This window comes from Salvia hispanica, chromosome 2 (genome assembly GCF_023119035.1).
Source record: "Salvia hispanica cultivar TCC Black 2014 chromosome 2, UniMelb_Shisp_WGS_1.0, whole genome shotgun sequence".
NCBI classification, from domain to species: Eukaryota; Viridiplantae; Streptophyta; class Magnoliopsida; order Lamiales; family Lamiaceae; genus Salvia; species Salvia hispanica.
In genome coordinates, this window is record NC_062966.1 from 3,123,525 (window position 1) to 3,250,061 (window position 126,537).

The window sequence follows — 126,537 nt, forward strand, 5'->3', positions numbered from 1 at the left end:
TTCCAAATCCAATGTTTTGTACCGCAAAATATTTGGAACTCAATTCCAATTCTACAAATTCCACAATTGGAATTCCAAATAATTATAAAATTGAGCACTGCACACGCTTGCGCTACACTCTGCACACACACTTTGCGCACACCTGCACACATGCTACACATATTGCACACACACTGCACTTCATATCAATTTTATTATATTTATCAAACAAAAGATTTGGAATTGAATTATACAAATTATAATTCCTTGTACAGAACGGACCCCCCTAAGGGGGTCTTCGCTTTGCAAGATTAAATCTCATGATTAAATACATATCATATTTGGTTCATAAAATTGAATCCCACAAGTTAATCCTAGATGGATAGTCTCATGATAATTAGTCATAGCCACCCCCTCCAACTAAAATAATCTCACAACTTAATCCTAGATAAATAGTCTCAAAATAATTAGTCATGGCAACCGAATTACACCTAATAGTATTTTACAGCACATAGGTAGCATACCTGAGGACTGTGAAGGAACTCAGATATATTAGTTGCGCATGCTGGGCATGTCAGTACATTTTTCTTCGAGCAAGCCTTCGCCCATTCTGGCAGACCCTCTCTTGTGCAAATGATTGGCCTTCAAATGCATTCTCAAGACATGACTTGCAAAAGTTATGTGCACAGGGAGTCGTCAAGGGTTGATTCATCACTTTTTTACATATGAGGCAGCAGAACCCTATAACAAACAGAAGAAAAATTAAAATTGTTGATCTCAACTTCTATATTGATATCAAGGAATTGGGCATGCGGAATTGTAATTGGAGCCTTCAACTCCAAATCCAATGTTTGGCACCGCAAAATATTTGGATTTGTAATTGAATTACAATTACAATATCAATTTCACAATTTAAAGCAAAAGTAGATTATTGGAATTTCAAATAGTTATAAAAGTGCGCACTTTCACACTGCACACACTCTTCATATCAATTATATCACTTTTATCGAACAATGGATTTGGAATTGAATTATAATCCTACTTCAAATTCAATTCTGTAAAATTGTAATCCCAATTCAATTCCAATTCCAATTCCGTGTACCGACCGGACAGTGTAAAATGATTGGAATTCTATGGAATTAAGCAACATATTTGAATCTCTAAAAATGGATTTGAGTTCGCCCAGACTATGGTGTTCATTTCGTATTCGTTCCTCTTCTTCCTGAACTTCTTATGTTTGATGTAAATTACAAGTTCTGACACTTCTCCAAAAAATGGCTGATATTTCCAATGCAAAAGTTTCAAGTGTTGATACTCTGAAAGAGAGATAATCTTCTTGTTCAGGTGTGTAATAGTGCGCACCCTAGAGCTTCATGGGATGAGGGACTAGTAAAGTTTGTGGAAGGGACAAGGATGATGACAATGTTCTGTTGTGTGATAAATGTGATTCCGAGTATCATAGATATTGCTTGGATCCTCTACTTCTACAAACCCCAGAAGGAAACTGGTATTGCCCCTCCTACGTTAGTGGCCAGTCTCTTCCTTGCATTAGAACCTACGGGTCAATCTCAAATCAACACAACCGATGGCAAACTGCTCTTTCCCGTAAGAGGATTTTCTCATTTGGTGGGTCGCCTGTGTCCTCCTTTCCCTTCTCAGAACTATTTTCCTTCAAGCCCTTAGCATCACCATTTGCATACAAATCAAGTCCAGACTGCAAATTCTCTATAACCTCCATGATTTCCTGGTTTACCTAAAATATGAGGAACATTGGATATTTTTTAGTTTATAGGCTTCGTTAATTATCATGAAATAGGGCCTGCGGAATTGGAATTGGAGCCTTCGATTCCAAATCCAATGTTTTGTGCTGCGAAATATTTGGAATTCAATTCCAATTCTAAAAATTCCACAATTGGAATTCCAAATAATTATAAAATTTAGCATTGCACAAGCTTTGCACACACTCTGCACAAACACTACGCATATTGCGCACACACTCTACACACGCACTGCACTTCATATCAAATTTATTATACTCCCCCCATCCACAAAAAATAGAACAATTGGTGTATGGCACGGGTTTTAATGTAGAATTGGTAAAGTAAGAGAGAAGGAAAAAAATTGAGAGAAGGGAAAAAAGTAAGAGAGAAGGGAAAAAGTGTAAGAGAGAAGTTTTAACTCTAATGGCATAAGTGGTAAACAAAATGATGTGTAGGGTTATTATTTTGTTGAAAACATTCCATAAATGAATGTGGTCTATTTTTTTTGGACGGAAGGAGTATTTACCAATCTAAGGATTTGGAATTGAATTATACAAATTCTAATTTCAATTCCGTGTAAATAACAGACCCTAAGGGGGTGTTCAGTTGGCAAGATTACATCTCATGATTAAATATGTATCATGTTTGGTTCATAAGATTGAATCCACAACTTAATCCTAGATGGATAATCTCATGATAATTAGTCATAGTCATAGCCAACCCCTCCAACTAAAATAGTCCTACAACTTAATCCTAGATGGATAGTTTCATGATAATTAGTCATGCAACCGAATGGCACCTAATAGTATTTTACAGCACATACGTAGCATACCTAAGGACTGTGAAGGAACTCAGAAATATCAGTTGGGCATGCTGGACATGTCGGTACATTTTTCTTCGAGCGAAGCCTTCGTCCATTCTGCCAGACCGTCTCTTGTGCAAATGATTGTCCTTCAAATGCATTTTCAAGACACGACTTGCAAAAGTTATGTGCACATGGAGTTGTCAAGGGTTGATTCATCACCTTTTTACGTATGAGGCAGCAAAATCCTATAACAAACAAAAGAAAATTGAAGAAATTGTTGATCTCAACTTCTATATTGAAATAAAATTGTTTCCTTGTGGGTTACAATACATAACAGATTTATGGGAATAAAAATGTTAACAAAGCCATAAGTGAAACAATCACGTCTAAAGGAACCATTACGACAAAATATTAACAAGCAGAAGTTGGTCACATGGTTTGGATTAAGTGCCATAAACTGTGGATTATCATACCTTGTAGAAGATTCACTCATTGAAATTGTTTGAAATTTCTTAATCACCAATTTTTCCTTCGCCCTGTACAGGATTTACATCGACCACTTTTTCTTCACTACGAGGTGGTGGCTTAATCCATTTCCAACAACATTCTACCGCCTAAGATCAAAGGATAATAATCAGGCTCTGTTCAATATCATGAATTAGGCCTGTGGAATTGGAATTGGATCCTTCAATTCCATATCCAATGATTGATACCGCAAAATAATTGGAATTGAATTACCATTCCAATTCCTCCCAATTTCATATCAAAAGTAGATAATTGGAATTTCAAATAGTTACGAAATTGGCACCTTCACATACTACACACACTGCACACATTGCGAGCGCGCACACAGAGCGCTTACATTGCGCGCGTACACACTTCATATCAATTGTAAACAACAAAATGTAAAAGTACTCCATGTATATTCAAATTTAAATCAAAAGTCAGCCCCCAAATCTAAATGGCGGCAGATGAAAATTTTTAAAATTGTGGGTTAACCCACCCACCATTTTGCAGGTTTTCGCAGAGGGGATGAGGTTGTCGCTGACGGGAAAGAGGTTGGGGTTGGGAGCACCGTGGATAAATTAGTTTTTTTAGAGAGAGGCGGAAGAATTTAGGTTAGAGAGAGAATGAGTTTGAAGAGAGAGACGTGTATTTTTCCAAATGAGCGGTGGATGGGTTGGTGGGGTTGATGAGTTATTAATTAATATCATTATTTAGCATTTTAAGTGTAATAAGGGGATGTTTAACTAACACTAATTTTTACCCAAAATAGAAAGAGTGCAAGTATTTTGGGACGCCAAAAAAGGAATATAGTGCAAGTAATGTGGGACTAACAAACTACTCCCTCCGTCCCATTACATGGGTCACATTCTTTTGGGCGCAGGTTTTTAGGTAGTAATGTATAATGATTAAATGAAGAGATAATAAAGTAGGAGTGAGAAAAAAGTAGAAAGGAAAAATAGGAGAGATAAAGTAAGAGAGAGATAGAGTGTTGATTATTTGCCATAAAAAGTAATGTCTCACTTATGGTCGGACGGGCCAAAAAGGAATACGCTTCACTTATAATGGGACAGAGGGAGTACTAAATAGTAGTATATCTGTATATGAGAAACAATTAGTCCAGAAGGGTGCAATAAAAGTTTGTTTCTTAAAATTTGTCAACTTTGGCATGTTCAATTTTTTTGCCTTATTTGCCAAAACTTAAAGATGCTCTACCTCTAAATCATCATAAAATTAATCATGTATTCCACTTTGGAGTACATAGTTGTTCTTCAAGAAATAAAATCTTAAAGTTGCATAGACTTTTATAGAGAACGGATCGGAACTTCACTTTAAAGAGCGAAAAAGAGAGATGCACACAACTAATATGGTGCTGAGCTGTTTCATGCTCAGGCTATAAAATCCACATATAATTAAGGTGTAGTGAGCATAAAATTATCACCTGATAACACGAACAGGATAACATTTCATGCAGCTAACTCTAAAAGCCTGATTGTTGTATGTAAACTCCTGATCAATTGAATGCTCCTTGTTCGTACGTCTATTTCCAGTTAACTGCTTCCCACCACCGCAATAGAAATAAAGCCAAAAAAAAATAGTAAAATCAGATATACCTTGACTTAGTAAGGAAGATTAGGTAGTAAGTGATGCAATTAAACCAATGTCCTCTACATACAAAGGAAATAATCAGGTCAATAATGAATAAATGTAAACAATAAGGAAAAGAAAATAAATATAGTAACAAGCAACGTACATGAAAAACGGTAGATTAGTGAACTTTCTTATCCATAAAATGTTATGGACTTACAAAGGAAACATGGCATATTTTATCAAACATAAGATGGCACCACCGTCCATTTTCCATATTAGACTCTTGACAAACAGAAAAAATAAAAACAGAAATCACAGCACAAAAAGGGAAACGGGTATCTAGATAGTTGCAAATGCGAATAACCTTCCAGTGTAGATAAACTATTCACCATGGTCTTCATCATCCTCATAACCTCCGGAAATGACAACTGATTGTGAGCCATAACGTGCCTTCCCACTAATGCCAGCTATAGGAGGGTAGTGCACACCCCACTGCCTGACTTCCATACGCATTTTCCACGTTTCTCCAACAAAACCCCCAACATTCCTCTCAGGATCATTCTCTGCTGGAATAGATCCAAAGTGATCTTTCGGGAGAGTAACAAAAATCCTCCCACTTGCAGCATTGGCCATTCCCGCTCTCTGCGCCCTTTCAGTAGTGAATGCCGCGTCCGGACGATCCTGGTCATGTAAGTAGCAATAAACAGATTGGGGGGCAACAGAGCCAGATGTGATTGTTCTCATCAGCTTCGCCATTCTCATAGCAGCCACAAGTGCAGAGTTGATGTGGCCTGCTGGCCATTTTGTCCAGCAAGTTGCTACGACACAGGTACGCTTTCCCTGCTTGATCCATTTCTCAAAGCATTTCAAGCAAAAATTGTGCCCACAGGGCGTCTGGTTTTCAAACAAAACACTTCAATTAAGTTTGAATTGAATGATTCTCAACCCTAGCTTTCTAATCTCAATTAAATTCGAACGAAATGCCTAAATAAGTAAAGAGTAAAGCAAAATCAATACCGTAACAGGTCTCTCCGGAAGCTCCATACAATAAGCACACTTCAAAGTCTCGCCCATCACAACCAGAATATCACACGATTTGTCCTCTTTTTCCTCCGAAATTTCTCCAGCATCGGTTTGGATGCTCCCGCACAGCAATTGCTGCCTTTTGCTAGCCTTTTCCGCCTCTGACAAGGAATCATCGGCCTCGATCTGCCGAATCTTAGCGAAGAGATCCTTGCTATCCGCATTTGCAGGCACGGGAGCTCCGGTGAGGGCGTAGCCGGAGCAGTCAGGGCACTCAAACCCTAGGGAGGAATTGTTGATCTGAGAGAGACAGGACACGTGCCAAGGCGTGGCGCACGTGGCGCAGCAGAGAGTGGCCTCTTCGGAAGGCCTCTCTTTACAGAGCATGCAGATGCCGTCGCTGTCGAGAGGGAGTTGTGAGCCCGTTTGCGCCATTTTGCGGAGACTGCGGCGATACAAATCAATAATAGGTGGCAGAGTGTTAGACTATATCAACTTTTTAATAAAATATTTATTTTTCTATCATGCACATGCATAACTCCCTCAACATTTTTACTTCCATCACTAACCTCAACCCAACCCAATATTTTCTTTTTCATATATTTTATATTAATATTTTTTTTTATAATTAATTTAAATATATTAAATAATATCTAAAATTATAATAAAAAAGTATTTGATTCAAATTTAAAATAAAAAATATTAGATATTCATCTGCATACATAACCTTCTTTCAATCAACTTTTTTATTTTTCATATAATTTAAATTAATATACAAATTTATGATTAATTTATAATAAATCAATAATTTAAAGTAATAAAAAATTAAAAATTAATTTAATGGAAAATGTTCAAAATGTGGCGAGATTCAGATTTATAGTACTAAGTTTATACTATAAATTATAAAAAAGTAGACATTAAAACAAATAAAGTATAATAAAAGAAATATAAGTAATTGAATATATAATAATAACTAATTAAAGTAGTGCAAGAAAATCAAAATTAATTAAATACTCCACATCCAACAAGAAGATGACATGTGTCCTTGACTCCCACTTTTTGTTGGGGTCAGTAGGGCGACATTGAAATGAGAGGGTTGGTCAAGTTAATTTCATTTAGAATTATTTTTATTTATAGTATTTTTGTCTTACATGGGTGACGTTGGTGAAAATGTCACTGATGATGGTAGTCTTAGTGAGTGAGACAACACGGTTTATATAGGTCTGGCAGACATAGAATCGGGCGGGATTAAAGGAATATACTTCTATTTGAATAAGGGTACGTTGAGTTTAGATTCCTATTTTGAACTTCTTTTCCTATTCTTTTTAATTTAAATTATTCAATTAAAGTTTTAGCGTTTTTGTCAATAGAGTTGAGTTACGGTACTCCCTCTGTTCCATATTACTTGAGACGTTTCTTTTTTGCACGAGATTTAAGAAAGTTTTGTTTAGTGAATTAAATAAAGTAAAATACAGTAAATAAGAGAATAAGGTAAGAGAGAGAAAAGAGAATAAAGTAAAATAAAGAATAAAATAGATATGATTAAATATTTTGTTTTTAGTCAAAAAGTGAAATGACCCTATTAACTTGGGACAACACAAAATGGAATACGACTCAAGTAACTTGGGATGGATGGGGTATTAAATATGAGGTTAATCTAAATTTAGGCAATTAGTATAGAATTATTTTTTCTAAAAGTAATTCATCAATCAATTAGACATTCAATAGCGTTATTCTAAATCAACATATGTAATACTCTTTCCGTCCCATAATAGATGTCACACTTTGTGTTCCACAAAAAATGTCATATTTCCTATTTTGGAAAAAGTTCCTCTCACATTAATATAAAAATATTATTTTTCTCTCCACCCAACACACAAAACAATATCTCCTAAAATCTCGTGTCATTTCCCAAGTATGTCATCTATTATAGAACGGAGGGATACTAAATTACTAATTGTCGGAAAATTTTGAACCCGGTCTATGTATTTTGATTTAATATCAAAACCTTGGACGATGAATCTTACAGAAGGTCGTTACATCAATCTAAATTGACAATGATTCAATCAAGGAGAATTGATCATCAAATTAGAGTCAGTTGCCATTTCGAAGCTATAGAGTATATACATACACAACTACGTTATAGACAGTCTGTTTATAGGCAAGAGTAATTACTGCTCTCTCCACCCATTAAAAATATAAACTATTTTCTTATTACACCCGTCTCTAAAAAGTGCTCCCTCCATTTTCTAGTTGAGACAAAACTTTTCGGCACAGAATTTTAAAAATGATGTTGAGTGTGCTAAATAAATAGATAAAAAAAAGTAAGAGGGAGAAAAAGGTAGATAGAGTAAAATAGAAAGTGAATGAAGTAGAGAGAATAAAGTAAGAAAAAAAAAAGTTACTACATGGAAATGACTCAACTACGAGGGATCATCCCAAATGGGAAAACGACTCAACTATAAGGGAACAGAGGGAGTATAACTTTCTAATTTTCGAATAGTTAAACAACACATTATCCATACACATTATTTTATTTACTATTACAACTTATACCATTACATTATACAAACTAATAATGTGGAGCTCTGAAAGCTCGGTTGTTCGAACTTAAGTATTGTTCATGCAATTTCGAAGTAGCAAATAAACGTAGGTTGATCAAGAAGATGCTGACCAACGGATTAAGACAACTCCTAGGCAACCTACTTGTCGTCGGGTGCGCTAACCAGAACTTAAGTTGCTTTCAAGACCTTAACCCACAATACTATTAACTAGTAAAGGGAAGTAAGAGTCGAATCCCACAGAGATGAAGGTGTATTGACTTGTGTTTGGGACATTTGGGAATTTGGTTGCTGCCACATTTTGCGAGTGGATTAAGTTTAATCTACTGGACTGAACGACTTGAACTGATTGCTATCTAACAGATCAACAACTATACTACTCTTAAACTGATTAACCTACTGCGACTTCCAACTTATCAACTAAACTCGACAATTTGAAGGTACACTGCATAAAGTAGACAGGACCACTGACTTAAACAACGCACTACAAATAAAGCTGAAACAAGTAAAAAGGTGATAGAGACTGCTACACTAACTAACTCCAATCTTCTTCTCCTCCAAACAACCAAAATAGACTAGCTAAGCAACTACGACAGATCTGAACAGAGCATGTAAAGTAAAATAGGAAATCAACCAAATCAGAACTAGATCCATGCAATTTAAACGAAAAGAAAGCAGATCAACAATACCTATTCTAATTCCATGCAAGCTGACATGTGTAAAACTTAGATCGACGTAAATCTAACTAAAAACAAATAACAATCTAAAAGCAACAAACAGTGATCAAAACATTACGACCCCAGATCTAAGCAATCAAACGACAACCAAACATAACCGAACATGATCAGAACAAACGCCAACTTCGAAAACTCCAGATCCAAACATACATCCATCATAAACTTCATTCCACCAAACTTTTCTCAAAATTCCAAGATCAACAACAAATCAAAACTTAGATTCACATTCAACGACAAAATAAACTTGCGACAAAGAGTTAACTAAGGGAAAAACTTAGAATAATAGCAGAGTCAGAAATGTATCATGAAAAATGGAACAAAGACAAGATGAACAATTGTATCAACCCCTTGAAACTTAGGAAAACATGAATGAAAAAAAGTTTCTTTCTAAACTAGGCTCTCTCCCTCCAAGATGAGGATGAAGAAAGTGTTGCTGTAGTAGAACTCCGATCCCAGCTGCTATCTATCCTCCTTGCTCCATGATTGCTGCTAACTCAGTGGTGTGCGTGTGTGGGAATATGAATTTCCTCCTGATCGCAGGTGATCCGAGGTGAGAGATGATGATTTCTTCCAATTTTCTTTCTCTATTTATAGGAAGGCTTGGGCAAAAATCCCTAGGGCAAGATCCTCATGATTTAGCATTAATGCCCTTGCTGAAAAGGACACTCCTTTCTCTCTTATCTGACTCATTTCGCAACTCTATTGTGTTTGGACTCTCTTGATCAGTTTGTACAGCTACTCGGCATGGTCCGCTAGCTCTCTTGATCAATTTGCACAGCTACTCGGCATGGTCATCTTGCTCTCTTGATCAGTTTGCCCCAATTCTTGGTCATTTTTGCTTCCTGCGCCACTCGATCACTACACACTACCACTTCGTTGCTTTTCAATTCCTGCACACTTAAACTTCCACTATTTCTAACTTCAAATCCCAAATTAGTATGATAACTACCATTAAACCATGCTTAAAATGAGTCCTATCAAACTGCTCACACTTAAACCATGCTTGTCCTCAAATATGAAAGAACAAGAAAAAGAAAGGGGCAAGTTGTGTAACACCCCACTTTTTCGAACCCTAATTTTAGAGCCGAAAATTTAATTTCCTAATTTATGACTTAGGAGACGTGAATTAATTGAGGAACGAAGTTATGACCGAGTCGGGTTTAGGGTTGCGTTGGAAGTTTGAAAAGTCAAACTTGTTGATTATATGATGTGGCATGCGAATATTTGAATTAAAGGTGAAATTATGTGATGATTTAATTGTTTAAGGGTGAGTGGGATTTTTAGGATACTATTCCATAACCTTTTCCTTGGAATTTTCGAAAATCATAGCCATAGTGGAGAAAATCCCATTTTTCCGGATTTAATTTAATTCTTGGGATATTTATCCAAATTAAATCCAAAACTCAATTATTCTCTATTTCCTAATAAGAAAAATCGAACCCTATTGTTTTAAGGTGATTTTCGAAAATCACCTATATTTGGGAAGGAAGAATTATTTTATTTTTAATTGATCCCTTATTGATTTCCTTCCATACCTAGAATTTAAATATTCTACCAAATCTTTCCATACCTCAAGGAGATCTTGCCATATCTTATTTTAGTTAATATTAAAGATCCATTCCTTATTTAAAGGAGCAAATACACGCCTATTTCTTTTCCCAATGGGGAGGATTTTTATTTTTATTTTGCTCCGTGATATTTTATTCTACTCCGTAAAATATACAAAACAAAATCTTGGCTAATTAAAAGCCATATATTTCGAAAATCCCCATGCTTGAACCCTAGATCTTTTTCTTCCTCCCTACTCCACAATATTTGTTTTTAATTAATTATGGAGAATCAAATCTTACCAAATATTCTATATTATTTACCTAAAGATCTTATTGAGCACTATAAATAAGAGAAACCCCTAACCCTAGCCATCACAATTTTCGCCCCCTCCCTCTTTTCCTTCTCTCTCAATTTTCTTCTACTTTACTCCAATAATCCTTCATCCTTTGAGAAGAATTAGAGTTTGAGCCTCAAGATTTTTGAAGAACCAAGTCTTTACTTCGTTTCTACCGTTCGTTATTCTCAAAAAGGTATTCTCATATTAATCTTCTTCTTTCTACTCGATTCCTCTTCTTTCTAACCGATTAATCGGTATTCTTGAACCCTCATGCATCTTGTTGAGTGAAAGTGGGATAAAGGGGATATGGAAATATGTATGCATGTGTGTGGCGTGTGTGCGTGTGGGTGTGGCGAGTGTGTGTGCGTGTGTGTGTTGTGTGTATGTTGGCAAAATACTCTTGTGTGACATATGTTGATGTTAGATCTAGAGTTGAGATGCAAATGGAACTTATGTGATGAACATGGCCTTGATTGATAATGTTAAGATAAATCGATGGGAAAAGGGAAAAGCGTTGAGACATGCATGAGTTAGGAGTTTGTGTTGAATCTGATTTGTGATATATGCCTATGTGATTAAAAGGTGAAACCTCGGTTGCGAAGCAGGATAACAAAGGAAATAACATACTTGAAATCTAAGCAGTCGAGGTGGGCTTTATTCCTAAACTCTTTTATGTTGCAAATTTATGAAAGTGGAGAGATAAGGGTGGTTTAACTGTTATGCCATGCCTATGTTTGTTTTGTGATGATATTGTGTGCCTGATGCCTAGTTTGTGAGTACGCTCCCGGCCGGTCTCGTGGGCGAAAAGTGTGGCCACACTTTCGTCGCACTATGGAAATGATGAGATTGTGGAAAGTGATGAGGAAATTGGGGAGTTGTTTGATTGGCCAATCTATGGAAAATAATTTTGTGATACTCGTTGATCTTTATTTTTGATAAATTGTAAAACCTCGAGTTCACTATGGTAAGGGTGGCATAACTTATAAAATGTTTTGGCAACGAGTTCACTGAGTATTTCAAAATACTCAGCCCTGCATGTGTTTTCCTTATGTGCAGGTTGAACGACAACGAGCGGTGGCGGGTGTTGAGCATATAAATTAATTAAGATGGATGTTTTGAACTTCGAGTGTAGTCGTGTCTTCATACATGGCTTCACTTCCTCTTGGTCGTTTCCGCTGAATTTTCTTTGAAACACTTTAGTATTATTTGGATATTTTGCACTTGTTCCTTTCGTTTTAGAATCTTGAGACATCTTGTGATATCATTGGGATTTATTGAACCCTTCAGTTTTGATCATACTTTATAGTACTTATCCTTCATTTATTTCTCTTGATTAAACCTTTGACTTGCGACTTTGATAGCTCGTTTAATACCTAGGTCAAGTCTCTTTAAATGAAACCCTGGACTATATTTTTATTGCTTTTAAGTCCGTTTTCATAGCAGTCGCCATATTTATTGTACCCTAGGAAGGCGGGCTGTTACAAGTTGCATGCATGGTTTCCTTGACCGACACCTAAGAAGACTAAAACAATTTGGACTGACTCTACAAGACTTAATACGAAACAGACTCAAGTATACATACACATAGAAACACTTTAACACATATTCACATTTACATGTCTGAAACCGATTTAATTTTTAGCAACCGTCCCCACAAGCTCAAGGTCATTCCAATTGTTTTGCACTCTTAGATTCATCCGTCCTCCGTGTTTAGTCGAACAGTCTGTCAGTTTGTCAAGATAACCCTTGTTGGGGTTACCGTAGCGGAAGACACGAAAAAAACATGCCCTTACAGATCTATTTAGGTGACTATGTGATTAAATCCAATTTTCATGCAATTAATCTAGATCTATAGAAAACACATCAAAATTACACATAAACATGTTATTTGATGTAGATCTGATTGTTACATCTCGATCCATTGAAGGATTGACGTTGCTTGCTGAACCTCCCGGTAATCCTTGATTTCTCGACCACAAATCTTCCATTCTATTCCCGCGTCCTTGATTGTTCATCCGTGTGGACGGATTTCGAAGAATCAATAATAGTGAGATGAGATTCAGGAAAACCAACACAAAACAAGAGATTGTCTTGTCCTGATAATATGAATTAGGATAGAACAAGAACAAGACAATAACCCTATTCTCCCTAGTGCAAAGGCATGAAAACCGAGGCTAAACCAAATGTTCATACTCTTTGAAAACAGAGAAGTATTAAAACTCATGTAGAATCAAATATTCATACTCTTTCAAGGACTGAGGAAATATTAATATTACTTACCTTGCTAAATGCTTGCTGGAAAAATCATTGAAGTTCTTACACTCCCAAAATAACATATAGGATATTCACGAAATTATATGTATTTATTCAGAAAATAGATCCATCTCTAGAAAAGCAGTTTAGCAAGCCGCGTATATAAATTGAAGGAAGCTTTCTTCGTTACATATATACGCATAACATAAGGTGTCAAATTTACATTTATTTTACTCTCAGCACTCCACCAAAAGAATCTATATGTGATTATCTTGTTAATTCCCTTATTACAGGGTTAGATATTGCATGGACAGTAACAAAGGAGAAGAAAACCAACTACCAACAAAACGTGTGAGTACGCGTTTTTCTGTGTGTCTATACTGTATTCTATGTTATTTAATTCTACATTTCCATAACATAATACTGATGGGATTGGGTTAGGGATTCAAACAAATTTGACCTCTGCCTAATGGATTTCAATATAATAAAAAATCATAACAATATTAATCAATGTTATTATTATCGTGATTAATAATGATTCATCCGATCAAGTCTAAATTAGGAATAATCTAAAATCATGTTCATTAAATTTGTTTTATATAATTCAGATAAATTATACTCCAAATATTTTTTACTTTAAGCTTGCAGAATGAATCGGGTAATTCTTTTGCAACACTGATTTATTAGAATATAATTTTTTCATCATTACTCTTTTTTCTACGCCAATTTTCAAAATTAGGGTAGAAATTTGGTAGTATTGGCTGGGTGACGAATTTCTCTACCCAAGAGCAGGTCGAATATTTTTAGGGATAAAAAGAGCAATAAAGTATTATGATTATCCATAAAATGTTTTCTTAAAAATTTATATGTTATGGATATGAATGGTTTAAATATCTCATTTAATGCTCCACACATTACATTATTACCCTTTCAATTTAAATATAGTTATTTTTAAATTTTCAATTCTTAAATTACATTTTTACATTTCTTTTTTAGATTCATTCATTTTTTAATTTTTTTCTTTTTATTAATACGCTAGTTTTTATTTTAGTATTAAGTTTAATATTTTTTAGGTGTATTTTCTATTATACACCGTACTAAAGTTAAAACCAATAATAATTTTTAAACTTGTATATTATGATACTGTCATATAGTCTAAAAACTTACTATCTTGTCATATTTTAATATTCCCAATTATATTTAAAAAATATAGAGTGCATTAATATAGCTTTATAAAATAAAATAAAATAAAATACTACTCCCCCGTTTCCTAAAAAGATAAACTTTTTCTTTTTGGGCCGTTTCCTTAAAATCAAAACACTCTATTCTAAGAAAGTTCTCTCTCTATGAAATATGACACATTTTTCACTAACACTTTTTTTTCTATATCTCTCTTATTTTACTAATTTTGCATTAAAATCTGCATAGTTCCAAAACTTCATATTTTCGGGAAATGGTAATAAGAAGGATTATTACATATAATAATTCTAGTGGACTAAGTTGGGTTGTAGAGCCCACACGCGTGCACACGCGCGTTGTGTGTCTCGAGCCCGAGCCCGTGCCCGTGCTCCTTGTCCTTGTCCTTGGATCTTGGTAATTGGTCTTTGGACTGTTCTTTGGATCTGGTCATGTGGCTCGGTGGTTGGGATCGATCCTAGGCTGGTCTAGTTCTTTTTAGACCACCACCGTTTCCACGTCAGCAAGCCAAGCGGGATGACACCTCATCAGTATGACGCGGTAAAGCAACGTGGCTGACACGTGATAGTCCACGTCGTGAATGAACCTAGACGCATCTAGATTCATCCTCTCAGCTCCGTAACGTCTTGTAACCGAGGACCGTTACAAGTCTAGCAATGATGATAGCCATAATGGCTGTTGACCCCTTGCAGTGGACCGAGCCTATAAATAGGCTAGTCATTCCATGCATTATGCACACTAGAATTCACAAAGCATCCTGCATCATAAGCTCTCTCCCTCTCTGCATTGTCTTTCTGTCAAAGCTCTGCTCTCTTCTCCATCTAGTTCGCCGGAGCTCTGCTGATAGCAGTGCTGCTTCACCAGAGACATAGCCGTTTTATCTTTGGGGACGAAACACCAATCCGAAGAGCACTACCGGGGCGTATCTCGTCTTGCGGAAAGAGGACTCCTCGACTCGGCTAATTTTGTTCACGGTTTATTGTTTCAGTTTCCGTTGTAATTTTGTTTCAGTTCTTTACATTCTGTTATCCTTCTTTGGGTTGTATAACGCCCGGTTATCTCTTGTAATCCGGAAGCCAACAATCGCAAGACGAGATATAACTTGTCGTTGAAGGAATTTGGACCTTTAAACTGAACCTATTTATTTTCAAAACTTAACACCCTTGCTGGAGATGTCGACCGAATCCAACACTGCTGCTGCCACCACTCCGGCCACCACCGCCGCCGCCATCTCCTCCACCATGGCGACCACTGGACCGGTTAACACGTCGTCGATTCCAATGATGATTCCGACGACTGGGTTCACCTCTTCATCAACTCTCTCATGGGGGTTTTCAAACCCCTTTGGGCCCATTCTTGGATCCTCCTCCAGTGGGTCAGTTGGTTCCACTTTTAGTGGTTCCTTCGGATCCTTTAATGGATTGAGTAGTGGGGCCTTCGGGTCACACACGGGTGTTGGGACCTTCGGGTCCAACATGGGTGTCGGTTCCTTCGGGTCCGGTACAACCATGGCGAGCTCAATGCCCAATATGAATGGTGGGGCCTCTATGCCCAACCATGGTGTTGTCCCCTTCGGGGGCAACGAAATTGGTTCCTTCCAAGGACCAAGTGCGGCACCTTTGGCACCCAGAATGATGCCACCCGCCGAGAAGCCACCTAAATTTGGAGGATCTGACTTCAAGAGGTGTTACCAAAAGATGTTGTTCTACTTGACAACATTGGGCGTCGCCAACTTCCTCACGGAGAACGAGCTGCCCGAGCCAAGTGATCAAGAGACGAGGCTCGAGATCTTGGCGGACTATGAAGCATGGCGCAAAGGAGATTATCTTTGTAAAAATTTCATTCTAAGTGCTTTAGATGATAGTTTGTACAATGTATACTCCATTGTAACCACATCCAAAGAGATAAAGTACAATATCGATAATGCTGCAGGTACAGAACATGTTGTAGTATCTAAATTTACGGACTAGAAAATGGTCGACTCTAGACCAGTCATGGAACAAGTTCAAGAGTTCCAGATGATCATCCACGGACTCGTGGTTGAATGATACGCTCGGATTTTGCAGGATTTTAAGGCCATTATTTGGTCTGTTTTTAATGTCAAAGTTGCATTACATGTCCATTATTTGCATATTTTGTCTGTTTTGGTATTTTGACGTGTTTTGTGAGAAATGTGCAAAATAGAGCTAAAAAGGGGCATAAAAACGACAAAGTTTGGAAGCTGGAACTGAAGCGCAACTCGGCGGCCCGCCAGACCCAACCTGGCGGCCCACCACAAAAATGCGGCACACGAAAGCTGTGTTCAAATTCAATTTGCCGGCGATCCTGAAGTCCGATCAGGGCGTTTTACATGTCATTCTCTTCGTCTTTGAAAGAGCTTCTCAATCGGAGTTCTGTGGAGAAAGTAATGGCCATTCTACCAAAGTCGCGCAAAGCTGTCAAGTGCAGAATTTAGGCGAAAATTCAAGGAAGGAAAGAAGATATTATTACCTTGTGAAACCAAATCTTTTCCTTAACCTATAAAGCACGAAATTTACCTTCTCCAAACCTTTTTCAAGCCTATAAATACCCCATAACCTAATTCATATTATTCACCAATCTTAGAGCCTTAATTCCATCCTCTACCTTACACATAAATTCTTCCATCTTCTACAAGGAGCATAGAATTCAAGGGAGATCAAGCAAGAGCAAGATTAATTCTTCCGGGTTTTATCTAGTTTTTGTTAGATTGAACATGTCTTATTTTGCTTATATTTATTTAGATTATCTGTCTATGGATAGCTAAATTTATAGAATCCTAGAGGATGAAAGTAATTGACTCTATGTAGTTTTTTTTTAATTTTGTTTAATGTTCAGAACTCGTTTTACTTTAATTATTCCTTGGTTTATATTTAAATGCTTGGTTGTTACTTCGATTATTGTTATTCTCTTATCAGTGATGACTTTGAGTGGTTTATATTTTATGTGTCAATGCAATATTCGTGACATGAGTATTGATACACGATAGGAATAACTCCTAGTAGAGGTTGAGTCGGATGAACATAGAACTAAATAATAGAATTACTAATGAGTTGATGAAATCACTACCCTATGATTCCCTTGTCTCTGCTTTCTCAAACCAAGTTAACTGCAAACTGCGAAGCTGTTTCACTGTTTTCATTTAATTGCTTTCTTTACTTGCTTTTATTTTCTGTTTTTCTGAGTTTAATCAAATCTTGCTTTTATTTTATGTTTTTCTTAGTTTAATCAAATCTCAACTGTGTGTCCAAATAGTATTTTAGACTGAGTATGTGGTAGACAGTTTGTAAATTTATTTCCCGTGTTCGATATCCCAGTAATGAACTTTAGCTATACTAGATCTACCCTGTATACTTGCAGGTATTTTTAGTGCTAATAAAAAGTGCATCACTGAAGGGATGATTTTGCCCGACAACTTTGTACGGTGCATACTCATCGTAAAGCTTCTTCCCAGTTGAAAGGATTTCAAGCACTACCTCAAGCACAAGCGATAGAGGATGACGCTTGAAGATTTGATCGTAAAACTACGTGCGCAAAATTGATCCAAAGGCTAAAGGTCCACTTGAGCCCAAAGCCAACTTGTTGGAGCAGGGCGGTCCCTCCAACAAACGCCCTTGCCCAAATCAGAAGGACAAAGGGAAGGGGAAACAACTTGCAAAGAAATTTGAAGGCGAGTGCTACAAGTGTGGCAAAATAGGCCACTTTGCCAAAGACTACCACAGCAAGAAGAAGAAGCCGGAAGCCCACGTCGTTGAGAAGGAGTTCAAGGACTGAGACGAAGATGACCTCGTTGCTGTGGTCACTGAAGAAGTCAACATTATTGACAACAAGGGCGGCTGGTACATTGACGTCGGCGCTACTGCTCATGTCTACTCCGACAGAAGTAAGTTTGCCTCCTACACTATTTATTAGCACTAAAAATACCTGCAAGTATACATGGTAGATCTAGTATAGCTAAAGGTCAGTATCAGGTTGTCGAACACGGGGAATAAGATCACCGATTGGCTACTTCCTACTAAGCATCTTTTACTATTTGGAGAAACAGAGAATTTTTTGAAAACAGTTGAACTGAAAGTGGTGAATGGATGAATGCAACACAAACTAGAGGTCAAACTAGTTATTCCCATGCGGTACAAGCGTAGATTACTAACACTAGGGTTGCCAATCCTAGTTTCGTAACTCCTAAAAGCTCCTAAGACCCTTGTAAAGTCCTCACTCTCAATTAACAATGCCGTTTTAAGGGAAGCTAATTGTAGTGTCTATTAAGTGGATCTAACTACTAACCTCCTCTCACGATTATGTAGCAAGTTATATCAAATTAGCATCGAATGTGTCACTCAAACATGTAGTATTACGGAACAACTTAATGAAGAAACAAAGTATAAACAAAACGGATATTAAATAGAAAACGGAATTTGTATAAACCAAAAAGAGTTACTAGCACATCCCTAGAATTCTATGAATTTAGTTACACATGATAGAATAATCTAAAAACATAGTTTGAAGGGAAAACAATGTAAAAATAAGAACTAAAGCGATAAAACCCAAAGGTAGAATTCTATAGCCTTGATCTTCACTTGACTTCGTCTTCAACCTCTTGCGCAGCGAAGATCTCTCAAATATCTTGCTCTAGAATTGTGACGCAAAGAGTGTAAAGAGTGTGTTGTTAATGAAGAGGTTTAAGGGGGTATATATAGGGAGTAGGTCGAATCCTATGGATGGAAAGTAAAGGTTGGCTAATTTAGGTAAAATCTGGAGAAAATCTAATTAAATTCGTGCAACGACTTTTCGCAGCAGACCACTGCATCTTGGCCAGCGGTCGCTGTGCAGTTGTCCGAAGCCTCTGCAGATTTGGGTAGCGGTCGCTGCATATCCTGCAGTGGTCGCTATGGATTAGTCCAGTGGCTACGGGATTTCTCGAGCGGTCGTTGCACACGTCCCAGCTGGGCGTCTTTAGACTTCTCAGCACAACTTTTACGGAGCGGACCGCTTCAAGCGTAGCGGTCTCTGTGGGCCAGCGGTTGTTGCGACACACGCAGCGGGCCGCTGGGCGTCTTGAACGTTCCAGAATTCCATCTTCGACTTTTTTTATATTTTTTACTCAAATATGCACAATCTCACAAAACATATCAAAATATCAAAATAGATAAAATATGTGAAATATGGACATGAATTGCGGACACTAAAAATAGACCAAATAAGGGCCCTGGAATAGTGCAAAATCCGAGTGTATCAACTCCCCCAAAATATTGTTTGTCCTCGAACAAAACAATAAAGATACAAGAAAAGACGCACGGAATGCACAAGGACTAGAGGTCATAATATGAAGGAACAGATTAAGCATGAATTAATGCAATCAAATCAAGCAAGGCTTATTAGTGCACATTCATTACTAACTCGTGGAACACCTTGGATTTATGCACTCGCATGGCAAACTTCCAAAGATGGGAAGTGTTCTTTCTCTCACTCTCAAAGTGTATAGGGGTTAAGTGTAAAGCACTCAAATCATGCATCATGCAAAGTTTACCATAGGCTTTCTCAAAGTCTAATCCCTCATCTACTAGATGTGATTAAGCATCAAAAGTCCGAAATGTCTTTCTTTATGGTTGTAATGTAGGCTCTTTGGTAGGTAAAGAAAATTTGGCTAAAAAGTGACTAAACATAAAAATATCCCAAGTAGGAGTAAAATGGACTCAAATTTTCTAAATCCCATGACACTTTTAACATTTATTCTTTTCTCCTTCACTTATTTTCCAAACCTTCGATTTTATTTTTCTTTTCTTTTTACAACCTTTCATACTTTTTCTTTTTTTTTTATACACATCCTTTCTAGATCAAGCACATATTTTGAATTTATTCTATTTCACAACTTGTACTTTTTCTACATTTAAGCACACTACTCTTTCTCAACTTTTCTTCCTTATCTCTCCAATTCCTTTACAGAAGATATAACAACTGAACGGCTTCCAAAAAATAGGCTTAAAAGGCTCAAAATTGGCTCCAAAAGGAAAATTTTTAAAAATTTTGAGAGGGTCGAAAATTTGGATATAAAAGTAGGCTAGAAAAGATGGCCTAACATCCTCCTAAATCAACTTAAATGCTATGTAAACTTAGGCAGACTAGGAGCAAGTTCTAGAAACATATACATGAATGTAGATAAATCACACAAGAAAGAATTTAAGCTCAAATCTCACAAGGTATACGCATGAATCAAGGCGAACAAGAAATTCACTAATTATGCACCTTTTACCAAACCATCAAATCAAAACGTTAAGCCACACTTAAACATAGATGGAATGTAATATCATTGGCAACTCGGTCTAAAGTGTGTCCCTAAGCAAGCGTGTTTCTAAGTTCTTCATGTTAAGTTCACGACATTTTTCAAGGTTTTCACAAGAAATTCACCTTCGGGTTTTATTTCAAAACTAAGCAAAAACAGAAATAAAAACAACACAAAAATCCTAAACTCACGCTCCACCACTTCACCCCCCTAAACTTATTTACAACAAAGTGTAAAATAAGTTTGTAGAGTCGGTAGGGACGTGAGTAAACTAGAAAGCAAATAAAGATACCTTGAATTTTTCTCGTGGAGTCCGGACGGGGGCGAAAATTCGAAAAAGATCGAAAAATTGCGCTGGAACTTTAGTTAGGCAGCGGTCGCTGCAGGCGAGTCAGATCCTTCCAGTGCGTGGCCAGTGGGCCGCTGCAAGCGCTCGCTGGCAATAGTCCAGGACCTGCAAAAAATTTTCAAGGCTTTAAAACCGAAAATTCAAAACAAAAATGACCAAAAACTTAATAAAAAATTGTCAAAAGATAAAGAAAGAAAATTATCTTGAAACAAAATAATGATACAAATGCTCATTTAAAGTCATGAGCTTGACTTCATCATTCTTGAGGAGGAGGAAAACGAGCACTAAGGTCCTCAAAGGCGCCGATGAGGTAGGTGAAATCTTTCCTCATGGTTTAGCGGTCCTCTTGAGTCTCTGTGGCCATTTGGCGAAGCTCGGCAAGTTATTGTCGTTGATGAACGTCCTCGAGCCGTTGAGCTTCCCAAAAGTTCATCTTGGCTGCCAGCCAATCGCCTTGGGCCTGCCAACCTTGTTGGTTGAAGTTGTTTACCCGCTGCAGCTCCGCCCAACGATTGTCCCATGTGTTGGACATGTTTTGCATGTAGGAGAACATATCTCCTAGTTGGGCGGAGGTGCCGGCTTGGAACTCCTCTTGAGGATCCGGTCGGCTTCGGCGGCGGTTCCTCCTGTTGCGGCGGCGGTGGCCTTCTACTTCTTCCTCCTCTTCTTCTTCATGTCGTGGCGGCGGCGGTGGCGGCGGCAGTGCCCCACTTCCTTAAGCATACGAATGCTTTCCACCCTCCACATATTCATCAATGGCGGCGTAGGTGGAATCAACTTCCGGTTCGAAGTGTTAGGGTTGGTATACTGAAAAGCATGTTTCGAGCAAGTTTCGCTCGAATAGAATCTTGCTTGTATACGTAAAACTCTATAATCCACTTTTAACCCGATTCAGTATTATTCGAGCAGTTTCGCACGAATAGAATCAATATATTATTACATTGTGTTTGCTTGTGCATTTATAAGATGTTTTGTAAACATTTAAGGAGTCGTTTGGTTCGTATGTTAAGTCCATTTTAAGTTTCATGTCATACTTTATCCAATAGTTTGGTTGCCATGTTTCATATTAGCTGGCCCGGTCTAGGCCCGTAAGGCCCGCACTATTCACAAACCCCTGACCCAAAACTCACTTGTTGTGCCTAGTTTAAAATCATGCCTCGTACGTTGTGCCTGATAAACCCCCACTTTTCCATTATGCCCTCCCTATTTTCACAATTTGAAAATTGAAAACAAATCCTCTCTCCACTTTTCCTTTTCCCTCTTGTGCGTATCCAGTCGGTGCAACGACCAATTTGACGCCGGACCTTGAGCAGCCCGTGAAGTCTTCATCGATCCAGGCGAGAACGGTAAACCCCAGTTCTGTGACATTTTTCCCCCATGAAATTGTTGTGTTCAGAGTTTGATTGCATCCTCAAATCGTCTCTGAATATTTTTTCCAAAAAAATAGGTGGTTCTCCTTAGCGATAATTGTTAGATCCAGCTACCGGAATCGGTCGACAAAAACATCAGCAAGTTTTCTCCCAATTTCGGACGGTAAGTAATTGATGCTGCAGTCCTTGACAAACGAATGTCTCCTTTTGTGTTTTTATCTTCATATGCTTGATTTTTCTGATCTCACAGTGCAAAAATTAGAAATTGTATCTGTTCATAATTGACTATGTGTATGTGCATCGCATGTATGTGTATTTATTTCTCGGCCATGGATTATTCGTGCAATTTTAATTTTATGTTTTGAGGTCCGTATATTCTTGTGAGTTTTGGGTCTGCGCAATTAGTTGTGCCCGATAAACATGAATTTCATTCTGATTTTGTAACATTTCATTGCTAGTTGTAATTGAATCTCTCGTGATGGCCCATATTGTTCGTGTACCCCCTGCCGTTAACCTGATGGTGGAAGATATACTTTTTTTGCTGCGCATTCAACAAATCATCATTCTGTATTTATACTTGAAAAGAAGAAGGCGTTTTTCCCATCATGTAAGAAATCACCAAGTTAGGTATTCACTAATTGATCGAATCCCTCCACAAGTGAGGCATATGAACAGGCTCACTGCAGTTAGTGATGTTGACTGTTTTTCGAACCTCCGTATGGATAGGAATGCATTTGGGCGATTGTGTATTCTTTTAAGAGACCGTGGTGGACTACGAGATGGTCGATTGGTGTTACTAGAGGAGCAATTAGCAATTTTCCTAGGCATTCTAGCACATCATAAGAAAATTAGACCTTCTGGACTTGAATTTCGACGTTCGGGTGAAACCATTTCTCACTATGTGCATCTTGTACTTAAAGCGGTACTCAAGTTGCATACTATTTTATTGCCTCGTCCTGATCCGGTAACAAACAATTGTGTTGACCCACGATGGAAACACTTCAAGGTACTCTAACTTTAATTTGCATTGTTTGCATTCAAAACTTGCAGTTTGTTGGTAGTAATATACTATTTTTATAATGCTGGTACGGAATTACATATAGGGTTGTATTGGCGCTCTTGATGGCACATACATAAATGTGCTAGTGAGGACCTTAGATCCACGATATCGCACACGAAAGGGCCAAATCGCGACCAATACTCTTGCTGCTTGTGACCGCAATATGAAGTTTTTATACTTTCTACCCGGGTAGGAGGGATCGGCGGGTGACTCTCGAGTGCTTAGGGACGCTGTCACTAGAGAAGGTGGATTAAGAGTAAACAAAGGTTTAAGAACAGTAAACTCTGATAATTTATTCATTTTAGAATTCTTTTTTATGATTTTCCATTATTGACTCTAGCTAAAGACCCCCATCCTATTTTGGCACTTTTATAGGAACTTATTATCTATGTGATAATGGATACGACATAGTGAAGTATTCCTTACTCCGTACAAAAATGTGCGCTACCATTTGAAGGAATGGGGAGTCGGGACCCAGCGTCCACAAAATGCACGAGAGTTGTTTAATCTAAGGCACACTAGAGCTCGTAACATTATAGAGTGGGCATTTGCGGTGCTAAAGATGAGATGGGGCATCTTATGTAGTGCTACTTTCTATCCGATTAAGATCCAGATCCGGTTAATCATGACATGCTTCCTGCTACACAATTTCATACGGGGGGAGATGCATAATGATCCAATTGAGCAACACGTTGACGGAGATACAAGTCGAGTCAACTACAGAATGGAATCAAATGCGGGATGAATTGGCTAACTCCATGTGGAGTATTGTGTGTTTTTATGTGGCTTTTCCAAATTTAATTTGGTTAATTTTGCCTAAAATTGTCATCAAAATTACCTCTGTTACATAAGCATTATCTTATTGTGGGCCTATTCTAATTAATTACATATTTTCTCAATGTTTTGTTTTATAGCGAGCCAATGTCGATGGTAACTGAAGAATTTGACATGATACCCGAGTGTTTTTGCGGCGGTGGCAGGATGAAATTGTTATGTGTTGGGCCAGAGGCTACACATGTCGGTCGTTACTTTTACAAATGCCCAACCGATGCTAAACATTTCGAGTCTTTCTTATTGTGCGATGACTACCATTCTACTCATGGCGATGGCAAGCAACCGGCATATGTGAAGAGTCAATCGTATCGGCCTAATAAACAAATGTGGTCCAGTGAGGCAGTAAAAAAAAAAGCATCAAGACCGGTAGTGATTGTGGGGTTTGCGGCCGCTGTCGTGTGGAAGCTCGGGTGAACCTCTTGTTGGCTGGCATGAGTTTAGTTTTATTATTGGTTGGATTTGTGCTAGGGAAAATGATGTAGTTTGTTTATGCAAAATGTGCAACAAAGACTCCTACTTATTTTGTAGTTTTCTATTCCTGAATTATGCTTTTGCTATGACATTTGGTGAATTAGCTACATGCACTTATGTTTTGAATTAAATGGTTTCTAATTAGTATGTTATGTGGTTTATCACCATGCGGTATTTAGCTCATCAAAGCTGCACAAAGTATCATTTGTTTTGAGCTTAATATTAATTGATAAATGAATTTTTGGGGTAGGTCTTGTAGCAGACTTGTATCTTCTTTTGAGGGATATGCAAAATCACTTCATTGAATTATCTTAAATGCTACCGATGGTGGATTTGATATGAACCTACCACATCAATCGCCGCATAAAAATGAATGAGGGGCAGATGACTGTGAATGAGTGTAGAAGATGTGCTCATTAATGAGGAAGAATGTCTTTTATAAATATGAAACTCGTTGGTGTAGGTGTAGCAAAACACAAGTATCTCAATTCTCTCTTTCAACTTCCATAGCTTCAAAATAGCAATGGACTCACCACTCCAAAGCTCATTTCTCTACCGTGGAAAATGGAAGCATGAAATAGACACCATCATTCTCACCACCATGGTTCGCCTAAAAAAGGAGTATGGCTGTGAGGGTTCGGTCTTCCCCAGCCACTTTATTTTCGAGGCTCAGTCCATGGTGGAGTATCATTTCGGGGTGACGTTTGAATGGTTCGAAATAGTGGATCGCCTTCACTTCTTGGAACAGCGTTATAGGACCTTCAAGGAGCTCCTTGGCATCGCAGGTACATACTGGAATCACTGAGCAACAAGATCATCGTCTCGGCGAACACGTGGGCAAGCCATCTCCCTGTAAGTTCTATGCTATAGTTCAAGAAGAGTTTACATTTTATGAATATTTAAAGATGATGTATTACCTTGTAATCGGTGTAGAGAAATCACCTCTTCGGTGCCATAGCAGCGGTGACCCCGCATACGAAGAGTTACGACAGTTGTTTGCGGTGAATGAAAATAAACAAGAGATAGAGGGAACGTTGATCGTCCTATCGGACTGTGCAGGCAGAGGACCGTTTGTGTGATGCACCACAGAAGAATGCACAACACGAAGAGCCGGGTGAGGTCAACAGTGTGAACCCATTTTCTCTTGCACGCCACAAGCTCATGTTCGACGACAGAGGACTGCAAGACCTTGAGTCAACAAACAAGAATGTCACCGAACGTGTTTTGCCTCGAGAGACCCCACCAAAGAGTCCATCGCTTGCCTACTCGTGTGGATCATCCAAGCCCGTGACTTGGTTTAGGATGCCGCGGAAGCCCGATATCTAATCGTGTGCCATTGTGTAGCTTTTTTGTCATTATCACAAATCTGTGATGTTATTTGTGTTTCTATGGTCGGCTGGTTAGAAATATTTTAGTAGAATGTCGTAGTAAGCATGGAATTGGTGTTAGGGTCGTTTATCACTGATCTTGACTAGCAAGATCAGCCGGTTGTTGAACTAATGCAAAAGTTATGTACTAATGTTATGTAGTTTTTATGTCTATGTCTCATTTCTTTATCTAAACTTGCTAAACGAAGCTTGTCACTTGTTCATGCAAATCAATCAATGTTAAAATGAAAGAGGAGAACCAACAGCTTATCATTCTCTTCGAGAAAATGAATGGAAAATGAGGGTGGAGATACTTGAGGAAGAATTGAGGGAGGCAGCAGTAACTGAGGTGATTTTATTTTACATAGTTGGTGAGCATTCCTGTTCTGTAAATAAGGTCCATGCTCATGCTCAGCAACTATGCAGTTATTATAAAAATGCGTGCAGAACAAGATCAAGAGCTAAACGAGCTAATGCAGCAAGAACCGCTGTAACTGGGCTAGTTCTGGTTTCTAAAGAATGTGGAAACAATGTACCAAAGTATTTCTTAGATTCAGATATATAGAACTTTGATATTGTCTAAGTACTTAAGAAGATAGCACACAACATTTCACTTCATATATGATATGAAATAGTGTCCGAAATGCCAAATAAGGTCAGCTGCAAAAAAGCTACGACAAAAACCAACAGCTGAAGTTACATTACAGAAATGTCTTCGTAGTAGATAATATAAATAAACTAGCTTAATTAAGTCAAAAGAGCATAGTTTTTAATAACCAAATCAACCGGCAAATGCAAGTTCCACCCACCGCATGTTCCAGCATCTAAGTAAGACCTTCCCTCTCAATGGTGCGCCTCACATATCCCGGCTTCGAGGCATCAGGGAGGCCGGTGAAGATCTCCAGCCTCGAGTTCTCCTTACCGATTATGTCGCAGAGATTGTAACGCTGAGACTCTGTCAGCTCCGGGATGTTTCCCAAATGACGGAAGATCTCTGTCAGCTCCCGCCAACTATGCTAGTAATTTATACTTTTAACCTTACTTACATATATTATATATACTAAATAATAAAATGGGTGAGGGGCCCAAGGGCCCCCCTGACCCCACCCTGCCTCCGCCCCTGACTATATAGATACACTACACCCATGCATAATACACACACTACATAGAGTATGTGTGTATGTTTGCAACGTGTGTAGTGTGAATGTGTATGCGTGCAATGTGTGTATTGTGTGAATGTGTGTGTGCTGGTTGTGTATTCATAGAGTGTGTGTGTGCGCGCGCGGTGTATATGTGTGTGTATTCATGTCTGCAGTGTGTGTGTGTGTTGTGTGTATGTGAAGTTATCTAATTTGTACTCCCTCCGATTCCCATTAAATTTTCATATTTGATCAATGCAATTTTTTGACTTTTTAAAGTAAAGTGAGTGGAAAAAGTTGGTGGAGTGTGTGCCTTATTTTTATACTAGTATATTAGTGTTATAATAATTGTGAGTATCATATGTTAGCGAAATGTGGGGTCCACTTACTAAAAATAATAGTGGGTTATCAAAGAACCTAGGTTTTTCCATGTTAAATATATAAACATAACCCTTTAAATTTTGTGGGTTATCCTATATTTGGGGCTGCATCGATAAGGGGAAGAACATCATTAAAAGAACACAAATTTCTCATTAACCACCCAAACTACTCTTTCATCCACAAATTTGGTTCGAATCTGTCAAAACCCTATGTAGAAGTCCTTCCTTTTCCTTTGTAAATCTCCCGCTTACTTCATCCGTGAAATCGCCTATCCGAGTATAAGGTCTTGAGCGTGTTTAGGAAATACAGAAGAAAACTAGGGTTAAATGAGTAAATAGGAGAAAAATATCAAAACACAAAGGAAAAATGGAAAATTTTGGGAAGTCAAAATCGTCATTAATGATTCACATCACATACCAAACACTATGATTACCAATTCGAAAGAATGGACATCACTATGACTGTATTAGTCATGTAATAAATGATAAGAAATTGAAATTTCAAAATAGCTTCGATTCAAAGTCGGGCTTATAATTTATTACATACCAAACACTATGATTACCTATTTATAAAATTAGACATCCATGTGACTATTAGTTATATAATACTCCCTTCACCTAACAAAATATTCTCATTTTGCCATTTTCGGATGTCAACGAAAAATGCTCTCATTTCAAAAATGGAAACTTTATCTCATATTTTTGAATAGTTTTTTGAACAACGAAATCGCTAATGCTAAAAACGGATTCTATATCTGTTTGTTTTCTTTGTCCCCCAACCCAAGAATCTTTCATAATAATAATGGTATAATTTTCATTCTTTTTTGTTATTTTATACAAAACCCCATGACCTTTATAAGTTTAAATAATGCAATTCCATTTCAAAGATTGTTTTATTAATACCTTCATCTCTCCCTTATTTTTCCTCTTCTCTCTCTTACTTTATCTAAAAAGCTCTCTTACTTTATCTAACTTTTTATATGCATTACACATATAATAGTTTGATTCCATATTAATTTTTAAAACATGATATTATAACATAATTTAGTAAATATTAATTTTTTTTATTATTGATTCATTACATAGTTTAATAATAAATAATAATATTAAGTTGTGATATTACGCATTAATCTATTAATAATTATAATAAACTAATGCATATTAATATGCTCCATTAATATAATACTCCCCTCGTTCCAGTCTAGGTGACACATTTCTTTTTGGCATGTGTTTTGTGAAAATGATTATAAATTGTAAAAATGGAGGGAAAGTAAAATAAGGGAGAGAATAATGTAGATGAGACTTTCCTCTATATCATTCTCTCTGTTACTTTACTTTTCCTTCACTTTAACTATTTATTATCATTTTTCTAAAACACGTGCGAAAAAGAAATATCACTTAGGCTGGGATGGAGGGACCACATATTGCTATACATAATACTCCATCGGTTCCATAAAAGTATGTGCTCTGCATCATTCTCTCTCTTACTTTACTTTTCCTTCACTTTAACTATTTATTATCATTTTCCTAAAATACGTGCAAAAAAGAAATGTCACTTAGGTTATGATGGAGGGAGCACATATTACTATACATAATACTTCATACATCCCATAAAAATATGTACACTTTTTATTTTTGTCCGTCCCATAAAAATATGGGCATTCCATTTATGGAAACTTATCACAATATATTACCCCAATACATCAAGTTATTTAACTTATACCATCATCAAAACACTAATAAAAATGTGGCTCCTACTATCCACCAACACTACTTTAACTACATTTCTCCTTATCTCTCTTACTTTACCACTTTTATCTTAATTCTCATGTCATATTATCTTTCCATATTAATTCATGTGCCATATCATCTGTCCATATTTTTATAGGACAGATGGAGTATTTTTTAATATCAAAACTGAACGGTCATAATTACTAATCGTACTACGATAAATAAACTAACTTTTGATTAATTTGAATTTGAATTTGAATTTAAATTACTAATGCAATTACCTATATCAACAATCATATTATGTAAGTTATTTTAGAATCAATTAATTCAGTTCAAGTAAAAAAAAACAATAAACATAATCATCTAAACACCACTATATCTTACTCCACTTATTATATAAGACAACAATTTGTATATTATTTATGAAGTTATATTATAATATAGTAATATTAAACTCTGACATAATTGTAATTTTATAGACTATATGATAGTATCAAAATTTATATATTATAATTGTTTTCAAATTTAGTATGGCATAATAGAAAAAACATCAAATAAGATAAAAATTTAATCTTCAATTAAAAAATAGTGTAATAATAAATTAATGAAATACGAATACTTCTTCCGTCCCTCAAAATTCGTCACCATTTGACCCGGCACGAGTTTTAAGAAATGTAATAGAAAGTGGGTTGAAAAAGTTAGTGATATATGTGGGTCCTACTTTTATATATTAGTTTTAAAATAAAATGTGAGTGAGAATGAGTTAGTGGAATGTGGGGTCCATTACCAAAAATGGTCAAAGTGAAAGGTGACAAAATTTTCAGGGACGGAGGGAGTATTATTATAGTATTATCTCATAAGTTAATTTGTGAAAAAATGTTTGTATATGATCTCATGATTTACTTTATATTTACTTCAATTCTTCATTTTGAATTGTTTTATAGCATTTAATTTTGTTGTTGATATTTTAATTAAAATGAAAGAAATTACTATGTAAAAATAAGAACAGTTAAAATAAATACAATTGAAAAGAAAAGAATATGTTTGCGAAAAACAAGGGCTCCTATTGTATAAATTTTAAATTTATACTCCCTCCGGTCCCCATTAGAAGTCCAATTTTACTATTACTATTTTTGGTAAATGGGCACACAGTCTAGTAACTCACTCCACTCACATTTTAATATTAAATCAATATATAAAAGTAGGATTCACGTTCCACTAACTTTTTCTATTAGTAGTAAAGTTAAACAAATTCTTAAAATCTGCACCAGTCAAATGAGACTTTTATTGGGGACGGGAGAAAGTAATACTTTTATCAAAACCAATCCTCAATAGGAAATTGAAGCTTCATTTGTTTAGTTATGGGGAAATTGAGGTTCAATCTTATTTTCTATAGTATATTGTCACAATTTAATCATAACTGGTTCTCAACATAAAAAATATTTGATCATAGTATTTAAATAAGCTGAAATATATAGATGTAACTATAATAATATAATATCGGGGTAAAATTATTTATTATTTTAAAAAAATATCAATATTAAAAATATAATGTCATGTTTTGATATTAACAATTGTTTCTTTTTTTTTTCTTTCTCATTATTCAATCAATTTGGTGCAATCTAAATTAATTTTTATAAAATTCATAATTAGTTGACTAAATATATTTTGGGACAACCGACATATGCTTTAAGTTCTTATTTAAAAAATGACATTGGAGTATAGGTTTGTGTTAAAATGACAACCCCTCTTAAAGTGCCATTGTGACACCGCTTATACAACAACATTATAAACACTACACAACAATCTATAGATTGATGTATGGTGTGTTGGATATTGCTGGACAAGAAAAATTGCTGGATAAAGAGCAACAAATTGCTAGCCGTCTTTTTCAGATTTTTTTTGTCACGTGGCAGCTTATTATTCGTCCACGTGTACAAATGATTGGCTAGGAATGGTGTTATGGTGTTATTTTAAGGGGTGGTGGTACCCTAATATGCCCCTTGGAGTATATATACATGTATAATACCTAAAATATAAATAAAACAAAATAACAAGGATAACAAAAAAGAAGAAGCATAAATCAAATTTAAGAATCGGAAAAGAAACTAGAATTAAGTAGAAACGATAATTGTGTCAAGTTATTTGAGCAATAAATGAGACTAAATAAATTATATTAGTATTCATAACATTTATATTACTTAAATGCCATTTATGGACATTCAAAATGTGGTGGTTATATAGCTTTACTGTATGCCGACTAATTGGCCTATTCTTCTATGCAAATCGGGAAAAATAATATATGCTGGACCGATGAAGTAAGTGCGCAGCCCTAACCTATAATATAAAAGCCAACTGATGAAATCTCCAAAAATTAATTTCCCTATTCTTAGAGCTTAAAAAAACTTACTCTATAAAGGGGAATTAAAAATCAACCTGATTAGTAAACAAAAAAAGAACAAGAAAATCACAATGGAAATTAGCAATATTATTTCAGTGGAGAAAATAAAACCCTCTTTGCCAACACCTTTTCACCTTAGAGTTTACAACCTTTCTTTGCTAGATCAGATGGTGGGAGCTATATATGTCCCCGTAATTTTATACTACCTAAGAAATGACAATAGTGACATAATACAACATCTGAAGGAGTCACTTTCTCAGACTCTGGTCACCTTCTATCCCTTTGCTGGAATTATCAAAGATGCACTCTCTGCAGATTGCAATGACCAAGGCATTCCATTCTCTGTCGCCAAAGTGAAGGCCCGATTGAGTAAATTTCTACAAAACCCTAATGCTGAATTGATGAACAAGTTCTTTCCAGGTGATGAGAAGATACCGGGCCCGGGTGATAGCATTATGTTGATTCAGTTGAACTGTTTCGAGTGCGGCAGCATAGCCATGTGTATCAAATTTAATCATGTAATTGCGGACATGGTTTCAATCTCCACATTTCTCCAATGTTGGGCTGCAAATGCACAGGGATTAGGATTTTCTCCCTTGATCAATCGTATATCCCAATCTCCCTTTCCACAACATCTCTCAGTGCCAAACAACTTCTCACCCTCCAGCTATGTTCCCAATTACTTGAGCACCGGGAAGTTTGTGCTGAGAAGGTACGTTTTCGATGCCTCTGCCCTATCCATTCTTAAGGCCCAAGCGAGTAGCTCTAGCCCTAGCTCCACCGTGTCGCGAGTGAATGTGGTGACCGCTGTGATATGGAAATGTTTCATGGAAGCCGTGGCGGAAGAGTCTGCGGGGAAGGATGTGAAACCAGTGCTGATGACTCAAGCGGTCAACCTACGGAGAAAGGCGACGCCCCCGCTTCCAGGTGATATTTTTGGTAATTTAGTGTGGCCAGCAATGGGCTTGTGGAGCAAGCCTGAGGAAAAGGAGTTGACGGAGTTGGTGAGTGAGGTGAAAAAAGTGATAGCAAAAATAGATGGTGAGTTTGTGAGACGATTGAGGAGCGATTGTATGCATGAACTTTTGGAGGAATTGAGGAATGAGTTGCCTCAAGAAGCTACTTATCTTGCTTTCAGTAGCTGGGCAAATATTGGTCTTTCCGAGGTTGATTTTGGGTGGGGAAAACCTGTGTGGATGTCAAGCTTCAATCCGCAATACTCTGAATTTGAAACTTTGGTTGGAAGAAATTTTGTGAACTTATTTGATTCGAAATCCGGAGGAATAGAAGCATCGGTGGTGCTTAATCAAAAATATGTCGCAGGGTTTGAGAAAAATGATATTATTCGTAAATATGCTCGTTTTAACCCCGGTGTGAATTGAAACCTTTATACCATGTGCAATTTGTGGAATAAGTTATGTTACTTTGTTAGAGTGTAATTGCGAGAGTGTAATTCCAATTGGAAAAAAATTAATACATGTATATCTATATCCCTAAGTGTGAGCATGGGGTTTTCTGCAATAAGTTTTACTTTGAAGTGACAAGGCACCGGAAGGGCCTAGATTCCACAAGGGGCAAATGCCACACCTAAAAAAATTATTTATGCTACTTTCAATAGTTAATTTTAATATTAATTTGAAATATCCATATTTATGTCCCTTCTTAATTCATTAAAATATGTTTTTTATATTTTTGCCCCACCTACGTAGAATTCATGGCTCCGTCCCTGATGTGACATGTGCATTATTAAAAAAAACAATTTAGATGTTTTTCTTTGATCCAATTTTTATCTTCTTTGTTTGTTAGATAAATTAAGCAAAATAAAAAAGAATGGCAAAACTGGATTCTTTAATCTCTATTGTTTAAGTCCATGTGTTTGCCCACCCTTTATTTGTACCAAGTCAAAATATTTCTAAGATAAGTCGTTTATAGCATTTTTGGGTCTTTCGGAAAGCTTGGACTACAAGAAGGCAGACTTTCCTTTGCTTGATCCGGCCGGCGAATGTGTGGAAGTCCATCTGGTGGCTGATATTTTGGGTGAATAATTTGGTGTTAATTTGGCATCGAAGATTGGTGGATTACCTGATGAATTTGCAGCAACAGAGGTCGCATTTAGGAGAGATAATGAAGTGTAGTTATTTTCTTTAGTATACATAACCAAGCATAAGCATTATCCGAAGCAACGTACCACCTCTGCTTAACTATTTAATCTTTGTTGAATCGAATGTTTCGAAATTTGAGGATAACTTTGTTGAAATAATAGCCACTAATGTCAGGAACTTATATCATTTTTCAGTTTTTCATGCAAACTTCAAGATAGAAAATTAAAATTAAAATTACAAACTTTTAATTTTGTGTACTTTTTCTCCAGCATATTTTCTGGCCATTTGAGAAAACTCTTCTCTATATTATTCTCTCTCTTTATTTTTTATCCACTTTATCATTTTTTTAAAACGACTGTGAAAAAGAAATGCTTCCAGCAAGGTGGTGTTAGGATTGGTATACTGAAAAGCATATTTCGAGCATGTTGCACGGATAGAATTGCTTGTATACAATAAATTTTACAATCCACTTTTAACCCAAAGCGAGAAGAAGTAATTTTATCGCATTGATGTTTGCTTGTGCATTTATAAGATGTTTCTCAAACATTTAAATGTATAAGAAGCAAACAAGTCTAATTTTTCTATATAGTAGACTGGTCGTGAACGACGTTCACAGAAGGTGACGCAGTCGGTTCTTTGTAGAAGAGAAATAGAATTTCACAACCTAGATAGGCTTTGGCTACCTATCGTGAAAGGTTGTAGTGTCAGTCCGCATGTTTCCTTACCTTAGGAAATAAACGACACTTGTGTGGTATAGCACTGAATGATCTAACAGTTGAGATAAGTCTTTCTTGCTATTTACTGAAAGACGAGGTCTCGGTGATTGTTATTTCTTAATCATTGTTGATATAACATTGAGCATACGATATTGATTATGCCCTACTTTGATTTATCAAATGGTGCGGATTTTTCGCAATCCAAGAATCCTGATATCTTGGGTAGTGGTGATCAATGTCTAGAGGTGCTAGTATTGTTATTCCAGAATAATAAATAAAGATTTTGAACTAGACAATTCTTGGAAAAAGATTTTAATTAATTAAAGTCAAATAGCAGACTTAAATTAATTAATGGATATTTATATCTTAAACACGGGAAATAATAAATTAAAGAGGTAAAGCCCGGATTACTCGTAATTTGGGATTGGACGGGCAGTCAATATTATTTTACTGTAGTGGCTGATTATAATATTCTGTTGGACTTGAATTGAATTGGGGCTCAATTTAATTAGTAAAAGTCCAACAGGTTTGGCCCAAGTCCAACCTCCATGGATTCCTAATCTGGCCCATCATAACTCTATATAAAAGGAGATTAGAAAGAAGATTAATTAGGATTTAATTCATAATTTTTGTTCTGCTCTCTGCAGTGAAAGATTTTTTAAGTTCTCTCCAGATCTGAAATTCTATCTTCTTTCTAATCAAGCCTTTTTTTATTCTGACAAGCTTTGTCCACCCAAAGGTCATTATCTGAGTTCGGGATACAGATTAGAAGATTTGTGGTCGAGTACGAAGATCTTCATGTGGAGAAGGAGCAAGCAATCGTCGATTCTTTGGAGAATCAGATCGGTAATTCTAAACCGTAGAATTCATGAATTAGGGTTTAATTTCCTTAAGCATGAATTTATGTGCGTTCTTGAATGCATTTTTGATTTTTTAACATGTGGTTAATTAATCTCATAATCAGTCAAATAGATCTGGATGCATGATTTATTTGTTTATGCATGACTTCCACTGTGCAAGGGGCACCAATCCCTAGCACGCGGGACAAATGGAGCATATAAAAGTAGGACACACATTCCACTAATTTTTTCAACTCACATTCTATTACATTTCTGTAAACACGCGTCGGGTCAACTTGTGTCAAGTATTGGCAGACGGTGGGGGTAGCAAACTAGACATCTCTTTTTATCCCTAAATATATCCTTATCTTGGATAGAGAAATTAAACATCTCATTTTATTCCTAAAAAATTAATCTTGTCTTGGGTTAACAAATTTGTCATCCAACTAAGTGCTCCTTCTAAAACTTTATAATTTTGCTCATGCATGTATATTTTTGTCTCCGTCCATATAAATTTCTAGCTCCGCCAATTATAACTCTATTTGTTTTATTGAAGTTGGTTTTTGTTGGTTTCTGGATTACATGAGATAATCGGGCGTAATACAATCCAAAGAAGGAATACAGAATGTATAGAACCGAAACAAAATTACAACGGAAATTGAAAGTATAAACCGTGAACAAAATTAGCCGAGTCGAGGAGTCCTCTTTCCGCAAGACGAGATATGCCCAGGTAGTGCTCTTCGGATTGACGTTTCGTCCCCAAATATAAAACGGCTACGTCTCTAGTGAAGCATCACCGCTCAGAGCTCCGGCGAACTGGATGGAGGAGAGGGCAGAGCTTCGACAGAAAGACAATGCAGAGAGGGAGAGAGCTTATGATGCAGGATGCTTTGTGAATTCTAGTGTGTATTTAGCATGGAATGACTAGCCTATTTATAAGCTCGATCCACTGCAGGGGGTCAACCGCCATGATGACTGTCATCATTGCTAGACTTGTAACGGTCATCGGTTACAAGACGTTACGGAGCTAACAAGATGAATCTAGACGCGTCTAGGTTCATTCATGACGTGGACTAACACGTGTCAGCCACGTTGGCTTTAGCGCGTCATACTGACGAGGTGTCATCCTGCTTGGCTTGCTGACGTGGAAACGGTGCTGGTTTAAAAAGAACTAGACCAGCCTAAGGTCGATCCCAACCACTGAACCACACGACCCGGCCCAAAGAACAGTCCAAAGACCAATTGCCAAGATCTAAGTCCAAGTCCAAGGGTACGGGCTCGCGGCTCGAGACTCGAGGCGAGCAGCGAGCGGCGGCGGCGCGCGCGTGTGGGCTCTACAGCCCATCTTAGTCCACTAGAATTATTATATGTAATAATCCTTCTTATTAAATACTTGATTAATAAGCTTGTTATTTTCATTGTGGAATAATTAACTCTTTTAATCAATCTCCTAACTTCTCTCATAGCTCATTTAGTTTGCTATTTTGCACAACTTTAATCCATTATTTCTCACTAACCGGGAATCGGATTCGAGAAAATGAATATACCACAGTCATCTACTCCAAACGTAGATTGCCGCTATGTCATTTAATTTCACAAAATTAAATGTCTCATTGAAATTATAATTGGTCAAAGTCCATTGACCGGACATAGATTCCAACAATCCCCCACATGAGCGGAAATAGCCAAATGCATATGCATGCAGACACAAGCTCAACCCTCGAGAGATATGTAAGCATAAAGATAGGTAGTTTTTAGCTTTGAACCTTCCTTAGGCAACACCATCGGATACACAGACGGCGTAGTAGCGCGGTGCTTTGAACTAATCCCCCACGGCATGCACCAAGATAATGGTGTTAACACTTAAACACCTCAACCTCATCCGTTCTCACATTTTGTGTCCTTTGCGGCCTTGGACACCACTTTGGATTCATAAGTGTGTAATTTGAAGCGACCACAATTCACACTTACATAGGTGATTCCTACACGAGTATCTTGCCCTACTCGGTCTCTTTGAGAACTAAATCTCCTTGAGATCCTTAAGAATCATAGACTTATCCTTATCACAAGGCAAGTTTTCACACGAACTCTCTAGGGAATAGATGTAGATGAGTGTTTCACACGAACTCTCATAGCTTAGTTTTCCCGTTGAACCAAGTTCTTGGGATCTCCGGTCATCATGGTTGGGTTACCACTATGACAATTCTTTAGTTGTGGATTTCAAACCCATTCCTTCTAGCAACTTATTCATTCGATCACAGTTTAACCCTTTGGTTAGCGGATCCGCTAGATTATCTATTAACTTCACATAGTCAATTGTAATCACACCTGTTGTGATCAAATGTCTAACGGTATTATGTCTTCGACGAATATGTCGAGACTTACCGCTATAGAAGCCATTATTTTCCCTTCCGATAGCAGCTTCACTATCATAGTGAATCAACACTGGAGGCACTGGCTTACACCAACCTGGAATATTCTTAAGGAAGTTCTTAAGTCACTCGGCTTCTTCCCCAGCTTTATCTAAAGCTATGAATTCCGATTCCATGGTTAAACGGGCTATACATGTCTGTTTCGTGGATTTCCACTAGACAACAACACCCCCAATAGATTGAACGTGAGTCCTTATTGTCGGATATCCAATTCGCATCACAGTACCCTTCAAGTACCGGGAGGTATCTCGAAAAATGTAGCCTATGATTTTGAGTATGTTTTAGATACCTAAAAACCCTTACAAGAGCTCTCCAATGCTCCTTGCTTGGATTACTCGTGTAACGACTCAACTTGTTCACGGCACAAGCAACGTCCAACCGAGTGCAATTAGTCAAGTACATAATGCACCCAATGACCCATGCATATTCTTCTTGTGCAACGGGTTTGCCCTTGATTTTTCTCAAGTGAACATCGAGTTCAATTGGATTCTTAACCGGCACGCCATCATAGGCATTAAATTTCTTCAATATCTTCTAAACATAATGAGATTGGGTTAAGATGATTCCATCGGATGTTTTTAGAATTTTCATTCCAAGAATTACATTGGCTAGACCCATGTCTTTCATGTCAAAGTTTCTCTTTAATATGGCATTTGTCTCGTTAATCACTTGAGTGTTACTACCCATGATTAACATGTCATCAACGTAAAGACACACTATAACATACCCGTTATCAGTGCTCTTAATATAGACACATCTGTCACACTCGTTGATTTTAAACCCATTTGATAACATCACATTATCAAACTTTAAGTGTCATTGCAACGGTGCTTGTTTCAATCCATAGAGGGACTTAACCAGTTTGCATACCTCTTTCTTTTGTCCAGGTACTACAAACCCTTCGAGTTGTTCCATATAGATTTCTCCCTCTAGTTCACCATTTTGAAGCGCAGTCTTAACATCCATTTGATGAATCTCAAGATTGTGCAATGCAGCAATCGCGAGAAGCACTCGGATAGATGTAATCCTCGTTAAAGGTGCATAGGTATCGAAGAAGTCAGTCGGGCTTTAAACTCATCCTCTGTTCCATCGGCCTTAAATTTTCTTTTAAGCACCCATTTGCACCCTAAAGGTTTCGCATCTTCAGGCAAATCAACTAACACCCAAGTGTGGTTTAGCAAAATTGAGTCAATTTCGCTTCGAACAGCTTCTCTCCAATGTAACCCGTCTGGGCCATGAAGGCTACTTTTATTGACGTTGGCTCTTCATCCAATATAAAAGCAATGTAGTCAGGACTAAATGTTTTTGGTTTTCTGACCCTAATACCACATCTTAGTACTGCATCACTTGGATCAGGCTTTGCACGCTTACGCGATTCGGGCTCTTCATCCACTGATTTAGAACTAGTGGCTTCATCCACTATTTCAGGGTCCTTATTTGGTCTATTTTTAGTGTCCATATTTCACATGTTTTATCTATTTTGGTTTTTTGACATGTTTTCTGAGAATTGTGCATATTTGAGTCAAAATGATAGGAAAAAGTCGAAGATGGAATTCTGGAACGTTCAAGACGCCTAGCGGCCCGCTACGTGTGTCGCAGCGACCGCTACGCTTGAAGCGGTCCGCTCCGGAAAAGTTTTGCTGAGAAGTCTGAAGACGCCCAGCGACCGCTGGGACGTGTGCAGCGACTGCTCGAGAAATCCCGTAGCCAATGGACTAATCCACAATGACCGCTGCAGGATATGCAGTGACCGCTACCCAAATCCGCAGAGGCTTCAGAAAACTGCACAGCGACTACTGGTCAAGGTGCAGGGGTTCGCTGCGAAAAGGCGGTGCACGAATTTAATTAGATTTTCTCCATATTTTACCTAAATTAGTCAACCTTTTCCTTCCATCCATAGGATTCGACCTACTCCCTATATAGACCCCCTTAAACCTCTTCATTAACAACACACTCTTTACACTCTTTGCCTCACAATTCTAGAGCAAGATATTTGAGAGATCTTCGCTGCGCAAGAGGTTGAAGATGAAGTCAAGTGAAGATCAAGGCTACAGGATTCTACCTTTGGGTTTTGTCGCTTTATTTCTTATTTTTACATTGTTTTCACTTCAAACTATGTTTTTAGATTATTCTATCATGTGTAACTAAATTCATAGGATTCTAGGGATGTGTTAGTAACTCTTTTTGGTTTATACAAATTCCGTTTTCTATTTAATATCCGTTTTGTTTATACTTTGTTTCTTCCTTAAGTTATTTCATAATACTTCATGTTTGAGTGACACATTTGATGCTGATTTGATATAACTTGCTACATAATCGTGAGAGGAGGTTGGCTAGTTAGATCCACTTAATAGACACTATAATTAGCTTCCCTTAAAATGACACTGTTAATTGAGAGTGAGGACTTTACAATGGTCTTAGGAGCTATTAGGAGTTACGAATCTAGGATAGACAACCCTAGTGGTAGTAATCTACGTTTGTACCGCATGGGCATAACTAGTGTGACTCGTTCTATCGAAGTATAAACTGTGGTAGGGTATTGTAGTAGGAATTTGTATAACCATAGTTGTGAACGCACATCCCTTGAATTCTCTTATCTCATTTATTTGACCTCTAGTTTGTGTTGCATTCATCCATTCATCGCTTTCAATTCAACTGTTTTCAAAAAATTCTTTGTTTTCCAAATAGTAAAAGAGGCTTAGTAGGAGGTAGCCAATCGGTGATCTTATTCCCCGTGTTCGACAACCCGATACTGACCTTTATCTATACTAGATCTACCCTGTATACTTGCAGGTATTTTTAGTGCTAATAAATAGTGAATCAAGTTTTTGGCGCCGTTGCCGGGGAATAATATCACCTTGTGATTGACAGCTTATAGCCGCTTTGGATTCTCTTGCTTTCAATTTTTTGATTTTTAATTTTAATTTTTTATTATTTTGTCTCTTTCAGGTAGTTTATGCGAACGCGCTCTGGGAAGGAAAGCTTAGAGCCGCTCGATCTCGAACTTGGAAGGACACGTAAGATAATAAGAATAATAAGAAGAGGACGACTAGCAATGGCAGAGGAAGACAACATGACCGAGTTGGAGAGGCTGCAGGTCTAAGTAAACTTTTGATGGACGAAAAGCTCGCTCGAGAGGCACAGGAGAAGAAAAACAAGGAGATACTCCTTGTTATGCACATGTTCAACCACGGGAATGTTCTTACGTTTCCCGAGGGCCCTCAGGTTGATGCTAACAACTTTGAGTTGCGCATACCCCTCATTCAAAGGGTTGAGCAGCATCCTTTTTCAGTAAGGGCCACGGAAGATTCAAACCGCCACCTCTCGAGATTCGTGGAGATTTCTAATACGCTCAAGTTGAATGGTGTCGACGACGATGTTATTAGGGTATGACTCTTTCCTTTTCTCCTTATAGATTCTGCTAAGGAATGGTTTGAGTGTCTACCTACAAAGCAAGTATCCACGTGGAAAGACATAGTGGCGGCTTTCCTCGACAAGTACTACCCGCCGGGCACCATATTGAAGCTGAAGAGTGAGATCTTCCAGTTCATCCAGCGCCCAGACAAGCCTCTCTTTGAGGCCGTAGCTCGTTTCAAGGGACTCCTCCGCAAATGCCCTAACCATGGTTTTACCGTGGATCATCAGGTAGGCATATTATATAAAGGCTTTAACGAGCAAATTTGTGTCATGTTGGATTCAGGGGCCAACGGAGAATTCCTAAGGAAAAGCGGGGTAGATGCTATGGCAATTATAGAGGAGTTTGCTACCAACAGCTGCGGGTGGTCGATGGAGAGGCATCAGATGAGAAGAGTTGCAGTAGTAGAGACAGACGAGGAAGGCTCCCTTGCAAAAGAGGTGGAAGAGCTTAGGGCTAGGGTGAATCAGATGGACACATTGAGCAGAGAAGATCCGGTTCCACCGACTTCCATTATAGCAATCACTAAACCCGATGCTGAATCCACTCCCGCTGAGGATGTCAACTACATGCAACAAGAAAGTGGTCCCAACCGTTCATTTAATAACAGTAATTATCGCCCTAACCACGGGGGCGGTAACTACAATAATTATAATGGGGACCATCCTCACCCCAACTTTTCGTACTCTACCAACAACTTTTTGCAGCCCCCTGCAGGATTCAATGTGAGTAAAGGTGGAGTTGTGGAGCCCGCAAAGAAGGAGGAAAAGTATGAGGCAGGTGAAGAGTAGTGCTTGCTTGTCAGAGTTTAATGGTCAGCAAAAGAGTGTTCAGAATTAATAAAGAAAACCCTCGATCCAGAAAATCCTCTAGACACTGGGTCTAGGAACTCAGAGAACCTTGAGCTACATGTCGTTGGGCACACAATCACTACCTTAACTCCCCCTTCAAAAACCCTCAACCCGCTTTAGCTAAGAAAACTAGTACATGGAAGCAGGGATCGAATCCACATAGATGAATGCGTATCTGAACATACATGACAAGGAACGTGGTCACGAACCAAGTCACTAGAGCGGCCAACTCGAAAGAGATGGCTCCTGATCTATGGGGTGTACACTAGTCCGAGTAGTGTTTGTGGCCCTATTGGGACCTGAATTCGATTAAACATATATACAAAGTCACTTCAGATAGGTTCCATTAAAACAAAAAAAAAATGGTAAGACAAACATACTTCACCTCCTTTTCACATAAAATATATTTAGGATATAGTCCTTATTTAAAAACAAAGCCCACTTCGTTCGCTAAACTTCTCAATCAACTTTCATTTTCAACCTCAAACGACATGCAAAAGTTCACTCTTTTCGAAAGAACATGATATGCTAAAATTATACATTGCAAAATAATTCTTAAAAACAATGCATGCATCCTATATTTGTGCTCTTTCATAAAAAAAATCTAACTAATCCCAACTGAACAAATATTTAACTGACCCAAAAATATTAGGAGTATTAACTAACACAACATTTGCTCAGCCCAACAGGGAGAAATAAGTAAGTAGCCCAAAACAAACAAGGAAAATAAAGTGGCCCTAGACATCAAACAAAAGACAATAAAAATTATTCTCTAACTCTCTCTATGTCAACCTTCTCAAATTTAAAATAGGTTGTGACTCTGATACGGTCCCGCAACATTCGCTGGCCAAGGCAGCCGGTGATACCAAAGAGCCGAAGGCGTCCGGCGATATCGAGAAGCCGCCGGTGTTTGAAGACGTGGAAGACTTGGGGAATGAAGCATCCATTGCAAAGTTGAAGCCAAAAAGGAACGTGCGTCCGCCCGAGAAGTTGGGCGACTTCGTTCCCAAATAAGTCGATGGTTTATTTTGTTATTTTCTTTATTGCTTATTTTTGGATATTAGTATTTTATTTTGATTTATTTTGATAAGTGTCGAGCGTAATTATAAGCTCCGTTTCCGGTTTTCTTTGTTGATTCTTTCCCGAGATGAATATGAATAGGTCGAATCAACCCTAGGGTCCTTAGTCTATAAATAGGGGCTTTTGTTCATTAACACAATTATGAATGAATTATTATTTGCCCAGATATCTCAAGAAATTATTCTACAAACCCTAGTTATCTCGCTGCTCGACGGAGGAACCGCGCACAGCTTGAAGCTAATACTTCCGCCGACCCAACGAAGGGCGCCGGAACGGATTTTGATCGCCGCACGTTAGACGTCGATCGCTGTTGAGGAGAAGGTCCTCAACAACTGGTGCTATCATCAATTTACTCATGAAACGCTTCAACAACAACAACGATAAGGTGGTTTGGGGGATGTCGAGATTGGATTCCTTCCTTCCAAACCGGTTCGGGGGTCGCCAGCCAAACGGGGGCGGCCGAGAAGGGGGCGGTTATTACCGCTCGCTGCTGGGTGACGGTGAGTTCGAGGGACGTCCGACAAAGGACAATTGTGCCAACGATCAGGGTGGTAATAAGTTAGATCATTTTGCTGGAGAAGTTCGACAAGTTCGATTTATGGAGGGAAGAAACAGATCGTCACTTTGAGAGTCTGGATTCGTCTCTCTCTCGTGATGCAGGATGACAGCAGAGATTTGACGAAGGAGACGATGCGGAGTATGGTGATTATCGTCGCCTTAAATTGGGAGAGAGGGGTTTTCATAACAGAAACCCTAATCTGGGTTTTCGGGACAATCAGCCCGGCGAATGGGGGCGTCGTGACGGTAGAGAACGTGAGGGATCAGGCTGGGAGACGGCCAGAACAAGGCAGCCGTGACGGCAGTTTGGTGGAGCCGATTACTCTTACGATCACCCTACGTCATGTTGGGATCTGCCTCAACGGTATCAAGCTCATGCATCAGGGTACGAGAATCCACACCGTGTGAGATGGACCCACCTTGATTTGACAGGTCAGATGCCACCAATTGGGTATCGAGGGTTCAATACTACTTTGACCATTTAATGATGTATGATGCCCAACGTCTACACTACGCCGTGATGCTATTTGATCAGCCGGTCGCGGAATGGGTATTTAACTATTGTGCCAACAACGAGTTTGTCACATGGCAGGAATTCTTGGACGACGTGTGACATCGCTTCGACAGACAAAGTTTCAAAGACTACTTTGGCCTGATCGCCAAGTTGACTCACACAGGAACGGGGCTGGAATATCATGATACATTTGAGATATAGCTGAACCAGGTCCAGGGGGTACCTGAGTCGAAGTTGTTTACGCTATTTGTAGCTGGGCTAAAACCGGACATGCAAGAATGTGTGAAACACCACCGACCCTCATCTCTGGCAGCTACAATGGTACTAGTTTTGGAGTTAGGAGATATCGAGACCGACCGTGCTAATCAGTCGTCCAACCAACGTCGGACGTGGTAGAACCGTGAGAACAGGGGTCGCTCGCGGCCACGCACTCTCAGTCGTCGGCCCAGGGAGCTTCAAGATCCGGGCAAGCTGGAGTACAGACTGCCCGAAATGCAAACCAATCACAATTTTCGGGGATTCGTGTTTCACAGGCAAAGAAAGCGGAGCGTTCGCGTCTAGGCCTCTGTTGGCACTGCCCGGAGAAGTGGGTGACAGGGCATGTGTGTAAACAGCGGGTACTATTCTACGCTGAGGATGAGGATGTATTGGAGGTAGGTACTTTGAAGGAATACCCAATGGAAGATATTGGAACGATAGAAGTAGCGTATATACATGCCATGGACGGTGGCCACAGGTCACGACCACTGCAGGTCGTAGGCATCATTTAGGATAGGGAGGTGTGCGTACTCATAGACACAGGCAGTGACAGGGATTTTCTACATCCTAATATCGCGGAATCTCTACACCTACCACTTTCGCCTATACGAACCTTCAGAGTGTATGTGGGAAACGGGGAAGCACTACTATGTACCCACGTGTCTAGGCAGATGAAGTTGGAAATTCAGGGGACAGTTTTTCGAGGGGACCTCCACATCTTGCCGGTCCATGGGCCGGATGTGATTTTGGGAATGGATTGGCTCGAATCTTTGGGGAAGGTACCGATTTCGTGGGCAAGACACTAGAATTCACCCATGGGGATAAACCGATCACACTTAAGGGTATTTTACTCTCTCCACGCCAGATTAACCTGCACTCTCTAACCTCGCTACTACCATCTACGGCAAATTAAGAGTGATCTGAGATATTGCTTATGGACCCAGAACCGGCGACCAGCGCGACGAATGATGGAGACGATTTTCCACCGGATTTACCGACGGGGTATCAGCGGTATTAAAGAACTACCGGCCAGTTTTCAGTGTTCCAACCTGGATGCCACGACAACGACCTTATGATCATCGGGTCCATTTGTTACCGGGCATGAAACCCAACAATGTCCGACCAAACCGCTACCCATATTTTCAAAAGAACGAGATTGAGCGACAGGTAAGGACATGCTGGACCAAGGTATTATCCAAAGAAGTAATAGCCCTTTCTCTTAGCCCATCCTGCTTATCCGTAAAAAGGACGGCACGTTCCTGTTCTGCATCAATTATTGCACGCTAAACACTGCAACTGTAACATCCCGAAATTCCGAACCCTAACTTTAGAGCCGTAAAATTTTTATTTAATACTATTGATGGCGTGGGAGACGTGAATTAAATGATGAGTGATTTATTTCATGATTCCTTGTGACCTAATTGCGAATTGGAGTTGAGATTGAATTAAATAGTCAATATTGTTGATAATATTGTGGTGAATTATTTACCTATGGGATGAGTGAGATTTAATAGGATCATTATTTATTTATTTGAAATTTTCGATCCCTACTACTATTGGAGAAGGAATTCTATTTTTCTTGGATTTAATTATTGCTTGAGATAATTACCTAAATTAAATCCAAAGTCCGATTTTACATTATTTTCCTTCATGAAATTTCGACCCCCATGCCTATTATAAGGAGATTTTCGAAAATCTCCTATTTATGGGAGAGGAGAATATTTAATTATATTATTTGATCCCTTATTTATTCTCTTCCATGAATAAATATAAATATTCTAGCAAATCTTACCATATCTCAAGGAGATCTTGCCATATCTTATTTTAATTAATATTTGGAATTGATTCCTTATGGAGGAATCAATATTAACGCCTATTCCCTATTCTTAGTGGGAGAATTATTATTTTTATTCTGCTCCGTGATATTTTATTCTACTCCGTGAAATATCTAAATTAAATCATAGGCTAATTAAATAGCCTAAGATTTCGAAATCCCCTTATTCCTCATCAATATTAACGCCAATCTCTCCCACCATATCTCTCCAAATCTTTATTTATTTATTTAATTGAGGAGAATCAAATCTTCCCAAATATTCTATTTAATTACCTAAAGATTTTATTGAACCCTATAAATAGGAGCAAAACCTAACCCTAGACCCCAAAAAATCGCCCCCCACCCCATATCACACGCCACTCCTCTCTCTCCACTCTCTCTCAATTTTCTTCTACTTTTCTCCAATAATTCTTCATCTTTTGAGAAGAATTAGAGTTTGAGCCTCAAGAATCGTTGAAGAATCAAGTCCCTACTTTGTTTCTACCGTTTGTTTTAGCAAGAAAAGGTACCTATATATTAATCTTCTTCATCTAACCGATTAATCGGTATTCTTGAACCCTCATGCATCTAGATTGAGTGAAAGTGGGATAAATGGTATATAGGAGGTATGCATGTGCATGTGTGTGTGTATGCGTGCGTGTGTGCGCGTGTGTATATGTGACGTGTGAATAACACTCGTGTGTGACATAAGTTGATGATAGATCTAAGATTGTTGAGTGTATAAATTTATATGATGAGTGTGTCTTGGTTTTGAATGATAAATATAAACCGGATCGGTGGGAAAAAGGGAAGCATTGGGACATGCATGATTTCGGAGTTGATGTTGAAACTGATACATGATATGTGCATATGTGATTAAAAGGTGAAACCTCGGTTGCGAAGCAGGATAACAAAAGAGAGAAACATACTTGAAATCTAAGCAGTCAAGGTGGGCTTTATTTTTAAACTCTTTTATGTTGCAAATTTTTGAATGTGGAGAGATAAGGGTGGTTTAAACTGTTATGCCATGCCTGTGATTGTTTTGATGATGTTGTGCGCCTGATGCCTAGTTTGAGAGTTCGCTCCATTGGGCTATAGGGCTATGGACATGTATAAATGAATTCGGGACTGTGTAGGGCCGCAAACCCTACCAGGCTAGTGTACACGATGGGATCGGGAGCCGTCCTTGCTAGTCGGCCGGTCTCGTGGGCGAAAAGTGTGGCCACACTTTCGTCGCACTATGGAAAGGTTGTGATTGTGGAAATCGTTGAGAAAATCGGGGAGTTGTTTGACTGGCCAGTCTATGAAAATATTTTTGTGATACTCGATGATATTTATTTTGATAACTGCAAAAACTCGAGTTCACTATGATCAGGGTGGTATAACTATTAAAATGTTTTGGCAACAAGTTCACTGGGTATTTCAAAATACTCAGCCCTGCATGTGTTTTCCTTATGTGCAGGTTGAACGGCGACGAGCGGTGGCGGGTGTTGAGCACATTAATTAAATAAGATGGATATTTTGAACTTCGAGTGTAGTTGTGTTGTCATACATGGCTTCACTTTCTCTTGGTCATTTCCGCTGAATTTTTGAAACTTATTAGTATCATTTGGCTATTTTGAACTTATTCCCTTTGGTTTAGAAGATTGAGACATGTTGTGGTTTTGTTGAATTTATGTCTAACCCTTGACTTTTGATCATAGTTTTTGGTATCTAATCTTCATTGATTTTTCTTGGTTAAACCGTTGACTTATTGCTTTGATAGTTAGTTTAATACCTTGGTCAAATCTCTTTAAATGGCCCTAGCCTATGTTTTTATTGCTTTTAAGTCCGTTTTGGTAGCAGTCGTCGTATTTATTATACCCTAGAAATCCAGGCTGTTACAGCAACAATACCGGACCACTTTCCTATCCCCACCGCGGACGAGCTGTTTGATGAATTGCGAAAAGCTCGGGTGTTTACTAAATTGGATCTACGCTCGGGATGTCACCAAATCCGGATGCATGATGAGGATGTTTTCAAAACAGCATTTCGAACCCATTACGGCCATTTCGAGTTTTTGGTGATGCCGTTCGGATTAACTAATGCCCCATCCACTTTTCAAGCAGCGATGAACTCGATCTTTCAGCCGTTGCTCCGAAAATTCGTGATAGTGTTTTTCGATGACATCTTGGTCTACAGTCCTTCAATGGAAAGCCACAGTCAACACCTAGCAGCCCTGCTGGCCATCCTGCAAAAGCATAATTTTTTCGTGAAGTTGTCTAAATGTGTTTTCTGCAGCTCTTCCGTGGAGTACTTGGGACATTTGATATCTGTGGGAATGTTGAAGGCAGACCCGGCTAAGATCAGTTCGATGACGGCATGGCCGTTACCTAAGAATGTAAAGCAACTTTGGGGGTTCCTTGGCTTGACCGGATATTATCGTCGCTTCATAGCCAATTATGCATTGATAGCTGCCCCGTTAACAGATTTGATTAAAATATACGCCTTTGAGTGGTCTTCTGCAGCAGGCATGAGCTTTATAGACCTCAAAAAGGCGATGACATCAGCGCCCATTCTACGCCTACCGGATTTTGAGAAACAATTTTGCATCGAGAGAGACGCATCCGACACAGGAATTGGGGTGGTCCTACTCCAGGAAAACCACCCGATTGCGTATTTTAGCAAGAAGCTGGGCCCTCGACGGCGCACCGCTTCGACATACCACAGGGATTTATATGCTATTATAGAGGCAGTATTTATTGGGGCGTGAATGCGTTATTCGGAGTGATAAGAAAAGTTTGAAGGAACTTCTTCAGCAAATCATCCAGACGCCGGATCAACAGTTGTATGTGAGGAATCTTATGGTCTATAAGTTCTCTATCGAGTATAAGAAGGTTGCTAAGCGGATGCATTACCACGCCGCGCTGAATCAAGGCCTGACAGGGCGTCGGGTCAGGGTTTACCCCTCCTGTGATCGACGCGGACATGGACGAGGCTCGATGCTGTGGCCCACCCAATCCCGCAGCTCATTGATTTACTCAGTCGCGAAGCAGCATCGTCGCCGGAGATGAGGGAAATCACGAAGGAAATCAGGGAAGGAAGGGTGCCGCCTCATTTGACACTGTGAAGAGTCGTGTTTTGGTTGTTAGAAGCTAATGATGGTTAGCGAAAGTGTGTTCTAAAATTAATGAAGAAAACCCTCAGTCCAGGAAATCCGCTAGACACTGGGTCTTGGAACTTAGAGAACCTTGAGCTACCTGTCGTTGGGCACACAATCACTACCTTAACTCCCTCTTCAAAAACCCTCAACCCGCTTTAGTTAAGAAAACTAGTACGTGGAAGTAGGGATCGAATCCACAGAGATGAATGTGCAAGTAAACATGTTCAAAGACTCGGGAACTATTTTTTTTTGTTGGCTGCTGCCACGCAATTTTGGGGTTGAGCTTTAATTCCTAGACTTGATAATTGAAATATTTTGACTCTAACGGCTAGATCTAGGCAGAAACTCAAGAATATGCATATTAAATCAAAATAGAGCAAGACAATTACCGGATCTAATGAACAATTTCCTAAATTAACCTAGACTCGGGAAAGAAGCTAAACATGGGGACCATTTTCTGAAAAGGTAGAATACGACTAAAAAGCTGCAAAATAACTAACTAAAGGATTAACTAACAGCGACATCATCTTCTCTATTATATTGCACGAAAATAACCAGCTAAAACAGAGCAAAGCGAGAATCGAAACAAAGGAAACCAAATTAAACCGACAGAAATTAAGAACAGATAAAACTAAAGCAGATCTACAACTACTAGACGAGGCAAAATAAGAATGCAGAATTTAAACAACTAAATGAAACACAAACAAGCAGATCCAACCACGGGACGCTTAATCCACTCCGGATCCAAGCCATCCACAACAACCAAACATCATTTCCACCTCCAATCCTCACAAGTCTACGTAGATTCAATCGATCACAAACAATTTCTTACAACACATCTTCAAACTCGGATCATCCAACAATAATCAGCAAACCAAACCCAAAACAACACGATAAGATAAACGGAACATAAACAGACATATCCATTGCAGAATACGAAATATCCAACGATAGAAACAACACCAAAGCCGAGCCTCGAACAGCGAGGACTCGGCGAGTACCAAAAGTAGACAGAAAATTAAAGACAATTGTTTCTTCGCCTCCGTAGAGACGGTGTTGCACCTAAACTTCAGATGAAAATGAGAACCCCCCCCGATTTCCCCCTTCCGACTTCCAGATTTCCCCCAAGTTCGTGAGTGTGTAGAAAAATTGGAAAACTAAGCTAGGAGCTAAAAAATGATGATCAAGACTCCCTTCATGTTAAGTGCGTGCTCCTTTCTATAGTGGATAGAGCTTCTAGACTGTTCTTGTGATTCCTATTTTGCCCTCTAATCGATGCTCCTCAGTCTAGTGGCTCTTCATCCTTCTGCTCAATTTTCCTTGCCAGCTTCCTTCACCAGGCAATCTCTTTCTTCTTCCTGGGGCTGGCATTTTCTCTACACACCTGGCTCAAAAAGGTTTGTTAGACCTCAGAAATCGCAGAATTTAACTTTATAACCAATGCATGAAATTAGCCTTATCAAACTGGTTGATGGGCTTGTGTATTACCACCGCAAGATTTTTGTTAGTTCGCGGTCATCAGCGCGAACCCCGATATTAACGGAGTACCATGGTTCGCAATCTGTAGGACATCTGGGGTTCGAAAGGACATTAAGGCAAGTGTCATCGGGATTTTACTGGCCGAAAATGAAAAAGGATGTGAAACGCTTTGTGGAGGCATGTACAGTTTGTCAAACAACGAAGTACTCGACCCAGAAACCTGCGGGCTTATTGCAGCCACGCCCGATTCCGACGCAGGTTTGGGAGGATGTGTAGATGGATTTTGTAACCGGGCTGCCACAATTGAGAGGCTATACTGTGATTATGGTTGTGGTGGATCGGCTATCCAAATATGCTCATTTCGCGCCATTACCGACCAGATTTGACGCGTTGAAGGTCGCACATTTATTTGTTAACAATGTGGTCCGCCACCATGGCTTTCCCAAGACATTGGTCTCGGATCATGACTCGGTTTTTTTGAATTAAGTTTGGGAGGACTTGATGCGATTAAGTGGCATGAAGCTGAACTTTTCGACTGCCTATCATCCGCAGTCAAATGGCCAGACGGAGGTGCGGAATAGGGGTTTGGAGCAATATCTGCGAGCTTTCACTGCGGATAGGCCGGCAAAGTGGGCGAATTTTCTACCATGGGCAGAGCTGGCCCTGAACTGCTTTCACCACGCGGGTTTGGGGACTTCGCCGTTCAAGGTGCTCTATGGCGCGAGCCGCCGAGCTTTATCTTCGCCGAGCCGTCAGCAACGACCCCACCAACGGCGGCGGAGTTGATTCGCGAAAGGGGCAAGCTGCTAGTTGAGTTACAGCGTAATTTGGAGCGGGCGCAGCAACGGATACGCGAGTCGGCTAACAAGCATTGTCGTCATGTGGAGTTTGCGGTGGGTTACCGGGTTCTGTTGCAGCTCCAGCCCTACAGGAAGCATTCGGTAGCTAGACCCCAATAATACATAACGTTTTCCATCTCAGTCTCCTACGAGCGTTTGTGGCCGGGGGGAGCCCCGATGAGGGGATGGAGCTTCCATCTGAATTTTTTGGGGACAGACCAGTTGTTTACCCAATGAGAGTTTTGGATAGAAGGGTTTTGTGACATGAAAATCGGCATAAGGAGCATGTTTTGGTGCGTTGGTCAGATGGATCGAAGTTGCCATCGTGGGAACCGTGGGACGTCGTTAGAAGGCAATTTCCGAATGTGCTCCTTGAGGACAAGGAGGTCGCTATCAAGGGGGGAGTTGATACAGTCCCGCAACATTCCCTGGCCGAGGCAGCCGGTGATACCGAGGAGCCACCGGCGTTTGAAGACGTGGCAGACTTGGGGAACGAAACGTCCATTGCGAAGTCGAAGCCAAAGAGGAACGTATGTCCGCCCGAGAAGTTGGGGGACTTCGTTCCCAAATAAGTCGATGGTTTATTTCGTTATTTTATTTTGTTATTTTCTTTATTGCTTATTTTTGGATATTAGTATTTTATTTTTATTTATTTTGGTAAGTGTCGAGCGTAATTATAAGCTCCGTTTCGGGTTTTCTTTGTTGATTCGTTCCCAAGATGAATATGATTAGGTCGAATCAACCCTAGGGTCCTTAGTTTATAAATAAGGCTTTTGTTCATTAACACAATTATGAATGAAATATTATTTGCCCACATATCTCGTGAAATTATTCTACAAACCCTAGTTATCTCGCTGCCCGACGAAGGAACCGCGCACAGCTTGAAACTAATAACTTCCGCCGACCCAACGAAGGGCGCCGGAACGGATTTTGATCACCGCACGTTAGACGCCGATCGTCGTTGAGGAGGTCCTCAACAGACTCCCATCTCTCTCTCACGCCATTCTCTAAAAATTCACATTGGAATCACAAAATGGGATTTCCAGCGGCCCTCTCTCTCAAATCAGGAGCAAAACGTGACTCCATCTTTCTCTCTCTCTCTCGGTCTCTCCTCACTGCTGGTAAAACTCGCTCTGTCCGCCGTCAGCCCGTTCACGTCAGGTAAAACCCTCTTCTAAACTTAATAAAACTTTTTATTCATAAATTTTATTCAATTTCAAGGATGTTAGAAAGTATTGGGAGTCGATTCGGTTCAAAGGAGCTGAAGCACTTCAACAACAGGAATTAAAGATTGGAACTTTAACAAGAGTATATCATTCAACAAGTTTCAAGAATTTCAAAAAGAATTCTAACTTATGATTCATGAACTACTATGATTAGGTGAAAGCTATATCATGGAAGAATGGAATGCTGAGGATTTCAGGAATTGGTGGATATACCTTTGGAAAGAAGAAAACTTGTTAACAATAGGAGGAATTGAAATCACAGCTCACTCGGTTCTCCTTCAAACTGTGATATCTAGAGATTGTGCTATGGAATCATTAAGTAGAGATTTGATTCATGGAATTGAAAAGAATATTGTTGGAATCTATGCCCGGTCAATGGACTTTGACCAATTATAATTTCAACGAGACATTTAATTTTGTAAAATTAAATGATATAGCGTCGATCTACGTTCGGAGTAGATGACCGTGGTATATTTATTTTCTCAAATCCGATTCCCGGTGAGTGAGAAATAATTGTTTAAAGTTGTGCAAAAATTGCAAACTTAATGAGCTATGAGAGGAGATTAGGGAATAATTAAGAGAGTTAATTATCCCACATTGAAAGTTTCAACCTTATTAAACTAGTATTTAATAAGAAGGATTATTACATGTAATAATTATAGTGGACTAAGATGGGCTGTAAGAGCCCACACGCGCGCGCCGCGCGCGCCGCCCGCCCCGCCGCGAGCCGCGAGCCTCGAGCCCGAGCCCGCGCCCGCGCTCGCGCTCGTGCTCGTGCCCGTGCCCTTGTCCTTGGACTTGGACTTGGACTTGGACTTGGACTTGGACTTGGATCTTGGCAATTGGCAATTGGTCTTTGGGTGGTCTTTGGGCTTGGTGCTTGGGCCTAGTTGCGGGCTTGGCCCAAGTCTAGTGGGTCTAGTTCTTTTTAGACCACCACCGTTTCCACGTCAGCGAGCCAAGCGGGATGCCACCTCGTCAGTATGACGCGGTAAGCCAACGTGGCTGACACGTGATAGTCCACGTCATGAACGAATCTAGAAGCTTCTAGACTCAGACTCTCAGCTCTGTAACGCTTCGTAACCGACGACCGTTACGGTCTGGCATTGATGACAGCCATTATGGCCGTTGACCCCCTGCAGTGGACCGAGCCTATAAATAGGCTAGTCATTCCATGCATTCTACACACATCAAACACTAGAAAGCATTCTACATCATAAGCTCTCTCTCTCTGCATTGTTCTTCTGTCGAAGCTCTGCCCTCTCCTCCATCCAGTTCGCCGGAGCTCTGCTGATAGCGGTGCTGCTTCACCAGAGACGTAGCCGTTTTATCTTTGGGGACAAAACGCCAATCCGAAGAGCACTACCGGGGCGTATCTCGTCTTGCGGAAAGAGGACTCCTCGACTCGGCTCTTTCCTGTTCTACACTTTGTAGTTTCGATTTCCATTTGTAATTTTCGTTTCAGTTCTTTTTTGTATTCCTTCTTGTAATCCTTAAATCTCCAACAAATATACCATGTTGGAAGGAAGGATCTCTCTTTATTTTGAAAGCGTGAAATTTGATTGAGCATGGTAACTGACTGAAGCTGTGGGAAAGAATATATATCAAATTTTGTGAGGATTTGATTTCTTTGTTGGAGGTTTTTTTTGGTAGTGGGATGATGTGTGAAGTTGGCAGGTGAAAAGATTGGAATAGAGTAAGGAAGAATTGGTTTTGGGCTCCACAAATGACTTCATTTAATAGGAATAATTGGGCTAGATGAAGTAAGCCCAATTATTGGATTTTGTTCCAAATATTCATAAACATAAATTCTCCCATCAACGATCTCACATACCGATTTCTTACCCAACACGATTCGACAACAAATAATTTGGCGGCCCGTGACGAGTTCTTCCAAGAAAGAGTTAACGCTATCGTCGGCAGATTCTTACAACCCTTGCAAAAGTGTACATATGCAATCCTAGAGCTTGTTACTGAGAAAAAATCAGATATTTTCAACGAGTACTTGCACATTGTCAAGACCCTTAGGCCGTTATTTGTATATGGATGTATTCACTAACATCATGTATGCGTATATTACAATGCACAACATGATAATTGAAAACGAAGGACCAAACGCGACCAATTGGTTTAACAAAGATACCTTCAGTAGCTCCGCCGCAAACCGTCTCCGCGCTAGGGTGCGCCGACACCATTCCTCGAGTTCTTACAAGGTCGGGCAACGACTCACGATTCTATCACCCCCACCCAATTCCAGGAAGGTCTAATTGAACATGTTTGGTCGAGATTTGGCAGCTAGTAGCCGATCTTCAGTCACATTTTTCAGTCGTAACTCTGCCGATTTGATTTTATGATTATGTATTTTATCTATTACAATAAATTATAATTTTACCACTAAATTCTACAGATAGCTTGTTCTACCGATTTGATTTTATGATTATGTATATTATCTCTTACAATAAATTGTAATTTTATGATTCAATTATGTAACTATTTTTTTTAATAAAATCTCATTTTTAGGATTTTAATAAAATGTTTAATTTAAATTAAATTGATAGGAAGAAAAGAAAGATTTAATCCATAAAAGGTTAAGAGAAGACTGTAGAAAGATGATGTGTTATAATTGTAGGTGTTATCTCTATATTAAGAGATGAGTTAAAAAATGGTGTGAAGTGCACAATTAGTTGAAGAGAATAGTTGAGTTGGAAGATATGGCTGTATATGCTCTTAGTTTATACACAAACAACGAAAATATAGATAACACCTTCCCCTAAATCCATCCTTAATTAGAAGTGGCTAAGTAACTTGTATTTCTTCATCATAATTTGCCTAGTGAATTGCATGTTGCCTTGCCTTTTGTCAAAAGAACACCTTGTGAGAATTGAGCCTGTTGTGTTATTAAATGTGTGTTTTATCTCAAGCATGCCATATGTTTTTAGAACTTCCTCGCGATCTTCTTGAATCTACGTTGTGGTTATAGAGATAAGAGAGGACGTTAGGCCATCCTTGTTAGCCGTATCCTACTCTTACCCGTTATCATGTAAATAATCATTGTTAGTCCACTTTGAGCCGATAAACCTTTTTCTAATGAAAGGAAAATCATTGGATTTCTATTGTGCTACTTTTGGAAAATCAAAGGAAAATGAAAGTTTGAAAGTGGTGTGCAAATGAAAAACAAGCTTGTTGAGGTAGAAAAGCAAAAGAAAAAAAAAAGAAAACAAAAAAAAGAGAAGTGTAGTGATAGTACCATGCAAGGTATGGAGAAAAAAAAAGAGTAAGAAAAGGAAAAGGAAAATGAAAAGAGTGAATAATTGGTATTTGGTGAAAAAGGTGTCTTGAAGGTTGAAAAAGAGGTGAAGAACAAAAGTGAAATGTGGGCTCAGATTGAGAAAGAAAGTTGATAAAGTTGAATAAGTTATATCTTAGTGATAAAAGTCACTTTAGCCAAAATTAACTCACTTATCCAAAGAGCCCACACAACCTATAGAAAAAACTTTTCAGACCTTTGATCTTTAGTCACACCGTAGTAGACGAGAGTGTAGATTTCGAGCAAGCCTATGGTAAACTATGCATGCCTTGATGTTTGTAGAGTGATGTCATGAGCTTATACACTTTGAGAGTGAATGAAATTTCCAAAATGCACATTGCATTTTCTCCCTGTGAGGACAAATTGGCAAGGTTGATTACATGATAGTAACTTGAAGCACTTTATAACGTTTTAGATGCATACGAGGCCATTGATACTTGTTGTCTATTTTATTTCTATTGAGACAACGATGACACTCCAACATCATTACATGAGTTTGTAATTCTTGCTTCTATCTTCTTGTTCGAGGACAAACAAGTGTTTAAGGTTGGGGGAGTTGACAAACTCAAAATAACTTATAGAACCATGTATGCATCACTCTCGTTCCTAGTGCTTTATACATCCGAACTTACCATATACTCCCTCCGTCCGCCATTAGGAGTCTCATTCCTTGGCAGCACACGGGTTTTAAGAAATGTTAAGAAAAGTGGGTAGATAAAAGTTAGTGGAACATGGGTCCCACTTGTATATATTAATTTTAAATGAAATGTGAGTGGAATCAGTTAGTGGAATGTGGGACCCTAGTACCATTTTTGGTAAAAGTGAACCGAGACTCCTATTCGCGGACGGACTAAAATAGAAAAACGGGACTCGTATTCGCGGACGGAGGGAGTACTTCCTAGACTTTGGGAACGACACAAGTTTTAATGTACTAGCCGAGGGCTGCTGGCTGTTTTCCATTGACTGTAACGACGAGGGCTAGTGCAGCAGCATTGCGGGAGTTGAACAGACTGATGCATCTGGACACACTATACGTTGACGTGCACACACACTACACACATACTGCACACACACACTGCACACACACTAAACACACGCTGCATTTTGTATTAATTATATTACATTTATCAAACAAAAGAACTCGCATCTGTTCTGTTTGTGGAGTTGGGAATCGATCTTTTACAAATTAGAGATGCATTGCTCTCATGCGTTTTAGGCAAAGATGCATGGGGCACATGCGTTTCATTAATAGACGACACATGAGCCCCACGTGTCGCTCACAAACTGGAAATTTTTAAAAAAAAGAACAGTACACAAATGTAACTGCATTTATACCCTAGAACAAAAAATGAACTACCCCATACAAAATGAACCATAATAGTATTTCATAGCACATAGGTAGCATACCTGAGGACTGTGAAGGAACTCAGAAATTTGGCATGCAGGACATGTCAGTACATTTTTCTTCGAGCGAAGCCTTCATCCATTTTGGCAGCCCCTCTCATGTGCAAATGATTGGCCTTCAAATGCATTTTCAAGACAAGATTGCAAAAATTATGTGCAAAAGAAGTCTTCAAGCTGGGCTCGGTGAGGCCTGGTGAGATTTAAGCCCAGCTCGGCCCAGGCCCATATCTGTGGCGGGCCGGGCCTGGGTTTTGGTTTATAGAATGAGCCCAGTCCAAGCCCCAGTTGGTAAGTGGGTCGGGCTGGGCTGGGCCAAGTTAAAAAAGGACTACTTCGACGACATTTTCATTTGTTATGGACCATTTTTCGAAAAGTGGCTCTTTTGGACCAAATTTGTATGTTGATCAAATGTTTAGGATCAAAATTGACCTTTACTCTAAATTAAATTAGAAAAAAAAATATAAAAGTTGAAGCTAAAAAAATACTCCCTAAATTAAATTAGAAAAAAAGTATAAAAGTTGAAGCTAAAAAATACTTTCTCTATCCCTCTGTAGTAGAGGCGTTTCTTTTCGGCACGAGATTTAAGAAATTGTGTTAAAAGTGAGTTAATTGAAGGAAGAATAAAGTAGAAAAGGAAAAATGTAGAGAGACGAAGAGAGAATAAAGTAAAAGAGAGTAAAGTAAGAGAGAGTAAACTTGGTGTTTTTTTACCTAAATAGGAAATGACTCAGCTACAGTGGAACAACCAAAAAAGGAATACGACTCGGCTACAGAGGGACAGAGGGAGCATAAAATTTGATTCCATGAATTGGAATGTAAATATTTTAACTATAAACTATAAATAAACATAATAGTTTAGCATTCAAACCCTAGGGCATCGCTGGTGACGTGAATGGAATAGGAGTTCGACTGATTTGAGACCTCATCTAGCTTTCAGTATAAGTGGGAGATTTTTGGCGTTTTTGCATTTTAGTTAGTATACTCAAAAGCATGTTTGAGTATAAGTTGGAGATTGTTCGAGTTTTGTATACTGTAAAGCATTTTTTGATTCTGTTATAAAAATTCTTCGTTTATTTTCCAACGAATAAAACATATTATTTTGGCACAATGTGTTGTGTTTTTACATTTAATAGTTGTTCTACATATTTTGATGTATAAGAAACAAAACAATTCAAAATCGTTTGTTCTGGTTTTGGGCGACGTTCAAGGTAACACAATCAATTCTTAACAAATTAAATATTTAAATTAATACTCCCTTCATCTCATTGCATGTGAGACATTTCTTTTAAGCACAAGTTTTTATGAGTGAAATAAAGTAGAATGAAAAAGTAGGAGAGAAGATAAAGTAAGAAAGAGATAAAGTGTTGCTTTTGCCATAAAAGAAAATGTCTCACTTATAGTACACCTCACTTATAACGAGACGGAGGGAATATAAAGATAATTAATGGTTTGTGCATCCTACGGGTGTTACACTAGTATATCATAAATTAACATGTATTCTACATTAATAGGGAGTGTGCCTAATGTTGTGTTTTACGCACTCTTGATCCAAATCAAGATTTCGGTAGTTTATTTTATAAAATATAATTAATACGTAAGTGTGCCTAATGTTGTGTTTTACGCACTCTTGATCCAAATCAAGATTTCGGCAGTTTATTTTATAAAAAATAATTAATACGTAATAATTTCTTTCTTTCCTATTTAGTTCGTATCCTAAAAATAGAAACTCTTCATTTTATGAAATAGACCCCACCATCCAATGAACACTAATTTCACAACTTCTTCTCTTCATCTCTCTTAATTTACCCATTTTTCTTCTTCTTCTTCTCTCTTATTTTACCAATTTTCTATTAAAATTCATGTCGTTTCCAAATTCCTATTTTTAGGAGAAGGGATGGAGTGTATTTTTTTGTAATCATGATAATTTAAACACTCCATTTGTTAATGAGAGGATATGTCATGCAAATTAATTTGTACTTCATCGTCATTAAGTTAATCGAGAGTAATCACAACAAGAGCGATGAACAACAAATAAGTCCATGCCTAGTTGAAATTGCACTAGAACTGCACTTAATTGATTTTCCCATTTAATATTTATTTTACTCTCTCACTCATTTCTGTATTTCCTTCCAATAGGAGAATACAAATAGTGTGTTTGCTGCTTATAACATACTCCCTCGGTCGCATTAGAAATGAAACGTTTTCCTTTTTAGTTTGTCCCATTAAAAATGAAACGTTTCCTAAAATGGAAACATCTCTATCTCTACCTTTTCATCTCTCTTACTAAACTCTCTCTTTATTAACTCACAAAACAACACTACATAAAAACCCGTGCCGATTCCCAAATGTTGCATATTTAATGGCACAGAGGGAGTATTAATTTATTACTTAAACTAGAAATTAACCTTTTTTAGCCTTTTTGTCTATTATGATTAATAAGAAATTCATAAAATCTTTAAAATTATCTTGTTCACTTTATATAGAACTCATGGATGATATACAAAATCTCTAAAAATGGATTTGAGGTCGCCCAGACTACGGTTTTCATTTTGGATTCGTTGTTCTTCTTCCTGAACTTTTTATGTTTGATGTAAATTACAAGTTCTGACACATAAAAAAAATGGTTGATATTTCCAATGCAAAAGTTTCAAGTGTTGATACTCTGAAAGAGAGATCATCTACTTGTTCAGGTGTGTAATAGTGCGCACCCTAGAGCTCCATGGGATGAGGGACTATGTAAAGTCTGTGGAAGGGACAAGGATGGTGACAATGTTTTATTGTGTGATAAATGTGATTCCGAGTATCATAGATATTGCTTGGATCCTCTACTTCTACGAATCCCAGAAAGAAACTGGTATTGCCCCTCCTACATTAGTGGCCAGTCTCTTCCTTGCATTAGAACCTACGGGTCAATCTCAAATCAACACAACCGATGGCAAACTGCTCTTTCCCGTAAGGCAATTTTCAGGCTGGCTCTCTGCTTCTTCATTTGGTGGGTCTCCTGTATCGTCTTTCCCTTCTCAGAACTATTTTCCTCCAAGCCCTTAGCATCACCATTTGCATACGCATCAAGTCCAGACTGCAATTTCTCTATAACCTCCATGATTTCCCGGTTTACCTAAAATATGAGGAACATTGGATATGTTTTAGTTTATAGGCTTCGTTAAGTATCATGAAATAGGGCCTGCGGAATTGGAATTGGAGCCTTCAATTCCAAATCCAATGTTTTGTGCCGCAAAATATTTGGAATTCAATTCAAATTCTAAAAATTCCACAATTGGAATTCCAAATAATAATAAAATTGAGCACTGCACACACTTTGCACACACTCTGCACACACACTACACATATTGCGCACACACTGCACTTCATATCAAATTTATTATATTTACCAATCAAAGGATTTGGAATTGGATTATACAAATTCTAATTTCAATTCTGTGTAAATAAGATTAAATAGTCCCACAACTTAGTCCCACAATTTCAATTCCAAAGGGGGTGTTCAGTTGATAACATGATTAAATATGTATCATGTTTGGTTCATAAGATTGAATCCACAATTTAATCCTAGCTGGATAGTCTCATGATAATTAGTCATAGTCATAGCCACCCCCCTCCAACTAAAATAGTCCCACAACTTAATCCTAGATGGATAGTTTCATGATAATTAGACATGGCAACTGAATTGCACCTAATAATATTATAAAGCACAAACGTAGCATACCTGAGGACTGTGAAGGAACTCAGAAATATCAGTTGGGCATGCTGGGCATGTCGGTACATTTTTTCTTCGAGCGAAGCCTTCGTCCATTCTGGGAGACCCTTTCTTGTGCAATTGATTGGCCTTCAAATGCATTTTCAAGACATGACTTGCAAAAGTTGTGAAGGGTTGATTCATCACTTTTTTACATATGAGGCAGCAAAATCCTATAACAAACAGAAGAAAATAAAAGAAATTGTTGATCTCAACTTCTATATTGAAATAAAATTGTTTCCTTGTGGGTTACAATAAATAACAAATTTATAGGAATAAAAATGTTAACAAAGCCATAAGTGAAACAATCGCGTCTAAAGGGACCATTATGACAAAATATTAATAAGCAGAAGTTGGTCACATGATTTGGATTAAGTGCTATAAACTGTGGAATATCATACCTTGTAGAAGATTTTCACTTATTAAAATTGTTTGAGATTTCTTAATCACCAATTTTGCCTTCGCTCTGTCCAAGATTTATATCGACCACTTTTTCTTCACTACGTGGTGGTGGCTTAATCCATTTCTAACAACATTCTACCGCCTAAGATGAAATAATAATGAGACTCCGTTCAGTTCAGTCCTGCGGAATTGGAATTGGATCCTTCAATTCCAAATCCAATGATTGATACCGCAAAATATTTGGAATTGAATTACCATTCCAATTCCTCCTAATGTCATATCAAAAGTAGATAATTGGAATTTCAAATAGTTATAAAATTGGTACCTTCACATACTACACACCCTGCACACACATTGCGCACGTACACACACGTCATATCAATTATATCATTTTTCAGAACAATCGTTTTGGTGTCCTGAACGGACCCTCGGTGGAAAATGATTGGAATTCTATGGAAGTAAGCGATAAGTTAGAATACTAAAATCAGTAAAAAGTGACGGTGAACAAAAAGAATGCGTAGCGCGATCATAAAAAGGTGTAAAGATGGAGATTATACTTTTAAATGGATTTTAAATAACTACTTGACTGCTTTGCAACTTAAATCATTCATTATAACTGCTTTTAATAGTTTATTCTGTGTATTCTTCACTTTGTCATATGATTCAAACACTCACAAAGCATAAAATCTTGAAAGATCGATGGCGTCAATATAAAATGACAACTACTTACGCCATAATCCCATGAAGGACTATCTTTCCTTTCATAACATCGAGAACCTCTTCAATTTCGGAATGACTGGCATATCCCGAGAGTGATCTCCATGTCCATCACTGAACAAGTGACGAAAATAATTGAAACAACTATATACTCAGAATAAATCATAAATAAGAGGTGTTATCAAGAACCGTGTCCATTGGAGCAGGCTCATTATCACATCTTACGACAAAATGCCATACATGTATTCCTGCTTTTCTCCAACACTTTTCCACTCTATAAACCCCATCATACGGGTAGCCTTTCTCCGGGTCATAAGGAGAACGCTTATCTTTCTCTGATCTGTTAAATTAAAAAACATGGGGGAGAGAGAACTTATATAGTGAGTTTGAATGGAAAAGCTATGGAGTTCACGTGCAAACAAAATAATCAGCAAATGCCCAAACCACAAAAAAAAAGTTATTGGAGAAGTACTATGCTAATACAATGTAAACAAATATACAAAGACTAAGCTTGAAGTGTTCGTCACTTTAAATATTTCTAGCTGCTTTTACAAATTTGGACTCATTAGGATATCAATTAAAATAACAAAATCATCTATCAAGCTGATCAAACAAGATTTGAGCAAGCATTTAAAATGGAAGCAATACCAAGAATGATTAGTAAATACTCCATGAGTACTTTTCTCGATGTTTCATTAAGACATCAAGGCATAAATTTATTTTAAATAATTAGGGGTGAGCATAAGGTAACCAGCACTAAGGAACTGCCCAGAACTGATAGGATTCGGTTAGGTTTGTAGCTCAGCAAATTTGGTTTTGACTATACTAATTTACATTATTTTTCAAATGTTGCATTATATAAAAAATATTACTCCCTCCGTTCCATAGTAATGGAGTCATTTTGCCATTTTGGTACGTTCCATAGTAGTGGAGACATTTCCCTTTTTAGTAAAAGTCAACACATTTCTTCTCTTACTTTACACTCTCTTACTTTATACTCTCTTCATCTCTTTACCTTTTTCATTTCCAACTTTATTATTCTTTGACTTAACTCACTTATCACAAATTTTCTTAAATCACGAGCTGAAAAAAAATGGCTCCACTATATTATGGAACGGAGGGAATGCTCCATCCGTCCATTTGTAGTAGAGGCATTTCTTTGCGACACCGGAATTAAGAAAAAATTGTGTTAGTACTCCCTCCATCCTTTTGTAGTAGAGGCATTTCTCTTCGACACGGGAATTAAGAAAAATTGTGTTAAATGAGTTAAGTAACGGGAGAATAAAGTAGACAAGAAAAAAGGTAGAGAGATAAAGAGAGAACAAAATATGAGAGAAAAAAAGGTGTTGTTTCCAGAAAAGGAAATGACTTAGCTATAGAGGGACGGAGGGAGTATTTTTTTTTTTTTAAATCTCTCGATTGTTAACTTGTTATTCCTATGTCTTATTTTGGATCTAATGTTTTCTTGCATACATCTTTTTTTTTCAATTGTACGCTTTCAGAAAAAAAAAAAATACATACGTATCGATTGGTATGGCTTGATACATTCTTGCTGTTAGAATAAATAACTAAAAAGTTGAAAATTGAGCTTTAAAGTCAATATACAAATATAAGGTAGGGATGTATTTGATACTCCCTCCGTCCACAAAAAATAGGGCAATTGGTGAATGACACGGGTTTTAATGTATAATTGGTAAAATAAGAGAGAAGGGAAAAAAGTAAGAGAGAAGGCGAGAGAAATAGTGTTAGTGCAAGAGAGAAGTTTTAATTCTAATGGCATATGTGGTAAATAAAATGACGTGTAGGGTTATTATTTTGTTGAAAAAACTTTCCATAAATGAATGTGCTCTATTTTTTGTGGACGGCCAAAAATGATAAATGTGCCCTATTTTTTGTGGACGGAGGGCGTATGATATAACAAACTACTCCCTCCGTCCCATTACATGTGACTCATTCTTTTGGGCACAGGTTTTTATGTAGTGGTGTTTAATGGTTAAATGAAGAGAGAATAATGTAGCAGTGAGAAAGAAGTATAAAGGAAAAATAGGAGATGAGATAAAGTAAAAGAGAGATAGTGTTGATTTTTTGCCACAAAAGGAAATGTCCCACTTATAGTCCGACGGGCCAAAAAGGAATACGCTAATGGAACGGAGGGAGTACTATTTTGCCATTTTGCCATTTAAGTCTGTCTCAGTTTAAGAGTCACAATTAGACTCTATCATATTGGGACATAAAATTTATCCCCATTATTCATCAAATTTACATCAAAATGCCATTATTTACATAAAAATAAAACAAAACAAAATTCTAAACATACAAAAAGTCAAAAGGGTCCCCCTTTCTACTACCTTACTTCAATTATTACGCACTCCAACAACCACTACCTCACTTCAATTATTACACATTCTAACAATTTCTTAAAACTCGTGCCATAACTAAATCTTACTCTTAAACTTGGACGGAGGGAGTAGTATATGTGTATATGAGAAACATAATTGGTTCAGGAGGGCGCAATAAAAGTTTGTTTCTTCAAATTTGTCAACTTTTGCATGTTCAAATTTTGCCTTATTTGCCCAAACTTAAAGAAGCTCTCTCTCTAGATCATCATAAAATTAAACATGTAATCCACTTTGGAGTACATAGTAGTTCTTCAAGAAATAAAATCTTAGGGTTGCATATAATTTTATAGAGAACGGAACGGAACTTCACTTTAAAGAGAGAAAAAAGAGACGCACACAACTAATATGGTGCTGAGCTGTTTCATGCCCAGGCAATAAATGCACATATAATTAAGGTGTAGAGTGCATAAAATTATCACCTGATAACACGAACAGGATAACATTTCATGCAGCTAACTCTTAAAGCCTGATTGTTGACTGTAAACTCCTGATCAAATGAATGCTCCTTGTTTGTGCGTCTATTTCCAGTTAACTGCTTCCCACCACCGCAATAGAAAGAAAGCCAAAAAAATAGTAAAATCAGATATGCCTTGCCTTAGTAAGGAAGATTAGGCAGTTAGTGATACAATTAAAACAATGTCCTCTACATATAAAGGAAATAATCAGGTCAATAATTAATAAATGTAAACAATAAGGAACAGAAAATAAAATATAGTAACAAGCAACGTACATGAAAAATGGTAGATTAGTGAACTTTCTTATCCATAAAATGTTATGGGCGTACAAAGGAAACATGGCATATTTTATCAAACATAAGATGGGACCACCGTCCATTTTCCATATTACACTCTTGACAAACAGAAGATAAAAACAGAAATCACAGCGCAAAAATGGGAACGGTTGGAGTATCGTGATAGTTGCAAATGTGAATAACCTTCCAAATGTGAATACGAACATAAGATAAAAACAGAAAGCAGTTTAAAGTATCGAGATAGTTGCAAATGCGAATAACCTTCCAGTGTAGATAAACCATTCGCCATGGTCTTCATCGTCCTCATAACCTCTGGAAATGACAACTGATTGTGAGCCATAATGCGCCTTCCCACTAATGCCAGCTATAGGAGGGTAGTGCACGCCCCACTGCCTGACTAACATAAGCATTTTCCACGTTTCTCCAACTAAAACCCCAACATTCCTCTTAGGATCATTCTATGCCGGAATAGGTCTAAAGTGATCTTTCGGGAGAGTCACAAAAATCCTCCCACTTGCAGCATCGGCCATTCCCACTCTCTGCGGTTTGGGGAGCAACAGAGCCAGAAGTGATTGTTCTCATCAGCTTCGCCATTCTCATAGCAGCCACAAGCGCAGAGTTCATATGCTGGCCATTTTTTCCGGCAAGTTGCTACAACACTTTATACAGGTATGCTTTCCCTGATTGATCCACTTCTAAAAGCATTTCAAGCAAAAATGGTGCGCACAGGGCGTCTGCTTTTCAAACAAAACATCAACAAACAATTCAATTAAATTCCAATCTTCAACTAACATAGAATGAACCTAACATATATGGAACCCTAGCTTTCTAATCTCAATTGAATTCGATCGAAATGCCTAAATAAGTAAAGAGTAAAGCAAAATCAATACCGTAACAGGTCTTTCCGGAAGCTCCATGCAGTAAGCACACTTCAAACTCCCGCTCATCACAGCCAGAATATCACACGATTTTTCCTCTTTTTCCTCAGAAATTTCTTCAGCATCGGTCCCGCACAGCAATTGCTGCCTTTTGCTAGCCTTATCCGCCTCCGACAAGGAATCATCAGCCTCCATCTCCAAGATCTTGGGGAAGAGATCCTTGCTATCGGCGTCTGCAGGCGCGGGAGCTCCGGTGAGGGCGTCGACGGAGCAGTCAGGGCACTCAAATCCTATGAAATATACTATTCCATCAGTTTATTTTGATAGAAGCATTTCACTTATTTTGAAAAAATTAATAAATAATTATAGTAGAGAAAAAATAAATTATAAGAGAAAATATTATAGAGGAGTACTTCTGTTTCTGATTGGCTGAGTTTAGATTCCATTTTAAAAACTTCGTCTACTGTTCAATGGAGCCAAATCAAATTTTAGGTTAATCAAAATTGGGCCAAGGGTCATTAGGACACAATTACTTTCTAATGAAAAAATAATTAACTAGGATATTTGGCAGTGTCATTCAATAATTGCTCGAAACCTTTCAATACGGTCGAAACATTTCAATACTTAAACCCGTTAGTCCGTTACATAAACTAGTCGGTTGCAATGTACTCCCTCCGTCCCGGCTAAGATGACACATTGCTTAGCCGGTACGAGATTTTATGAGTTATTGGTTAAAGTGTTTAATTGGAGAGAGAGAAGGTGGGTGTAAGTATTAAAGTAGAGAGATAAAGAAAGATGAATATTTTAATAGGAGTGAGAAAAAGTGGTTGAGTGTATTAATTGGAGAGAGAAAGTTACCAAAAAAGGAAATGTGTCATCTTAGTTGGGACAAACTAAAAAGCAAAACGTGTCATCTTAAGCGGGACGGAGGGAGTACTATGGATCACTACCATAGAACGAAATTATTAGTATACATAATATACACTACACACAGTGGCAGTCTATTCGTCACATTAGAACCTACTTGTCAATCTCAAATCAACACTACAGAAAAAGAAATCTTGGAGAATTCTAATGCAAATTGATAGAATTGTCCAGATTAGCAAAACTGGTGGAGATGAAAGAAAATTGGGAATTCTCATTTTTTAAACCCTATTGTTCACAATTGTTTCTCTACCATTTTCCATTGTGTTGATGAACATTTTTTTCCCTATTATGTGATACTTAGAAGTACTTAGTGATTTCAATAGTCCTTTAGCCTTCAAGAATAGCAGTGTATATTCTTATTGGCATAGTATTTTTTCGAAGTTCTTATTTGATGGAGCACTGAACTTTGCTATTGCCCGGGATCATGTGGATCATTGTAAATGACAAACCAAACACACTGTTATTCTGAAAATTTCGCGTGCTTCAATATCATTTTCTAAAAGGTCAGTGAATTTATTCTCAAATTATATAAAAGGTCAGCAAATTAAGACTCATATCGTAAAATTTCTCCTTGCTAAAATTTTATAACTATCCTAAGTTTTCACTACACCAAAATAAACAATAAAATGATACTAATAAAGCTACGTCGGATTGTACAGAAAAACATTGCACATGGTCTGTGAGTTGCTTATTTGTAAGAGTAAAGGTCAATTTTGATCCTAAACATATTATCAAAATAAGAATTTGGTCCAAAACATTCCATTTATGAAAAATAGGTTCATAACAAATAAAATCTTTGTCGGAATGATCCTTTTTTTACAGTTCCGTAAAAAAACTAACGGTCATGCCACTAGCGTTGACCGTTAAGTTTTTGACGTGTCTTCAGAAAAAGGACTACTTCGTCGATATTTTCATTTGTTATGGACATGTTTTTCAAAAAATGAATGTTTTGAACCAAATTCAAATTTTTTGGTCATATGTTTAGGACTAAAATTGACCTTTACTATTTATAATGAACAAATATTTCAATCTTGGCAATTTTACTTGTGAAACATGCTCTCCGGGCAATATAATATGATGAAACAATGGTTCAATCTAAAAACCAAAATGGGGAAAATTCATTTCATTTCCCGCTGATAAATTTTCAAAACTTCATGACTGTACTGTACATTGTAAATTAAAAAAATTGTGGTTCCACAAAATATGTGGTGCTCAAAAAAAAATGAAGCTAGAACATAAACAGATGAGAGAGGAGAGAGAGAGAGACTTTCCATATCTCAAATTTCGGCTTCTGCCTTGACAGTAGTTGTATCACCATTACTTGAATGGCCATCACCAACATCCACTTTGCTTCTCTTGGAAATGTCAGTATTCACTTCTTCATCGGAGAAGCTAGCCGAACTACTCTTTCTCTTAAGCCAGTTTTCATGTTGGCGTTCTGCTTCTTCATTTGATGGGTTGACTGTCGTCCTTCCCCTTCCCAGTACTATTTTCCTCCGAGCCCTTGGCATCACCGTTTGCATACATATCAATTCCAGACTGCAATTTCTCTATAACCTCCATGATTTCCCGGTTTACCTAAAATATGAGGAACATTGGACATTTTTTAGTTTATAGGCCAACATTCAAGCTTTAAGAAATGGTTATAAGGCTTCATTCAGCACCATGGCTGCGGAAATTGGAATTGAAACTTTCAATTCCAAATCCAATCTTTGGTACCGTAAAATATTTGGAGTTGTAATGATTCTCCCAATTCTACAATTGGAATTCCAAATAGTTATAAAATTGGGCACCTTCACATACCGAACAAAGGATTTAGAATTGAATTATAATTCAATTATGTAGAATTCTAATTTTAATTCCGTGTACTGAACAGATCCAAATAATATTTTAAGTACATAGGTAGCATACCTGAGGACTGCGAAGGAACTCAGTAATATCAGTTGGGCATGCAGGGCATGTTAGTACATTTTTCTTCGAGCGAAGCCTTCGCCCATTCTGGCATACCCTCTCTTGTGCAAATGATTGGCCTTGAAATGCATTTTCAACACAAGACTTGCAGAAGTTATGTGCACAGGGAGTCGTCAAGGGTTGATTCATCACTTTTTTACAAATGAGGCAGCAGAACCCTATAACGAACAGAAGACATATGAGGCAGCAGAACCCTATAACAAACAGAAGAAAAATAAAGAAATTGTTGATCTCAACTTCTATATTGATATAGAAATGTTTCCTTGTGGGTTACAATAAATAACGGATTGAATAACAATGGAAAATGTTATTCAATGGAAATTGTCACTGGGCAAAATAACACCATAAGTGAAACAATCGTCTACAATAACCATTATGACAAAATATTAACAAGCAGAAGTTGGTCACGTGGTTTGGATTAAGTGCCACAAACTACGGAATATAATACCTTGTAGAAGTTTTTCACTCATTGAAACTGTTTGAGCTTTCCTAATCACCAATTTTGCCTTGGCCCTGTCTTCGGGATTTACATCGACCACTTTTTCTTCACTATGAGGTGGTGGCTTGATCCATTTCCAACAACATTCTACCACCTAAGATCAAAATCAAAGGGCAATGGTTAGTTAACTATCAGGCTCCGTTTGGTACTTGGAATTGGGGTGTGGAATTGGAATTGAAGGTTCAATTCCAAATCCAATGTTTGGTATCACAAAAATATATATAGATTCCAAATCCCTCAGTTCCACAACTTGAATTTTATATCTAGAATAGACAATTGGAATTCCAAATAGTTATAAATTAGATACCTTCAATGCATATATCCATAGCACACACACATAAACACAATGCACACACACTGCACACAATGCACACACATACAAACACACATTGCGTGTGAGCATTGCGTGTGAGTGTGCGCAATGTGTGCACAAATTTTTCAAATTCAATTCCATATCAAATACTCCATTTTACCAAACATAGGGTTTGGAATTGAATGCTAATTCAATTACAATTTGGAATTCTATGGACTTAAGCGATGAGTTTATACCCAACTTAGTAAAAAAGTGATGGTGAACAAAAAGAATGAATGCATAGCGTGAACACAAAAAGGGTCTAAGATGGAGACTATACTTTAAATGGATTTTAAATAACTGGTTGACTGCTTTGCACTTAAATCATTCAATCAGCAAGCCATATAGAGAATCTTTTAATAGTGTATTCTATGTATTCTTCACTTTGTCATATGGTTCATACACTTACAAAACATAAAATCTTAAGAGATCAATGACATCAATATAAAATGACAACTGCTTACGTCATAATCCCACGAAGGACTATCTTTCCTTTCATAAACATCTAGAACCTCTTCAAGCTCCGCAATGACTGGCATATTCCGAGGGCGATCTCCATGCTCATCGCTGAACAAGTGATAAAAATAATTGAAAAAACAGTATACTCAGATTTAATCATAAATAAGACCAGGTGTTAACAAGAACCTTGTCCACGGAGCAGGCTCATTATCACATCTTACGAATAGATATCTACAAACAAGGAACTTCTGAGAGAAAAAGAGGTACAATAATCAGCAAACACAGACAAAAAGATAAGATGGAAGGTTTGCATCAAGACAAAATGCCATACTTGTATTCCTGCTTTTCTCCAACACTTTTCTACTCTATAAACCCCATCGTACCGGTAACCTTTCTCCGGGGCATAAGGAGAACGCTTATCTTTTTCAGATCTGTTCAATTAAAAAAAATGAGGGGCTATTTATTATACTGAGTTTGCATCCACAAATTATATAGTTCGCATACCAAAAACTTTGTCAAATATACTTTGTGCTCTCATTGATGTTTAAGTGGATCACAACTATATGGTGTTTCAAAAACTAACATAGTATGACCATGAACTATATCAATCATGTAGGTAACTCAAAACTTAAGTTGTTATTGATTTTGAGTTACGAAAGGGCGGTTGCCAATGTCAATGGGTGACTACATGCATTACACATCCACAAACCACAGAAAAAGTTATTGGGGACTCAATAAACAAAGACTAAGCATGAAGTGTTCTTCATTTAAATATTTCTAACTAGGTTTACAAATTTGGACTGATTAGGGTATCAATTAAAACAACAGAAATACAGAATCATCTAGCAAGTTGATAAAACAAGATTTTAGCAAGCATTCAAAATGGAAGCAAGACCAAGAATGATCAGTAAATACTCCATATGTACATTTCTCGATGTTTCATCAAGACATTAAGGCATACAAAACAATTTTATATTTAACATATGTATCGATTAGTACGGCTTTGTACATTAGAATTTTTTGAATAAATAGCTAAAAAGTTGAAATTTGAGCTTTAAAGTCAATATACAAATATAAGGTAGGGATGTATTTGATTTGATATAGAAAACTACTACTAATATATGAGAAACATAATTTGTCTAGGAAGGTGTAATAAAAGTTTGTTTCTTAAAATTTGGCGACTTTGGCATGTACATTTATTGCCTTTTTGCCAAAACTTAAAGATTTTCTACTCTAAATCGTCATAAAAATTAATTATATGCTCCACTTTGGAGTAAATAGTTGTTCTTTAAAGGTTTAAAATCTTAGGGTTGCATATAGTAATTTTATAGAGATTGGATTTGGAACTTCACTTTAAAGAGCGAAAAAAGAGAAGTGCACAACTCCTATGGGGCTGAGCTGTCTCGTGCATAGGCAATAAATGCACATCTAATAAAGGTGTAGAAAGCTGAAAGCATAAAACTATCACCTGATAACACGAACCGGATAACCTTTCATGCAGCTAACTCTCAAAGCTTGATTGCTGTCTGTAAACTCCTGATCAAATGAATGCTCCTTGTTTGTGCGTCTATTTCCAGTTAACTGTTTCCCACCACTGCATAGAAAGAAAGCCCAAAAAAATAAGGAAGATTAGTAATGAAGATTAGGCAGTTAGTGGTGGAAATCAACGTAAACAATAAGGAGAAGAAAATAAAATACAGTAACAAGTAACATACATGAAATACAGTAGATTAGTGAACTTTCTTATCCATAAAATGTTATGGGTGTAAAAGGAAACATGGCATATATCATCAAATATAAGATGGGAATACCGTCCATTTTCCATATTACACTCTTGACAAACATAAGATAAACAGTTGAAGTATCAAGATAGTTGCAAATCAGAACAACCTTCCAAATGTGAACATAAACATAAGATAAAAACAAAAAGCACAGCACAAAAACAGAAATAGTTGAAGTATTGCAATTGCAAATGTGAATAGCCTTCCAAATGTGAATAAAAACAGAAAGCACAGCATAAAAACAGAAACAGTTGTAAATGCGAATAACCTTCCAGTGTAGATAAACCATTCACCATGGTCTTCATCATCCTCATAACCTCCAGAAATGACAACTGATTGTGAGCCATAATGTGCCTTCCCACTAATTCCAGCTATAGGAGGGTAGTGCACACCCCACTGCCTGACTTCCATACGCATTTTCCACGTTTCTCCAACTAAAACCCCTAGATTCCTCTCAGGCTCATTTTCTGCCGGGATAGGTCCAAAGTGATCTTTCGGGAGAGTCACAAAAATCCTCCCACTTGCAGCATTGGCCATTCCCGCTCTCTGCGCCCTTTCAGTAGTGAAAGCTGTGTCAGGACGATCCTGGTCATGTAAGTAGCAATGAATAGTTTGGGGGGCAACAGAGCCAGAGGTGATTGTTCTCATCAGCTTCGCCATTCTCATAGCAGCCACAAGCGCAGAGTTGATGTGCGGCCTGCTGGCCATTTTGTCCGGCAAGTTGCTACGACACTTTACACAGGTACGCTTTCCCTGCTTGATCCACTTCTCAAAGCATTTCAAGCAAAAATTGTGCCCACAGGGCGTCTGGTTTTCAAACAAAACACTTCAATTAGGTTTCAATTGAATGATTCTCAGCCCTAGCTTTCTAATCTCAATTGAAATCGATTGAAATGCCTAAATAAGTAAAGAGTAAAGCAAAATCAATACCGTAACAGGTCTCTCCGGAAGCTCCATACAATAAGCACACTTCAAAGTCTCGCCCATCACAGCCAGAATATCACACGATTTGTCCACTTTTTCCTCAGAAATTTCTCCAGCATCGGTTTGGATGTTCCCGCACAGCAATTGCTGCCTTTTGCTAGCCTTTTCGGCCTCCGACAAGGAATCATCAGCCTCGATCTCACGGATCTTGGCGAAGAGATCTTTGCTATCGGCGTCTGCCGGCGCGGGAGCTCCGGTGAGGGCGTCGCCGGAGCAGTCAGGGCACTCAAACCCTAGGGAGGAATTTTTGATCTGAGAGAGACAGGACATGTGCCAAGGCGTGGCACACGTGGCGCAGCAGAGAGTGGCCTCCTCGGAAGGCTTCTCTTTACAGAGCATGCAGATGCCGTCGCTATCGAGAGGGAGTTGAGAGCTCGTTTACGCCATTTTGCGGAGAATGCGGCGATACAATTGAATTGAGTGACAGAGACAAGTCGGTTTATATAGGTGGGACCAAGAAGAATCGGGCGGGACTAATGGAATATGCTTCTATTTGAATTCAAGGTACGTTGAGTTTAGATTCCTATTTGGAACTTCCTTTACTCTTCATAATTTCAATTGTTTTCAATTAGTCTAATCAGGAGTACTAAATTTTAGGTTAATCTAAATTTAGGCAATTAGTATAGAATTACTTTCTAAAAGAATTCAAAATCAATCAAACATTTGACAGTGTTACTCAAGATCAACATATGTAATTTTAGGAAAATTTCCAATATAATCTATGTATTTTGAGCAGGTCATAGCTTGAAGATAAGTAGTTAAATCATTCTCAGTTGACAATGATTCAATTAAGGATAAACTAACCTGGAAGTTCATAGTTGGTCACTTAGAATGATATCCATACACAATTACGTTATAGACAGTTTGTTCAGAAGTAACAGATAACATCTACGCATTGAATAGAGAAATAGTTAGTATTAATCTTACTTACCATGCTAACTACAAGATGATTTCATTGTTGGGAAATTATTGAAGTTCTTACACTCCCAAGATAGAAAGATCACATAGGATATTTACGAAATTACACGGAGTACTTATTTAGAAAATAGATCTATCTCTAAAACCAATTTAGCAAGCCGCATATAGAAATTATAGAAACTGATCCTCGTAACATGCAAATTAGGTGTCGATTTACATTTACTTTACAACTTTTCTTGTTGCGGACAAGGGCTTGTCACTCTTATTACTCCACCAAAAGAATCTACCTTGAGAGTTGAGATCATGTACTCCCTCTGTTCCAAGGAAGATGACCCCTTACTTGGGTGGCACGAGATTTTATGCAGTTAATTTATTGCTCTTTTAGGGATAAAAAGAGCAATAAATTATAATCTATGCAATCACTTTGTTATTATCCATAAAATGTTTTTTTGTAAATTTAGATGTTATGGATATGAGTGGTTTAAATATCTCATTTAATGCTCCAAACTTTACACTATGATTACCCTTTCTATTTAATTCTAGTTACTTTTAAAATTTCAATTCATAAATTCGATTTTTACATTTATTTTTTTAGATTCATTCATTTTTTTAAAAATTTCTTGTTTTCATTAATACACTAAGTATTTTTTAGTTTAGGATTAAGTTTTATATATTTTTAGATGAATTTTCTATTATACACCGTACTAAAGTTAAAACCAATAGTAATTTGTAAATTTATAAAGATACTGTCATATTATAGTCTATAAAATTACTACCATGTCATATTTTAATATTGTCAAATTATTAAAAAATATTGTGTATAATTCTTAAATAAAATACGAACAATTATTATTTTGTATACTACTGATTTTATTTTTGTCTTTATTTTAAACCTAGTATAATAATTAGTTCCTAACTTTAATTTTTTTTTTTTAAATAAATTCTGAAATCTGAATTTTATCTAAGCAAATATTTTATAAAAATGAGTTTAGTAGGGGATTAAGACCCATGTCTCTGTCTCTTGGTTCTACCATGACTACACTGTTCATAAGCCCACATAATTTTTTACTCCATTCCTTACCCAAGAAATAACACTAAGAATTCATTATTTCTTCAGTTGACTACTTTTTATTTCTTTAAATTAAAATTACAGTTAATTAAAAAATTATTAATATAAATAAAAACTTAACTAAAATTTACTTAAACAAAAAAACAAAATATTACAAAAAAATGAAAAAAAAAATAAGTAAAAAATAGTAATATAACGGATATATTTAGAATATTGGAGTGAAAATGTTGAATAAAAAATTAATTTACAATTTTCTTTAAATAAAATGAATTTTAAAATGGTCATAGTAGAAGTCCGCTCGTCGGGGGCAAGTGGGCTTCACGCTTGGACGTCCTCATTTGTCCACTCTTATTTTGACCACTTCGAAAGGGGTATCACTATAACCAATATAAATGTAGGGTTTGGGAGGGGTGGTGGAAGTATTGCAAGAGATGTTAAACGATGACCCGTGAGAGCAACCCAACCCGACTCCAAACGAATATGGAATCGTTACATTGTGCGTAAAACAAGAAACTTGTTTTGCAGTCATTTATAGCCGATCAATTTCTGTAAAACAAGAAAACATGTTCATTGTGCGTAAAAAAACTTGTGTTAACATCGAAATTTACTCTGACGCTATTAGTAGCGGATTGGTGATTGAATGTCCACTGGTACAACTACTATAGCATAATTATAACTGATTTCTGATAAATTGCAGCCCCATAATTACTAGTGTCCGCCATGAAGCATACAAATTACATCCTTCTATCTCGTTAAAAATAAAATATTTTCCTTTTTTAGGTTGTTCATTTAAAAATGAAACAATTTCTAAAATGAAAACAATACCATCTCTATTTTTGCATCTCTCTTATTTTACTCTGGCTTCATTAATTCATAGAACAATGATTTATAAAATTCTGTGCCGATAACCTAATGTTTTATATTTATTGGGACATGTAAGTACCATGTAAGAAGACCTGGAAATTGTTTTTGGCTGCTGCCACGCATTTTGGGGTTGAGATTATATTCCTAGACTTGGGAAATGAAATGCTCCATCCTAAAAGCTAGACCTAGACAGGAATAACAGAAACATGAATAATGATCACCAAACGTACTCAAGATAACCTTTCAACTAAAACAATTACCAGGTCGAGCGAATAACTTCCCAAAACTAGCCTAGACAGAGGAAAAATAGAGCGTGGGGACCATTTCCCAAAATAGCAGGGTACGTATGAAAAGCAGCAGATTAAATAACTAAAAGCTTAAATAACAGTGACTTCATCTTCTCAAAAACCTTGATCACGAAATGCAGAGGAAAAACAGATCAATAAACATAAAACGAAACAGAGCAAACTAAATTAAACCGATTAATGCGACCAACTACTGAAACCAAAGCAGATCTACTATTACTAGACGAGGTAAACGAGAAAACAGAGATTAAACTTCAAAAACCATGCATGAAATGAACAGATCTAGCTACGGGATGCCTCATCCACTCCGGATCCAAGCCATCCACCACAAACCACAGCAAATTCCATCTCCGATCACACAGATTTAACCAGATTCAGCCGATTAACAACAACCTCCACGTAACTTCAACTCAACAACTCAGATTCATCGCAAAAATATCAAAGCAAACAGAAAACAAAGCGATAACATGAAACCAAACCATAGTAGTGAATTCCATAGCAAAAGAGCGCAATATCCAACGGGAATTTAACAAAATACTGCCGAGCTTCGAACTGCGAAGATTCGGGAAATTCTGGAATGTAAACTAAAAAGCAAGAAATAGATTGTATCTTCGCCTCCCGCAGAGACGGTGTTACACAACTACCGACGAACTTTGAACCGTAACCCCCAATTTGATTTTCCCCCAGTGCGTGTGTGTGTAGAGAATGAAAGATGAGCTAAGAGCTAAAGGTGATTATGATTCGTGGATGCCCTCAGGCTTGTTGCGTGCTCTTATTTATAAAAGTGGAGTTGAGCTTCTAGATCCTTCTTTGAATTCTTCATTCTGCCCTTCTTCTAGAATCCTCCTCCGTCTGGTGATTTTCTTCTTCCTTCTGCTCACTTTCTCTGCCAGACTCCTTCTCCAGGCAATCTTCTTCTTTCTTCCTGGATCTGGCATTTTTCTCTACACACTTGGCTTATAAACCGTGTTAGACCCAAGAAATTACAAAATTTAACCCCATAACCAATGCATGAAATTAGCCTTATCAAACTGCTCACACTTAAACCATACTTGTCCTCAAGTATAAAGACAAGAAAGAGAAATAAGGCGAATTTCAATGCATGGTTATTCCATGACCGACCCCTAAAGATTCCTAGACCTAGACACTCTACTGACATAAAGAGAAAGTAAAAGAAAAACAAACACTTAAGAAAACAAGACATATAGGCATGAACTAGTTCAAACTTTTAAGCAGTCGTCCCCACAAGCTTAAGGTCAATCAAATAGTCTACACACTCCAAATCCTCCTCTTCCCTTCATCTACCTAGTCGGTCTGTCAGCTCGTCCAGATAGCCTATAGCTTTACTAATTGTTGGATTCGCTCGATCACTCATTCCTCACCAGAGATGTTAGGATCGATCACTCTTAGTTATTTCCTGCCACTGATGCCTCGGGTTATGATAATTCCTCCTTCTATCCTCCTTTCCTATTCTTTTCTCTTTTTCTTTCTTTTCTTCTTTTTTTTACTCTGGACTTCGTCCAGCTTATACCTCCTCATTTTTCTGGACTTCGTCCAGCTTATACCTCCAAAATACATTTTTTTTTCTTTTCCATTTTCTTCCTCTGGACTTCATCCGGCTTATTCCTCCAGATATTTAATTTTTTTTTCCTCCCCTATTTTCTCCTTCCTAAATTCTTCTCCTTAAGCATCAGGTGGTAGCCCCTTTTTTATGTTAGCACTCAATGTTAAGGCTTATAACTCACTTATATAGTGGGGCTTCACAACTAGGTCAGCTAAGGCACCTTCTATCGATCTTGCTTCTTCCAAACCAATTTCAACTTTTAAAGGAAAGAGATCTCAAAGTTGTAGTGCATCCTATCTTCAATTACTCTTACTAAGGGAATCTTGCCTTATTATTATCACCTGTTCATGCTAAATATATAAATCCTAAAAAAAAAAAACTAACTCCTAGACCTAATAACTTTTACACATGCTGAGCACAGATTGCACTCACTCCCCCACTCCCTCCCACTTCACTCCAGCTTGTCTCCAAGCTATCCTAGTGAAGAGGGGAAATAAGGGAGTTGGTGCACACAATCAAAACAAAACATAGAAAACACACTAAAAACACCAGAAAACTTCTCACACTTAGACCGGACAACGAGCTAAGTGGGAGAAGACAGATATACAAAACAAGAAATAACATGCTGAGTATACACATAAAATTCTCACACTTAGACCAAGAATTGGGCTAAGTGGGAGAAAGCAGAATTATAACAGAAAAACAACATGCTCAACTTAAACAAAAACTTCTCATACTTAGACCAAGGATTGGGCTAAGTGGGAGAACAACAACTACACATGCTCAGCACAAATAAAACACAAACATAAGAAAGAAAATTTAAAAAAAAACGACTAAAATATAAAATTTACTTGGTCAATGGGGGGTTTCAATTCTGAGTCTGGCCCCCTTGGAGCCAGACCTGGATGGTACGTTGGGGCGGTTCAACTTCAACTTCTTTTTAGCCGGCGGTGCCGGCACTTCTTCCTCAGTTGTTACGGGGGTTTTTGACAAGGGTTTCTTTGCAGACACAGACGGGGCTTCCAAAGGCTTTGACGCAGGCGGGGGTCTCTGAAGGGATGAGCTGCCTTGACCTGGCTGCGTGCTCGCACTACCGGGTCTAAGAGGCTGCCTTTGTTGGGTCTGGGAAAGCTTCTCCTCTAGCCATTCTGCCATCCTTTTCATTAATTTGACCGCATCGGTCATCCTCTCGTTCTGCGCTGACGACCTCTCGGCTAGGACATCCAGACTCCCCTTGATTTCCTACAGCCCCCTTTTTACTCCTCCGAGCTCCTCTCTCATCACAACCATCTCTTTTCGCAGCTCTGCCACGTCCGCAGTCATCACACCTTCCACCAGGTCCGGTTCCCTCTTCACCTTGTCCACATTTGCCCCTAGATCATAAAAGCACACCTCTTCTCCCTCAATGTACAACAGCCCCTTGTTGAAAAAATAGTCCATATTAAACACCTCCGGTGGATCACACATCGTCACATCCGGTTCTGCCTTCCCGAACTTCATTATAAAATTACGTTGGATGTAGGCACCCAGCAACTGACAAGTGTACATGTGGCGAGAGGAATTTGCGGCCATTTGATGGCAGGCTTGGGCTAACCAATAACCCAAGTGGACTTTGATCCTTTTGCACATGCACCATGTGAAGTATAACTCGGTGGTGGTAAGGGCGGAGCTCGCGATTCCCATCAGATTGTATCCAATGAATTCCTGTGCGAATCTCAAGAAATGGTTTGTGATGTGTAGACCATTCGAGACACTCGTCTTGAACTGTCCACTCCTTCCATGCGTGATAGACTCCCATGCGGTCTATGGTGTAAAACCTGGGGTATGCTTTGGTGGTCCAAACATCCGATCATTCCAGATCCCTTCGTCATCCTCTGCATTAGTAAACAGTCTCATACGCAGAGACCATTCTCTGATACTCATCTCGTGCTCTATGTTGAAAAGGCGGAAAGAGATCGAGTCTGCATCCGGGTCAGTGGTTGCCTTGAGCTTGAAAGTTGAGAAAAATTCCTCGCTGCTATGAGCGGTACCTCCTGGTTACTGTGGTTTAGCAACCATTCGAAGCCAATGTCCTTGATGAAGGACAAAAATTCTTCTTCTGACTCGATGTGTTCTAGGGATTTCATATCAAAGCGCTTTCCAGACTTAGCCAACTTGCCCACTGCACTCCTCTCTTTGTATGTTTGGGCTCGCTTGGGGTCATCGAATTTCGCCATGGATACCAGCAATTTCTTTGTGACCCAGATCTCTGTCTGCTCATAATTCGGCACCTCTTCTTCCTCAGACTCTTCTTCGGACTCGTACTCCTCTGCCAGACTGCCAGACCCAGAAACTGCTTGTCCCTTAGTGGAAGGAACTTTGATAGGTGCGGGGAGTGGTGACTCTTCCTCTCTGATGGAAGCGACTCTTGTTGATTTCCTAGGTCGAGGAGTGGCCACGTGCTTTCCTTTACGCTTCCGCTCCATTGCTACGCGACTCCCTTCTGCCTCCTCACTGTCTTCTGACCCAGGGATTGCTACTTCCTGTGTACCTCTTGGTTCCTGGGGTTGGTCAATGTCGCCGACCTCATCCAGCAGACTCCTTCTTGTTTTTCTCCTAAACTCCTTCCGCTTTACTGGTGTATCGTCGTTTTTCGGTGCATCCACCAAATCTACAATAACCTTCAGCCCTTCTTCTCTGGGCTCCTGTGTATCAGCAATTACGGGGATCTCATCCCCCTCATACTTTTCAGGGATTTCTCCCTCAGCAAACATGGTCGGGGTTGCCCCCTTAGATGGTTTCGGAGTCTCCTCCTCAGTGTTTATCGGGGTTTCCCTAACAGATTTTTCAGGGATTTCTCCCTCATACTTTTAAGGGATTTTTCCCTCAGCAAACATGGTCGGGGTTGCCCCCTCAGACTCAAACGGGGTCCCCCCCTTAACATACAAATTTGGGTTTTCCCCCTCGACATTCAGATTTGGGGTTTCCTCCTCGACATTCCTTGGGTTTTTCCCCACGGTAGATTTTAAGACAGGGGTTTCCCCCTCAACAGACATCTCCACAAAAACATTACCTTCTTTTGCGTCCTCATTCCCAAAATCGTCCACCGTCATTCCGTCAAGCTCTTCAGCAAAGCCACGAACACTCTCCTGCTCCCCTTCACGTCCACCAATGCCTTCTTGCTCTACGCTGTCTGGGTTCGGCTCAGTTTCTACATGTGGTTGATCTAAAGCGGTTGAGGGTTGGGCCCCCTCTTAGTGTGGAATCGGCGGTTGGGCTGTTGATTCTTCAGGGATTATTTGCGGATGCGGCAATGTGGCTGTGGTTCCGGTAGACCTTTCTTGACGAATCGCCGAGAAGCGGGCAAAGATTTTCCTGGCCTTCTCCTTGCTGCCAAACTTTTCCTCCAATTCTTTCAAGAACGCCGCCTCCTTTGGGTTCTCGACGGCAGGGGGTTCCGAAACTGAGGTTGAACGCCACTCAGATCGTATATCCAGCACCGGAAAAGTTGCTTGCGCTAGAACAACCGGCTGTTTGGACGAATCGCCGGACGGTGGCTTTGTGGTGAGGTTTTCCTTCCTTGCAGTAGTATCTGGTGCCTTCTCTATGGTTTTTCTGCAAAGATTCACGAAATCTAGGGTAACATTCGGGGTTAGGGTTTGAGAGAATTTGGTAAAGATTAGAGAGAGAGAATCGTGAGATTAGAGCGAGAAAGGTCGGTTGAAATTTTTGATTTGAAAGGGAAGAGAATAATTTTTTTTGTTTTTTTAGAAGAGGCAGGCGAACGGTTGCAAGGTGATGTAAGCAACTGTACGCCTCCTAGAAAAGCGGATTCCATACAAGAATAAAGGTGAAATACCAAAATCTTGCTCTGAAAATCCTTCCTCTCCCTAGTAACTCACGACTCCATACAAGAATAAAGGTGAAATACCAAGTTCTCAGGTTGAGGAGTATGAGTGACACAACAATTTCCCTGAAGAGCCTGGTGCTTCGAAAATATTTTTGGAAGATTCAATTTTTTCTTTGTTTGGATTTTCGTATTTTTGAAAACAGTTAAACTATTTACACCTGCAAAAAAGTATTCTCAAGATCCCCTAGGTCAGTGCACAGATAAACTTGTATTTCTCATTTTACTCGACCTAGGAATTAATTGAGAATAGTCATTTGCCTGACCAGTTAGGCAACAATTACAGATGCATGCAGTGGCACTTCCTCTACTACATACAATTCCGAATTATCCCTAAATACCTTTACCTGATGTCCATTGACGAGGAAGGAAACAGAATTTGGGGTGCTTCCTTAGATTTCCACTGCTCCATTTGCTCGAAGGCCAACGATAGTGTATGGTCCTATCCACTTGGATTTCAACTTCCTAGGCATCAGCTTGAGCTGAGATTGAAAAAGAAGTACTTTCTGCCCAACTCGTAGTTCCTTGACCCAAAGGTTCTTATCATGCCAGAGCTTTGTTCTTTCCTTATACCACATTGTTGAGTCAAATGCTTCTAGCCTTAGTTCTTCCAGTTCCTGTAGTTGCAGCTTCCTTTCTTCTTCACAAGCCAACGCCTTCATATTCATCTCCTTTATGGCCCAATATTCCTTGTGTTCCATTTCCACGGGCAGATGGCACATTTTTCCGAACACCAATCTATAAGGTGACATCCCAATTGGTGTCTTGTAAGCTGTCCTATCGGCCCAGAGAGCATCATCAAGGCGCTTACTCCAATCCTTCCTTGTGGTGTTCATCGTTTTCTCTAGAATGCTCTTGATTTCTCTGTTCGAGAGCTTGACCATTTGACTGGGGATGATATGGGTAGATAACCGATGGTGTACACCGTATTTCCTCATCAATGCCTCTATGGTGCGGTTGCAAAAGTGTGTTCCCTGGTCTGAGACTACTCTAGGCACCCCATACCTGTTGAAAATGTTCGCCTTCAGGAACTTAGCTACTTCTTTTGATTCACAGGTGGGTGTAGCTTTTGCCTCTATCCATTTGGACACATATTCCACCGTGACCAAGATGTAAGTGTTATCATAAGAAGATGGGAACGGTCCCATAAAATCCATTCCCCAGACGTCAAAAATTTCGCAAACTATTATTGGAACTTGGGGCATCTCGTCTCTTCTTGAAATACCTCTTGTCTGTTGACATCTCTCGCAAACTTGGCAGAATTCGAAAGAATCCTTGTTCAGGGTTGGCCAATAGAATCCGCTATCCAAGACCTTTCTGACAGTCTTCCTGGGTCCGAAATGACCTCCACATGCCAGGGCGTGGCAATGGTTGAGCACGTCCTTCTGTTCCCATTCTGGAATACATCGTCGAATTACTTGGTTTGAGCACATTTTCCAGAGATAAGGATCGCCCCAAAAATAGTATCTGGCCTCACTCTTCAACTTCATCCTCTGGGCCCGGGAAATTTCTTGGGAACCTGACATTTCTCCTGTGACTAAGTAATTGGCCAGGTCAGCGAACCATGACTCTGTATTCATCGGATATTTCCCTTTGTCTGTTGTTCCTGGACCCGTTACTACCAACACTGTTTCCCAGTTAATAGGTCTAGCAGATTTCCCAAGATAGTAAAGAAGTTCCTCGGGGAAGGCATCAGGTATTGCTTCGTCTATGTCCCCTTGAAATATTCGACTTAGATGATCTGCGACCTTGTTCTCTGTGCCCTTTTTATCTTATACCACCCAGTTGAATTCTTGCAGTAGTAGAACCCACCTGATCAACCTTGGTTTAGACTCTTTCTTGGCCAGGAGATATTTAATGGCTGCGTGATCAGTGTAGACTATCACCTTCGACCCTAGTAAGTACGGTCGGAATTTTTCAAATGAGTATACCACGGCCAACATCTCCTTCTCTGTAGTGTTATAGTTCTTCTGAGCCAGGTTGAGGGTCTTCGAGGCATAGAAAATGACATAACTCTTTCCCTCGATCTTCTGACCCAGGACCACTCCTACTGCAAAATCACTTGCATCACACATCACCTCAAAGGGGTGATTCCAATCTGGTGCTCTGATTTTCGGGGCAGAAACAAGCTTATCCTTCAACATTTAAAATGCCTTCTTGCAGTCTTCATTAAAGACGAATTCCACATCATTGTGTAGGAGATGAGTAAGTGACTGAGCAATTTTCGCGAAGTCCCTGATGAATCTCCTATTAAATCCTGCATGCCCCAGGAATCCTCTGACTTCTTTTTGATTCGTAAGGTATGGTAGTTTTGAGATAACATCCACCTTGGCCTTGTCCACTTGAATACCTCTCTCCGAGACCACATGACCTAGGACTATTCCTTCCGGCACCATGAATGGCATTTCTCAAAGTTTAGGACCAAATTTTTCTCCTGACATCTTCTCAGTACCAGATCTAGGTTGGCTAAACAAGAATCAAAGGAATTTCCATACACAGTGAAATCATCCATGAAAATCTCAATGCACACTTCCAGCAAATCTGAAAAGATGCTCATCATACAGCGCTAAAAGGTTCCAGGTGCATTGCATAGACCAAACGACATCCTTTTGTATGCATAAGTGCCGAACGGGCAGGTAAAGGTTGTCTTCTCTTGGTCTTCAGGGTCTACATATATCTGGAAGTACCCACTGTATCCGTCAAGAAAGCAAAAGTACTGCTTCCCGGCCAATCTTTCCAACATCTGGTCGATGAAGGGTAGGGGAAAATGATCTTTCCTAGTGGCTTCGTTAAGCTTCTGGTAGTCAATGCACATTCTCCATCCAGTCACCAACTGAGTCGGTACCAATTCATTTTTATAACCTGTATCCCTGACTTTTTAGGCACTATGTGAACTGGGCTAACCCATTCACTATCTGGAATGGAGTAAATAATTCCCAAGGACAACAATTTTAGGACTTCCTTCAGAACTTCTTCCCTTATGTTCAGCTTTCGCTGTGGATCTCTATAGGCCTTTGCGTCTTCTTCCAGTCTGATGTGGTGCATACAAAGATCAGGGCTGATTCCTACCAGGTCTGAGAGAGTCCATCATTTGGCCTTCTTGTTCCTTCTAATTACCTCCAGTAACTCAGTCTCCTGTTCCTCTACCAAGTAGCCTTATTATTATCACTGGGAAAGTTTCATCCTATCCAAGGTAGGCATACTTTAGACTCTCGGGCAATTTCTTCAGCTCCTTCTTAGGTGTGATGGCTTCCTGAGGCAAAGGATTCTTTTCCAAGATCCTGGTTGCCATTTTCCCAAAACCGGTTGCCTCGTCTGGGCCTTTTGTTTGAACAGAGCAAGTCGATTCGAATGATAGTGGTTGGTGGCAGAATGCCATGATTGCTTCATTGATCTGCTCATCTGTCAAGTCCCGAGTCAATAGGGTTTCACACCACCTTGCTACCTCCTTGTCAATAGAGTGAATCAACTCTGAATTGTTGAACTGTTCCTGCATTAATTCAGTCTCAAGATATTCCTGGACCAGGGGGTTAATAACATCGACAACATGCAAATTTTCAACATCCAGTGATTTTTTCATAGCTTCATCAATGCTAAAGGTGTATTTCTCCCCATGATAGTCCAAGCATATGGTTCCATCAAATACATCGATTATAGTCTTAGCGGTGCGTAAAAATGGTCTTCCTAAAAGCACTCCGCTAGACTCAGCAGATTCATTCTCACTCGTTTTTATCACATGGAAATCAGCTGGGTACAGGAAATCATGCACTTTAACTATCACATTCTCCAGCACACCTTCGGGTGAAATGCATGTTCTATCGGCCAACTGAATTACCACTTTCGTGTCAACCAAACTTACCCCTATCAACTTTTTATATATCGAAAGCGGTAAAACGTTTATCGATGCTCCTAGATCACACATTGCATGCTCAATTTTAATATCACCCAAGGAAATGGGTAAAGTGAACATACCTGGGTCTGTGCATTTTGAAGGCATTCTCCTCTTCTGTATCACAGCTGAAATGTTTTCTCCAATCACTATCTTCCCATCGGGTTTGGTTTACCAGCTATGAACTCCTTGATGAATTTGCTGAAAGTGGGCAGCTTCATAGCCTGCAGGAACGGTAAGTTGATTTCCAACTTGCCAAAAATCTCCATGAAGTCTTCGGTATCATACTTCTTCTTTTTGGGTCAATGTTCCTACTGACCCCCCAGCTGAGGGTTCTCCAGTTTCTTACCTTGTTTCTTCACTCTTCACCTCTGGTTCTGGGTCTAGGAAGAATGGATCAGCCATACGAGGTAGCAGCTTCTCCAAATCAACCCTTTGGAGGTCATCTTCTACTCTGGTGCTTCTTATCTCAGTATCCCTCTGGTTAGGGGTAAGTTTTTCATCCTCCTTGCTTGTCATGGGGGGCATACTCTCATCATCCTTCATCATGAGACCCTCATAGCCCCGTCCTGACCTCAGAGTGATCTGACTGATGTTTGCCCGGTCTGGTGGTTTTACCGAGGCTGGTATCCTTCCCTCGTGTCCCCTCATCTCGTTCAACGAAGTTTCTAATTGAGACATTTGCTTGGCCAACATGTCCATGGCAGACTTCTGCTCCTGTTGTGCATCTTGAATTTTATGTACCACATCATTATTGGCCTGCATGTTGTTCTGCATATGTTGTTGAGAGCTGACTAGGTCGTATACCATATCATCCAGATTCCTCTGAGGCTTATAGTTTGGCTGATTGGAACTTGACCCTTGATTATGGTTCGGTCCACTCCCCTGATTTGGGCGATAGTTTCCTTGACCTCCCTGATTGTTGCTGAATTGATTTCCTGACCCTTGATTCCCTTGGTGGTTATGCTGGAAATTCTGATTGTTCCCAGTGGCATTCCTCTGGTGTGGTGGCACATAAGAATTCCCTTGGTTACTCTGGTTCCTATTGCTCCAATTAGACCGATCCCCTTGATTGCGGTAACTCCAGTTGTTAGGCCCTTCTTGATTCTTTCCTGACCAGTTCGAGTTGTTGTGCTGTGGCCCTTCTTGATTACGGTTAGGCCAATTCTGCTGGGTTTCTGCTGGACCTGGGTACTGTAGTTGAAGCTGTTGGTTCCCATCAGCCCACCTGAAACAGGGGTTGTCTCTGCATGGGGCCTCTTTGATCTTCCTCTGATTCCATCTTGTATTCTGATTATTCTGATTCCAATTCCCCACTGCGTTCACCTGGGCTTGGAATTCTCCATCGGGTGGTGGACCATAATAGAGCTGGAGTTGATTGTCCTCCTGACCTGACGACTTCTCCTTTTCCTACGAGGTAGGGGAATTTTTTTCTTTTCAATAGCGCTTAGCAGTGCCTTCTCCAGTCGATCTATTCTATCTCCAACCCCTTCTCCTTCTTGCTCCTTTATTGCATTAGCTGAGCTTCTCCTCATGATAGTACACGGGTTATCATACGCCTTCTTTGCATCTATTAACCTTCCCAGAATCTCACGTGCTTCACTTGCCTTGTTCTTAGTGAAATTCCCCCCGCTTGAGGAATTCATCAAATTCTTAGACTCGGGATTAGCTCCTTCATAGACGAGGCAAACTAAATTAAACCGATTAATGCGATTAACTACTGAAACCAAAGCAGATCTACTATTACTAGACGAGGTAAACGAGAAAACAGAGATTAAACTTCAAAACCATGCATGAAATAAACAGATCTAGCTACGGGATGCTTCATCCACTCCGGATCCAAGCCATCCACCACAAACCACAGCAAATTCCATCTCCGATCACACAGATTTAACCAGATTCAGCCGATTAACAACAACCTCCACGTAACTTCAACTCAACAACTCAAATTCATCGCAAAAATAGCAAAGCAAACAGAAAAGAAAGCGATAACATGAAACCACCACAGTAGTGAATTCCATAGCAAAAGAGCGCAATATCCAACGGGAATTTAACAAAATACTGTTGAGCTTCGAACAGCGAAGACTCGGGAAATTCTGGAATGTAAACTAAAAAGCAAGAAATAGATTGTATCTTCGCCTTCCGCAGAGACGGTGTTACACAACTACCGACGAACTTTGAACCGTAACCCCCAATTTGATTGTACCTATCTAGGTTTGATAAAAGAGTGAGCATCACTTTGATAATCTACACTCGAGAGGGGAGAACCTTAGTGAGGGCTTGGGTCTTTTGTTTTATGGAGTTAATCTAAACATATTAGAAGGAGACATCAATATTAAGGGTTAATCAACAGGGTGAGTACACAAGCGAGGGGGCTCAACCTAGACTAGCGACTTTCCTAGTAACCCTAAAGACATAAAATGGGTAATCGAAGTTGTTGAATCAATCGCACGATAATTCCATTGTAGTTGGATCCAAAACTGTTCTCTCCTCTTTGTGGTATCTTTTCACGTGTTTATTTCCTCTTGTTTCTTTTATTTCCTTTTTCATTATTATATGCTTATAGTAGTGTTAGAACAAAACCATTTCACTTTGGATTGTCTAGATAGTAGTCGAATTTTGTTTGTGGTACTTGAGTCAATACAATCTTGTCTCTGTGGGATACGATACTCTTACTTGTTTTATGCTACACTACCCTCGTACACTTGCGGGTATTTCTCGTGTTAAAATAATTCGAGTCAAGTTTTTGGAGCCGTTGCCGGGGACGATTTTGTGTCATTATAGCTTAATATCGTGATAATAATATAGATTACTAATCTAGATTTTATTTGCTTTATATTTATTTTTATATTTGGGTACTCTAATTCTTGTGTTTCCTTGGGCAGGTTGTATGCACACGAGTTGTTAAGGTCCACCTCTAGAGCCAATTGATCTTGAGATCGAAGCATCCAACAGAAAGAGGAACGCACAGAGGAGGCTAAACCAAAGGATTTGGGTATCTTCACCCGTTCATAGGCGTCTACCTTCTCTCCAATTAAGAGAACTCCATCACCAAGTCCATCTCCACTTCCATCACCTATATAGTACGAGCCTAATTCTCCCATCATAATGGAGGACGAGGGAGAGAACAACAATCTGGAGAACAACAATGAGGATCATGTCATTCGTCAACTCCGTGAGCAGATGGCCAATATGCGGAGGCAATTGGATGAGCAGAACGCGAGACCAGCAGTTCAGTCCGTGCAGAATCTGTTTGCATATAGACGGGTCGCTAATCCACCAATCAATAATACCGGGATTGCCGCCAACAGCTTTGAATTAAAGCCGGGGTTGATAAACAGGGCAGAAGCACATGCATTTGGTGGAACAGGTTCAGAAGATGCCAACAAGCACTTGACCAAGTTCATACAAATCAGCAACACGGATTCGCCTCAGATTATTCCCCTTCTCTTTGGAGGATGATGCCAGGGATTGGTACAATAACATGGATCCTTACTCGGTCGCAACTTGGGATGCGATGGTTGAGCTTTTCTTGGATAAATACTACCTACCTAGCGAGGCACTCAAGCGACAAGCAGAAGTTATCTCCTATGCAATGCAGCCTCAGGAAAATATTCAAGAGGCATGGAAGAGGTTTAAATATCAGATGAAGAGATGCCCCAACCACTGGTTGAGCCCGGGGCAACAAATCCTAGCTTTCTACAGGGGAGGCACTCCGAAGGCGATGCGCGAGCTGAATATGAATGCAAGGGGTTCACTCCTTAAGTTGGGAGAGAATGATGCATTAGAAGTGATTGAAAAGGTAGCTTCCAACGATGAAGGATGGAAGAATGAAAGAAGCAAGACCTACAGGGTGACATCCGCATCGGATGTTGACAAGATGGACATGATGTCCAAGCAGCTGGACTTCTTGACTATCAAGCTGGGCTACATGGGAACAGAGCCAACTGGGCTTGAAAGTGAAGATGTGAATTATTTGCATCAAGGAGGCAACAACAGGAATTTCAACAACTACCGCCAGAATCAAGGGGGTGGTAACTTCAACAACTTTGGGAACAGGGCTGATGAGGCCTGTTTCATGTATGTGTTTTATAGCAAAACCGCACTGCAAACTAACAACCCTTTTTTAGCCAGGTGACATACTTGGATTTTACATGATTTTAGATGGTGATTTTGTATGAATTTGATCATATTTGTCTATTATTGGGCGTGTTTATATCTACTTCTCTATTATGTTGGTATGTTGACCATTTTGTTAAGAATGTGTAGAAAAAGGTACAAAATATGTGGATGTGCAACAGCCTTGGTTTGAGACAATTTTTACTAGAGATTATTAAGTCCAATCAGCCCCTAATACATATCAATCTCTTCGTCTTTGAATGATCTTCATGTGGGTATCACGCCTCAATCGGAGTTCGTTAGAAGAAGTTATGGCCGTTACAAGAACACTGCGTTGTCCAGAAACTTTCACGCGGCCGGGTGAATTATTACACTGTAAATTAACCCGGCCGGGTACCGTAAATATGCGCTGAAAGAGAGAACGGGGTCAAAAATCTTCACGCAGCCGGGTGAATTTACAGTGTATAAATTCACGCGGCCGGGTGCACTGATTTGGAGAATTATTTTGCAGAAAACACGATTCTTGAGAACAGAAAAAGAAGAAAAAGGCTAGGGTTAAGCATCATTCTACATTCCACCGCCTCCAACACACCCTACACTTCTCCAAGAACACTTTGAAGAGATATTTGAAGATTGAAGACTACAAATCGAGAGATTGGAGTCTCTAATCCATAGAATCGTTCCACAGGAGTATTTATTTGCTTTCTTTGATGTATTTGATTGAATCCACTGTTTTGGTTTTCATGAAGAACATGAGTAGCTAAATTTATTGTGGGGTTTTTATGAAGACTACAATGGATGTTTGTGATTAATTCAAGGACTTCTTTTGATTACTTAGCTCTTGTGGTTTCTTTGTTCATTCTTGTGATTTTCCAATTTAATTGCTTAGCTACCAATTGGGTTTGTTTACCTTTATAGTTGTAATCGAGAGATACCTATCTAGGTTTGATAAAAGAGTGAGCATCACTTTGATAATCTACACTCGAGAGAGGAGAATCTTAGTGAGGGCTTGGGTCTTTTGTTCTATGGAGTTAATCTAAACATATTAGAAGGAGACATCAATATTAAGGGTTAATCAACGGGGTGAGTACACAAGCGAGGGGGCTCAACCTAGACTAACGACTTTCCTAGTAACCCTAGAGACATAAAATGGGTAATCGAAGTTGTTGAATCAATCGCACGACAATTCCATTGTAGTTGGATCCAAAACTGTACTCTCCTCTTTGTGGTATCTTTTCACTTGTGTTTATTTCCTCTTGTTTCTTTTAATTCCTTTTTCATTGTTATATGCTTATAGTAGTGTTAGAACTTTTCTCTTTGGATTATCTAGATAGTAGTCAAAATTTGTTCGTGGTACTTGAGTCGATACAATTTTGACTCTGTGGGATACGATACTCTTACTTGTTTTATGCTACACTAGCCCCGTACACTTGCGGGTATTTCTCGTGTTAAAATAATTCGAGCCAATCATCAGCGCAGTCACCATTCCCAAACATGAACTCCAGGAGGCGGTTTTCCCCTTCAGCCTCAGCATACTCCTCATCGTCATCGACTACGATGCCCTCATCTTCGGCAACGTCGTCAAATTTCACGGAAGGAGGCGGGGATTTGCTCATCAATCCGGGGAGCTCATGGAATACATCCTCGTCATATACTGGCTTATCATATACCGGCATCGACAATATATCCTCGTCATATACAGGCTTATCATACACCGATATCGAAAATATATCTTCGTCATATACGGGCTCATCATACACCGACATCGACAATATATCCTTGTCGTATATGGACTTAGAGTGGCCACCGTAGACATCATTGAATAACGAATCGTCCACTGAACGACGCTCCAACGCATTAGATCTCATCGGGTTGGATGTCCCCCGACGCTTCTCCAATCGCGCCAATCGTCGTTGTAGGTCTCGAACCTGTTGTCGCAGATCACCTTTCTCGATGTCGCGCTGGAGGTCTCGAACCTAAGATCATCGTTCTCAATATCGCGCAGATCACGCTGTCGTGTAGCCTCTTTGTTTAGGAGATCTCCACGTCCCCCACCACGAGCATCACCACATCTGCCGCCATATCTACGTTCAGCTATTGATAATCAACCTGACTCGTGATACCAAATAATGCAAAATGTATAGAGAAACTGACTGAATGGAGAAGAAATTCAGAGAAACCCTAGTTTCTGTGAAAAACGAAATATTTTTATAAAAATTCAACTGCCTCCAAAAATAAAAAAAACAACGCTATTTATAACCATCTAAAAACCCTAAAAACTCAAAAGGAAAATAAGCAAAATAGGAAAACCTAATATTGTGGAAGGAAAAATAATTACTCCTAATATTTTTCCCTCTACTATATTTATCCATCTATAAATTTTACTAACTAGGAAATAAATAAAACATAAAATATATTTTTCTTAGCCTCCGAGTCTTGTCTTCTGCAACTACATCAGGTCATCTGATATGAGTTGAACCCAGGCCTTCGCTGTGAAACTAGTAGACACATACCGCTGGACCAACTATGCTAATGAGTTACCGTATTGAGTATAGTACTCCATGATGATAATATTTGAGGATACATCTACCCCTTTAATTTGTTCCGCTGCATAATCCCTTTGTCGTTATTATAATTTTATATACTCCCTTCGTCCTAACTCTTATTGGGATAACACTAGCTTTACTGTATAATTGGTAAAATAGGAGAAGCTGTAAATAATTGTTGAAATAGTATAGTGGATATTGGAGCCCATAAATAATAAAAGTAAAAGAGAAGAAAAGGTTTGCATGAATGATTATGAACTATTTTTGTGGGATGGACAGAAAAAGAAAATTCAGCCTAGCTATTTTTGTTGGACGGAGGGAGCAAGTGACATGGGGTTCACACCAAGTGACCAAACACTACATGCATGAAAAAGGATGTCAATAGTAATTTGATATTTTTATGCTCCCACCTCCATTATTGCAAATTTGCAATTTGATGCTTTACTAGTGGAATTTGATATTTATATAAAACAATAAAAATCCTAGACCACATGTTTATATCTAATGCTTTAAAAAATAAAAAAGAGGGCCCTGCGATGGGAGTAATTAATCACTTATCTGAACCGGAAAGGATCGATATATGTACACTTCATTATTGCAATATTCTGCATACGCTTTGGTATTCATTATTTATAGGGAGTAGTTGTTTTGATATTTTATTTCTTTATTATTAAGAAAAATATTACTCCGTCTTCCCATATAATATTATCTAAGTTTGGCTCGGTGCAGATTTTAATAAATACTCTTTCTATTCCTAAAGAGTATGCACTATTTCCTTTTTTGCCCGTTCTCAAAGAATATGAACTTTCAATTTTAGAAACTCTCTTCTCTCTAATAAGGTGGGACCCATTTTCCACTAACAATACCTAAAAAACTTTCTCTATCTATTCTCTCTTACTTTACCAATAATGCATTAAAACCCGTGCCGAATCCAAAGTTCATAATCTTTTGGGACGGAGGGAGTATGAAAAAAGTGAGTTGAAAAAGTTAATGGAATGCCTCACATTTATATTCTCCCTCCGTTCCATCTCAAGTGATTGATTACTTTGTGGCCGTTGTTTTGCAAAGATGATAATAAGTATTTAAAGTGAAGAGAAAGTAAAGTAAGAGATAGAATAATATAGAAGAGAGTCGTATCTATACCGTTATCATACTTACTTTACTCTCTTCTCATTTTAACTATTTATTATCACTTTCTTCAAACACATGCTGGAAAGCAGTCAATCACTTGAGATAGGACAAAGAGAGTATTAATTTTTTTAATAGAACGTGAGTGTAAAAAATTAGTGAAAATTAAGTGGGATTCACTTAAAAAAAAGAGAAAAACAAATGGACAACTTTTCAGAAGGACCACAATGGCAGAACTAGACAACATTTCATGAACTAATAAAGTATTGGGGAAATATATGTTAGTTGCAAATTATCAGCGGACATTGATCCCAACTATATTTCCAGTCAATCCCACTACTGTAATTAGCAATGGATAAAATAAGGTAACTTTTTGAATGTAAGATGCAAGTTTTTTTTAATGTATAATGAACCTCTTTTCTTGTTCAACGGAAATTGATTGACTAAAAACGGTTGATCTCAGTTCGCCACCAAAACGATTGTTGACTAAAAACGATTGATCTCAAATGTAAAACGATTGTCGAATGTAAAAGTCGATATAGAAAAATATATACTTTCTCTGTCCACTAAAATTTGTCCCATTTTTCTACTTCCGTCCGTCTCCTAAAATTTGTCCCATTTCACTTTTACCATTTTTGGTAGTGGACCTCATATTCCACTAACTCATTCCTACTCACATTTTATTATAAAACTAATATATAAAGTAAAAACCCGCAATCTACTAACTTTTTAAACTCACTTTCCATTACATTTCTTAAAACTCGTGCTCAGTCAAATCGGGACGAATTTTCGTGGTCGGTGGGAGTAAAAAAGTAGGATTGGATATAATGTGTCTATTAGAGCATCTCCAATGGTCGGCTAGCGACCGGCTAGCCGATTCGTCGCGCTGGCCGATCGGCTAGCCGAACCATTGGAGTCGGCCGGCGCAAAATCGGCGAAAATTTCGGCGTGGGCGGCCCATCGCTCGGCGCTAGCCGATGCGGCTGGCCGCCATTGTGGCGTGCCGATCGGCCACCGCCGATTTTTGATTTTTTTTTTATAAAAAACCTATATAAACGCGATTTTCTCTCTCTCTAAATTTCTGTACAAGAGCAACATCTAACGATGGACAACAACAACTAGGCCCAATACAAAATTAAGACCTAAAACAACGAGACCCCCGTTCGGCTAGCGGCAAACTAACACAGATTCAAGGCATACTAACATTTTTTAATGTATTTTTTTAATAAATTAGTGAAGAGTAGAGTGGGGCGGTGGCTCGTGTGTGGAAGCCCGAATTTTTTTAAATTTTTAGTTAATGTACTTTTTTTTTATTTAAATAAAATTAGCGATTTTTTTCCGTATATATGTCGTAAATTTAATTCCGTATTGTGATTTTAATTCTGTAAATGTAGTATTTTTTGAATTATTTTTATTTCGGTTGACCTATGGCTGGCCTAAATCTGATGTGGCAGGTGGATTTTTAGTGCTGCTGACGTAGCAGGGGGAGAAACTGCTGGCCGATTTCTGGCCGAAGTACCATTGGTGATGCTCTTATACGGAAATATTATGTACAACTAAAAAGTTTATATCACTTTAGAAATCACTTGCCCAATGACAACGGTATTCATATTATAAATTAGTAGTAATATTTTGTAAACCAAAACACATTGTCCATATATAAAATGTGCCTATATATAGTACTCTAGTGGATTAGCACACTTGTCTTGGACAAAGCTTCAAGTGCAAATGATTTGTAAACTCCAATTGATCATTTACTTCTTTGTTCTTCTTCTTCATCCACTAGCATCAGCTTCTAGCTCGGCTCATAAACCAGGCTGCCCTGCCCGATGCGGAAAAGTAACGATTCCGTATCCGTTTGGAGTCGGGTTGGGTTGCTCACTCGGGTCATCATTTAACATCTCTTGCAATACTTCCACCACCCCTCCCAAACCTTACATTTACATTGGTGACAGTGATACCCCTTTCGAAGTGGTCGAAATAAGAGTTGATGACCCGGCCCATATTCGGATCAAGTACCCGTTCCTTCTGTACACTGCTTGCTACAACAAATCTTCAGGAATGTTGTGGGATTTCAACCGTATTAATCTGTTGTCGACCCAATATACATTGTCGGAAGACAACTGGATTACCGCCATTGGCTGCGATGATGCTATGACGACCACCACATACATAGGTGACAGCGACCAAGCAATCCGTGACGGCTGCATAAGCATCTGTTTTGACGATCACGGTTCATACGGAACTTGCCCCAGAAATGGCGACGGGAATTCCAGAGGTGACGGCTGTTGCCGGTCACCCGTTCCCAAAGGTAATGCTTCATTTATTCCTGCATAGTTGAGACATTTTTTTTCGCTGCCGAGATTAAGAAAAATATGTACTCTCCTATATTATATTAACAGAGACAATAAAGTAAAGTGCTTAATATGTGACAGAATAAAGTAGGAAAAAAATATGTTAAAAATAAATCAACCATGGTGGAACGGTGCGAGTAATTTTGTTAAAAAATGATTATAAAGTTGTTGATCTGACAGGTGCTTCGTACCTTTCCGCGAGTTTAACAGACTTGAGTAGAAGCTGGAATAGTACAAGGGTTTTCTCTTGCAGCTATGCCTTTGTCAGGGAGAAGGGAAGCCGGGTAAACTCGCAGTATTCATATGACTACTCCATCCTCAACCAAAACAATACGGCGATCTTACATGATTATCATGTGGTGCGCTTGGACTGGAGGCTCGGCAACCAGAATTGCTCCAAAACACCGCGGAATTCTAGTTTTGCTTGCCAGCCTAACGCTCAATGTGTTGATTTTGGTGCTAATGTTGGGGGATACCTCTGCAAATGCTCCAAAGGATTCCAAGGCAATCCATACCTCGACTCTAGCTGTCGAGGTGAGATTGCTCACTTTAATTGTTACTGCTAAAAAGTTTTGTACTGATAGTGTTAAGTGGGTTTAATTGCTCACTTTAATTGTCTCAAACGAAGATGGTTTTGTTGCTCAACTTTTGGCAGATATTGATGAATGTGCCAATAGAACTCTTGATCCATGTGTTGTTAATTCCAAGTGCATCAACACTCATGGCTCTGCCAACTGCTCTTGCAAAAAAGGCTATTATGGTGATGGAATGAAAAACGGAAAAGGTTGCACACTTTTGCCAACTTCCAATATAGCAAAATTTGTTGTAATAGGTAAATTTTATCCACAAGTTCCTTGTTTGTTTGTTTGTTTTTTCTTTTTCTTTCTCAAATGGGTAATTTTTGCACACAGGTCTAGCCTCTGCTTTGGGACTTCTATTGCTTCTTTTGTTATGTTTTTGGTTGCATAAGGTGTTTGAGAAGAAAAAGAAAAAAATCCGCAAAGAAAAATTCTTCAAACACCTTGCGTCGCAACAACAAACAAGCGAGGGCGCATTTGGGAAAACCAAACTTTTCACCACAAAAGAATTGGAGAAGGCCACCGATCATTTTAATGAAAGCCGCATATGTGGACGAGGAGGGCAAGGCATCGTCTACAAAGGTATGTTGTCTGATGGTACTATTGTAGCCATCAAGAAACTAAAGGAGGTTGATGAGAATCAAGTGGAACAGTTCATAAATGAGGTTGTGATACTATCACAAATCAATCATAAGAATGTGGTTAGATTATTAGGATGTTGTTTGGCGACTAATGCTCCTCAACTTGTATATGAGTTCTTACCAAACGGAACCCTCTTCGATTTTATTCATCACCCCAAAATCGAATTCCCACTTACATGGAACATGCGACTGAAAATAGCTGCAGATGTAGCAGGGGCATTGGCTTATTTACACTTTGCATCTTCTACACCCATTTATCATAGAGATATCAAGTCCACTAATATCCTTTTAGATGAAAAGTATATTGTCAAAGTATCAGATTTTGGAATTTCTAAACTTGTCCAAGTAGATCAGACTCATTTAACCACGCTGGTTAAAGGAACATTTGGGTATTTAGATCCAGAGTATTACGAAACAAGTCAATACACGGAAAAGAGTGATGTTTATAGCTTTGGTGTGGTTCTTCTCGAACTTCTAACAAGTCAAAGACCAATATCTTTGGAGAGGCCTGAAATGGGAAGAAATCTAGCAGCACATTTCCTTTCCTACATGGAAGCAGACAATCTTGAAGCCATTTTAGACACTCAAGTTTCCGAGGAAGGTGCTAAGGAGGAGGTTATAGCAGTTGCAAGGCTTGCAAGAAGATGTTTAAATGTTAAGGGGAAAATGAGGCCAACCATGAAGGAAGTGGCCACAGAATTGGAAAGCTTAATGATATCTCAAATTCCTAAGCCTGAAGAAGCAACAGTGTCTGAAGCCAAGCACATGATGTTTTCAGACATTGAGTACACTTGGACAGCCAGTGATCATACTTCATGATTGAATGCATTATGTCCAAAGGTGTGTGATACTCTATTATTAATGCCAATTTTATGATTGTTTATAATTTAAGATTGTATTTCATTTTCTATTTTGTGGAACCAGCTGCTCCTTTTCCTTTTATTTTTCTTTTGTTCTATGTCATAAAAGTTATTCCATTATTGATAGCTTTTCTAAAGATATAGAAAAGCCAGTTTACTGTAGGGGCATAGATGTGATCCAAAGTCTCCATATGTCTTGCAAAGAAAAAGGACTAATTAATAGTTTCGGCCATTATCATAATATCCTGGATCCTGATAGACTATTTTTAAAAAAATCCCAATATCTGTATATAATAATGAGGAATTTCGTCGAACACCAAGTGTTGACTAGGATTGATTTCTCACATTGATTGAATGGAAAATGGGTCGTTTCTTGGTCAAAATATTAGCCTGCTTAGAGCATCCGCAGCGCAGGTGATGTGTTGCAAGCCTCCCCCCAGCAAAACTCACACATCGGTGGGTTTCCTACTAAGACCATTTCTAAATTAACTTTATTTAAAAAAACTGTAAATTAGTTTTTAATTCAACATTTATTGCAATATTCTAAATATATTTTTTATATTACTGATTTTAACCTAATCTATTATTTTTTCATTTTCTTTCATTTTTTTTGTAATTTTTGTTTTTTTATTTAAGTAATTTTTAGTTAACTTTGTATTTATTTTAATAATTTTTTAATTAATTGTATTTTTAATTTAAAGAAACGAAAAGTAGGAATCATGAATAGGAATCATGTGTTTTTAATTCTTATTAGTGTTATTTCTTGGGTAAGGGAATGGAATAAAAATGACGTGGGCATATAAACAGTGTAGTCATGAGAGGGCCCAATAGGCAGAGACAAAGGGTCTAGTAATCTCAATTTATAAAATCTTTTATTTGAAAAAATTCTGTTTCAGAATCTATTTATTTTTTAAAATAAAGTTAGGAACTAATTACTCCCTCCATTCTCTATTCGTCACCATTTGATTCGACACGAGTTTTAAGAAATGTAATAGAAAGTGAGTTGAAAAAGTAAGTGGAATGTGAGTCTTACTTTTATATATTAGTTTTATAATAAAATGTGAGTGTGAATGAGTTAGTGGAATATTAGGTCCACTACTAAAAATGATAAAAGTGAAAGGTGACAAATATTTACGGACGGATGAAAATGGAAATATGTGACAAATTTTCAGGGACGGAGGAAGTATTATATTAGGTTTAAAATAAAGAGAAAAGTATAATCAATAGAATATAAAATAACAATTACTAGTATTGGGGTGTGTTATATTGCTATACTCACTCTTAAATTGCTAACTACAACTAAATGATGAACATTGGATCATTAAATCAAGGTATAAAGTCATTCAGCTACGAGTATCAATATAGTTTTAAAAAATGTCAATTAGGAGAATTAGTGTCAATTAACAACAAATTAGTAGTTATAACTAACTTTTAAAAAATATCTCAAAACTTTAAATGATTATAATTATCTCAATTTAAATTATTTTTATACACAATATATATCAAATTAAAGATAATTTTATAAGGATTCTAACGAGATCTCATTTACATATGTTCTAATGTCAAAATTTAAATTTTGTTTGAATTTTCATATTTTTTACATATCAGTTTAATGTAAATGTACAGTTCGAATAAGATTGAGAAAGAAATTAGAATTTATACAGTGTTATTATAGAGAATTCGAAAGAAGGGCAAATTGGTCTTTTCACCTACAATAACCTATCCTTATGGCCTAGTTTGTGAATGACGTTTTTTTTTATTGCAATATTAAGTATTATATAAATATATGTTTTTGTTGAATATTAAGTATTATATGAATATATGTTAAGCCTTAGATGTAAAGAAAGGTTTAGAGATTTTATAATACAAATAAGTGAATTAGTGGGGACAAATGGCTAAATATTGTCCACAAATTATTTTAATTGTTAGGGATCATTTTTAAGCATGAATATATGCATTCTTCTTCCTCATTCTTTCTCCCTTAAAAATCGACAGCCCCTCTTCCTCCCTCCATAACCACTTTCTTCACAAATCCCATCTTTATTGATGAATTGATGAAGCAATTGCATGATTGGATTATTTTGGAGGTAGGTCTACCTTTCTGTCCCAATTTTGAAGCATATATTTTCGTATTTCAATTAGTTTGAGATGTTCAAATTTTCAGACCTCATGACTTAGGGCAATTGATTGATTTTATTCTTTGAACTAACGTTAATACATAACATTTAGACGTATTTGATTATAGTTTGAGCTTTTGCTTTGAATGGATTGGAGATTTATCTATAAAGTGCCATAGAGGACAAAACCCTAAGTTAGGGATGTTGGGATTTTATTGTTAGTTTGTTGGAAATGGTTTGGGAATGTGGTATAAACATGTTTTTCTTCATTAATTTGGAGTGGATTAAGTCCTCTGGTTTTCAGCCGCATGTTCCGAATTCTTTAGCAAGTTTAGAACAATAAAAACCTTGATTTACCAATTTTAAAAATAACTCGAATGGGTCTAAAGGTTTCCTGATTTTTATTGAAATTTTAGGAGTTAATTTACTATGTGTGTAAATTGTTGGGTAATTGTTGCCAGAAACTGGTAGATTTTGGTAGTCTGTGGTAAAAGGAGAATATCTCTCGAACCATTAGGAATTTTCAAGTGAATCTTGTTGCTTTGTAAACTAGACTTCCATAGGTATTTGAAAATATTAAGTTACGCCTCTAAAGCCTTTTGAATGAATATAGCACGTTGATTAGAAATCAGTCCAGTGCAGGTGAAATATTAGAAGTTAAATGATAAATCATGGAATTACTTTACAGTTAGGATAAAGAAAGAGTTTAGTTTGTAATAGTATCCTTTACTTATAAACTAATGTGAGTTATAATGCTATAAAGTAGCTAAATCCAAATATTTGTAAAGGATAGGAAAAAGATCGACGAAAGAAGAAACGAGAATGGAAATGTTTGGAAATAAACGTTGTCCAGGTAGCATGTGACAGTCCACCTTCCTAGGGTACAATAAATCCGGCGACTGCTACCAAAACGGACCTAAAGAATTCAATATAGGCTAGGGTTTTCATTTAAAGAGTTTTGACCAAAAATTTAAAGGAACTATCAGAGCATTAAAACAACAACTTAACCTAGAAGCTTAAATAAGAAATAGGAAGGTATCATAAATTAGGGTCAAAAATCTCAAGAGTATGACATAGTTTCCAAGATAAAAACCACACGATAGTCTAAGGCCTCTAAACCGAAAGGAGAGTGCAAAATATCCAAAGATACTAAAGTGTTTCAAATAATTTCAGCGGAAACGACCAAGAGAAAGAGCAGCTATGTATGAAGACACAACTACGCTTGAATTTCAAAACGTCCATCTTAATTAGTTATCATGCCCAACACCCGCCACCGCTCGTCGTCGTTCAACATGCACATAAGGAAAACATATGCAGGGCTGGGTATTTTGAAATACTCAGTGAACTCGTTGCCAAAACATTTTATAAGTTATGCCACCCTTACCATAGTGAACTCGAGGTTTTACACTTTTCAAGATAAATATTCAACGAGTATCACAAAAATATTTCCATAGATTGGCCAATCAAACGACTCCCCAATTTCCTCACCACTTTCCACAATCTCATCATTTCCATGGTGCGACGAAAGTGTGGCCACACTTTTCGCCCACGAGACCGGCCGACTAGCAAGGACGGCTCTCGATCCCACCGCGTACACAGCCTGGTAGGGTTTGCGGCCCGTACTCAGACCCGAATTCGTTTAAACATATCCATAGCCATGGTAGCCTAATGGAGCGTACTCACAAACTAGGCATCAGACACACAATATCATCACAAAACAAACATAGGCATGGCATAACAGTTAAACCACCCTTATCTCTCCACTTTCATAAATTTGCAACATAAAAGAGTTTAGGAATAAAGCCCACCTCGACTGCTTAGATTTCAAGTATGTTATTTCCTTTGTTATCCTGCTTCGCAACCGAGGTTTCACCTTTTAATCACATAGGCATATATCACAAATCAGATTCAACACAAACTCCTAACTCATGCATGTCTCAACGCTTTTCCCTTTTCCCATCGATTTATCTTAACGTCATCAATCAAGGCCATGTTCATCACATAAGTTCCATTTGCATCTCAACTCTAGATCTAACATCAACATATGTCACACAAGAGTATTTTGCCAACATAAACACAACACACACTCACTCGCCACACCCACACGCACACACGCCACACACATGCATACATATTTCCATATCCCCTTTATCCCACTTTCACTCAACAAGATGCATGAGGGTTCAAGAATACCGATTAATCGGTTAGAAAGAAGAGGAATCGAGTAGAAAGAAGAAGATTAATATGAGAATACCTTTTTGAGAATAACGAACGGTAGAAACGAAGTAAAGACTTGGTTCTTCAAATATCTTGAGGCTCAAACTCTAATTCTTCTCAAAGGATGAAGGATTATTGGAGTAAAGTAGAAGAAAATTGAGAGAGAAGGAAAAGAGGGAGGGGGCGAAAATTGTGATGGCTAGGGTTAGGGGTTTCTCTTATTTATAGTGCTCAATAAGATCTTTAGGTAAATAATATAGAATATTTGATAAGATTTGATTCTCCAAAATTAATTAAAAACAAATATTGTGGAGTAGGGAGGAAGAAAAAGATCTATGGTTCAAGCATGGGGATTTTCGAAATATATGGCTTTTAATTAGCCAAGATTTTGTTTTGTATATTTTACGGAGTAGAATAAAATATCACGAAACAAAATAAAAATAAAAATCCTCCCCATTGGGAAAAGAAATAGGCGTGTATATGCTCCTTTAAATAAGGAATGGATCTTTAATATTAACTAAAATAAGATATGGCAAGATCTCCTTGAGGTATGGAAAGATTTGGTAGAATATTTAAATTCTAGGTATGGAAGGAAATCAATAAGGGATCAATTAAAAATAAAATAATTATTCCTTCCCAAATATAGGTGATTTTCGAAAATCACCTTAAAACAATAGGGTTCGATTTTTCTTATTAGGAAATAGAGAATAATTGAGTTTTGGATTTAATTTGGATAAATATCCCAAGAATTAAATTAAATCCGGAAAAATGGGATTTTCTCCACTAAGGCTATGATTTTTGAAAATTCCAAGGAAAAGGTTATGGAATAGTATCCTAAAAATCTTACTCACCCTTAAACAATTAAATCATCACATAATTTCACCTTTAATTCAAATATTTGCATGCCACGTCATATAATCAACAAGTTTGACTTTTCAAACTTCCATCGCAACCCTAAACCCGACTCGGTCATAACTTCGTTCCTCAATTAATTCACGTCTCCTAAGTCATAAATTAGTAAATTAAATTTTTGGCTCTAAAATTAGGGTTCGAAAAAGTGGGGTGTTACATTCTACCACTCTTAAAAGAAATTTCGTCCCGAAATTTGGTACCTTCATGGGAAGAGTTCGGGGTATAGTTCCATCATCTTATCCTCAAGCTCCCACGTGGCTTCTTCATGCCTGTGATTTCTCCAAAGTATTTTCACTGAGGCGACAGATTTGTTTCTCAAGGTTTGAACCTTTCGGTCCAGGATCATCTGGGTCGCTCCTCGTAGCTCAAGTCTGGATTCAACGCAACTTCCTCGTAGTGAATCACGTGCGTCGGGTCGAACACGTACTTCCGCAATTGCGACACATGGAAACGTTGTGCACGTTCCCAAGGCTTGGGGGTAGCGCTAATCGATACGCAACGGGTCCTACTCTTTCTAAGATTTCGTAAGATCCGATAAATCGCGGATTCAACATTCCCTTAACACTGAAACGTATTATCCCCTTTGATGGGGATACCTTGGGAAAAACTTTATCACCGATTTGAAATTGTAAGTCGGTCCGTCGGACGTCAGCGTAAGACTTTTGTCTGTCTTGGGCTTCCTTCATTCTCGCCCAAAATATATTTTCCATAGAGTGGCCAGTCAAACATCTCCCCACTTTTCTCATCATTTTCCACAATCACAACATTTCCATGGTGTAACGAAAGTGTGGCCACACTTTTCGCCCACGAGACCGGCCGACTAGCGAGGACGGCTCCCGATCCCCTCGTGTACATAGCCTGGTAGGGTTTGCGGCCCGTACTCAGACCCGAATTCGTTTAAACATATCCATAGCCCTATAGCCCAATGGAGCAAACTCTCAAACTGGGCATCAGGCGCACAATATCACAACAAAACAGACATAGGTATGGCATAGCAGTTAAACCACTCTTATTTCTCCACATTCATAAATTTGCACATAAAAGAGTTTAAGAGTAAAGCCCACCTCGACTGCTTAGATTTCAAGTAAGTTCTTTCCCTTGTTATCCGGCTTCGCAACTGAGGTTTCACCTTTTTGATCACATAGGCACATATCACAAATCAGATTCAATACAAACTCCTAACTCATGCATGTCTCAACGTTTTTCCCTTTTCCCACCGATCTATCTTAGCATCATTAATCAATCAAGGTCACGTTCATCGCATAAGTTCCATTCGCATCTCAATTCTAGATCTAACATCAACATATGTCACACAAGAGTATTTTGCCATCATACACACACCACACAAACACAACACGCCACGCACACACACACGCCACGCACACACACACGCAACGCAGACACACACATACATGTTCTCCGTATCCCCTTTATCCCACTTTCACTCAAACAAGATGCATGAGGGTTCAAGAATACCGATTAATCGGTTAGAAAGAAGAGGAATCGAGTAGAAAGAAGAAGATAAATATAAGAATACCTTATGAGAAAAACGAACGGTAGAAATTAAGTATTAGACTCGGTTCTTCAAGATTCTTGGATTGAACTTCAATGCTTCTTCAAAAGATGACAAAATATTGGAGAATAGAAGAAAAATTGGAGAGAGTGAGAGAGATGAGAGGGGGCGTGTAGTATGTAGTGAGGGGGGCGAAATTTTATGGGGCTAGGGTTAGGGGTCCTCTTATTTATAGTGCTCAACAAGATCTTTAGGTAATTAAAATAGAATATTTGGTAAGATTTTATTCTCCACAATTAAATAAATCAAAATATTGTGGAGTAGAGAGGAAGAATGAAAACGGAGTGAACTAGGGTTGGAGAATATGGAATTTTCGAAAATCTTGGCTACTTATTTAGCCAAGATTTTGTTTGGTATATTTTTCGGAGTAGAATAAAATATCACAGAGCAAAATAAAATAAAAACCCTCCCCCCATTGGCATAGAAAATAGGCGTGTAATATGTGTCTTAAATAAGGCATGGATTTTTGAATATTAACTAAAATAAGATATGGCAAGATCTCTTGAGGTATGGAAAGATTTGGTAGAATAATTTAATTCTAGGTATGGAACGAGATCAAATAAGGGATCAATTAAAATAAAATAAATTCCTCCTTCCCAAAGCTAGGTGATTTTCGAAAATCACATTAATATTAATAGGGCTCGATTTTTCCCATTAAGAAATAGGGAAATAATTGGGTTTTGGATTTAATTTGGATAAATATCCCAAGAATTAAATAAAATCCGGAAAAATAGAATTCCTTCTCCAATAGTCCAAGGGTTCGAAAATCTCAATATATAGGTGGCTAGTATTTATGGAAATTTTCTCTAATATTCTTACTCACCCTTAAACAATTAATTCACCTCATAATTTAATAAATCACATGCCACATCACATAGTCAACAATTTTAACTTTTCAAACTTCTCGATCAAAGAAACTCATGCAATAAATTCATTTATCAAATAATTCACATCTCCCACGTCATCAATAATAAATTTTAGGGCTCTAAAATTAGGGTTCGGAAATTCGGGATATTACATTGCATGCTCAATATTTAAAATGTCTAATTCTCTAATGTGCTTATATGTGATTATTATGTGTCCTACTATCTTGGTAAATTGTGATTAATTATGGAATAAGAGACTTATGAAGTAAACTATGAGGATATAATGAATTGTTGAATGAGTTGTTAATGAAATATAAAATGGGAAGAGTACGATTGTGACTGAAACGATGGTTAGATAAATGTGGAAATGGGCGTTAAGGTGAATGTGATAAATGATATATGTTGATGAGATGTATACAAATATGATCTATCTATATGTGATGAGTTATGATTTGTCTGTCTGTGTTGATGTGTTATGTTGGATATATGTATCGATACGAAAACATGTATATTTGATTGTGTTTACGCCCCCGTGCATTAGTGTATTATGTGGGTACAATTGGCATGTCATAGGACAGCAGTGCTGCATTATTTGTGATCACTCGTCTTCTGGATAACCGAAGCGAGGATCGTCTCTATCTCTGAACTCTGATCTCTGGCTCTAATTTAATCTCTGATCTCTGTCTCTGTCTGCACCCTAAATGGGTGGTCTGTGCGGAGTCCTCTCGAGGACAAATTCCGCTCTGCATCTGATTCTGATTCTGATCTGGTCCGTGTACCCTAGTCTGTCGCTAAGCACTTAATGGGGCTATATGTGTTTGATTATGTGAAAATGTTGGTGATCTATATACGTGTTAGGGTGTGAATATTAATAAGTGATATGCATTTTACTTTGTATTCTATCCTATTGGTTTACGAAGTGATATATGATTATAAATCTGGTAAATTCAATAAGATAGAGGATGATGACTGTTTATATGTTCTGGGATTGATATTACTCGTTGTTGGTTTTTGGGTATGTGATTGTTATAGGGGAAATACTAATTATGTTAGAATTTAAATGATAATGATATGATAGAGGTGGTAATAATTGATAAATAAAACAATACGAAGAATTGTTAAAATTTTTAAGTTGTATGATTATTATTTGAAGAGAATTTTGGCTAAAGTGTTGAGTGTGCTACTGGTTAGTTGGCATTGGAGAGTACCAGTCGATGTTTCTTCATGTCTGTCTTAGCGTTGCATCATTGGCGGTTCATTAAGTTTTATAAGTGATAGATCTTTCGAATGGTTAGTTGTAGCATGTTAGCACTAATTTTTTTTTATACCAACTTAATTCCACTGTAGTAATTGTAAATATTAACAAATGACTTACATATTTGGTTTTGAATGGTTAAAAAAAATGAAAATTTTAAATTTTTCATACTTAATAGCTCCTCTTCTTTGACATCACCTATTCGGCCTGCATTTGCCGGGTAGGGGGTGTTGTTGCACATAGAATTCTAGTTGACTCCTCCACATGCAAATACCCGTCGAACGTATCGGTCGTTTGCTCGGTAGCAAGTTGTCGGATGGCACAAGTACAATTCTGCAACGCCGAGAGACTTTGCCGACTGGTTGCGTCTGTACGTACGTGATTGGAAGTATTCAACACTGGCGGACAATGTGTTGACAATACGCAAAAACAAGCGTTTTGACATGCGGAAACGGCGCTGGAAGTAATCTGCCAGAAATCGAGGCTCGTCGGAAAATAGTCGCGAATGAGCCTTTCATGGGCTCCCACCCGGTCATGAGGGATGTAACAGCGATTTGATCTCGTTGATCGAGGAGAAGGGCGGGTGGCAACGCTACATAGGCTTCATAGGCGGCACAATATTGTTGATAGAATTCTTGTTCTTCGCGCTGCGCTTCAGCAATGATCTCGTTCGGATCTATTTTTGAATTTAGAGTGTTTGAGTGAGGGAGGAAGATGTAGATTTGTTGTATGGAAAAATATTAGAGAAGTATGAGTGAAGATAATATGATATAACAAATGGATGATAAATGTGCGTATTTATAGACGATTTTGGGATTAAAAAAATTCAAAAAAAAATTCAAAAAAAGGGTAATAAAATGGCTATATTTTTTGGGAATCCGAAAATATATATTTTTTTATTTTAAGGATTATTTTTATTTAAAAAAAAGAAATTCCAGCGAAAATTCTGTTGGCGAATAAGATGGCGCCACCATGTCAGTGTGCTCTTCGGCACAACGGTACTATTGCTATCGAGTAGGGCCATGCTGTCGGCAAGAGCACAACGGCGAGCAGGGTACTCGCCGCGCCGATGGCACGAAGGGTGCTCTTAGTCAAGAGCATCACTGCAGATGCTCTAAATCAATGTTGCAAAATAATTACCTGATTAAAACCTGCAAGCTTAATAATAATAATACTGATGATAGAAATAATAGAAAAATGCAGTAAAAGCTGCAAATGTCCAAGGTGCAGTGGCCTCAGTTCAAGCCGAGTTTTCAGGCAGTTTTGAAGTCTAATCAGTTATTAATGCATACCATTCCCTTCGTCTTCAAAATAGCTTCGAGTGGATAGCTTGCACGTCTCAATCGGAGTTCTGTGGAGAGTTATGACTAATTCAACGAACATTGCGCAGTGCAGTCAAAGCTGACAGACATTAGACGGAAATTCTAGGAATGAAGAAATTATTGCCCAAATCTCTCCTATTAATTAAAGGAGTCGAAAATATCATATTTTCTATTATTGGAGGAAATTTTTTACCATGTCTAAACCTTTTTCTAGCCTATAAATACCCATAACCTAATTCATGTCATACATCTCAGAGTCTCAAATCCTTTTCCCCTTTTACACATTCTTCCATTCCATTTTCCAAAAATAATTCATCCATCGTCCATTGGAGCTATGCTGATCCAGGCAAGAGAAGAGTAAAGATTGAAGATTCAACCTTGGGTTTTATCAATTTCTTTCATGTCTTGTACTTTTATTGTTTTTACTGCTTGTCTATGAGTAGTTAAACTTCCTTTGTAGATTGTTTGGTGAAGACTATTATGAACATGCTTTGATTTATTGAATTGAACCTTTTCCATGCTCTTGTAATTGTTTTTGCTTGTTTTGTGCTTTTATTGTTCTTTTGTCTAGCCAAACTTTAGAACTATGCCCGTTTATCTAGATTAATCGAGAGATAGCTAGTTTTACGTGGTCAAAGGGACGAGTACAACACATAGGTTTATCTGTACTCGCGAGAGGGGACCCTTTGTGAGGGCTTGAGTCTTAGGAACTTAAGGAGTTAGAATCTAATCTATTGAAATGAAATTTTGATAATTAGAGTCTAATCTACTGGATAGGTGCACTCGAGAGAGGGCTTATCCTAGAATCGCTTCTTTCCTTGTAATCCTAGAGACACATAAAGGTAAAGGTTCTATGAGATTAATCATCACTAGGTCGTAGTAGTTGGATCCTAAAACTCTATATTCTTTAACCTGTTTTGTATTATTTTGTGTTTATACTTTCTATTATTTATGTATTTATTTCAGCCTAGTTTATAAATCCAAACCAAAAACCTATGTGTCTATAGATAGTGTATGACGCTTTGTATATGATAGTTAGTTGCAATCTTATTCCATGTATGTATTCGATATTCCGGTACTAACTTTTAGCTATGCTAGATTTACCTTATACACTTGCAAGTATTTTTAGTGCTAATAAATAGTGCATTAAATGTTAGTCCAAATTCGTTTGAAGCCCTAACCCAATTTCATCAGTATTAAGTATGCAAATGTAGAATTAAATAACATGGAATACACTATAAACACTCGCAAATACGCATACTCACTCGTTCTATTGGTATAGTTGGTTTTCTTCTCCTTTATTAGACTTAGGGCTTGATAGTTTACTGTCCATGCAATAACCAAACCTCAAATAAGGATATTAACTAGATGATCTCAAGATAGATTCTTTTGGTAGTGTGATGAGAGTAACAAGCCCTTGTCCGCAACAAGAAAAATTGTAAAGTAAATGCAAATCGACACCTTATTTGCATGTTACGAGGATCAATTCCTAATCTGTATATGCGTCTTGCTGAATTGGGTTCTAGAGATAGATTTATTTTCTAAATAATTACGTGTAATTTCTTTAATATCCTATTTTCTAAGATTTTTTCCTACCTGAATTTATCTTCTTCTTATTTCGTTGTTAGCTATTTTCAATATTGTAATCGTGTGATGTTCATTTCTATTTTGCAATACAATTTCCTTTCCTATCTGTTATTATCTTATAATTGTGATGTTGGAAGATTGGATCGTATCATAATATCCACGAAATTACCTTGGAAGCGTCAGTTGTTTTGTGTGAAAAAATGTTTCCGAGCACTAGTGGTGATCGCAGATTGATGGTCGCTTAACCCCGATTTCACTGTATGGTTTGAGAAATTTTTGTCAGTTTTGTTATAATTTGAGTATTGAATTATAATATAATTATGTATGATTTGTTCACAATTTCGTTAAAACATCCATAATTCAGATTTCAACGTCTTATTGTAAATATGCAGTAATCTATGCGAAACTCAATCTCATGCAAAACTCATTTTTATTGCGAAACACTGAACCAAAAATACGGGAGGTCATTTTTTGAACCAAAAATACGGGAGGTCATTTTTAGATATAATTAAGGCCATTGTAAGTTTGTTTTTAAGTTGTTTTAGAAAAATGACCTAAGATAACGATGACCTCATAAAATGTCCTAATACCTAACCAATAATGACAGCTGATGATGCATAGTTATTGAAATATATTATATTCGAAAATCTCACTAGTCAAAATTTGACTTGAGTTTTATTTTAAGGTTAATTCTTGTGCAATATGGTAAACGGTTATCAATATAATGTTTAATTTTAAGTTTGGATTGATGAGTAAGCTTTGTATTATGTGGAGTCTAGTACTCAATTTGTATTTCAGATTTTTCTTGCTTTGTTACATATCTAGGAGGGTGAGCACTACATATTTGTAGATCTATATCTTCGATTGCCAGCTCCAACTCTCTATGTTTTTGTTAGTTGGCTACTACATATGTACTTAAAATAAATTTTTGTCGCTTTTATTTTATCAAGGGCTAATAGCTTAAAACAATCACTTATAAGCCAATTCAAATAGTTACCACCAACTTATAAGAAAATTTCATCCAATTTACATCCAAGATGGCACGCTGGAATGTCTAAAACGATATTGTCTTGGTATGAGGTGCCATGTCGCCTGTCAGCATGTCTAATTAGACCAAAACGATAATGTTCTGTCACAAAATACATACAAATTCAAACAACCTTGTTTGTATGTGTTGACTTTCCATTCTGACACTAATTTTTGTCGTATCATCTCCTGAGTTATTTAAAATTGGCCTGCTAAGAGATGTATATTTTTTTATTTTACCATTTCAAGGTATCAACTCGTTTTTAAGTCAAAAGAATATATACCTATATTATTTTTGTAAATTTTGCTAACACTACAAAATATTTGGCATTTAGTGACGGATTATACCATCCCTAATCAGCGAATTTCCGTCACTAAATAGTGTCAGTGACAGATTAAGGTCAGATTGAAATTTTAATTAAAAAGTTTGTCACTAAAATCTTTAGAGATTTAACCGTCCCTAAATTTAGCGACAACTTCACTGACAGAATAAGCCGTCACAAAACTTAATGGGGGCTGCGTTTGGAAGTCAGCATTAGAGACAGACTACTGCCTGTATATCCGTCACTAAATCTGGTGTTGCATATTCAAAAATTAGTGACGCCGTACTCCGGCACTAATCTGATGGATCAATTTATATTCTATTTTAATCATTATTTAACCTACCTATATATTCAAATAAACATAAAATCAATAACTAGCAAATATAAAATCTACTAGATAAACATTAAATCTATTATATAAACATTAAATCCAAAACTTGTAATGATTGGAGATCAAAGTAGTTAAGGCAACAGAAGTATGATGTTCAAAAGAAATCCTACATCATATCAAACTCTGATATGTGTGTCAATCATATACTTGCTAAATCAGAAATGTGGCTAGACTTGTGCGATGTCATCATGATCTCTTTCATCATCTCTCTGATATGTGTGTCAATCATATACTTGCTCAATCAGAAATGTGGCTAGACTTGTGCGACGTCATCATGATCTCCTTCACTATCTCTTGCACCTCTTGGTGAAATTCTTGGCGCAATTTTTGGCACAATTCCTCTCTTATTTCGGCTCGACAGAAGGATCTAAGTCAGCCTAGGTAGGAGCATTAATTCCTTGAGTTTCGGCTGAGCTGCCAGGCACGACCTTCCTCTGATTTTGACCTATAAAATGAAGTGACAAAAGTCAAGAAAAAAATTAGATCTTTTATAGATTAGTAATTATTGTAAAAAGATGATTTGATTTTTTTGAGGAATTTACAGTTTCTTAATGCTAAAGTTGAGTAAATGAATAGTTTACATTGAATGGTAAGAACAAGACTAAAAGACGTACAACACGAAGTCGAGTAGATAGTGCATCAAACAGAAGCATCCTTCCAGATAAAGGTTCACCAACTACACCAGCAACCTTTATAGCCAATAACACCTGGAACTGCATTCAAACGTAACAAGTACAAGAATATTAAAATACACCATTTATTCGAACATGTACCAGATTTTAGAAACAGAGAAGGTTCAACACTCCAAAGCTATTAATATGGTGGTTGCATGTTCGATATACCTACTCCAAGGACTCAACTGTCAGAACATCTCTGGCATGCTGTTGAAGGGGGCGGAGTAGGAAATAAGCAACGATAGCATGGTCCTCCATTGTAATTGTAAACAGTTAGCTGCAAAAGCAAATGACAATGGATAAGGAACATAAAAATGAGTTAAAGGGACGTTTGTAAAATTGTAACAGACTTATCAATAACCATTAACCGAAGGGGGATGCATTTATCAAGAAACATACATGTCCTTCCAGTCCAAGTGGCTCCAGAGATTAAAGGCTGCAAGCATAAACGTGTGTTTGGTCAGTAGAGCATAGGTCCATATGCAAATAAACAAGATCAGGCAACATAACATTATAACTTTTGAGAAGAAATCAAATCGTATCATGAAAATATTTATAGCCTAATATAGAATAATATTTGCACTTCAAGGTCCATGTCACAACATTGAATACTACCATAGTAGCAGATAAGAACTGAATTGAATTGACAAAAGTTATAAATTCAGACCACAAACAGATAAAAGCAATACCATGCATTCTGCATAATTAATTGTCCAAGAGAAATAGTGATCAGTCGTGGAGAGTCTATAAGCGTGGGAATCGGGAGGTAGTTTGGCCGGCAGATTCGAAGAAGTAAAGGAGGGGGAATGGTTGCACAAGATCTCGACTAGATTCATCAGCATATATAGTTTGTTGCATTTATTATTTAGTTTGTTGCTAGTATCTCTCATTTCAGTTATTTTGTAGAGTTTATATATTGGACGACTTAGTCGTAGGGCCTCTCCGGAGGATTTCTGCATTGTTACACTCTCAGTTTATTCAATAAAGTCGAGCCCTCTTTCCTTTTCTTTGTGTATTACTCGAGCACCTCTCGTGCTCTCCTTAATCGGTCACTTGCACTCTAACAAATAGTACATAAATAAGCAACTGCTCACCTTTCCCAACACAACACAGCAATCGTTGATCATGCAACGACTGGGTACCTTGTCCATTGCATCAATGACAATGTCATACCTGTTATACACCGAAAACCGCAAAAATGAAGTTGAACTCAGTATTTGACACAAACAATACATGTTCTCTGAGGATCAAAATAGAGAAAGAATACCATACCCTCTCATAATTTCCAAGGCGTTTGATGTCCGGAACGCTTCCTTGTGCTCTACTATTTGGACGGTAGAGTTAATCCTGAAGACACAATACCAAGATAAAAAGACATAAAGCAGCTCCTGACTCTACTTTTGATCTTCCTATAAATGCTTCCGTGTAAATTATCTAGATGAACGATGGCAAGAATCAGCCAACAACAACACTATCAGCTGACTAGGAATATTTTTTTCCATAGAGGTCCAACTAACTATAGCTTTTCCGAGCACTGAAAGGCCAGATACTATATTTCCTCAAGACAAATTCATATCCATACTCTATCTTAATCAAACAAAGAAATCTTCCTTCGAACAAAGGCCATGAGACTATTATTTAAATTTATGCATATTTGTTAAAAGAGGGAACATCTTTTTTGGTCCACGAACTTTGCCAAAGTATCATTTTAAGTTCGTGAACTTTGAAAATATCATTTGAGGTCCATCAATTATGACTTAATATCATTTGAAGTACTTTTTTACTATCTCCAAGTTTTTTTGGACGAAAATACCCTCAATACCTTAAAGGGTATATATTGTTAATAAACTTATCGTATACTCATATTTTTTATAAATATCTTTACAATATATTTTAGACAAATTTTCTAAATATAATTTGACTTTCAATATTATCACTTCATTTTGTGACAGGCAAGTAAAATTGTTTCTTCAACTTTTTATATTAATGAATTTTAAAATTGAATAAATAACTTTTCTTCAATAATAAAAAATTGAATAAGGATCTTTTCTTGCATGTCACAAAATTAAGTGATAATATTGAAGGTCAAATTATATTTAGAAAATTCATCAAAAAATATAGTAAAAATATTTATAAAAAATATGAGTATATGATAAGTTTATTAGAAATATATACCTTTAAAAATATAGAGGGTATTTTCGTCCAGTAAAAATTGGAAATAGTAAAAAAGTACTTCAATTGATATTAACCCATAGTTGGCAGACCTCAAATGATATTTTCAAAGTTCATGGACCTAAAATGATACTTTGACAAAGTTCATGGACCTAAAAAGATGTTCTCTCTTGTTAAAAAATGTAAGGTTAATTTTAAGCAATAATATTATAAAAATGTGAAAATGCCATCTCCTTCGCAGGCTGTTATATCTCCTTTCGGGTGAGTGGCCTCAATAGAGCAATAGTCACACATTTAGCATTATGCAGAATAATAGATTATGATATAAAACAAGACAAAAGGAAGTCTTACTCGTCAGCTGCGAAGAGTGAGACAAGGCATTGATCTCCTTGGGAAAAACTCTATAAATAGGTGGTTCTGGAAAACTGCTGCCGTAAATAGGCCGGTTTTTTTTTATTTCTACAAGTGGGTGTTACGCATTCTTAGAATGCGTATTTAATAACGCATTCTTAGAATGCGTGTCTCAACTAATTTAAAATTCAAGAACGGGCAGAACAACTCACAGACTCGCCGCTCTGTTCTCATTCTCGCGAACCCCTTCCAAGAATGCCACGTTTTCGTCCGATTCTTGCGTAAATCGCCCAAATTCGTGTAATTGATTCTCCCTCAAGGTAAGTTACGTGCTTTTTTCTTAATTTGACATTATATTCATAGTTACGTGCTTTAGTTAGTTGTTTTCCAGCTTTTCATCCGTATTTTACCTTTTCAGTAAATGGTCCCCGCCGTCATGTGTTTTCCCAGGTCTAGGTAAATTTAGGAAGCAGTTCTTTCGATCCAGTTGTTAGAATAGCATATCTCAATTACCAAGTCTAGTTAATTTTCTCAACTCAAATTGCGTGGCAGCAGCCAACCCAAAAATAGTTCCCGAATCTTTGAACATGTTTCTTTGCGCATTCATCTCTGTGGGATCGATCTCTACTTCCCTGTGCTAATTTTAGTATACGTGGTTGAGGGTTTTGAAGAGGTAGTCTGTGTGTCCGACGACCGAGATCTTCCAACGATCCGTGAGTTCCTAGACCCTGTGATCTAGTGGATTCGCTGGACCCAGAAAGCTTGATATTCCTTACTGTGCACACAGTCTAGTCTACCACTCACTTCAAATGGCGCCGTTGCCGGGGATTGGATGGCGTAATTTGTTTATGCGTTTGAAAATTTGGTGTAAATAGTTTAATTTCTGTTATTTTGTTTTTCTTGACAGTTTATGAACACGGGCTTCCATTCTAGAAGTTGGGCTAGTTCATCTGGGTCAGGAGACGCCCGATACAAGTGGCAAGTCAAAGAGTCTATGTCCACTGTCACCAGATCAGGGTTAAGGACAGTAGACCCATTCCCATTCGAATCAGAAAGTGAGAAGGAGTGGAACTCGTCAGGAGAAGAGGACCCGAAGTCATCCACAGAAACAAAGCATTCCGAGACCGAGGGTGAGGAAGACGAAAATATGGCACACTTAGTGGATCCCGATCCGGAGATAGGTTCACTCACCGCGCATCTAGACGCTGAGCCCGCCCATGCCATAGTCTCGAACCCGCGCCGGAGGTCTATCGATATTAAGACAAATGTGCTTGGGGTTTTGCCTACATTCTCTGGACGAAAGAATGAGTGTCCTTACGAATTTCTAAACGAGTTTAGTAAGCTGTACAACATCCAAAAGCGACCCAACGAGGCGACTGACGAGGACTACCGTTTGCGTGCAGTCCCGTTTGCCCTTAAGGGGGCTAATACTTGGCTGCTGAGGCTCCCACCAGACTCGATCAACACATGGAAGGATTTCAAGCTGGAGTTCTTGGATTATTTTTTCCCGTCCAACAAGACGAACGCTTTGAAGAAAGAGATCCAGGAGTGCAAGCAAGAATATGATGAGTCTCTGAGCTCTTATTGGTCCCGTTTTAAAGGACTATTGGATGCTTGTCCGAACCACAGAATGATCGAGGCAGAGACTTACTATCTGTTTTACGAAGGTGCAAACCCTGAATCAAAGGATTTGATGAATTCCTCGAGCGGGGGAAATTTTACCAAGAATAAAGCAAGTGAAGCCAGAGAGACCTTGGGGAGATTGATCGAGGCGAAAAAGGCCTATGATAACCCGCGGAGCATTTTGAGAAGGGGATCGGCCAATGCAGTAACAGAACAAGATGACAAGAAAGTGGAGGACAGGATAGATAAATTGGAGAAAGCACTGTTAAATGCAATTGAGAAGTACAACCCTCATGCTCCATCGGAAAATGAGAAACCCCCTAGTCCAGAGGAAAGGCAACTTCAACTTTATTACGGTCAATCCTGTGAAGGAGAGTACCAGGCCCAGGCGAATTCGATGGGGAGCTGGAATCCGGATGGAAGTTGGAACCAAGGAAGGCAAAAGGAGGCCCCATGGAGGACTCACCCCAATTTTAGATGGACTGACAATGATCAAAGTCAGCCACCCCCACTGCAGATCACAAATTATGCACACCCTCCAGAGAGGCAGTCCAACTGGTCAGGGAGGAATCAAGAGGGGCAACTGCAATTGGGATACAGGAATCAGGACCATACTAATTGGGGAAACAAAAATCAGAACAATCCAGGGAGCTCCTATGTGCCACCTCACCAGAGGAGTAACCAAGGAAACTATCAGAATTCCCAACCAAACCACCAAGGAAATCAAGGAAACTATCGGCAGAACCAGGGACAGAACCAAGGTCAAGGGTCGAATTTGAATCAATTCAACCCCAGACCGCAAAGAAGTTTGGATGACATGGTACATGACCTAGTGAATTCGCAGCAGTTCATGCAGAATAATCTGCATTCCAACAATGACGTGGTGCATAAACTGCAAGACGCCCAGTTGGAGCACAAAGCCGCCATGGACATGATGGCAAAGCAGCTGTCTCAGATTGCGGTTTCTTTGAATGAGATGCGGGGAAATGAAGGAAAACTCCCTGCCACAGTCAAGCCACCTGACCGAGCAAACATTAGTCAGATCACCTTGAGATCAGGGTGGGGCTATGAAGGACCGACGCTGGAGATTGACGAAGAAATACCTGCACAGGCAAGTAAGGGGAAGGAAAGTCAAGAGTTCCAAGGGGATAGCCCTAGACAGGATGACCTCCAGAAGGGAGATTTAGAGGGATCTTTACCTCGAGCAGCTGATACATTTTTCCTAGATCCAGAGCCTGAGTTAGTAAGTAAGGAAGGAAGTAAGCAAGCTGGCGAAATCCCAGCTGGGAGTTACACAAATGCGGTAAAGCGAGCAAAGCCGTTTCCATACCGAGGGGAAGCCAAGAAGAAGAAGGATGATACAGAGGACCTCATGGAAATTTTTAGCAAGCTGGAAATCAACCTACCCTTCTTGCAAGCCCTGAAGATGTCCGCCTTCATAGCAGGGAAGACCAAACCAGACGGAAAGATTGTGATCGGGGAGAACGTGTCTGCTGTGATACAAAAGAGAAGGATGCCTTCGAAATGCACAGACCCAGGTATGTTTACATTACCCGTTTCTCTAGGGGACATCAGAGTCGAGCACGCCATGTGTGATCTAGTGGCGTCTATAAATGTTTTACCGCTTTCGATCTACAAGAAACTGTCAGGGGTTAGGATGGTCGCTACCAAGGTGGTAATCCAGTTAGCAGATAGAACTTGCATTTGTCCTGAAGGTGTGTTAGAGAATGTCATAGTCAAAGTGCATGAGTTTCTAAATCCTGTTGATTTCTATGTTATCAAAATGAATGATAATGAGTCTGCTGAGTCTAGTGGCGTGCTTTTAGGGAGACCATTCTTACGCACTGCCAAGACCATTAGTGATGTCTTTGATGGAACGATTTGAAGAAATGGATATATAAATAGTCCATAAATTTAAAAAAATAAATAAATAAAAGTTGGGGCTTGCGTTACGGCCCTAAGGCCCTCCAACGCCGGGCCGGGACGCGGTGGATCACGGCCTCGAAAGCTCCATCACCGAGCCAAGCCGGAACTGGGCGCGGCCTAGGCCGTTCTTCTCGTCCATTTAACGCAGCGGGCTGCGGGCCGGGACCCAGGTGCGGTCCGGCCCGCAGCGTTAAGGATGGCCTAGGATATCAATTCTCAGTTAGAGTAATAAGTATATTTTTTTTCAATTCTTACATTCTTATTTACACATCTTTTACATGATTTTTTTTGGGTCTACATTTTACATTCCTATTTAGAATTGAAGTCTTTCTTTTCTCTAATACTCGCTTTGTCTACCGTTAAATGACTCATTTTTCCTTTTTCGTCCGTCAGTCAATAAATATCTCACTTTTACTATATTTGGTAAACCTCTCATTCCACTAACTCATTCAACTCACATTTTATTATAAAACTAATGTATAAAAATAGGACTCACGGTCCACTTAATTACTTTTCCTATCCATTTTTCTTTATAAAATCAAATAATTTCTCAAAATCCGAGCCGGTCAAATATGAGACATTTATTCATCAATGGAGGGAGTAATATTTCATTTCTAAAAAACTCTCCGTTTTTTATCATATTATATGATTGGGGACATATATAAATTAATGCAACATAAGTATGTGCCAGGTGATACACATGGGAAATAAACAACATTTAATTCACAATATTTTTCAGAAAAACCACATCATTACAAAAAGAAATTGCATTTACATCTTCAAACAGCCCACCAAATTTCTCCAATCATTTAAAAAATTTAAAATAAAAAGGAAAGAAAAAGAGAAAAATACATTTCCCCTCCCCTATTCCTTTTATTACAATAGAAATTACAAACTTTTCATGCCACAAACAAATGTGAAATTACAAAAGCAAAAACAAAACAAATCTAGAACTCGCTAGCGAGTGGTGCGTGCTCGTGGTGGATGTAGCAGTTGCTGTAGACGACTCCGGCAAGGCCGCCGCCGATGAGTGGACCCACCCAGTAGATCCAGTGGCCGGTGAAGTCTCCAGCAGCAACGGCGGGGCCGAAAGAGCGAGCAGGGTTCATGGAGCCGCCGGAGAATGGGCCGGCGGCCAAGATGTTGGCGCCAACAATGAAACCGATGGCGATGGGAGCGATGGTTCCCAATGAGCCCTTCTTGGGGTCCACAGCAGTGGCGTAGACGGTGTAGACGAGGGCAAAGGTGATGATGATCTCGAACACGACGCCCTGGATGGCTCCGACTCCGGCTCCGACACCGTGGATCGGAATAGCCTACATAATATTTATGACTCTAGTTGAAACCAATATATAGATGAAGAAAAATAGTGACAAAAGACTTTAATTTTAGATGTATGCATTATTTGTATAGAATTATGCCTTTGTTAATACTCAAATAGTCATGTCAATTTCTTGGAGGCTGGCCGGCATGGACCATGTGTGATAATAGTTATTCAAATCATAAACATTGATCAGTTTTAAATTTTAAAATATAAAATTTTATTTTTTTTTCATTTATTTTATTCATGGACGTTTTCACTGATGTTAAAAACAACACTGTTTCAATAAAATAAAAACATAAAATTAAGAAAAAAATTTATTTTATCGAAATATGTCGTTTTGCATATCATTAATAGACAATATTTTGTGCATGGATAGGAAAACTGAGAAAAATTAAAATTTTATGATTTTATAATATGAATTCAAAAATTATGAGATTTGAATAAAATTTGTTTAAATTTTATGATTTAAATAATTTTACACCTAATGATTATACAGTGTACTTTAATATTAGCCACTAATGGACACTATAGTTGGTTGGTAGATTATCTGGTGGAATAATACACTATATTTCACGACAAGTACCATAGCAATTAGTATATATATTCTCAAATAATTTAATTAATTATCTTATCAACTGAGATTAATGAGTTGACTCACCAAACCGCCGGTGACATAGGAGAGAAGGAAGGAACCAACAACGGCGCCCAAAAGCTGAGCAATCCAGTAGAAAACTCCGGTGATGACGGTCAGCTGGCCACCGGCAACCAAGCCGAAGGTGACGGCGGGGTTGACGTGTCCGCCAGAGATGTTGGCGGCGATGGAGACAGCCACGAACAGAGCGAAAGCATGGGCGATAGCGATGGCCACCAGCCCGGCCGGGTCGAGACCAGCGTTCGCCGTCAAACTGTCTGTTCACAAAATTAAACTTAGAATAAAATATACTGTCGAAATATAAATGACTCATTTTGCCATTTTGGGATGAGACTGGTAAATTAGCACATACGCATGCATGGCTCTTAGGGTAATTAAGATTAATATCTATTATGGTAAAAAGAAATTAATATATTCTATCACCAATTCCACAAATTCCTAAAAGAAATAAATCTCATTTGCAATTGGAATGTCAAATTTAAAAATTAATTGAAAAAAAGACTTAAAAATTGAAGAAGTAGTTGAGTACTAACTGAAAGCGATGGCGGAGCCGACGCCAGCGAAGACGAAGAGCAAGGTGGAGATGAACTCGGCGACGTATGCCTTAATGGAGGCGGCGCTGCACGAGTCATCGAAACGGCCGATTGCGATTCCTGGCATTTTCTCTACTCTTTTCTTTTTCAAAAAATAATTAGAAATTAATTCTTGAAAAAAGAAGAAGAGGTGATTGTGGTTTGGGATGAGAGAAATAGCACTTTATATACTAAGGCACGCACGACTTTATCCAAATAGTTTAATGTGAGCATCTATGATTAGTATATGCCAGATGCCTCGTCACAAGAGATAGATGAAGGGACAAAATAATCCATCCTACGTGGAATATTCTATCCTAAAATTATTTAAACTTTATGCGACTGTTTTGTTACTATTATTTTATTGAGAATTCATAGCAGCCAGCTATAATAAGTTTTGTGTAGTTAAACGTAGTTGTTATTCGTGGGTGGATGTGCTTTGGAAACTCAATTCCTATATAAAATCAGTTTAAAGTGAAAATAAAATTCTTAAAAGGGTCATGCGACTTGACATCCACTATGCTAACTAATTTTATTATCTTAATTGGTAAACTAAGATAATATTGAAGAAGTTGATTATTTCAATGAGTCATTTTATGAAGATATTAGAGTGTACACAGTGAGGTGGAACGGCCACGTCACAGCCAAAAAAACTTGTTCGCTTAGTCAGTACTGCCACAAAAAACTTGTCTGTCTAATCATCATAAAATAAATTAAGAAAATGTCAAAAAAAAAACGTTTTTGACCTCCGCAGCGGTCTCGGCGGCTCACAATAGGCTGCCGCGCGACCGCCCCGTCCTCGCCGCCTCCCCGGCGCTCTCTCCCCTGTTGGGATGTCTCCCGGCCATCTATAGCCGCCGCGGCTTGTGGACACTCTTATGGGAGTGTTTGTCTATTGAAATGTACATAATTACATAAAATTATAATGAAATGATAAATGTATAAACAAATCAAATTTACTTCGCTTTTTATTTATTAACAAAATTGAATTAATATGTGATGAGCACGTCAATTATCCGTGATCATTTTCTATCCTTGAATTAGAAGATCATTAAGTTAATAAGGAGTAGTTATAGCAAACGTCAAGCTAAAATTTTATTTTAGTGACAGTTGGGTAAAATGTGTAAATTATTACACAAATCAACCGTCCACCGGAATAAATTAATTATATTTTATGATCCCAATTTTTTGGATTGATTAATAAATGACATGAAATTTGGTGAACTTTCAAAGTACTGAAAATATACTACTCCCTATTTCTAGTATTGTATTGATTCAAATTTTATAGCAATGTTCTTTAAATTTTAAAAATACTATTCATAGCGAAAAAAAATCAGAAAAGAGAATAATATTGAGTTGGCAATGGCCACTAAGTTCATGCACATCCAATCAAAAACCTTGTTGCTCGCCAAGCTGTCCATAACGTGGAGAATTGGATTTGTTTGAAGGTATCCAATGAATGATCCATGTGAGATTGTTAGTAGTATTAATTTGAGATTTGATCCACAAAGAAAAAAATATTTCAGATTTGAGATAAGAATATGGAGTACTACTTTATTTTACACTACTTCTGTTTATTAAAAATAATTTTATTTTTTTATTTTATTTCATAAATCAAAAGTAATTTATATTTACAATAAATTCCTCACTCTATCACGATGAGTTTAATATTCTAATATTCTTTTAACACTATTTCTACCATTTTTTAATTTCTTTTTATTATAGTCACTTTTTATTAAAATTAGTATTAGCATTATTAACATAGAGATATATGGAGTGCTAAATCTGTCTGTATATGCAGGGGGTGACTATTTAAATCTGGCCTATATGTTGTTGCGCCAACCAACTCTCTATAATTAACTCTTTTGGGTTAGTTGGGACATTGTTTATCGTTATTATTAAAATTATTATTAAAAGTTAATTAAATATTGTGGATAGTATTAAACAGGGTATGGTTATTGTTAATGAGATCTTAATTTGAATTTAGTGTCATTTGTCTCAAAAGATTTGGAATTTTTGTGGCCGAAAGATTGAGCTTTACCATTAATTCAAAATCTCGTATGCAAAACCGTTTACTGGTCCTACTATGGTTGCTCGTTCTCTACTATAAACTTGACAAGAAAGATTTTGGAATTGAGAATTGAAATAATGGTAATGGGACTATACAATGCAAAATTTTTGTGATTCTAGGTACTATGGCTAGTTGATATTTGCAACGATGGAGGTTGAGGCTCATGGGTTGTGCAGAACGACACCATGAATGTCAACCGCCAATGCTCCGTATTCAACCTGCCGTCATGCTTAGAGCCTTAGAAATTACAGGATTCAGCATTATTTGGTCCTAGCGAACAACTTTTATATAATTCTTGTTTTGTATAGCTATAAGGTGTCCTATCCTCCGTCACATCATCATTTTATCCTCCAATCCATTCACCTGCAGTGTGATGCCCTATAGCTCGCCCTATAATTTTAACTCCTATTTTGTATTTGTTTTTAATTTTTTATGTTTGCAAATATATCAATTAGCTAGAATAAATATAAAAACACCACAAATTAAAGGCAAATCTTATTGCCAGTATTTATTTTCTATTTTTTATATTTTATGCTTGCAAATATGGAAAATCGTCAGAATTCATTATTGAATTTAGAGAGAAATTAAGATGGGGAAAAATCGTCAGAATTCATTATTGAACTTAGAGAGAAATTGAGATGGGGAAGAGAGTGGAGTGAAAGGTGTGAAATGAAGTAAAAAATTGGTGATATATATAGAAGAAAATACAAAAAAATTAAAAAAAAAATAAAAATGTGTGCATCGTCCGGACTATCCTCCTTACCCCCGCAATGGGGCGGAGGATAGGTCGGAGGATGAAAAAATGGTTCATCGTCCGCAGACGATGCATAGGGCGCGGAGGACGGAAGTCGCATAGGGCGTGGAGCTGCAGTGGTGCCCTAAGGCGCGCCCGATTCATCGGGCAAACTTTAGGGTGCCCCACCGTGGATGCTCTTATCAACAAATTCAGTGTGACTAAATGGTTCCTCAAGAGAAATCTACAAATGCATTGCCCCTTTAAAATAGGAGAAACCCAAGAGTCAATAGTTTACCATGAGATTTAAACGTTACAACTCTTATATGTCTCGTGGTCAACTATTGACTCTTGCAATTCTCTTATTTTCATGTGCAATTGCATATTTATAATTATTTCTCAATTCGAAGTTTGTTTATTGCTTAAATTTTTTCATTTTTAAATATTTCATTATTAATTCAACATGATTTTTTTTTGGTGTATTGTTCATATTTACTTTCGTACTTCTTTTATCACATTTCATCATGTTCATCACATTAGTTCAAAAAAGTTGAGCTAATTATTGCCGAACCAGAACCAAACAAATGATTGTTGAAATTGGTTGCATTAGAAATGGAACCAGGTGTTTTTAAACGGAATGCATAGCTAATTGTAACATTCTTCTCTATGACTTTCTTAAAAATTTGGTAATCATTTAGATGTGTATATATTTATTATTGTAATTGATAATTACAAACTTAAATTTTCTGTCTACTTAATTCGTGCAATTTGACTCTTGAAGAAAGCGAATGGAGTATGTTTTGGAGAAATATATCCTCTTCAGATAGTTCGGGATTTTGCTCTTTTCTTTTGCATTCAAGCATGTGCTTAGGCATGTTCTTTCATAAAATTTTAATATAAAAACAATTAATAATAACACACATTTTCAGGAATTACAATAATGCGTTAGCGTTACCACTTCCTTTATGAATCTCCCTATGTAACTCCTTAGCTCGATAATTTTTTTTGAATCTTTACCCTTTTGTCCTCAACACATTTTACTAATCTAACTATATTTATAATATTTAATATTATTAATTATTTAAAAACAATATTAAGAATTTAATATAACTATTATTAAAAATATTCAACATCGGCTAACTTGCATTTCAAATGTCTTCCGGCCCCAAAATATACTCCTATTAAAAAAAAGGTTTTTTTTCAAAATTGATCAGTCTCGATATTATATTTAACAATTTGTTCATCATGCGATAGGTGCATGACTTGAATTCTTGAAACGTTGAGGCGTAGGATCCACATCCAGCAAAGACTATCACATTTAAAATAAATTAATTTTCTGATTTAGGGAAATCAATAATTTAATCAAATGGTATAATGCAGTTATAAATTCTGCATCGCCAGCTCTATCACGATGTGTTTGACTTTCCAAGCTTCCTCTCTCAATTTTCCATTTATCTCATCATTTTCGTGTGGATCTACGATTCTAGGCCACATCACTAATCTTACACTTGATTTTGTACGCAACACATAGTATGACGATGAGGAAAACAGAGCAGGCGAATACAGAAATTTTACATTTGAATAAGAAAAATTAATTACATGGAGGGGGCTATCGAACCCTACCGGCCCCCTTGATCTGCCACTAACAACCAGGGATTTTGTGTCGAAATGCAACATAAATATAGTGTAACACCCCACTTTTTCGAACCCTAATTTTAGAGCCGAAAATTTAATTTCCTAATTTATGACTTAGGAGACGTGAATTAATTGAGGAACGAAGTTATGATCGAGTCGGGTTTAGGGTTGCGATGGAAGTTTGAAAAGTCAAACTTGTTGATTATATGATGTGGCATGCAAATATTTGAATTAAAGGTGAAATTATGTGATGATTTAATTGTTTAAAGGTGAGTGAGATTTTTAGGATACTATCCCAAAACCTTTTCCTTGGAATTTTCGAAAATCATAGCCTTAGTGGAGAAAATCCCATTTTTCCGGATATAATTTAATTCTTGGGATATTTATCCAAATTGAATCCAAAACCCAATTATTCTCTATTTCCTAATAAGAAAAATCGAACCCTATTGTTTTAAGGTGATTTTCGAAAATCACCTATATTTGGGAAGGAAGAATTATTTTATTTTTAATTGATCCCTTATTGATTTCCTTCCGTACCTAGAATTTAAATATTCTACCAAATCTTTACATACCTCAAGGAGATCTTGCCATATCTTATTTTAGTTAATATTAAAGATTCATTCCTTATTTAAAGGAGCAAATACACGCCTATTTCTTTTCCTAATGGGGAGGATTTTTATTTTTATTTTGCTCCGTGATATTTTATTCTACTCCGTAAAATATACAAACCAAAATCTTGGCTAATTAAAAGCCATATATTTCGAAAATCCCAATGCTTGAACCCTAGATCTTTTTCTTCCTCCCTACTCCACAATATTTGTTTTTAATTAATCATGGAGAATCAAATCTTACCAAATATTCTATATTATTTACCTAAAGATCTTATTGAGCACTATAAATAAGAGAAACCCCTAACCCTAGCCATCACAATTTTCGCCCCCTCCCTCT

At 38.0% G+C, this 126,537-nt stretch overlaps 5 protein-coding genes, 2 long non-coding RNA genes and 3 pseudogenes across 10 annotated transcripts; 4 read left to right on the top strand and 6 right to left on the bottom strand.

Annotated features, from left to right (window-relative positions):
- The window catches only part of LOC125206122, a 2,220-nt pseudogene extending 503 nt beyond the window's left edge, over positions 1–1,717 (bottom strand).
- Positions 1,100–6,100, bottom strand: LOC125203839 (E3 ubiquitin-protein ligase ORTHRUS 2-like). Its single transcript, XM_048102323.1, has 6 exons — positions 5,656–6,100; positions 5,003–5,532; positions 4,490–4,602; positions 3,018–3,158; positions 2,572–2,789; positions 1,100–1,732 (listed from the first exon to the last, which is right to left on the bottom strand). The coding sequence occupies exons 1-2, from the start codon at positions 6,094–6,096 to the stop codon at positions 5,020–5,022; spliced, it is 954 nt and encodes a 317-aa protein (XP_047958280.1). The 5' UTR covers positions 6,097–6,100; the 3' UTR covers positions 1,100–1,732; positions 2,572–2,789; positions 3,018–3,158; positions 4,490–4,602; positions 5,003–5,019.
- A 16,034-nt stretch (positions 6,101–22,134) lies between these two features.
- LOC125207240 lies at positions 22,135–26,220 on the top strand. 4 transcript variants are annotated; one of them, XR_007173934.1, is made up of 8 exons: positions 22,135–22,290; positions 22,392–22,477; positions 22,773–22,921; positions 23,041–23,320; positions 23,418–23,640; positions 23,750–24,144; positions 24,289–25,531; positions 25,613–26,220. It is a non-coding gene; the product is annotated as an uncharacterized LOC125207240 (long non-coding RNA). The 4 variants fall into 4 exon arrangements; XR_007173932.1 differs by having other exon boundaries at positions 22,773–23,320; XR_007173931.1 differs by lacking the exons at positions 22,773–22,921; positions 23,041–23,320; positions 23,418–23,640; positions 23,750–24,144.
- A 5,544-nt stretch (positions 26,221–31,764) lies between these two features.
- LOC125208501 (stemmadenine O-acetyltransferase-like) lies at positions 31,765–33,194 on the top strand. Its single transcript, XM_048108138.1, has one exon. The coding sequence runs from the start codon at positions 31,769–31,771 to the stop codon at positions 33,077–33,079; it is 1,311 nt and encodes a 436-aa protein (XP_047964095.1). The 5' UTR covers positions 31,765–31,768; the 3' UTR covers positions 33,080–33,194.
- A 27,237-nt stretch (positions 33,195–60,431) lies between these two features.
- LOC125207226 lies at positions 60,432–66,888 on the bottom strand (annotated as a pseudogene).
- A 1,687-nt stretch (positions 66,889–68,575) lies between these two features.
- LOC125207225 (E3 ubiquitin-protein ligase ORTHRUS 2-like) lies at positions 68,576–73,941 on the bottom strand. Its single transcript, XM_048106473.1, has 9 exons — positions 73,493–73,941; positions 72,831–73,369; positions 72,250–72,375; positions 71,113–71,212; positions 70,968–71,029; positions 70,787–70,889; positions 69,920–70,064; positions 69,412–69,629; positions 68,576–69,078 (listed from the first exon to the last, which is right to left on the bottom strand). The coding sequence occupies exons 1-9, from the start codon at positions 73,883–73,885 to the stop codon at positions 68,947–68,949; spliced, it is 1,818 nt and encodes a 605-aa protein (XP_047962430.1). The 5' UTR covers positions 73,886–73,941; the 3' UTR covers positions 68,576–68,946.
- A 21,614-nt stretch (positions 73,942–95,555) lies between these two features.
- LOC125204999 (wall-associated receptor kinase-like 8) lies at positions 95,556–98,387 on the top strand. Its single transcript, XM_048103776.1, has 4 exons — positions 95,556–96,145; positions 96,369–96,722; positions 96,844–97,020; positions 97,100–98,387. Exons 1-4 carry the CDS (start codon positions 95,563–95,565, stop codon positions 98,224–98,226), a joined length of 2,241 nt encoding a protein of 746 aa, XP_047959733.1. The 5' UTR covers positions 95,556–95,562; the 3' UTR covers positions 98,227–98,387.
- Positions 98,388–100,254: 1,867 nt separating this feature from the next.
- Positions 100,255–109,047, top strand: LOC125204557. Its single transcript, XR_007173585.1, has 2 exons — positions 100,255–100,354; positions 107,432–109,047. It is a non-coding gene; the product is annotated as an uncharacterized LOC125204557 (long non-coding RNA).
- A 2,812-nt stretch (positions 109,048–111,859) lies between these two features.
- Positions 111,860–116,277, bottom strand: LOC125206124 (annotated as a pseudogene).
- A 3,028-nt stretch (positions 116,278–119,305) lies between these two features.
- Positions 119,306–121,308, bottom strand: LOC125207609 (aquaporin TIP2-1-like). Its single transcript, XM_048107016.1, has 3 exons — positions 121,112–121,308; positions 120,585–120,835; positions 119,306–119,918 (listed from the first exon to the last, which is right to left on the bottom strand). Exons 1-3 carry the CDS (start codon positions 121,236–121,238, stop codon positions 119,550–119,552), a joined length of 747 nt encoding a protein of 248 aa, XP_047962973.1. The 5' UTR covers positions 121,239–121,308; the 3' UTR covers positions 119,306–119,549.
- Positions 121,309–126,537: the final 5,229 nt, after the last annotated feature.

Excerpts from the sequence above, each read along its gene's own strand:
- LOC125203839 (XM_048102323.1), bottom strand. The coding sequence starts at position 6,096 with ATGGCGCAAACGGGCTCACAACTCCCTCTCGACAGCGACGGCATCTGC. Across the intron at positions 5,533-5,655 it reads TTCCGGAGAGACCTGTTACG|ACGCCCTGTGGGCACAATTT; the intron begins GTATTGATTTTG and ends TTTGAAAACCAG.
- LOC125208501 (XM_048108138.1), top strand. The coding sequence starts at position 31,769 with ATGGAAATTAGCAATATTATTTCAGTGGAGAAAATAAAACCCTCTTTG.
- LOC125207225 (XM_048106473.1), bottom strand. The coding sequence starts at position 73,885 with ATGCTCTGTAAAGAGAAGCCTTCCGAGGAGGCCACTCTCTGCTGCGCC. Across the intron at positions 73,370-73,492 it reads TTCCGGAGAGACCTGTTACG|ACGCCCTGTGGGCACAATTT; the intron begins GTATTGATTTTG and ends TTTGAAAACCAG. Across the intron at positions 71,213-72,249 it reads TATCCGGTTCGTGTTATCAG|ATCTGAAAAAGATAAGCGTT; the intron begins GTGATAGTTTTA and ends TTAATTGAACAG.
- LOC125204999 (XM_048103776.1), top strand. The coding sequence starts at position 95,563 with ATGATTTGTAAACTCCAATTGATCATTTACTTCTTTGTTCTTCTTCTT. Across the intron at positions 96,146-96,368 it reads CCGGTCACCCGTTCCCAAAG|GTGCTTCGTACCTTTCCGCG; the intron begins GTAATGCTTCAT and ends TTGATCTGACAG. Across the intron at positions 96,723-96,843 it reads CCTCGACTCTAGCTGTCGAG|ATATTGATGAATGTGCCAAT; the intron begins GTGAGATTGCTC and ends AACTTTTGGCAG.
- LOC125207609 (XM_048107016.1), bottom strand. The coding sequence starts at position 121,238 with ATGCCAGGAATCGCAATCGGCCGTTTCGATGACTCGTGCAGCGCCGCC. Across the intron at positions 120,836-121,111 it reads CGGCTCCGCCATCGCTTTCA|ACAGTTTGACGGCGAACGCT; the intron begins GTTAGTACTCAA and ends TTTTGTGAACAG. Across the intron at positions 119,919-120,584 it reads CCTATGTCACCGGCGGTTTG|GCTATTCCGATCCACGGTGT; the intron begins GTGAGTCAACTC and ends AATATTATGTAG.